The sequence below is a fragment of the Pseudophryne corroboree genome, chromosome 4, assembly GCF_028390025.1.
Source record: "Pseudophryne corroboree isolate aPseCor3 chromosome 4, aPseCor3.hap2, whole genome shotgun sequence".
NCBI classification, from domain to species: Eukaryota; Metazoa; Chordata; class Amphibia; order Anura; family Myobatrachidae; genus Pseudophryne; species Pseudophryne corroboree.
In genome coordinates this window covers 671304687-671448865 of record NC_086447.1, presented here as the reverse complement: position 1 = coordinate 671448865, position 144179 = coordinate 671304687, and the positions used below count along the sequence as shown (strand labels likewise).

At 45.1% G+C, this 144179-nt stretch overlaps 1 long non-coding RNA gene across 1 annotated transcript; it reads left to right on the top strand.

Moving 5' to 3' along the window:
• The first annotated feature begins 126028 nt into the window (after positions 1 to 126028).
• On the top strand, positions 126029 to 128749 carry LOC134911688 (uncharacterized). The gene is made up of 6 exons (XR_010176765.1): positions 126029 to 126092; positions 126761 to 126802; positions 127106 to 127186; positions 127769 to 127831; positions 128580 to 128603; positions 128720 to 128749. It is a non-coding gene; the product is annotated as an uncharacterized LOC134911688 (long non-coding RNA).
• Positions 128750 to 144179: the final 15430 nt, after the last annotated feature.

The window sequence follows — 144179 nt, the reverse complement described above, 5'->3', positions numbered from 1 at the left end:
CAGGTATTCCTAATTGCGGTGATAAGAACCTGGCTCCTGTGCACGGTTTGGAAGTGATGCAGCAACAGGCAGTGTTGATCCTTGAGAAACAAAGTCCTGTATCCTAGGGGGTCCGGAGGCACTGCGGTGGGGGAGAGGCAGGTGCGGCGGACGGGGAAGGGGGTCCGGAGGCACTGCAGGTGGTAGAGGGGCAGGTGCGGAGGTGCCGTGGGTGGGTGAGGGGGGGACCGCGAATGAAGGAGGGTGTCTGCAGATGCTGTGGGTGGAGGGGGGCAGGTGTGGGGGAGACATATATGGGGGGTGGCTAGTGTAGGGGGTCTGGAGGTGCTGTGGGTGGAGGGGGGCAGGAGTGGGGGAGACATATATGGGGGGTGGATAGTGGAGGGGGTCTGGAGGTGCTGTGGGTGGTGGGGGAGTGGGAGCCGCTGGTGGTGTAGGGGTCTGGAGGCACAGCATGTGGGGGAGGGGCGGAGTGTCGCATGTGGTGGAGGGGAAGGTGCGGAGGTGTGGTACATTGGGGAGGGGTCTGGAGACGCTGCGGGTACTGTACCTGCCAAAAAGGTAGTTGGAGGGTATGCAGTAACAGGGCCAGGACAGGGGTGACGGGGCCAGGACAGGGGCGACGGGGCCAGGGTAGGGGCGGCAGGACCAGGATTTGGTTGACAGGGCCAGGATGGGGGTGACAGGGCCAGGATGGGGGTGACAGGGCCAGGATAGGGGTGACAGGGCCAGGATAGGGGTGACAGGGCCAGGATAAGGGTGACAGGGCCAGGATAGGGGTGACAGGGCCAGGATAAGGGTGACAGGGCCAGGATATGGGTGACAGGGCCAGGATAAGGGTGACAGGGACATGACAGAACACAGGGCACGGGAGAGATTGGTATTAGGGACAAAACAGTGGTGACAGACAGATGTGTCTTACCGGAGTCACTGCTGCTGGCTGCTGCTGTTCCACTCCAACCTGTTGGGATCTGCTGCTGGTGGAGACTTGGCATGGCTGACGCTCTCAGGCTGGAGTCCTGCTTCCTTTGCCCGTCTGCATCCCTCCCCCCCACTCCTCAGTCACACACAGCGGACCTCGCGCAGCTGCCGGGCACTGTGGTAAGGTGAGACTGGGAGTGACTGGTTAGCCCCCAGGAGACGCTGAGGCTGGAGGGAGGAGGGGGTCATAGCATGCACTCGGCACGGACCTCGCGGCTGCCTGGCACTGTGGTAAGGGGAGACTGGGAGTGACTGGCTAGCCCCCAGGAGACGCTGCGGCTGGAGGGAGGAGGGGGTCGGAGCCTGCAAGCAGCGCAGACTTTTGCAGCGCTGCCCACCGGCTAAAGTGTGTGAGGGAGCAGGGCGCACCTCACTATGGGCGGCAGCGCTGCAGCTAGCGTTGGGGTTGCCAGGGCTAGAGATAACAGTACGGAACCTGCACAGCGGCAGGTGCCCCACAAAACTGCCGCTAAGAAGCGTGGAGTGTGCCAGAAAGTGACGCTCCTCCGCGTCAGAGAGACCCTCCTGAGTATGCTGATGTGGGGGGTCAAGTACACAGTGAGTCGGTGCCCGTCTGTCTGTACAGCGTACCCCCTCACACACCCCATACCTCCCAACTGTCCCGATTTTCGCGGGACAGTCCCATTTTTTGGGGTCTGTCCCACTGTCCCACCCGCGGGCCGCAGTGTTCCGCGGTGGGTGGGGGAGGGGGCAGTTGGGAAGCTCCTGTACTCGCTGTTCTGCTTAGCATGCAGAACAGCGTCTATTTAGTGGAGACAGAGGGAGAGGGGGCATCAGGGGGTACAGATTAAGGGTGGGCCCAGGGGGTACGTACCCCGGTCCTCACAGTTTTAGGGGGCCCCCCGGCTCTGTCCCAGCTCTAAACCTCCCCCGTCCTGCCAGTAACAGCGGCAGCATCTTGCTGCTGAGTGTAGGCAGGTCTGTGGTGTTGCAGGGAGGCAGCAGCAGCCTCCCTGCTGTCTTCTGCCTGTGCGGGTGTGTAGGGGGGAGCGACCACCCCCTCTGGATTTACCCCTAGCTGAGGGGCCAAAATCCCATAAAAAAAAAAAAACCACGAAATTTGCATACGGGGGCGTGGCCACGAGGTCCGCGATTAGGCCACGCCCCCAAACCCACAGCAGGCACAGCAATGAGATAGGGTTCCTGTCTCAAGTGCTCTGTGCCCCCCGGACTCATAATTCGCCGCTGGGGGCTTGCCAGCAGCTCACAGAGCGCTGGGCATGCCCCCTCACTGACGAAAACAGGGGCATGGCTCGCGATCGCGGGTCCACCCGCGAAGCCACGCCCCCTTTCCCGTTAGCCATGCCCCCTTTTTGCTGTACCTGTGTTCCTCCTGCCTGAAGAAAGTTGGGAGGTATGCACCCCTGCCTGTGCCATGCCCATACCATCTGCTCCTGCTCCAAGTCTCCTATAGATTTGCCCAGATCTGTGACTCATTTGACAAACTCCGCCCAGTGTTTTGACTCCGCCCAGCGTTAGCAAATGAAGCACAAAGTCACAGATCTGGGCTATTATATAGGAGATAATAATAATAACTTAGCATTTCATATGCAGATATAGCCACAGTTACACACAGAATATAGTCATGCCACATATCATTTTAATCAGCAGATGCTGCTTGTGCCCTTTTGCATTACAAATGCCCTAGCCATTTGCCTAGTTTGCCTATACCTAGGGCCAGCTCTGCATTCATTATATGTTAGGTCTGTACTTATGGATAATACTGCTCCGTTTACTTTCATGCTTCTCCTCTATGGGAAGAACAGGTACTGCATATTTACACACAGTCTTCTATGTATTCCAGCGCAGGATGGGATGGTCAAGCAGTGTCTTTGGTTTCCTAGACAATGGACTGCATGGCCCCCCATGACGAGCGAGGAAAGCGCCATTCCTGTAGACGGAAAACACAGGTCTCCTATGGTGTGACTTGTTGACGGGATTCTCACTGTCATTTAAGGTATGTTTTTTCACTTTGTTAACATTAACTCACCTAGACAAAGGGGCGTTGTGGCCCAAAACATTGGTGTCTTTTTTGATGCTTTTCTAATACATTTTCAGCTATTTAAGTCCTCTGAGTGCCACTGTTTTCTTGTTTTATGTGGCCATTCATTGCAGAAGGCATCGGAGCAGCCTATGTACTTTAAGGAAGTGCCGGTCCATCAACTATTTTATATATATATATATATATATATATATATATTAGAGATGAGCGGATTCGGTATATACATACTGTCCATCGCAGCCGGCACTCCTACTCTGAAATCACAACAGGTCCCCGTGCCAGTGTAATCCAACATACACCTCTCACAAATCATGGCACTGGAGACAGGTTCAATGAAGCAACACAGCTTGTATTACAGGTAGCATAAATACATACTATCCATCGCAGCCGGCACTCCTACTCTGAAATCACAACAGGTCCCCGTGCCAGTGTAATCCAACAGTGGACAGTATGTATTTATGCTGTACCTGTAATACAAGCTGTGTTGCTTCATTGAACTTGTCTCCAGTGCCGTGATTTGTGAGAGGTATATATATATACATATATATATATCCATATAATCTTAAATTAATTTTCATCTGACTGAATCATTTACACTGATCTGCTTTCTTGTGAGGATTATATTTTCCTCTCTAAGAGGATAAATGTTAATTTTAATTAGAGATAGCGGGTTCAGTTCCCTGAGAACCGAAACCCCCAACCTTCACGCTCTAAGCTCGGATCCAAGTCTGGCTTGGGACTTCCCGCCAGACTCGGAAACCAAAACAAGGCAAAAGTCATCATCCCACTGGGGTTAGTGTATGCTCTGTAGGGGTGCTGCTGCAGTCACTGTGGTGTATTTTTACTGTGTTATGGATGCTGTCCTAGCTGTCACTGGTGTTTCATGTGTTGTTACAGCCGGGAGCTGCAGCTGTACATGAGTGTTGCTGTCACTGTGTTGTACAGAGTGCATGGGCATTATCTTCCTCCTGATTGCTGTAAAATATAGGGGTGCTGCTGGCCCTGTATGTTGTAAAAAATCAGGGGTACAGTTAAAAAAAAATAAAAGTACACTGCTCCTGTATGCTGTATACAGGTGCTGCTATTCAAATAACATTACACTGGCCATGTCTGCTTCAAAAATTCAGAGGTGCAGTTGTTAAAAATTAAAAGCACTCTGCTCCTGTATGCTGTAAAATATAGGGGTGATGCTGTTTAAATAACATTACAATGGCCCTGTATGTTGTAAAAATTTAGGGGTGCAGTTGTTAAACATTTAAAGCACACTGCTCATGTATGCTATAAAAATATAGGGCTGCTGCTGTTAAAATAACATTACACTGGTCCTGTATACAGGGGTGCTGAGGAGGAAATTGACAATGAGGATTCTGATGGTGAAGTGGTTTGTTTGAATAAGGCACCAGTGGAGACAGTTGTTGTCCATAGGATGAGAAAGCCCATTGTCATGCCAGGGCAAAATACCAAAAAAGCCACCTCTTCGGTATGGAATTATTTCTCCACAAATCCGGACAAGCGTCAAGCCATGTGTTGCCTTTGTCAATACGTAATAAGTAGGGGTAAGGATTTTAACCACCTAGGAACATCCTCCCTTATACGTCAACTGCTACACATTCATCAGAAATTATTGTCAAGTTCAGAAACTTTGGGTAAGAGCGTAAGCAGTCCACTGACACCTAAATCCCTTTTTCCTGCTGTACCCAAGCTCCTGCAAACCACACCACCAACTCCCTCAACGTAAACTTTCTCCTCAGACAGGAACATAAGTAGTCCTGCAGGTCATGTCACTAGCATGACTGACGACTCCTCTCCTAAACGGGATTCCTCCGGAGAATCCTTGAGTGGTAAACCTACTGCTGCTGCTGCTGCTGTTGCTGCTGGGAGTTGATCGTCATCCAAGAACGGAAGTCGGAAGACCACTTGTACTACTTCAACTAAGCAATTGGCTGCCAAACAGTCCTTTGCAAGGAAGATGAATTATGACAGGACTGTTGCAAAGCGGATTACTGGGGCCATAATGACTACGCAGGTGTTAGACATGCGTCCAGTATCCACCATTAGTGCAGTGGGATTTAGACAGTTGATGAATGTACTGTGTCCCCGGTACCAAATCCCATCTAGATTCCACTTCACTAGGAAAGCAATTCCCGACTGCACAGGGACATTAAGAAATGTGTTCTTAGTGTCCTGAAAAATGCAGTTGTACCCATTGTCCACTTAAACATGGAAATGTGGACAAATGGAGCAGGGCAAACTAAGCACTACATGATTATGACAGCCCACTGGGTAGATGTATTGCCTCCCACAGCAACAACAGCAGCAGTGGCACCAGTAGCAGCATCTCACAAACGCCAACTCAATCTAAGGCAGGCTACGCTATGTATCACCATAAGAGGCACACGACTGACAACCTCTTACAGAAACTGAGGGACATCATTGCACAATGGCTTACCCCACTTAGACTCTCCTGGATATTTGTGATATCGGACAGCGAAACCAATATTGGGCATGCATTACATCTGGGCAAATTCCAGCATGTTCCATGTTTTGCACATACAATTAATTTGGTGGTGCAGAATTTTTTTTAAAATAACGGGCGTGCAGGAGGTGCTGTCGGTGGCCAAAAAATTGCAGGCCAGTTTGGACATTCAGTCACTGCATGCCAAAGACTGGAGCACCAGCAAGCACTCCTAAACCTGCCTTGAGATCACCTGAAGCAAGAGGTGGCAACGAGGTGGAATTCAACACTCTATATGATGATGGAGGAGCAGCAAAAGGCCATTCAAGATTATACATTCACCTACGATATAGGCAAAGAAGGGGGAATGACCCTGACTCAAGTGCAGTGGAGAATTATTTCAGTATTGTCAAGGTTCTCCAATCCTTTGAACTTGCCATGTGGTAAGTCAGTTCAGACACTTCCAGCTTGAGTCAGGTCATTCCCCTCATCAGGCTTTTTCAAAAGCAGCTGGAGAAATTGAAAGAGGAGCTAAGACGGAGTGATTCCGCTAAGTATGTGGGACTTGTGGATGGAGTCCTTCATTCATTTTGCCAGGATTCAAGGGTGGTCAACCTATTGAAATCAGAGCACTACATTTTGGCCAGCATGTTCAATCCTAGGTTTAAAGCCTACGTTGTATCTCTGTTTCTGGCAGACACAAGTCTGCAGAGGTGAGAAAATTGTCAATTGTCAACTCAAGCAGAACATGACCCATCAACAGCACTTCCTTTATTTTCTCCAGCAACTTGGGCCGCGAGGAAAAGGATAAAATTTCCTAGCACACCCGCTGGCGGTGATGCAGGGCAGTGAGGAGCAAGTGTTGACATCTGGTCTGGACTGAAGAAGCTGACAACATTTACTTACATGTCTACTGTCACTGCATATGATGCTGTTCCAATGAAAGAATGATGGAGGATTATTTGGGTGACAGCATCCAAGTCGACATGTCAGACAGACCGTATGTCAGCAATCGGCTTAGGAAGTTCCTTCCACAAAATGTGGAGAAGATGATGTTTATCAAAATTATTTATAAATTCCTCCAGGAAGATATTAACCAGCAATTTACTCTAGAAAGTACACAGGGACCTGTGATTGTGGATTCCAGAGAAGACGATTTAATACCCTGCTAGGAGGATGTACACACTGAAAGAGTGAGGAATCGGAGGATGAGGATGAGAACTACATCTTGACTCTGTAGAGCCAGTTTGTGCGAGGAGAGATTAATTGCTTATTTTTTGATGGGGGGATTAATTGCTTCTTTTTTTGTGGGGGCCCAAACAAACCAATAATTTGAGCCACAGTTGTGTGGCAGACCCTGACGCTGAAATTATTGGTTTGTTAAAGTGTGTATGTCCTGTTTATACAACATTAGGGTGGATGGGAGGTCCCAAGGGCAATTCCATCTTGCACCTCTTTTTTTCTTTGCATTATGTGCTCTTTGGGGCCTAGTTTTTAAAACTGCCATCCTGTCTGCCACTGCAGTGCCACTCCTAGATGGGCCAGGTGTTTGTGCCTCCCACTTGTGTCGCTTAGCTTAGTCATCCAGCTACCTTTGGTCAACCTTTTGGCCTAAAAACAATATTGTGAGGTGTTCAGAATAAACTGGAAATGATTGCAAATTAATGTTATTGATGTTAAGTGTTGTGCAAGGTTCTCCAATCCTTTGAACTTGCCATCAAAATTACCCCCAAATGTTATGATTTTAGCTGTTTTTATGTTTGTTTTTTTAAAAATCATCCAGATCCAAAACCATAACTCGAATGGATGGTTTTGTCAAAACCAATCCAGATCAAAAATCAAAACACAAAACCCGAAGTGTCATCTCAAATTTTAATCAAAAGAAAAGATGAGTAATAGTTTTACCCCAGGGACAGAGGACAGCAATGTAGCTTTATTAAAAAGGAAACATTGGATAGAACATTGTTCTATGCAATAGAAAAAATTGTACGAATCATAAAATGATTACAAGTGTCAAAACTGTATATAATATCCTTTCATAAAAAGAAACCATAAAATGCAAATAATCTACTTTAACATGACAGTAACTCTGACAGTGTTATATAAAATACAGTTTGTAGGCATTACAAAATCTTTATATTCAAAGGGTAGAGAGGAAATAAACCATGTCAAATGAAGACTGAATAGTACAGTAAGTGTTTATAAATTTACAGCTCTAAGTAATGTACGAAGGGCAAGGAGTGGACATTTTATTATTGGAGTGGGCTAAAACTGAGATATACTGTAATGCAGAATTTAGGAAACCATTAAAGTGTTCTCGGGAGGCGATAAAGAGAAACTGATTGAAAGTAAGGTAAGGTTATCCTCAAGGCAACCTTTGGAAAAGAGTGAAAAAAGTGATGTGGCAGTCAGCCAAACAGTAGAATGCACTGTGTCTGTATCACAAACTACTGAGAACAAGTTTTCATTAGCATCTAAACAGAAAATAACTTCACACTATATTTTACTTACAGTGCAAACAGTTTTGCAATATTTGGTTCCAGTAATGATTGCTAAACTGATTTTTGCATACGATGGCTTTTAGAAAGTAACCTTGTTTCTAAGCTTCTCCATTACTATATTTCACCACTAACTTACTTCATTGCATATACAGTATGTCCCAAGACAATATCTTATAATCAATGTTTCTTTTATATAGATGCTGTTCATGGTTGTTATTGAAACTAAACTCATACATTTTCAAGATTAGAACATTAAATTGTGTATACAAAAATAGCTGACTTAATTACAATGGAACAACAAAGGCAACTAAAACAGTAGATATTTGTAATTAATGATGGTGAATGTAGATTCAATTATATGATAAATGGGTTTGTTTTATACAAAAATGTATTTTCAGGAATGTATTGCAGTCATTGTATCACTGGAGAACTATCAATGGTTATTTACAGTTTCAAAACATAGGTGGTCATTCAGAGGCGATTTGGGATAGAAAAGCACAGGAAATTTATGGAAGCAGCCTTAATGGGGGTGCAGTCTAATGAAATGGTTGGGTTTGTTAATGGGGGCTGTATGGCAACTGCTGCACTTCATTTTATAGAGTAGTGTAGAGTAGAAATGTGTGCAGACTCCCGTGTATCTGGTTTTGTTTTCCGGTTTTAGCGAAGCCACCCTCACATGTTTTGGTTTTGGATCTGGATTTTTTTTAAATGTAAAATCAGCTAAAATCACATAATTTGGGCCTGTTTTTGTTCCTACGGTATTATTAACCTCAATAACATTAATTTCTAGTAAATTTTGACGCAACTCACAATATTCTTTACCAATATAGGCCAAAGTCTGTCTGGCTAAATAAAGTGACAGAGCAGCATCACAAACATACAGCAGTTTAAAAGAATATAGCACATCTATGAAACATTGCAGCACAGTAGTGGCAGAGGTGGAGTATGCAGTGACAGGCAAGTTAAGAATTAATTAATTAATTGATTGATTGATTGATTAAAATTGATTCATTAATTTCAATTGTTTAATTTCATATTAATCAATATTAATCGCAAAGGGTTACAAAAAGAAGCCAAGAAAATGAATAGTTGCTCTGCAGAATTGCAAACTCCAAATCGGCCTATGTTACACTAACAGATAATAGCAGGCTCAAGTCCATACTAACTCCTCCCCCCCTCCAATTCCTAGTTGTGTAACACCTCTGTAGTACATGTATAAGAGTGCAATAGGGAGTCCGAGTATGAGGGACAATACCATGGTTTTTTCTACATTATCTGGTCTTAAGTGGGGCAACATAGAGATGTCCTTGAGCCCTCCCACCAGGGCCGGATTATCAATGGGGCGGATGGAGCTGCAGCTCCAGGCCCACACTACAAATAGGCCCACAGCGTCTCCATTGCTCTATGCTGCAGTAGACAGGAAAACATTTTTCCTTCTACTGCAGCATTCTAGGCCCCCCGCTGCCTGCTCTTCCTACCCTCCACTGCCATAGAGTTGGTGCAAATACCAACCGGCACCACAGGTATAAAGGTTCTGACTACAACGGCGGCGCAGTGGTAATCTTCCCTGCGCCGCATACTTACAGAGAGACTTGCCTCGGCACCTTCTCCGCGCCGCAGCCGTCACAACGTGTGACGTCACAAAGGCGCTGTCCCGCCGCCACACTCAGATGCCACATCTACACAGCAGTGCCAGCACTGGAAGCCGCCCCTGTGTAGGAAGCTTTGGATGGATGCAGCATATTGTCTGACGCTCCTCAGTAGTGAGGTGAGAAGTCAGACGCTTCAAGGGCTGCCTGGCTGCTGCTGTAGCAGCTATACACTAGAAATATAATAATTATATAAATATATTGAATTATGGATATACAGTACCACTTTGCAGGTTTGGCACTCTTAATGACATCCATCTGCACAGTATTTATATAAATATGTATATACCCTATACAGTGCATGTGTATATACTGTGTATGTATATATATATATATATATATGTATATATAAAATCTATATTATATAATCTATATGGATATTCTATATGGATATAAGTTTTATATATATATATATATATATATAGGTAGATAGGTAAATATTATATATCAGCCTAACTCTAACCTTCCCACCCCGCAGCCTAAACCTAACCCTTCCTCCCCCGCAACATATCCCTAACCCTCCCCAGGGGTGCCTAACCCTAACCCCCCCTCCCTGCAGCCTAACCCTAACCTCCCCACCCCTGCAGCCTTACCCTAACACCCCCCCACAGACTAAACCTAACCTCCCTTGCGTCGTGGCTTACCAGTGAGGATTAGCAGCTGCTGGTTGATCAGTATCCTGGCATTGTGATCCATGTCAGGATGCATTCCGAACAGTGGCGGGATGCCGGCGTCAGCATTCTGACTGCCGGGATGTCGATTGCTGGTATCCTGATCGCATTCTTTTCAGATGGCGTCTCCTCCTTTAAGCATAGTTGCAGGAGAGAGATCTTTTTATCTCCCTCTCTTAGCCTCCATCTCGCCCCAGCCACGATTTTAGAAACTGATATTGTGCACACAGGGCCGGTGCTAGGGTGTTCGGCACCCCCTGCAAACTATAAATTTGCGCCCTTCCATATTCCTTTGGCGCGCACTAGGAAAAGGGGTGTGGTCTCACAAGTAGGGGGCATGGCCACACAATAGTATCCCCATTTAAAATTATGCCACAATGTAGCACAATCTTATTCATCTTATACGTAATGCTCCACCCATAGTAGTAGCGTCCTTATATGTAATGCACCCCAGTAGTAGTAGCATCCTTATACATAATGCCCCCCCAGTACTAGTAGCATCCTTATACATAATGCCCCCCCAGTAACAGTAGCATCCTTATACATAATGCCCCCCCAGTAGTAGTAGTAGCATCCTTATACTTAGTGCACCCCCAGTAGTAGTAGCATCCTTATACATAATCCCCCCCCAGTAGTAGTAGTAGCATCCTTATACTTAGTGCACCCCAGTAGTAGTAGTAGTAGTAGTAGCATCTTTATACATAATGCCCCCCAGTAACAGTAGCATCCTTATACATAATGCCCCCCCAGTAGTAGTAGTAGCATCCTTATACTTAGTGCACCCCCAGTAGTAGTAGCATCCTTATACATAATGCCCCCCCAGTAGTAGTAGTAGCATCCTTATACTTAGTGCACCCCAGTAGTAGTAGTAGCATCTTTATACATAATGCCCCCCAGTAGCAGTAGCATCCTTATACATAATGCCCCCCAGTAGTAGTAGTAGCATCCTTATACTTAGTGCACCCCCAGTAGTAGTAGCATCCTTATACATAATGCCCCCCAGTAGTAGTAGTAGCATCCTTAAACTTAGTGCACCCCAGTAGTAGTAGTAGCATCCTTATACATAATGCCCCCAGTAGTAGTAGCATCCTTATACATAATGCCCCCCCAGTAGTAGTAGCATCCTTATACATAATGCCCCCCCAGTAGTAGTAGTAGTAGCATCCTTATACTTAGTGCACCCCAGTAGTAGTAGTAGTAGCATCTTTATACATAATGCCCCCCCAGTAGTAGTAGCATCCTTATACTTAGTGCACCCCCAGTAGTAGTAGCATCCTTATACTTAGTGCACCCCCAGTAGTAGTAGCATCCTTATACTTGGTGCACCCCCAGTAGTAGACACGTCCTTATACGTAATGCACCCCCAGTAGTAGTAGCATCCTTATACTTAGTGCACCCCCAGTAGTAGACGCGTCCTTATACGTAATGCCCCCCCAGTAGTAGTAGCATCCTTATACGTAATTCCCACCCCAGTAGTAGTAGCATCCTTATACGTAATTCCCCCCCCCAGTAGTAGTAGCGTCCTTATATGTAGTGCACCCCCAGTAGTAGCTTCGTTATACGTAATGCCCCCCAGTAGTATTAGTGTCCTTATACGTAGTGCACCCCCAGTAGTAGTAGCGTCCTTATACATAATGCCCCCCCCCCCAGTAGTAGCGTCCTTACACGTAATGGACCCCCAGTAGTAGTAGCGTCCTTACATGTAATGCCCCCCCAGTAGTAGCGTCGTTATACGTAATGCCCCCCCAGTAGTAGCGTCTATAAAGCGCACGCACAAACACACTTCACACATATAGACACACACATACACACTCACCATATACACACACACTTATCTCTCACACTCCACTTACCTAAGCCACTATCTCCCTCAGTACAGCAGCCTGGTCCTTGTAGCTCCGCCTCCTTCTGTCCCATTTAGATCCGCCCATTCTGATCCATGTCCATAGAGTGGGCTTTTCATGCTGCCTGCGCCGCACAGCCGCTGGCAGCAACAGCTGCAGGAGGGGCAGGACGGCGCAACAGGGAAGGGATGCAGAGCAGGGGGATCGCCTCTCCCTCCTAGCGCCTCCCTGCACAGCATCCCTTCGCTGAGCGGGTTGCGCCAGGCCTGTGTGCACATACACAATGCCAGATTCACTGGTAGAGTTTTTCACAAACGTGAACAGCTTCTCCAAAATACCTGAGGAGTAGCCCTGCAGGAACAGCGACATCAGGGGCAAATGCTGGATCCCTAGAGGGGGGTTTCCAAATGCAGTCCACAGTCTCTCGCTCTGCGGAACACTGGAGCAAGAGCTGGAGTCTGGGGGAGCAGCAGAGGAACCCAGTAACAATCCTAGACATATATGTACACATTGGTCTTTTTATATACTGGATAATGTGTGGAATACAATATCAATATTTAACACTATAGATGGTCTATAGTATTTTCTGTATCAAACATATTTAACTACAGTAATAAAAATAAAATAAATGGTGAGAAAAAGTCAAGCATCCCATAATAAATAACTAAATAAAAAAATAAATACACAAATAGCAGATAGAGCTGCACTTTCTAAGCTCACATTCTTCCACCTGATGGTAAGGCTCCTGTCTCTACTTCCTGGCAGCTACTCTTTGGTACAATGCACCGACTGAGGGCACAGATCCACACATACGGCAAACTTGGTAGAAAAAGCTGCTCCCACTGGGCATGTGCAGCAGCTCCGCTTTGTCCCTTAAATTGCATGTTGTGGCGGCAGCTCTAGTAATCATATTTTATTCTGTTGCTATTGTGGTCATAATCTCAGCGGCTGGACTAGAGGAGGGGGGTTTCCAGGCAACCGGAGACCCCCCACCCCAGTGTTTTGCCTATGAGTGACAGGTACAAAGTGTGGATACTTAATAATAGTTTGTGCAGTTAATGTATTTTTTTTATTCAGTGATCAATTATATAATAGGTGGTGTATGCTAAACATAAAGAGGGGAGGAAAATTGAGGTAATTGAAGGTAGGTGGGTAGCTATGTCATCCATGGTGCTAGCCATAACCCACAGCACAGACCACACCCCCATATCAGTTGCCACCACCCCGCCATACTGGACACACACCCTGTGGCAACACACAATAGGCCCTTCCTGAATTTCAGCTCCAGGCCCATGAGGACCTTAATCTGGCACTGCCTCCCACCATCCCTTATGTTTTATAATAAAAAGGACATGCACAGATTAACAAACCACATACTTCAGTGACAGGGACACACACTTTTGTGACTGAATGAATGGTTTGTTTGGGCCCCCAAAAATCTATTTTTTGGAAAGACTACCTCCGATCATTATAAAGGAGGTTGATTTTAAGGGTGTTGGCAGTGGATATTGCATGTGCTGGTCCAAATTGCTGGTAGTTAATAATGGACTGCTTGTTATTATTTTACTGGATTTTTTCTGATTTTGCATGAACTCATTGCAAATGATGTAACAGGGAGGCTAGATGGTTATGAACCAACCTCTACTAACTTTAGCCTCACAAATGGTACAGGTGCCTTCACAAAAGGATTTGGGTAAAAATAATTCCACACCCAAGAAGTGTCTTTTTTGGTCTTATGCCCAGTCATGACAATGGCCTTCATTTTATCAGGGACAAGAACTCCTGCCACTGGTGGCTAATTTACTTTGGATGGCAGGCCAGGATCTTATTTGTGTCAATCAGCAGCCTAGCTGATGATTGGTAGACAGGCCACTCACAGCCAATCAGCATCCTGTTACCATGGTAGTGTGCAGTGATTGGCTGGCAGCCATACAAGTGAAGGAACTGACATGGGTTCCAGGCTTGCGGGAGCCACACTGTATGTACAGCATGTACATATAGCGTAACTATGTCCGGAAGGTTCGGGCCTGCAGTTTTATATTTTTTAAATCCCTGGTATGCCTACTGATGAAAGTGCCACATAACCCACATGGTCTGTGTGTGGGATTTTTTTTTTTTTTGGTGGCTAGGAGCCTACAGTCTCACGCACTCTTCTTTGGTCACCATCACTGGTATTTGTCCTTTCTGTGCTTTTTTTCTTGGTGTCTCAGAGACCACAATCCTACACACTCTGCCTCCAGTTTTGGTGTTAAATGGCCCCAAATCACTCTATGCAATCCAAAACACGTGAGATCTGATTATCTCATTTTTGGATCCAAATCTGGCGGGAAGACCTGAGAGAGGACTCGGATATACAGATACAGATAGTTTGGGTAGTTTTCATTTTCTAGGAAACTGATCCTGCTTATATTATATTGTTGAAATTAAAAATAATGGATGAGTGACATATTTTTTCCTGGGCATTCCTCAACAGCTGATGGAGAGTCAGCTTTTCCCATAACAGAACTGATGGAGATAATGGTGTTTATTTATGAAGTGTTTCTGACCATGTTTATGCCCGAAATTTACAAGGAAAATTATTTTACTAGCAAAACATGTCTTGTAAAATCGTTGCCCTTTTAAGTTTCAGGCATAAACATGTTCAGAAGCACCAGGTTTTACATTGCAAAGATTCATAACGAAACCCTCAGGTCTGTCTGACTAATCTGATATGTTCAAAATTGAATACAGTTAATTAATAACAAATTAAGAAAGTACAGATTGTTTGACCTTATTAGCTAGCTGTAGATACCCAATTAGTAACATGTATGTCCGCTAATTTACTTGCCTTCTCAGATGATGTAGATTCATGGGAAATTACACATTCTGCTCCTGCATCATCAAATCTTTTGAACCATTAAAAGTTCATATTTTTAACCCAGTAGTCCCTGTTGGACAGTACATTAGAGAGTAGGAGCCAGAGGCAATGTGCATCAAGTTTCTCAAGTTTGCTGATTTTAAAGCACCGCACCCTTTGATGTTATAATCCTGGTCCTTGACCGGTGGAAGTATCTGCAATTGATTCTTATGCCTTAACTTTCATTACTGGGCACCCACTGTCTTCAGGGCAGAATACATATGATATACCGGCTGTCAAGATGCCAGCTGTCAGCATGCAGACAGTGGCATCCCGGCAGCCGGCACACCGGCAGCGAGCACAGCGAGTCCCATTGCGGGTTCACTGCACTCGCCACACATCAGGCCAGTGGTGAGCTTTGCTCACCACAGGTAATATTACCACTCATGTAAAAAGAAATTGCAATGCTGCTTGAATTTAGATTATGACAGAAGCAATTAATTATGGTGAAAACCTGTCCCACTGCTAATCATGATTCACATAACAATAAGTACACATTTATTAATAGTTATTTATATAGCACACATATGGGTTTTATTTACCCAGAGAGAGAAAAAGTACTAAACAACCAGGTTCTAACTGTCATTTTTCAAACACAGACTGTAACATGGCAGTTAGGAGCTGATTGGCTGTTACTTTATCACATTTTATTTATCTTCACTGCTTAGTAAATAAACCCCTAAACTCTGTATTTATTATTTTTGTCAGAATTGCCTATTGCAATTACCACTGCCTCATGACAATGCAAAATATGTTGAAAGTTGCTTTGAGATTTTAGATATGGAACAGTGAGAAATAGACAAAAGCATATTTGTTGATTTTCCTTTTGAACTATGTTTTCCTTAATATTTGTATAGATTAAGCTTATTTTTTTTAACTTTTGCTCTGGTTGTAGTGCCTCCATCAAGTTATCTTCACATTTAGGGACAGATTCAATTAGATGGCTTCATTTTTGTCAGGAGCTATTCAATTAGTGCCACTCAGCCACGCTGTAAGAACCACATGGTGCACTTAACCTGGAGATTTGAGGAAAAGTCTGCATTAAGGCCCTCATTCCGAGTTGTTCGCTCGCAAGCGGATTTTAGCAGATTTGCTCATGCTAAGCCGCCGCCTACTGGGAGTGAATCTTAGCATCTTAAAATTGCGACCGATGTATTCGCAATATTGCGATTACACACCTCGTAGCAGTTTCTGAGTAGCTCCAGACTTACTCGGCATCTGCAATCAGTTCAGTGCTTGTCGTTCCTGGTTTGACGTCACAAACACACCCAGCGTTCGCCCAGACACTCCTCCGTTCCTCCGACCACTCCTGCGTTTTTTCCGGAAACGGTAGCGTTTTTTCCCACACGCCCATAAAACGGCCTGTTTCCGCCCAGTAACACCCATTTCCTGTCAATCACATTACGATCGCCAGAACGATGAAAATGCCGTGAGTAAAATTCCTAAGTGCATAGCAAATTTACTTGGCGCAGTCGCAGTGCGGACATTGCGCATGCGCATTAAGCGGAAAATCGCTGCGATGCGAAGATTTTTACCGAGCGAACAACTCGGAATGAGGGCCTAAGTACACCTTCTGGGGCTTATCCTGTATCTTTGGGTTAACATGCATTATCTATCAGCAGGTTTGCCATGCAGATAAATCGGCTAATAATTTAATAGCTTCAAGTGTTAAACCCTGATCTTTAAGTGCATGGTAATCCCCATGGTTAATTGAATGTACCCCTTATTCTCATATTTATCCTTCTAAGATTGTAATTGTTCAATTATTAGTTTATATAAATAAGTCCTACAGTAGTTTTTGTTTAATTTTGCAGAGTGTTTCTACTTTGGAAAATGTAATTTCAGATACATTTGTTGAATAGATTTGCAAATACATAGTAAGCTGCATTCATAGCTTCTCTGATTATTGGCAGTCCCTACACTGCATGATGACAATGCCCACTTAGAGCCATGTACGTGTCTATTGTAAGGCCTCATGATAAAGCCCCATACAGAAATATATCCAAAATGTAGGCGAGCTTACCTAGGAGCCACCCATGGGATCTCCAAGTAGCACTATAGGAACCAGCATGTCTTCCAAATGCTGAACCCATACAATGCCTCTCCCTTTTATGCACCTGATTACTGCTGCCAAACTAATTGAACAGATTCCACTGTGTGTGTGTGTGTGTGTGTGTGTGTGTGTGTGTGTGCGCGTGTGTGTGTGTGTGTGTGTGTGTGTGTGTGTGTGTGTGTGTGTGTGTGTGTATTTGTGAGAGGCATTGTATGGGATAAGCATTCGGAACGGCCTCAGCAGTTTACCATGTATTTGCAAATATATGCAACAAATATCTATGAAATTCTATTACCATATAGTTTTCATGTATTGTTGCGAATACCATTTAGTGTGCAGGGGATACCGGGGGAAGCACTCCCCTTTCAGTTTTTTGTTGGTTGAGACCCCTTACTTTTATGCACTGATTGGTGCTACCAAACTGATTAAGAAGCTTCCACTGTGTGTGCGTTTGCCCCGCTAATGTCAGATCCCTGGAGTAGTGGGGAAAAAAGTAGAGATGAGCGCCTGAAATTTTTCGGGTTTTGTGTTTTGGTTTTGGGTTCGGTTCCGCGGCCGTGTTTTGGGTTCGAACGCGTTTTGGCAAAACCTCACCGAATTTTTTTTGTCGGATTCGGGTGTGTTTTGGATTCGGGTGTTTTTTTCAAAAAACACTAAAAAACAGCTTAAATCATAGAATTTGGGGGTCATTTTGATCCCAAAGTATTATTAACCTCAAAAACCATAATTTACACTCATTTTCAGTCTATTCTGAATACCTCACACCTCACAATATTATTTTTAGTCCTAAAATTTGCACAGAGGTCGCTGTGTGAGTAAGATAAGCGACCCTAGTGGCCGACACAAACACCGGGCCCATCTAGGAGTGGCACTGCAGTGTCACGCAGGATGTCCCTTCCAAAAAACCCTCCCCAAACAGCACATGACGCAAAGAAAAAAAGAGGCGCAATGAGGTAGCTGTGTGAGTAAGATTAGCGACCCTAGTGGCCGACACAAACACCGGGCCCATCTAGGAGTGGCACTGCAGTGTCACGCAGGATGGCCCTTCCAAAAAACCCTCCCCAAACAGCACATGACGCAAAGAAAAAAAGAGGCGCAATGAGGTAGCTGTGTGAGTAAGATTAGCGACCCTAGTGGCCGACACAAACACCGGGCCCATCTAGGAGTGGCACTGCAGTGTCACGCAGGATGTCCCTTCCAAAAAACCCTCCCCAAACAGCACATGACGCAAAGAAAAAAAGAGGCACAATGAGGTAGCTGTGTGAGTAAGATTAGCGACCCTAGTGGCCGACACAAACACCGGGCCCATCTAGGAGTGGCACTGCAGTGTCACGCAGGATGTCCCTTCCAAAAAACCCTCCCCAAACAGCACATGACGCAAAGAAAAAAAGAGGCGCAATGAGGTAGCTGACTGTGTGAGTAAGATTAGCGACCCTAGTGGCCGACACAAACACCGGGCCCATCTAGGAGTGGCACTGCAGTGTCACGCAGGATGTCCCTTCCAAAAAACCCTCCCCAATCAGCACATGATGCAAAAAAAAAGAAAAGAAAAAAGAGGTGCAAGATGGAATTGTCCTTGGGCCCTCCCACCCACCCTTATGTTGTATAAACAAAACAGGACATGCACACTTTAACCAACCCATCATTTCAGTGACAGGGTCTGCCACACGACTGTGACTGATATGACGGGTTGGTTTGGACCCCCCCCAAAAAAGAAGCAATTAATCTCTCCTTGCACAAACTGGCTCTACAGAGGCAAGATGTCCACCTCATCTTCACCCTCCGATATATCACCGTGTACATCCCCCTCCTCACAGATTATCAATTCGTCCCCACTGGAATCCACCATCTCAGCTCCCTGTGTACTTTGTGGAGGCAATTGCTGCTGGTCAATGTCTCCGCGGAGGAATTGATTATAATTCATTTTAATGAACATCATCTTCTCCACATTTTCTGGATGTAACCTCGTACGCCGATTGCTGACAAGGTGAGCGGCGGCACTAAACACTCTTTCGGAGTACACACTTGTGGGAGGGCAACTTAGGTAGAATAAAGCCAGTTTGTGCAAGGGCCTCCAAATTGCCTCTTTTTCCTGCCAGTATAAGTACGGACTGTGTGACGTGCCTACTTGGATGCGGTCACTCATATAATCCTCCACCATTCTATCAATGTTGAGAGAATCATATGCAGTGACAGTAGACGACATGTCCGTAATCGTTGTCAGGTCCTTCAGTCCGGACCAGATGTCAGCATCAGCAGTCGCTCCAGACTGCCCTGCATCACCGCCAGCGGGTGGGCTCGGAATTCTGAGCCTTTTCCTCGCACCCCCAGTTGCGGGAGAATGTGAAGGAGGAGATGTTGACAGGTCGCGTTCCGCTTGACTTGACAATTTTGTCACCAGCAGGTCTTTCAACCCCAGCAGACCTGTGTCTGCCGGAAAGAGAGATCCAAGGTAGGCTTTAAATCTAGGATCGAGCACGGTGGCCAAAATGTAGTGCTCTGATTTCAACAGATTGACCACCCGTGAATCCTTGTTAAGCGAATTAAGGGCTGCATCCACAAGTCCCACATGCCTAGCGGAATCGCTCCCTTTTAGCTCCTTCTTCAATGCCTCCAGCTTCTTCTGCAAAAGCCTGATGAGGGGAATGACCTGACTCAGGCTGGCAGTGTCTGAACTGACTTCACGTGTGGCAAGTTCAAAGGGCATCAGAACCTTGCACAACGTTGAAATCATTCTCCACTGCACTTGAGACAGGTGCATTCCACCTACTATATCGTGCTCAATTGTATAGGCTTGAATGGCCTTTTGCTGCTCCTCCAACCTCTGAAGCATATAGAGGGTTGAATTCCACCTCGTTACCACTTCTTGCTTCAGATGATGGCAGGGCAGGTTCAGTAGTTTTTGGTGGTGCTCCAGTCTTCTGTACGTGGTGCCTGTACGCCGAAAGTGTCCCGCAATTTTTCTGGCCACCGACAGCATCTCTTGCACGCCCCTGTCGTTTTTTAAAAAATTCTGCACCACCAAATTCAAGGTATGTGCAAAACATGGGACGTGCTGGAATTTGCCCATATTTAATGCACACACAATATTGCTGGCGTTGTCCGATGCCACAAATCCACAGGAGAGTCCAATTGGGGTAAGCCATTCCGCGATGATCTTCCTCAGTTGCCGTAAGAGGTTTTCAGCTGTGTGCGTATTCTGGAAAGCGGTGATACAAAGCGTAGCCTGCCTAGGAAAGAGTTGGCGTTTGCGAGATGCTGCTACTGGTGCCGCCGCTGCTGTTCTTGCGGCGGGAGTCCATACATCTACCCAGTGGGCTGTCACAGTCATATAGTCCTGACCCTGCCCTGCTCCACTTGTCCACATGTCCGTGGTTAAGTGGACATTGGGTACAACTGCATTTTTTAGGACACTGGTGAGTCTTTTTCTGACGTCCGTGTACATTCTCGGTATCGCCTGCCTAGAGAAGTGGAACCTAGATGGTATTTGGTAACGGGGGCACACTGCCTCAATAAATTGTCTAGTTCCCTGTGAACTAACGGCGGATACCGGACGCACGTCTAACACCAACATAGTTGTCAAGGACTCAGTTATCCGCTTTGCAGTAGGATGACTGCTGTGATATTTCATCTTCCTCGCAAAGGACTGTTGAACAGTCAATTGCTTACTGGAAGTAGTACAAGTGGGCTTACGACTTCCCCTCTGGGATGACCATCGACTCCCAGCGGCAACAACAGCAGCGCCAGCAGCAGTAGGCGTTACACGCAAGGATGCATCGGAGGAATCCCAGGCAGGAGAGGACTCGTCAGAATTGCCAGTGACATGGCCTGCAGGACTATTGGCATTCCTGGGGAAGGAGGAAATTGACACTGAGGGAGTTGGTGGGGTGGTTTGCGTGAGCTTGGTTACAAGAGGAAGGGATTTACTGGTCAGTGGACTGCTTCCGCTGTCACCCAAAGTTTTTGAACTTGTCACTGACTTATTATGAATGCGCTGCAGGTGACGTATAAGGGAGGATGTTCCGAGGTGGTTAACGTCCTTACCCCTACTTATTACAGCTTGACAAAGGGAACACACGGCTTGACACCTGTTGTCCGCATTTCTGGTGAAATACCTCCACACCGAAGAGCTGATTTTTTTGGTATTTTCACCTGGCATGTCAACGGCCATATTCCTCCCACGGACAACAGGTGTCTCCCCGGGTGCCTGACTTAAACAAACCACCTCACCATCAGAATCCTCCTGGTCAATTTCCTCCCCAGCGCCAGCAACACCCATATCCTCCTCATCCTGGTGTACTTCAACACTGACATCTTCAATCTGACTATCAGGAACTGGACTGCGGGTGCTCCTTCCAGCACTTGCAGGGGGCGTGCAAATGGTGGAAGGCGCATGCTCTTCACGTCCAGTGTTGGGAAGGTCAGGCATCGCAACCGACACAATTGGACTCTCCTTGTGGATTTGGGATTTCAAAGAACGCACAGTTCTTTGCGGTGCTTTTGCCAGCTTGAGTCTTTTCAGTTTTCTAGCGAGAGGCTGAGTGCTTCCATCCTCATGTGAAGCTGAACCACTAGCCATGAACATAGGCCAGGGCCTCAGCCGTTCCTTGCCACTCCGTGTGGTAAATGGCATATTGGCAAGTTTACGCTTCTCCTCCGACAATTTTATTTTAGGTTTTGGAGTCCTTTTTTTACTGATATTTGGTGTTTTGGTTTTGACATGCTCTGTACTATGCCATTGGGCATCGGCCTTGGCAGACGACGTTGCTGGCATTTCATCGTCTCGGCCATGACTAGTGGCAGCAGCTTCAGCACGAGGTGGAAGTGGATCTTGATCTTTCCCTAATTTTGGAACCTCAACATTTTTGTTCTCCATATTTTAATAGGCACAACTAAAAGGCACCTCAGGTAAACAATGGAGATGGATGGATTGGATACTAGTATACAATTATGGACGGGCTGCCGAGTGCCGACACAGAGGTAGCCACAGCCGTGAACTACCGCACTGTACTGTGTCTGCTGCTAATATATAGACTGGTTGATAAAGAGATAGTATACTCGTAACTAGTATGTATGTATAAAGAAAGAAAAAAAAACCACGGTTAGGTGGTATATACAATTATGGACGGGCTGCCGAGTGCCGACACAGAGGTAGCCACAGCCGTGAACTACCGCACTGTACTGTGTCTGCTGCTAATATATAGACTGGTTGATAAAGAGATAGTATACTCGTAACTAGTATGTATGTATAAAGAAAGAAAAAAAAACCACGGTTAGGTGGTATATACAATTATGGACGGGCTGCCGAGTGCCGACACAGAGGTAGCCACAGCCGTGAACTACCGCACTGTACTGTGTCTGCTGCTAATATATAGACTGGTTGATAAAGAGATAGTATACTCGTAACTAGTATGTATGTATAAAGAAAGAAAAAAAAACCACGGTTAGGTGGTATATACAATTATGGACGGGCTGCCGAGTGCCGACACAGAGGTAGCCACAGCCGTGAACTACCGCACTGTACTGTGTCTGCTGCTAATATATAGACTGGTTGATAAAGAGATAGTATACTCGTAACTAGTATGTATGTATAAAGAAAGAAAAAAAAACCACGGTTAGGTGGTATATACAATTATGGACGGGCTGCCGAGTGCCGACACAGAGGTAGCCACAGCCGTGAACTACCGCACTGTACTGTGTCTGCTGCTAATATATAGACTGGTTGATAAAGAGATAGTATACTCGTAACTAGTATGTATGTATAAAGAAAGAAAAAAAAACCACGGTTAGGTGGTATATACAATTATGGACGGGCTGCCGAGTGCCGACACAGAGGTAGCCACAGCCGTGAACTACCGCACTGTACTGTGTCTGCTGCTAATATATAGACTGGTTGATAAAGAGATAGTATACTCGTAACTAGTATGTATGTATAAAGAAAGGAAAAAAAACCACGGTTAGGTGGTATATACAATTATGGACGGGCTGCCGAGTGCCGACACAGAGGTAGCCACAGCCGTGAACTACCGCACTGTACTGTGTCTGCTGCTAATATATAGACTGGTTGATAAAGAGATAGTATACTCGTAACTAGTATGTATGTATAAAGAAAGAAAAAAAAACCACGGTTAGGTGGTATATACAATTATGGACGGGCTGCCGAGTGCCGACACAGAGGTAGCCACAGCCGTGAACTACCGCACTGTACTGTGTCTGCTGCTAATATATAGACTGGTTGATAAAGAGATAGTATACTACTAATATTATATATACTGGTGGTCAGGTCACTGGTCACTAGTCACACTGGCAGTGGCACTCCTGCAGCAAAAGTGTGCACTGTTTTAATATAATATTATGTACTCCTGGCTCCTGCTATAACCTATAACTGGCACTGCAGTAGTGCTCCCCAGTCTCCCCCACAATTATAAGCTGTGTGAGCTGAGCAGTCATACAGATATATAATAATATATAGATGATGCAGCACACTGGCCTGAGCCTGAGCAGTGCACACAGATATGGTATGTGACTGACTGAGTCACTGTGTGTATCGCTTTTTTCAGGCAGAGAACGGATATATTAAATAAACTGCACTGTGTGTCTGGTGGTCACTCACTATATAATATATTATGTACTCCTGGCTCCTGCTATAACCTATAACTGGCACTGCAGTAGTGCTCCCCAGTCTCCCCCACAATTATAAGCTGTGTGAGCTGAGCAGTCAGACAGATAATCAGATATATATAATATTATATATAGATAATAGATGATGCAGCACACTGGCCTGAGCCTGAGCAGTGCACACAGATATGGTATGTGACTGAGTCACTGTGTGCTGTGTATCGCTTTTTTCAGGCAGAGAACGGATTATAAATAAAACTGGTGGTCACTATCAGCAAAACTCTGCACTGTACTGAGTACTCCTAATGCTCCCCAAAATTAGTAAATCAAGTGTCTCTCTAATCTATTCTAAACGGAGAGGACGCCAGCCACGTCCTCTCCCTATCAATCTCAATGCACGTGTGAAAATGGCGGTGACGCGCGGCTCCTTATATAGAATCCGAGTCTCGCGATAGAATCCGAGCCACGCGAGAATCCGACAGCGTCATGATGACGTTCGGGCGCGCTCGGGTTAACCGAGCAAGGCGGGAAGATCCGAGTCGCTCGGACCCGTGAAAAAAAACATGAAGTTCGTGCGGGTTCGGATTCAGAGAAACCGAACCCGCTCATCTCTAGAAAAAAGTACATCAGATATTACAATTAAATGCCTGTGACTAATCACAAGACAGAAATCATGAGTTTAAAATGTTTTGAGTACAATATGGATAACATGGCAATAGCCTAGTATATCAAGTATTAACAAAAGGTCATCTCAGGCAATCAGGGAGCACAGCTAGTAAAGTCCTGATACGACATATGGAAAAACAACATAATCTACTTTGAGTGAGAAACACCAGCTCTGACAACCCAGATGGCAGTTCAAACATTAAAAGTGTATTTCTCTCTCACTACAGAAGAGAGCATGTGGAAATGTGAAACTACTGTAGGCTGCAAAATACATGTATGAAGGAAATGAACAACGCAAAACAAAGCAGAGAATTATTACAAATAAGAAGTAATATCAAGGCAAGTAACTAATACTGATGCACAAAGACCGGAAGGTTATACAGTAGCCTGGAGGGAGCTGGGAAATAGGGTACAGCAAAAAGGACAAAGGATGCCAAACGTGAAAAGCGCCACAATGATCTTGAGAAGGCTGACACAGTCCATGATCCAATATCGAAAGGAGACCGCACTGATGGTGGGATCCATGGCAGTCACAGAAGAAAACTTTAAGTAGATATTAGTATGAGTCAGGATATACATTATGCTCTGGATGTGGCCATGACATCTAAGCAGGATCTTCCAGAAGAGAATAAATATATACACAGAGAAGAGATGCATATTATCAAAAATCTGTGTCCAAACACAGGGCATATGGTGAACTGCAGGGTGCCACTTTGAAGCATTCAGAAACACAAGGCATGCTCATGTTAGCTCTATAATTGTAGATTGTAAGATTGCGAGCAGGGCCTTCCTGCCTCTATGTCTGTCTGTTATTACCCACTTTGTCTTATCACTGTTGTTTCCAATTGTAAAGTGCGACTGAATATGCTGCGCTATATCAGAAACTCAAAATAAATAATAAAAATAAGGATACTCTATATAACTAGAGATGAGTGGGTTAGGTTCCCTGAAAACTGAACTCAACTGAACTTCATGTTCCGAGCCGGAATCCGAGTCTGGCTCTGGAATTCCTACCAGACTCGAAAACCGGAACGAGGCACAATGTCATCATCCCGCTGTCGGATTCTCAGGGGTTTTGGATTCCATATAAACAGCCACGTGTCACCGCCATTTCCACTCCGGACTTAGAAAGTGATGGAGACAGATCTTTGTCTCTCTCTGTGGGCGGTGGCATCGGGTGGGGTCAGTGTGTGCTCTGTAGGGGTGCTGTTCCTGTCACTGTGGTGTCCCTGTGATGTTAGGGGTACTGTCCTGGCTGTCACTGGTGTTTCATGTGCTGTTAGGGGTACTGCAGCAGTACATGGGTGTTGCTGTCTTGACTGTCACTGTGTTGTACAGGGGGCAGGAGCACTGTCCTCCTGTATGCAGTGAAAATACAAGGGTGCTGGCCCTGTCTTGTATGCTGTAAAAATTCAAGGGTGCAATGAAAATAAATGTACACTGGTTCTGTCTTGTATGTTGTAAAAATTCATGAGTGCAGTGAAAGTAAATGTACTGTACAGTGGCCCTGTCTTGTATGCTGTAAAATTAAGGGGCAAAGTGAATATAAATGTACACTGGCTCTGTCTTGTATGCTGTAAAAAATCAGGGTGCAGTGAAAATAAATGTACACTGGCCCTGTCTTGTACGCTGTAAAAATTCAGGGGTGCTGTTGTTAAAATAAAAGTACACCCTGGCCCTGTATGCTGTAAAAATACAGTGGTGCTGTTGTTCAAACAAAAGTACACTGGTCCTGTATGCTATAAAAATACAGGGGTGCTGTTGTTAAAATAAAAGTACACTGGTACTGTATGCTGTAAAAATACAGTGGTGCTGTTGTTAAAATAAAAAAGTCCACTGGTCCTGTATGCTATAAAAATACAGGGGTGCTGTTGCTAAAATAAAAGTACACTGGTCCTGTATGCTGTAAAAATACAGGGGTGCTGTTGTTAATAGAAAAGTACACTGGTCCTATATGCTGTAAAAATACAGGGGCGCTGTTGTTAAAATAGAAGTACACTGGTCTTGTATGCTGTAAAAATACAGGGGTGCTGGCACTGTCTGCAGTTGTGATGTCTAGGCCTGACCATCACAACACTGTATGGGAAGAGGAGGCTCCTACCACCATTTGCACGCCCTCTGCAAGTACTGGGAGGAGCACCACCAGTCCAGCTGCTGATATTGAAATTGAGTATGTCACTGTAGAAGTACACCAGGATGAGGAGGATATTGGTATAGCTGGTGCTGAGGAGGAAGTTGAAGAGGATTCTGATGGCGATGTGATTTGTTTGAATAAGGCACCAGTGGAGACAGTTGTTATCCATGGGATGAAAAAGCCCATTGTAATACCTGTGCAAAATACCAAGAAAGCCACCTCTCCGGTGTGGAATTATTTCTCCACAAATCCGGACAACAGGTGTCAAGCCATCTGTTGCCTTTGTCAACCCATAATAAGTAGGGGTAAGGACGTTAACCACCTAGGAACATCCTCCCTTATATGTCACCTGCAGCGCATTCATCATAAGTCATTGGCCCTCATTCCGAGTTGTTCGCAATTTGGTTCGCACGCAAGCAGTGGACGCTCAATAGCAAATGCATCGCATGAATGCAAATGCCCACCACGCACTACTGCAAACGATGCACCAATGCACAAAGTGGGTGTGTATTATGTATCATCGCATGGTAGCGATCTGTTCGCATGACTGCCATACGCATCACTAGTAACACATAACCCGTCGCAGATGTGCAATGAATTCGCAGGAGTGCACATGCTCACGTTATTTTGCAAATATTCGCACAGTACTTTTTTTTTTCCCCGTACATACTTTATCGTATCCCTTTCTGAATTAAGAATCCAATTAGGCTAATGATTTGTAATGTGACTGTCTAATTAAGTGTTATAAATCTACCAAAAGAAGAGTTTTAACTAGTGATATGCACCGGAAATTTTTCGGGTATTGGTTTTGGATTCGGTTCCGCAGCCGTGTTTTGGATTCGGACGCGTTTTGGCAAAACCTCCCTGAAAATGTTTTGGCGGATTCGGGTGTATTTTGGATTCGGGTGTTTTTTTCAAAAACCCCTCAAAAACAGCTTAAATCATAGAATTTGGGGGTCTTTTTGATCCCATAGTATTATTAACCTCAATAACCATAATTTCCACTAATTTCCAGTCTATTCTGAACACCTCACACCTCACAATATTATTTTTAGTCCTAAAATTTGCACCGAGGTCGCTGGATGACTAAGCTAAGCGACCCAAGTGGCCGACACAAACACCTGGCCCATCTAGGAATGGCACTGCAGTGTCAGACAGGAAGGCACTTCAAAAAATAGTCCTCAAACAGCACATGATGCAAAGAAAAAAAGAGGTGCACCAAGGTCGCTGGATGGCTAAGCTAAGCGACCCAAGTGGCCGACACAAACACCAGGCACATCTAGGAGTGGCACTGCAGTGTCAGACAGGATGGCACATAAAAATAGGGTGGTCTTCTGTTTGCCGGCGGTCGGGCTCCCGGCGCTCAGTATACCGGCGCCGGGAGCCCGACAGCTGGCATACCGACACTTATTTTCCCTCGTGGGGGTCCACGACCCCCATAGAGGGAGAATAAAATAGTGTGGCGCGCGCAGCGCGCCACCGTGCCCGTAGCGTGGCGAGCGCAGCGAGCCCGCAAGGGGCTAATTTGCGCTCGCCAAGCTGTCGGTAAGCCGGCGGTCTGGCTCCCGGCGCCGGGATGCTGGTCGCCGGGAGCCCGACCGCCGGCCAGCCGTAGTGAACCCATAAAAATAGTCCCCAAACATCACATGATGCACAGATAAATTAAAGAAAAAAGAGGTGCAAGATGGAATTGTGCTTGGTCCCTCCCACCCACCCTTATGTTGTATAAACAGGACATGCACACTTTAACAAACCCATCATTTCAGCAACAGGGTCTGCCACACGACTGTGACTGAAATGACTGGTTGGTTTGGGGCACCCCCCCAAAAAAGAAGCAATCAATCTCTCCTTGCACAATCTGGCTCTACAGAGGCAAGATGTCCACCTCCTCCTCATCCTCCGATTCCTCACCCCTTTCACTGTGTACATCCCCTTCCTCAAAGATTATTAATTCGGCCCCACTGGAATCCACCATCTCAGATCCCTGTGTACTTTCTGGAGGCAATTGCTGGTGAATGTCTCCACGGAGGAATTGATTATAATTCATTTTGATGAACATCATCTTCTCAACATTTTCTGGAAGTAACCTCGTACACCGATTGCTGACAAGGTGAGCGGCTGCACTAAACACTCTTTAGGAGTACACACTGGAGGGGGGGCACCTTATGTAAAATAAAGCCAGTTTGTGCAAGGGCCTCCAAATTGCCTCTTTTTCCTGCCAGTATACGTACAGACTGTCTGACGTGCCTACTTGGATGCGGTCACTCATATAATCCTCCACCATTCTTTCAATGGTGACAGAATCATATGCAGAGTCAGTAGACGACATGTCAGTAATCGTTGGCAGGTCCTTCAGTCCGGACCAGATGTCAGCACTCGCTCCAGACTGCCCTGCATCACTGCCAGCGGGTGGGCTCGGAATTCTTAGCCTTTTCCTCGCAGCCCCAGTTGCGGGAGAATGTGAAGGAGGAGCTGTTGATGGGTCACGTTCCGCTTGACTTGACAATTTTCTCACCAGCAGGTCTTTGCACCTCTGCAGACTTGTGCCTGCCGGAAAGAGAGATACAACGTAGGCTTTAAACCTAGGATCGAGCACGGTGGCCAAAATGTAGTGCTCTGATTTCAACAGATTGACCACCCGTGAATCCTGGTTAAGCGAAAGAAGGGCTCCATCCACAAGTCCCACATGCCTAGCGGAATCTATCCATTTTAGCTCCTCCTTCAATCTCTCCAGCTGCTTCTGCAGAAGCCTGATGAGGGGAATAACCTGACTCAGGCTGGCAGTGTCTGAACTGACTTCACGTGTGGCAAGTTCAAAGGGTTGCAGAACCTTGCACAACGTTGAAATCATTCTCCACTGCGCTTGAGTCAGGTGCATTCCCCCTCCTTTGCCTATATCATAGGCAGATGTATAGGCTTGAATGGCCTTTTGCTGCTCCTCCATCCTCTAAAGCATATAGAGGGTTGAATTCCACCTCGTTTCCACCTCTTGCTTCAGCTGATGGCGGGGCATGTTCAGGAGTGTTTTCTGGTGCTCCAGTCTTCGGCACGCGGTGGCTGAATGCCGAAAGTGGCCCGCAATTCTTCGGGCCACCGACAGCATCTCTTGCACGCCCCTGTCATTTTTTAAATAATTCTGCACCACCAAATTCAATGTATGTGCAAAACATGGAACGTGCTGGAATTTGCCCACATGTAATGCACGCACAATATTGGTGGCGTTGTCTGATGTCACAAATCCCCAGGAGAGTCCAATTGGGGTAAGCCATTCTGCGATGATGTTCCTCAGTTTCCGTAAGAAGTTGTCAGCTGTGTGCCTCTTATGGAAAGCGGTGATACAAAGCGTAGCCTGCCTAGGAATGAGTTGGCGTTTGCGATATGCTGCTACTGGTGCTGCCGCTGCTGTTCTTGCTGCGGGAGGCAATACATCTACCCAGTGGGCTGTCACAGTCATATAGTCCTGAGTCTGCCCTGCTCCACTTGTCCACATGTCCGTGGATAAGTGGACATTGGGTACAACTGCATTTTTTAGGATACTGGTGACTCTTTTTCTGAGGTTTGTGTACATTCTCGGTATCGCCTGCCTAGAGAAATGGAACCTAGATGGTATTTGTTACCGGGGGAACAGTACCTCAATCAATTCTCTAATTCCCTGTGAATTAACGGTGGATACCGGACACACGTTTAACACCACCGAAGCTGCCAAGGCCTGAGTTATCCGCTTTGCAAGAAAAAAAGGCAATTTTTTCCCCCAGCACCCTGAATGATAACCGTAACCAGATATAAATTCCACATAATAATAGAATTCAGAGATCTTCGTTACACATATTTGCGCAAATGTGTGAATAAGCCCCAAAGCCGCATCAAGGCGTCTCTGTATATTTGGGGTCCCTATCGCTATATATAGGTGCAGGGTGTGGCACACCAAAACACCAACATAAGCCAGAAAGCCCAGCGTAGCATACCAGTGAGAAAACTATAGTGCTAATAAATTAGTATTTGGGAAGCCGAAGCTATAGAGAAAGTGATACAAAAATGAAATGCAATTAAAATAGAGACATAGTGTTAAAAAATTAATAAGTGAAAAGTGTTAATAGAATGTAAAGGTATGCCACACTAAGACCATCCAGCTCAGCCAGTCCAGAGGCACCACACCTCACACCTCCATTACCCCAATCTGCGTCTAAGATTAACCAGCAAGGAGCCACATGATAATGGCTCCTTACTACAATATGTCTAAGCTAAGAGCTTCCTACCTTGGAGCAACCCCATAATGCTCCATGTGGCATGTCAGGGCCTGCACCTCCTCCTAATGCAGGAACCTCTCTGCCTCTCACAACAAACATATATATTGGTAGATGCTCAATTAGCTTAGTGATATCATTCAGGTGCTCGAAAGGGAGGGGTATTTCTAAGCAAGGAAAAAAGGCATTTGTTTCCCCCAGCACCCTGAATGATAACAGTAACCAGATATAAATTCCACATAATAATAGAATTCAGAGATCTTTGTTACACATATTTGTGCAAATGTGTGAATAAGCCCCAAAGCCGCATCAAGGCATCTCTGTATATTTGGGGTCCCTAGCGCTATATCTAGGTGCAGGGTGTGGCACCCCAAAACACCAGCATAAGCCAGAAAGCCCAGCGTAGCATACCAGTGAGAAAACTAAAGTGTTAATAAATTAGTATTTAGGAAGCCGAAGCTATAGAGAAAGTGATACAAAAATGAAATGCAATTAAAATAGAGAAATAGTGTTAAAAAATTAATAAGTGAAAAGTGTTAATAGAATGTAAAGGTATGCCACACTAAGGCCATCCAGCTCAGCCAGTCCAGAGGCACCACACCTCACACCTCCATTACCCCAATCTGGGTCTAAGATTAACCAGCAAGGAGCCACATGATAATGGCTCCTTACTACAATATGTCTAAGCTAAGAGCTACCTACCTTGGACCAACCCAATAATGCTCCATGTGACATGTCAGGGCCCGCACCTCCTCCTAATGCAGGAACCTCTCGGCCTCTCATAACAAACATATATATTGGTAGATGCTCAATTAGCTTAGTGATATCATTCAGGTGCTCGAAAGGGAGGGGTATTTCTAAGCAAGAAAAAAAGCCATTTGTTTCCCCCAGCACCCTGAATGATAACCGTAACCAGATATAAATTTCACATTTCTTTATAGCTTCGGCTTCCTAAATACTAATTTATTAACACTATAGTTTTCTCACTGGTATGCTACGCTGGGCTTTCTGGCTTATGCTGGTGTTTTGGGGTGCCACACCCTGCACCTAGATATAGCACTAGGGACCCCAAATATACAGAGACGCCTTGATGTGGCTTTGGGGCTTATTCACACATTTGCGTAAATATGTGTAACGAAGATCTCTGAATTCTATTATTATGTGGAATTTATATCTGGTTACGGTTATCATTCAGGGTGCTGGGGGAAACAAATGCCTTTTTTTCTTGCTTAGAAATATCCCTCCTGTCAGAGTCGGTTTAGTTTGTGTCCCCGGAGGGGGCGCTAGTGGGTCAGTGGAGGTAGGTGGAATGAAGTGAGGAGGCAGTATTGGGTTTCTGCGCATGTGCACAATGAAGATTTATTATTAACAGAAAGTCCAGATAATAATGCAGCAGAAAGTAAAACAAACGAATGCAATGGAAATGACAATGGTAACGGCAATGGTAATGGCAATGATATAATATGGTTTGAAACTTGAAAGTCTATGGCAGAGTTTGTAATGCAGAAATGGAACCAGAGTAATTAAAACGTGGAGCCAGCAGAGGTGGAATAATGGTAGCAAACCTGGTAGCAATGCAGGAGACTGGATGGTAATGTTCACTGTGCTGTTGGAAGTGCACAATCAGCATGCAGGCTGAATCACAGGTGAGATGACGGAATGCACCTGGAGAGGGAGTCTCTACTGCTGTAGGCTGGAGCACACTGCAGGTGTAGAAGGTGTGAAGCCAGAAAGGTATTGCTGGTGCTGGTACTTGTAGTTCCACGGAAGTAACAGGTACTGAAGAATATCCAGGAGCACGGAGGATCAGGAGAATATCCTGGAACACGGAGGAACAGGAGAACAGGTCCAGACACACGGGTCGCAGGAGTGACACAAAGTTCAGGACAACCTCTGACTCACCCTGCAGCTCCTGATATACCCCCTGACCGGCAGGTATTGGCTGGAGTGAGACGAGGAGGTGCGGCCAAGCTCCGGATTGGCTGCCGCACTTACACTGGGGAAAACTGTCATGGCGGCGCCCATGACGCAGCCCGGCTGGGACGCGGCGCGCCCACACGCCCGTTGACTCCAGGGGCGCTCCCAGGCCTGAGATGGTATCCACGAGCAGGGTGACAGGTGACAGCAACATGCAGTGACCCCGGACGGAGTCCGCTCCGGCGGACAGACATAACAGCGGTAAGTCGATTCCTGACACCTCCCTTTCGAGCACCTGAATGATATCACTAAGCTAATTGAGCATCTACCAATATATCTGTTATCCGCTTTGCAGCAGGATGACTGCTGTGATATTTCATCTTCCTCGCAAAGGACTGTTGGACAATCAATTGCTTACTGGAAGTAGTACAAGTTGTTTTCTGACTTCCCCTCTGGGATGACGATCGACTCCCAGCAGCAACAACAGCAGCGCCAGCAGCAGTGGGCGTTACACTCAAGGATGCATCGGAGGAATCCCAGGCAGGAGAGGACTCGTCAGACTTGCCAGTGACATGGCCTGCAGGACTATTGACTTTCCTGTCTAAGGAGGAATTTGACACTGAGGGAGTTGCTGATGTGGTTTGCAGGAGCTTGGTTACAAGAGGAAGTGATTTAGTTGTCAGTGGACTGCTTCCGCTGTCACCCAAAGTTTTTTAACTTGTCAATGACTTCTGATGAATGCGCTCCAGGTGACGTATAAGGGAGGATGTTCCTAGGTGGTTGACATCCTTACCCCTAATTATTACAGCTTGACAAAGGCAATACACGGCTTGACACCTGTTGTCCGCATTTCTGTTAAAATATTTCCACACCGAAGAGGTGATTTTTTTTTGTAATTTGACCTGGCATGTCAATGGCCATATATTCTTCCCACGGACAACAGGTGTCTCCCCGGGTGCCTGACTTAAACAAACCACCTCACCATCAGAATCCTCCTTGTCAATTTCCTTCTCAGCGCCAGCAACACCCATATCCTCATCCTGGTGTACTTCAACAGTGACAACTTCAATTTGACTATCAGTAACTGGATTGCTGGTGCTCCTTCCAGCACTTGCAGGGGGCGTGCAAATGGTGGAAGGCACCACCTCTTCCCATCCAGTGTTGGGAAGGTCAGGCATCGCAACCGACACAATTGGACTCTCCTTGGGGAATTGTGATTTAGAAGAACGCACAGTTCTTTGCTGTGATTTTGCCAGCTTAAGTCTTTTCATTTTTCTAGCGAGAGGATGAGTGCTTCCATCCTCATGTGAATCTGAACCACTAGCCATGAACATAGGCCAGGGCCTCAGCCGTTCCTTGCCACTCCGTGTCGTAAATGGCATATTGGCAAGTTTACGCTTCTCATCAGATGCTTTTAATTTTGATTTTTGAGTCATTTTACTGAACTTTAGTTTTTTGGATTTTACATGCTCTCTACTATGACATTGGGCATCGGCCTTGGCAGATGACGTTGATGGCATTTCATCGTCTCGGCCATGACTAGTGGCAGCAGCTTCAGCACGAGGTGGAAGTGGATCTTGATCTTTACCTATTTTACCCTCCACATTTTTGTTCTACATTTTTTAACGTGTGGAATTATATGCCAGTAATATATCAATAGCAATGGCCTACTGTACCGTACTGCTATATATATACTGGTGTTCAGCAAAATTCTGCACTGTCCTCCTAATATATACTGCGCACAACTAAAATGCAGCACAGGTATGGATGGATAGTATACTTGACAACACAGAGGTAGAGCAATGGACTACTGTACCGTACTGCTATATATATATTGGTGGTAAGCAAAATTCTGCACTGTCCTCCTACTATATACTGCGCACAACTACAATGCAGCACAGGTATGGATGGATAGTATACTTGACGACACAGAGGTAGAGCATTGGCCTACTGTACCGTACTGCTATATATATATACTGGTGGTCAGCAAAATTCTGCACTGTCCTCCTACTATATACTGCACACAACTAAAATGCAGCACAGGTATGAATGGATAGTATACTTGACGACACAGAGGTAGAGCAATGGACTACTGTACCGTACTGCTATATATATGCTGGTGGTCAGCAAAATTCTGCACTGTCCTCCTACTATATACTGCGCACAACTAAAATGCAGCACAGGTATGGATGGATAGTATACTTGACGACACAGAGGTAGAGCAATGGCCTACTGTACCGTACTGCTATATATATACTGGTAGTCAGCAAAATTCTGCACTGTCCTCCTACTATATACTGCGCACAACTAAAATGCAGCACAGGTATGGATGGATAGTATACTTGACAACACAGAGGTAGAGCAATTCACTACTGTACCGTACTGCTATATATATACTGGTGGTCAGCAAAATTCTGCACTGTCCTCCTACTATATACTACAATGCAGCATAGATATGGAGCGTTTTTCAGGCAGAGAACGTAGATATTTGCAGCACGCTGAGCACAGATATTTGCAGCACACTGAGCACAGAAAATGAGAGAACGCAGCCACATCCTCTCGCTATCATCTCCAATGCACGAGTGAAAATGGCGGCGACGCCCGGCTCCTTATATAGAATATGAATCTCGCGAGAATCCGACAGTGGGATGATGATGTTCGGGCACGCTCGGGTTAACCGAGCAAGGCGGGAGGATCCGAGCCTGCCTCGGAACCGTGTAAAATGGGTGAAGTTCAGGGAGGTTCGGATCCCGAGGAACCGAACCCGCTCATCTCTGGTTTTAACACCTAATTGCACAATAACTATAAACAATTAAGGATTACAATATATATATTTGTAATTTTTGTAAGCCTATTTGCTCAATAACACAGAATTTAATGTGTATAAATCCTTCACTTACATAATGTACATAACACAGTTTACCATATATGCTTGATGTTTTAATCTTTGTTAAAATGGGGAGTGCTAAAGTACCAAACAATTAACTCCCAACTGTCATGTCACAGTCTTTTTTGTTCAAAGTGTTTGTTTGTAGTTAATTAACTACTCATTCCTCACTCTTCATTTTTACCCTGTAAACGTGCTGAAACACCTTTACATATGTTACTTCCTTTTTCAACCCCAATTTTGGGGTTAACAAATTTATTTTTTAAACATGTTTTTTTTTGTTTTTTGTTTTTTAAATGCGCAAATTAGATTAAAAAAAATATATGTTTATATAGGCTTTTTAATGCCAATATCCCTTCCCGGAGGCCCCGGCTGTGATGCTCCATTGTCGTCAAGATATGGGGTATTCCCACTTTGGGATCTCCAACTGCAGCATCTGTAATGACAAAGTAAATACAAAATTACTTACACATTAGGCAATATGCAAGCAAGGCACAAAGCACACTTTAACCGGTCACTAGCTACGTCATGGCTGTCGATCATTTTGCTTTCCAGCTGTTGATGAACTATACATACCAGCATATAATAGCCATGCTAAAACTGGTGCAGGCCATGCTTGGATGTGTACTTCAGTCACATCTGGAGTAGCCAGGGCTCACCATTTCGGATGTAGGCCCAGCCTCAGCATACTGCGTCTCTACATCTGCTGGTGAACTACATATCCAAGCATGTCCTGACTCAGTGATAGCAGGCCTTAAGACATAGGCTGAGACAGGGAATGTTGGTATGTGTCTAAATTACAAACCTTACAAATACATTTTTGTGGTTGAAATTACTTACTCTCCCCGGACATATGAACCGCACCCGCCACCTCCTCAGGGGCCTCTGCTGCCCACTCTCCGTTGATAAAGCTAAATATTTATCTTACTTAAAACCCTTTAAGAAGTCTAAGAACACTGTACGCTATTGACGTATGGATGCAACACAGTGTAACCTTATTAACTCAAAAGCTGTTCGAGCGTCACCGACGCTCTGAGAATACTTAACACTATAAGAAATACACAAATACCGGGCTTAGGGTCTAACGCCTTATATGAATGTTATACTTGCAAAAGAATAATACAATACAAGTCATACACTACAATATAACATAGACTAACTAACCAGATAACTACACAGGAAATACAATACAATACAATTACGTTTAAGGAAAAATGAGAGAGAAAGAGGAGGAGAGAGAGAGAGAGAGAGAGAGAGAGATATATAGAGAGAGATATGGCTCACAATAACAATAAAGACAATATGATTGCGGAGAAAACTTACGCACAAAGGGAACGATCGCATGCGCCTTTCTGAATATCCAGCTCCCGATTATCAGTGATGAGAACCGTTGAAGAGAGTGAGCTGGATATGATCGGCTTGTCTATTTATGCCCCACACACAATACAATTCAATGGTCCCTACAATCTCATTGTTCATTGGACACAGGAATTCGTCTTCGCATTATAACAAAAGGTCATAGGTTGATTCATACAGGTGGGCTGAGACCATTTCCAACTGCTCAGGTGGGTGGGAAACTAGGTTTCCCGCCGCATGGATAAGAAAGTGCAAATAATAGTAAAAGTACATAAACTTCTTATATCCATAACTATTCGCACGAGCGATTAATCCGCTTCAAACCAACACCGGAATATTGCTAATTAAATACTCTTCCGATGGATACTAAACACCACTGTATGACCCATGTCTGACCTTTCGTATCAAACAAAGAGGGATCTCTTTGTCCATGAAAATGCTATATTAACTAAACTTTCAGAATCTATCAAGGGGACCATGATCTACAAAATACATTATATAGTTAAAATATGTAACGATTGAGTCGCACGCTGGGCACACAGAAACTCTATCGTAAATGCACACACCATGCGCCTGCGGGTGCACATAACAGCGGGTATACGCACGCACGGGAGAGCGCACGCATGCGCAGCACGGACCTGTATGAGGTGCAAATATGGCAGTGTGCATAGTGATATTTTTCTGACTTTGACAGTCCACCATTTGGCAGTCAACAATAACTGCCACTTCCTAAAACATTTCAAAACGAGAAAAATATATGTCAGGTGTAAATACATTTCCATGATTGGGTAAGGGAGGAGAGAAGAAGGTGTGAAAAGGGTATGACCTAGTGAGATAGCAGTAGCATGTGTGTATGAATCCATGTTTGGGGGGTCATGTATCATTGTGCCGTACGTGTTTTAGATCAAGCTTCGAGGTATTGCGAAGTATACATTTAAATTCCTTCTTATCCCGCGGTGCGGGTCTGTGGATGGGCTGTCAAACTTTACCGAGCTCTTTTCGGATTTTGGTTGCAACAAAATGGGGGAGCACATTTTAGTTGATGATACATGAATGGGGGGTAATATGTGATTGCTGATATCTGTGCCTGTATTCCCTATCGACTATGTGTGTCATTACCTGAAGGTTGTAGAGATGAAGATAAAGAACAATTATGGTAAATGCAGTGGTATTCTATGTCAGGTTAATGAACATTTGTCGGTTGAAGTCTTGTTCGGTGTCTGTTGAATGCAGTCTTCTTTGGGCTTTTGCCAAAAAGGTGTGGGCAAAAGCTTTGTCAATGTCCATAGACTTACAAAGGTGTTGGGCTAGCGTAATTTTAAAATTTCTAGGGAAACTGGGGGTCTATGGCATAGTTCATCAAATATCTGTGTATAAGGTTGTCAAAACTTCTTCTTTAATCCATCAGTTGTCTGTATACAGGATCATCAAATTCCTTGTCCAAGTGGGTCTTTTTACCTTGGAGAAAACGGAAAAACAGGTGAAAGAAACGGACCGTATAATCGCATTTTCATCACATCCTTGTCTCTACCGTTGGGTCATAGATCAAATCCATTGGAATTACAATTTCCTCACTCCTTAGACTCATTACCCTGGTACTACGTTTGCACTTCATTAAAGCCTGACCGCATTTAAATATCAAGCCAATCGATATGACAACACCTAAGATACATAGGAGAAACTTCCCTACATCCATTATGACTCCTTGAGCCCATTCTCCTAAACCAGAGAACCAATTTCGCGGGTTCAACCATGACACCCAACCAGTCAGCTCATTACCCACAGCAGCAAGGGTGAGATTGTGTCTCCTGCGAAATTACCACTTTAATTGGAGAATATCGTCCATCTTTTGGTCTATGACCTCGACCGGATCCTCGGTACTATTCGTAATATATGTGCAGCATTTCACGCCGTACTGCGTTGCCAGTGTGACACAATATCCACCTGTCCTTGCTGTGAGATAATTAAGAACCATTCTATGCTGTACCAGTTCTGTTTTATAAGCTTGAAGTTCCCTTCCAGTATACCTAAAAGTGTCATCATACATTTCTGTGATATTGTCTAACAAATTTGCAAGCGCAGATATGTATCTCTAGTTCAGCACTCCTCTAGCGGTGCGAGTGAAATCTAACGCAAGTAGAACCTGAATCCCGGTGGATTCATGGATCATGTCAGAGGCCGAATGCTCTGTCCTTTCTGTCAGTTGCCTTTTAACTACGTGCTCGTAATGGGTGTGAGTATAAGGAGCTTGGGCACCACGGTGTATATCTTTCATTTTGGCATGTGATACAGTCATTACTTCAGGCAGTACTTTTCCAATATAACACAATCCTTCAGAGTTTGGGGCAAGCCACTTATACGCCTTCCTCCCGCATATGAAATATGCATCATCGGGGAGAACATATGGGACAGAGTAGGACATAACCATATTACACATCCTCCATGTGAAATCTCCTACCCCTAATTCTCCCATCTGTCTAGTACACGTATCAGTTTGTACGATGTGTGCACAGTATCCTGGTGATACCTCTCCAACTCTCGTAATCCTACTTCCTAGGGTATACCTATATCGGAAAGATTTTTCTCTACTGGCTATGTGGCGTATAAGCTCTGTATCTGTAGGCATTCTATCTGCTCTATATGAAAAGGTCATGGTTTGGTTACTCCATGACACTTCCCAATTTCCCGGCTTTCGGGGATTGGTAATGTTAAAACATATTAGGGATCTATCCACATGATATTGGTGGAGCTTCAAACTAGGAGGACTGGAGATATTAAACCTCCTGTCCACCGGTCTCCCACCCTTTAGCTCAAGTACCTCTCCTACCGTTAAAGGGAATGGTACTAGTCCTGATTTGCTATGACCTTGAGGTACTTGAGAGCATACCCAACAATCTGTTTGATTTAACACACTACCCACTAAGGAGTGATAGTCACTCAATGGATGCCGGTCCATGTGGATATTAAAACTGGATTGGCATTTCTTGATGCACCCATCCTCAACTACATTGTCACAGAGCCTACAGATACAGTTTTCTTCAGCTAACAATCCTTCACAATTCCTTCTATTGTCAATGCTATCGGATCGTTTTCTGATACTCGCCTTTACTTGTTGGTTAAGTTGTTCTTGGAAAACTACGCCTCCATCTTTGTCATCAGAACCCATTCCAGAACCTCTCTCGACCTCCATGGTACTCTCGCCGGAACAGACTGCTCTGGTCAACATCATGGTCAACAGGAAAATCCGGATCACAGTCTCTTGGGGCAAGTCCATCTTATAGGAGGGAAAAAAGAAGAAATTTGTAATGGGGGTACAGAAAAACAGTTTGAGGGGGAGAGAAACTTGTTACGATAATTAGTTCTCTAGTCTTGTTGTTCTTCTTGTTCTGCTGTCATCTCAAAGGTGCTGTCTCTCAGTCTTCCAAACGAACATTCCGGTGATGCAATATTCCTTCCAAATCAGCGATCTTTCTGTAAGGAGCAAAAATTCTTGCATTACCATTTGTCTAACTGATGTGTGACATACCATCTTTAAAACATGAAAACATGAGTCAGAAGAGGGAGAGGAAAAAAAAACAACAAGAGAGAGAGAACCGTTCACATATGTATATATCACATAAGTCAACAATAAACAACCACAGGAAAAAAAACATTTTTTTTTTTTTTCAAACATTTCAATATATTGTCAGATCATCAGGCTGTCATATCTACATGTCCAATGGTTTCCTTGCGCAGCCCCTCCCACCAGCACCTCCATACTCCACCCTCTGTATCTGGCCAGGATACATTGATGCGGATAGGTTGTGCTGGGGTTTGGCAGACTTCTGCAAAGACCAAGCAGATATGCAATGTTTGAGTCCTACCAATAATCGTCAGAGATGGGGAGAGAAAAAAACATTTCACAGATACATTTACAACGTTTCACCCGGTCATTCCTGTGTCTTCAGGGAATGACCTCCCAATTTATTAACTGTTACCTCAGGCTTACCATCAGTCCTAATGATCACCTTTTATAATTTGGTGTGTCATATTCATGCTCATATTCATGTCTAGGGGGTCTGACTTTATGTGGGCTGTTGCAGTTGCTGGCATAATGCCCTTCTCTTTTACAAAGATAACAAACCCTGGGTTTCCTCCAAGTGTCAATGAAATGGGGTCTTGGTTGATTTGATGCCTCCTCAAACGCTTGGATGCTCATCACCATCAACCGTTTTCCCTGTACTTCCCTGTTTCCTTGGATATCATGGTTATGTTGTTGTCTAGGGGGCTGATGTGACTTTTGTCTACTTCCTGATCTACAATCTCTTGCAAAATGACCTTCCTTCTGACAATTGTAACAGACTTCCACATTTGAATTTCTCGCAGGGGTTTGGGGCTTATGCTGGAGTGGTCTTGTGGTTAGGGCCTGTATACTTGCTGCCATTAACTTATCACTTTGTGACTCCCTGTGTCTGGTGATATTTTGATCATGATCAATAGCGGCCTCTCTTAATGCGGCCACCGAGATATTTGTGGTCTGTACCCTTGTTCTCAATACCTCCTTTAAACCATTCATTAATACCTTAACCGCTATTTCTCTATGCTGTGCATTTGTCTTGATGTCTGTGATCCCAGTGTTTCTAGCCATTATTTGCAGTGCTCGATTGAAATAATTAGAAATACTTTCCCCTTCGTTTTGTCTTATGGAGAAAATTTCATTCCACTTGACAACGGCAGGGAAATATACTTCCAACTGTTGGTGAATCTGCTTAATACATTCCTGATTGTGTTCCTCCGTTTGAGGTACTTCTGTGTCTAATTGACAATCAGTAATAAATTTCGCAGAGTCAACACCGGAGGGCAAACATGCCCTCAGCACTGTCCGCCAATCTTTGTTGGTGGTTTCTGTTGAGTTTCCTAGTTCTTTAATGAACCTTTGACATGCGACTAGATTTTTCCTAGGATCAGGAAATTCAGACATAATTGATCTCAATTCGGTCCGGGACCAGGGACAGCGCATTGCACTGTCCCCGACGGGAATGATTCCCTGATCGTCAGTCTTCCCATTGGGGACTGTGATCACCCTGACAGGATCAAACTCAACTACATCATCTTGCGTTGGTCTTACAATATGGGGTACATTTGTTTGTGCGTGATATAAAACATTGTACGTACCTGTGGACACGACCTCACCTGACCCTCCGTTAGGGGGCTTGATTATTGCCTTTACCGATTTGGTCGTGTCCACCTGGATGTCTTGTGTGATGGCTGCAGGGAGAGGTGCCGACATCGTGTTGGGCTCACTTTCTTGCTGGTAATCCCGAGGGAAGTTTAACATGGGGTGCGACTTGCACAGGTTAACATTTGTGATTTTTACACTTTCACTTTCATAAACATTATTACATTTTACACTTTCATTCTTAATACAGTTACTAAGTGCATTTTTATCGTACAACATTGTGCCTTTCTCCGCAACCATAATCTTCTCCATTGCCATATCTCTCCTCCCAAGATGAGAGTCAGATATGTCAGTTAACTCTCTTTGCAATTCACTTTCCTGTTGCCACAATTTTAAACAATCATAATGTTTGATCCGTCTCTTTACTGATTTAATAAGACCTATCCTTCTCCTTAGATTTAGTAACACATCTTGGCTAAAGCTGCCTACTCTTGGGAACTTCTCCCCGTCATGTACAGTCATTCTTTCCCATTCATCACATAAAACCTCTGTGTGTGAACCGTATTTTTCACACATTACATACCTTGCCGACCCGATTGGTCGGTTTACTAAATCAACCCGAACCGAGGTTGATCGCCCCCTACCTGAACAACTGGCCCCCATAACTTGCAGGTGTTGCTTTTCTTCAGCGAACCCTTACAAAAACCAAGATGTCCGGGGCAGGCCAGCGGCGAAGTTTACCGAGTACTCCACTCACTCCTCGCCCACGTTGGCCAGTACTGCAATCACTGTATCCAGAGCTGTTGTACCCAACCTAGGGCCCCTGTGAACCTTTATTTACTGGGGCGTGTTTCCCAGCAAGTATCGGTTGTTGGATAGTTCCTGAGTGACCAGCGAACCTCCCTTAAAATAAAAAAATTACACAAATCACGTTAGAATGTACAAATAGCGTTTATGACCCGTTTCGTACACAAATGGCACTGGGTCAGATTACTAACTAATGCACACAATTACGTGCGGTACAATCGTTCTGCACATAAGCAACTAATCTTATGTGCGGAGCGACCAGTGGAATCGAAAATTACGGCTGCGAATTCCTTCAGCCAGAGCTTCATGGCCTATATGGGTTCCGCACCAACCCTTCCTGGTGTTGTGCTACTTGTCTCTATAGCGGACTTCTTAGTCTGCTGTAACTGGACCTCCTGGTCTTGTTATAAGACCTCCTGGTCTGCTGCTACAGTGTGACCTCCTGGTCTGCTACACTCTAATGCTCAAATTTTATGTTTAACAAGGGATGCCTCCCTAGCCACCATGTACGTCACTTACATGCATGTACCTCACGAGAACTCGACTTCTTGTGGTTCAACCTCAAAAATTGTAGAACTTATATAATTGCAAACACTCACTCACCACATGTACACTTTTGTTTCCATTTCTATTTCTGCGCAGAAATTTTCTTTCCTTTAGACCAGATGTGTTGTAAATTTGGAGAAGGATCTGTTAGTCTAAATTTCGGACACTAAAATCGATTTGCGCTATTTATCGCGTTGCCACCTTTTCGCCTGTTAAAATAACACTAGCGTGTGATTTGAGTTACGTGGGCGTACCCGGACGTTCCGTTGCGTAATATACGCTGCGTGCGTCGGCCTTTGAGTTGCGTACGCGAGTCTCAGCCCTTTGTTAGAGACACGTGTACACAAAGCAAATATCCACCGTAACACAATTTACACATTTATCAATGTAGATGATCCTCGATCATCTACCGAACACCACACCAATCTCTCCTTGTATCTTTAGGTAGAGCTGCGTGCGTGCTTTGCAATTTATCCCTTAATGTATTACTTTTACACTTTAACTATGAAATAGCGACAAATCTCTCTTAGCACGTTTATCAATTATAAAATGGCAAACAGGAGAGTGATATATGAAAATACACGAATGAAAAAGAAATGCAGATATGCGTGTGTGCGTACGCAAGACAGAAATAAACAGTTTTAAAAGGCACTAGCGTGTTGTTCTTACCTCCGGTTCCGGATTCCCTCAGCACCCTTTACTAAGCGAAGCAGACGCTTATCCAGGCAGCACTACGAGGAATATGATCTCCCGCCCTTTGCTGATGGATAATGTCTGCTGAAATTACCTAGCAGAGATATGTGAAGGACGGACGAGCCGCCAATTGATAAAGCTAAATATTTATCTTACTTAAAACCCTGTAAGAAGTCTAAGAACACTGTACGCTATTGACGTATGGAATACCGTAAGGGTACGCACGTTGTGTAACAATCGCTTAGCCGTAGTCGAGACGCTCAAGCGTCACGTTCGCTCACGGCCAAGAGATCACAGGCAGGCACGCTATTGGCTGCCGACTAACGTAATGGTTCGCTATAGCGTAGCGAACGCTCGGGACCACGAGGAGATCACCAGCGGCGCTGACGCTCACAATGTTAAACCATTATGTGTAAACCATGAACAATGTATTATACAGGAAAACCTTAGTGAAATGATAGAGTGTAGATGCAACACAGTGTAACCTTATTAACTCAAAAGCTGTTCGAGCGTCACCGACGCTCTGAGAATACTTAACACTATAAGAAATACACAAATACCGGGCTTAGGGTCTAACGCCTTATATGAATGTTATACTTGCAAAAGAATAATACAATACAAGTCATACACTACAATATAACATAGACTAACTAACCAGATAACTACACAGGAAATACAATACAATACAATTACGTTTAAGGAAAAATGAGAGAGAAAGAGGAGGAGAGAGAGAGAGAGAGATATAGAGAGAGAGAGAGAGAGAGAGAGAGAGAGAGAGAGATATGGCTCACAATAACAATAAAGACAATATGATTGCGGAGAAAACTTACACACAAAGGGAACGATCGCATGCGCCTTTCTGAATATCCAGCTCCCGATTATCAGTGATGAGAACCGTTGAAGAGAGTGAGCTGGATATGATCGGCTTGTCTATTTATGCCCCACACACAATACAATTCAATGGTCCCTACAATCTCATTGTTCATTGGACACAGGAATTCGTCTTCGCATTATAACAAAACGTCATAGGTTGATTCATACAGGTGGGCTGAGACCATTTCCAACTGCTCAGGTGGGTGGGAAACTAGGTTTCCCGCCGCATGGATAAGTAAGTGCAAATAATAGTAAAAGTACATAAACTTCTTATGTCCATAACTATTCGCACGAGCGATTAATCCGCTTCAAACCAACACCGGAATATTGCTAATTAAATACTCTTCCGATGGATACTAAACACCACTGTATGACCCATGTCTGACCCTTCGTATCAAACAAAGAGGGATCTCTTTGTCCATGAACATGCTATATTAACTAAACTTTCAGAATCTATCAAGGGGACCATGATCTACAAAATACATTATATAGTTAAAATATGTAACGATTGAGTCGCACGCTGGGCACACAGAAACTCTACCGTAAATGCGCACACCATGCGCCTGCGGGTGCACGTAACAGCGGGTATACGCACGCACGGGAGAGCGCACGCATGCGCAGCGCGGACCTGTATGAGGTGCAAATATGGCAGTGTGCATAGTGATATTTTTCTGACTTTGACACCGTCATCGGTTGTGATGGGGGAAGTGGGTTGAAAGATGGTGGGAGGTTGGTTGGGGAAGGAGGATGGATGGGGGAAGGGGCTTGAAAGGGGGATGAAGGTTGGATGGGTGAGGGGGTTAGAGAGGGGTGCCAGATTGAGAGGGAGAGGGGGGTTGAGAGGGGGGGTTTGATTGAGAGGGTGGGAGGTTGAGGGGGGAGATTGAGAGGGTGAGGGGGATAGAGAGGGGGGTAAGATTGAGGGGGGAGGGGGGTTTTGAGGGGGAGGAGGAAGAGAAGGCAGCTGATTGATGGGGTACAGGTTGTTGAGGGGGGAGAGGGTTGTTGAGGGGGAAGAGAAGGCAGAGGAAGAGGAGGATGGTGCTTGATGGGGGGTGGATTGATGAGAGGGTAAGGGGGGTTCAGACGAGGATGAGGAGGTGTGAAGGGGGTTGGGGTGGTGAGGGGGGAGGCTCCTTCCTCTTCCTCATGGTGTTGATGCCTTTGTGCTCGGCCTAAAAAGAGGGAAAGACACAATTTGTATATTTTCCCCCCGAAATTAAATACATTTGTAGTGGTGTAAATGTTTTGGCCATACTGTATGGTCCCATTGTGTTATTTGTCATGTTCCTTTTATTACAATAAAAAGAGCTTTGTATATTGGTGTGAATTGTTTTCTTTTCACTAAATTGTGCATTTCTGTTTTTCCTCTATTATAAATTGCACACACACACGAATGTACTGGGCCACAGGAGTACACGGGAGTTGTGTGGTGGACCACTGTGCATTGGCCTACAATGTGGCCCTATAGGTTTCCGGATCCAGCTTGCCCACTTTAATGATACCTAACACATATGTTAAGTTACATAACGGAGGAGTATTGGCATTTTAATGTGACTCAATGTGATGCTCCTGTTTGCTGGAATTCCTGTATATCTTTATGAAGGACCACACTCCATGCAGTGGCAAACGCAGGATTTGCATGGGGGGGTTTCCAGAACTGGGCGGTGGGGACTGAGGTGACCCAGTATATGCTGGGTCCGTAAAATTAGTGTGTCTGTGTGTGTGTGTGTGTGTGTGTGTGTGTGTGTGTGTGTGTGTGTGTGTGTGTGTGTATATATATATATATATATATATATACAAGAAAAAGGCAATAGATACAGCGCTGGTTATTTAAATGGAATACAGTATTATTATATATACAATTATATACAGGTGGAACCACAAAGTCACTCTATGAGTGCTCAAAGCACTAGATCCTCCTTCGATAATTTAGGATCGCTGCTCCCCTTAGTCAGTCCGAACTCCCACGAAGATAAATATCTGTCAATAAAACATATAGAGGGGGCGCTCCATAGTGCGTAAACTTTTTTTATTTTAAAATCAAACAAACACATAGGTAATTGTAACAAATGTAGCTGTTACATTCGTACCAGAAGGCAACCTGTGTGGGCTGGTTACCACATGATTCCACAAATAATCACCAGGCAGTACTGGAACCGGGGTCAGACCAAATCGCGCTGGAATCCTCCACCAGCCGGCGGCAGTTTCCCTGAGACTCTCGGGCAGGATTACACACGTCCGCGACTCCTCGATCAGTCAGCTGCAGGGATTGTCAGTGCGTCAACAGACTCCGCCTTAACGCGTTTCATCATCGACTTCGTCAGAAGGCTGGAGTCTGTGACGCTAGGATCAGTATTTAACAATCCTCAACAAATTAGCATCAATCATTAAATAAATACACCTGTACGGCTGTTTGAAAGTTAAAAACCTTAAAGTGCTATGACATATGTAGATACATATATATCAACATTAAAACTAGTTAAAATTAACCCTTAAAATATACAGGGAATTTGTATTTGAAAAACAAATTTTTTAATTCCCTGTATATTTTAAGGGTTAATTTTAACTAGTTTTAATGTTGATATATATGTATCTACATATGTCATAGCACTTTAAGGTTTTTAACTTTCAAACAGCCGTACAGGTGTATTTATTTAATGATTGATGCTAATTTGTTGAGGATTGTTAAATACTGATCCTAGCGTCACAGACTCCAGCCTTCTGACGAAGTCGATGACGAAACGCGTTAAGGCGGAGTCTGTTGACGCACTGACAATCCCTGCAGCTGACTGATCGAGGAGTCGCGGACGTGTGTAATCCTGCCCGAGAGTCTCAGGGAAACTGCCGCCGGCGGGTGGAGGATTCCAGCGCGATTTGGTCTGACCCCGGTTCCAGTACTGCCTGGTGATTATTTGTGGAATCATGTGGTAACCAGCCCACACAGGTTGCCTTCTGGTACGAATGTAACAGCTACATTTGTTACAATTACCTATGTGTTTGTTTGATTTTAAAATAAAAAAGTTTACGCACTATGGAGCGCCCCCTCTATATGTTTTATTGACAGATATATATATATATATATATATATCTACACATATATATATATATATATATATATATATATATATATATACATATATCTACACACACACATATATATATATATATATATATATATATATATACATACACACACACATACATATACACGGGTGGTCTTCAGTATGCCGGCGGTCGGGCTCCCGGCGACCAGCATACCGGCGCCGGGAGCCTGACCGCCGGCATACCGACACTTATTCTCCCTCGTGGGGGTCCACGACCCCCTTGGAGGGAGAATAGAATAGTGTGGCGCGTGTAGCGTGGCGAGCGCAGCGAGCCCGCAAGGGGCTCATTTGCGCTCGCCACACTGTTGGTAAGCCGGCGGCCGGCCTCCCGGCGCCGGTATGCTGGTCGCCGGGAGGCCGGCCGCCGGGAGATCGTAGTGAACCCATATACACATATACATAGCATATTAAACATGCATACATATATATATATATATATATATATATATACACACACACATACAGTACACATATATATATACATGTATATATATATATATCATATGTGTGTGTGTGATTATATGTATGTATGTATGTATGTATATACATGTGTATATATGTAGGCACATGGATATATATGTACTATAATTAAAATAAAGTAAACTTTTATTGCACTTGCAAGTGCCTCCAGGAAGACAGCAGGCTGCAGAGGACGCTAGACAGTCATTAATAATACTCATGCAGCTAAAAAAAAAAAAAAAAAAATTTTTTTTTTTTTTTTTTAGTGGAGGGGGGTTTCTGGGTACTCGGAAACCCCCCCTGGGTGCGCCACTGCCATGCACTGTAAACTTTTCTGTCAAACCAAAAAGCTGTCTGTCTACAGCCTCTGGGGAGACAGGCCACACACTTACACATGGGCCCCTCCCACTCTGTTCCCCAGTGTGTCCTGTAAGGCCTACCCCCACACAGTCTCTAAACATACCATATAAATGTTATGTGTAATGGTTTTTGAAAATATTTTTTATCATTTAAATGCTAAAATACACACTCACACAAACAAAGGTGTTATTGTGGATCACTCACGTTCGTGGATTTGCTGGCACAGCTGCACCAGCAATTCTGGCTGATGGCGGCGGAGGTCCGACCACCGCCGCTTAAGTTGGACAATGGTCCACTTGGTTCGGACCCTTGCTCACAGTACTCTGCGAACCGCCGTGTAGGCCACACGCTTCCTAGAATTAGGAATACATGGCCCCGTGCGGCCTACGCGGCAGTCCATAATAGGTGTGAGGAGCCACCGCTCCCTCATGCTGAAAGCTGCAGCTCGCATGGTGCCAATGGCGTTTAATCAAGAAGGGCTAATATTTATACTGTGTGCTAAATGTTAATTGGTCAAAATGTGATGGTGTCATCAGTCTTGATAAACTTTATTAATAATAACTACATCAACAGAGGTGTGTCCTTCCTTACATACGCAGAAGCGATTGTTAGCGACTGTCGCACTGCTAAAAAACTCACTGTTATAAATATATAGAGAAAACTCACCACATTTGGAGCCAGTATTCAGCTAATCAATCCTAGATTGTAGTATTAGTGTGTGCAGATGGGTAGTTTGTAATATAAGGGAAAAAAATAGCCTTGCATGGGAAATGTGATCAGCAACAACAAAAATGTTTGCATTTCTATGTTACATGAGAAAAAAATTCAAGATGACCAAACGTAAAAGAGCAGGATACAAAAAAACATTTGGTAAACCTGCAACAATACTGTTGTTCAATGGCCATTTACAGATGTAGGAAGTTGACAGTAAGTTAGGATACTACTCAAAACAGATACACATTACCAATTAATAACAACCATGTATTGCAAAATGTCTGCCATAACAAAATATTATTTTAACTCCTCTAAACTACAGTAACATATGTTTAAACTCACAACATTTCACCAAAACAATAGTAGCATAAAGAATTGGATAATGTGTGCAGGACATAAGCATACCTGAAATGCTGCCGCACTATTCTTGCGCTAATGGCATGGCTATGCTGGGCCTCTGTGCCTCACCTGAATGTCCATCAAACCCCTGGCTCCTCATGTTCTCTGGGCAATTTCTCTGTTCGAGGAAGCTCCACCGACTCCTCACAGCAATATTGTGCAGGATTGCACACAGGACCACAATTTTACTTACCATTTCCAGCGAATACATGAGGTTGCCACCAGTGAGGTGGAGCACACGGAAGCATCCTTTTAGGATGCCAGTGGTGCACTCCACCAGCTGCCTAGTGGCAGTAAGCGCGGAATTAAATTCGGACTGTGGCCCTGACCTGGGTGTGCTGTAAGGAGTCATGAGCCAGGGGGTGCAACGATATCCATGATCTCCTGTAAAAACATAATGCAATCATAAGTATCAAATGTAAAGAACATCAGCCAAACACATGATGCAAATACTACTCACCCAATAGCCACATGTCTTGGCCTTCCATCATTCTTAATCTTTGCCAGATCCCTGATTGCAGAATGACAGGGGCATCATGGGCACTACCGGGGAACTTTGCATTCAGGGACAGGATCTGGAGGGATGGGCCACAAACAACCATCACATTTAGAGAGTGGAACAGTTTCCTGTTCCTATAGATTTCCTCATTATGTTTTGGAGCCACAAGTGGAACATGTATCCCATCCAAAACCCCAATAACGTGTTGGAAGTGACTACCCCCTTCCAGGAATTGCCACTTCAACACAGCTAGGGCCCCAGCATCCAATGGCATTGATGTGTACTGCTTGATTTGCTTGAAAAAAGCAGCTATGATGCAACGCAAAACTTTAGAAAACGCCCCCTGTGAGATTCCTACCAGCACCCCAGCAATGTGCTGGTAGGAACCCGTGGCACAGAAATGTAACACAGCAAGGAACTGTGTCAATGCTGGTATTGCTGTAGGATACCGAATTGATGTATCTAGATCACTCTCTATTATGGAGAGAGTTTCTAGGATGACATGAGGGGGCAAATTACTATGTGGATACTAGTCGCACAGGTGTGTCTATATCACTTAAATGACCCCGGTTTTTAATATCCAAACATAATCATATTTATCAAAAATGCACCAATGAAAGCCATACCCAGTATGTGTCTAAGGGATTACATTTAAATTTAAAGAGCAGTGGAAGAGAGTACTGACAGCCTATCCCAGTACCTATGATGGAGGAACACTGTGTGCTGGGAATTCAGTGAACTAAAACTAGTGCCTAAAGTGCCTTATAACGATTTATAACTATGTTTATTAGTGTATGCGGAATCTCAAATTTATTAAAACGACCGTTCATAGTGTATAACATACGCAAAGAAACGTGGACAGAACGTTTATGAATAACGTTCTTATTTTGTCATCAGATTTGAAAATAGCACACGTGTAATTGCCTAATACAACCGCAGAGACTGTGAAACTGTGGGCCTAATTCTGAGTTGATCGCAGCATCAAACGTGTTAGCAGTTGGGCAATACCATGTGCACTGCAGGAGGGGCAGATATAACATGTGCAGAGAAAGTTAGATTTGGGTGTGGCGTGTTCAAACTGAAATCTAAATTGCAGTGTAAAAATAAAGCAGCCAGTATTTACCCTGCACAGAAACAAAATAACCCACTCAAATCTAACTCTCTCTGCAAATGTTATATCTGCCCCCCCCCCCTGCAGTGCACATGGTTTTGCCCAATTGCTAAAAAATGTCCTGCTGCGATCAACTTGGAATTAGGCCCTATATTAAAAGCGATTATTCACAGTGTGCAATATACACAAAGGAACAACAAAGGTGTTATAAATAAACTTTTCTGTTTGGCCATTATATGCCGATATTGCTCTGAGACACGTGAATACTTAACTTGTGCAAAGTGTAATTACAGCTATATACACATTATTTTGGTATACCTGAACACAGGAACACACTGCATAGTCCATATATAATTGAAATCTTTATACAGATATTTATGGAGTATGTCATCATTATATTGACCAGATATAGTGTATGCGAATATTAATATCCCTATATGGATAAAATATACAGATTGACACATATGGGATCTGAGTGAGATATTTTGACATATACTAATATCCTGATAACAGGTGATCCATTACAACAAACCTCTGCAGCCCCGGAAGGGCTATAATACGGAAGTAGTGAGGCTGATGTAATCCTGACTGGCATCTGTTACCTAAGAGAGGAACTAATACAAATGGAAACATAATATCTGAATTGATACATGTTGCTCTTCTTCTGTGGATGCAACAGTATCTATGTGTTCTGAAGCATATTAACATGTATTTATGGCTAAGCAGTATGGCAACAGTAACATCTCCAGCATTTAGATATAACTGGATGTGAAAACACAATTTATAGCCCTAAAAGAGCAATACTTATACACAAACCTATACGACCAGTATGTTTTTTGAGAGTGATATGATTAATATGGTGGTGTTATTCTAATGTGAATAACACATATAAATTGACATATACTAGGCAAGGTGAATATATCCAGTATAGATTGGTGATTGGTAATGCTGCCATTAAACGACCTGTTATTGCAGATATTCAAAGTCCCGGGAAGGGCAATAATATTAAAATATCTGAGATCGTTAGGATTTTCATGGGCCCTCTCAGCAGACAAAATGATGAGATATAGATAACTAGTGATCATATACGAATATTAATGTACCCACTCTATATGAGGAAAAAGGAAACTATTTACTCTGAATTTAAATATACAACAATATACTCTTAAGAGTAAATCCAGTAACTCCTAGTGCCCAGAATACTTTTAATCACGATTTCTTTCCTACTTACACTTATTCTATCTTCCTTTTAATAGTCGCTGGTTTTATTGTATATCGAAAAATAAAAGTTAGATTTTAATAAATGCTCACAACTAGTGCAGGGCAATTCGAATCTTTCTCTCTATTCTCTTATGACATGAGGCGGCAGCCTGTAGCGGGGCACAACCTCATCATCTGGCATACCAAAAAGGGTGACATGGGTACGGAAAATACAAGGCCTTGCACGCCTCCGTTGCCTTCGAGGATGAGAGGAAAGTTGGGGTTGGACGGCTTTGGAGGCTGGATATGTGGCAAAGAGCATCTTGAAAATGACCAAAAAATATATCAATACAACATCCAAAATGTTCACAACATTTCAACATTTACATATATGGTTACTCCACAAATACAACTTACTTCAATCTGGTAATCCATATCTAAATGTCAGACACCAGGAGGTAAGAAAAAGCATAAATTACGAAGAAAGTGAAACCACAAAATATGCCACAAATACAACACACACCCCAAACACTGAAAAAACACACTTTGCAGGCATATACCTACAGTACCTTAAACAAAAAATTTACACACAAAATACATACATGGGTAACTTAAATAAGACATAAAACCCAAAAGGCACCAAACCAAAACACAGCAAGCAACATGCACATACTTACCAGCAAATAGAAGAAATGACTCAAATATACTGAAATAAATCCTCACTTGGCTGGGGTAAGAGAACCAAAATATGCACCCTACAGAAAAACAATCATAATCAGAGAATAGTTTAAAATAACATAGACTACACTACACTCCTCCACCCAAAATACAGCAAGCAACATGCACATATTTACCAGCAAATAGATATATACTGGTGATAACATTAGAATAAAGGGAAAGACATTTAAATTACAATGAAGGTCAACCTCACCACAACAATTTTTAAGAACATTAATTTCCTTGCTATATTATAAATAAATGAGCACAATATAAATGAATCAAATAAATATTTTTATTTTTTTTAAACACAGGGCGTACACACTACAATAATTCACAGCATCCAAAGCAGATAAGCCTGTTAGCAGAAATAACTTATAAAAACAACTCTTACCTCTCACGCCTTCTCTGCTTCTCAACTGTATCACTCTCTCTCTTGTCTCCTCTCTCCACTACACTCAATGCCACGCCATGACACGACACTCCTCAACAACTCCTGCATACACACACAAACACAGGCCGCATGGAGGCCGTTTAAATAGTCAGTTATAAAAGTACGCCCAAAAATTGTGTATGCATCACCTGTGCAATTTCCCACAAACAAATACATACGCAGGTATAAAAACCCAACACACATTCAGACGCACATGCCATCACCAATATGGCTTCTATCAGAGAAATTGATGCGGAGGTGGCTGAGCTGCAACAGCAGATAAGGGAGATGGTAGCGAGGAGATGGAGGCTGCAACAGCAACATATCTTTCCAACACCTGCCAATGCAGAGGATGAAGGAGCAGTAGCCAGTACTCAACCCCCCCCTCCATCTATTGTTCCCCAAACAGAAGAGGCTGGTGTGAGTGCCCTGCCAGAGGAATATGAAACACAAACTGAGGGAGATTCTGGGGTCAATACTCAAACACAGCAAAGCCATGGCCAAAGTGAAGAGGAAGGTTATGACAAATACAGGCAGATGCATCACAGGCAGCAAACAAAAAGAGAAAGCACCAGCCTTCATTTTCAAAGAGGGAGTTGGTGATTTTGGTTCCACAAGCCATAGAGAAAATATATTTTTGTGAGCAAAAAACATGGGTGATGTGGCAAAAGACCACATCTGGAGAGAGATAGCTGACCACATAAATGAGGTTGGCCCAGTTATCCATACCCCACAGGAAGAACGAAAACAGTAAGTACATACTGACCCACAATTACAAAAACTTTTTTTTTGTTTAAAATGTGAGGTTGCCTATAGCAACCTAACCCATGACATGTGCACAAAAATTAAGCATGATATTTATTGTTATTTCTTTTCTTCACCTTTCCCCCAAACCAAACAACATATGTAGTTGGGCTGACTTCAAGTCCCACCTGAAGCAGAAAACATCTGTGGAGTGGAATGCTTCGAGGGCAACAGGGGGAGGACCAGCCCCTGACACTGTGGAGTATACAGATCTAGAGGAACAAGCAAGGTCTGTGTAACCTATGAGGAGGTGGCTGGTGTGTCCCAAATTGACACAGACATGCCTGAGATGTTAGGCCCACATGACTTGCATAGTAAGTTGCATAACACATATAGTCAAGTGTTTTCTGTCTCATTTTTGAAATTGATAGTAATTGTTTTTTGTATTTTTTTCCCCTTTTGTTTCACATTAATATATCTGTTTGATCCATTACACAGCACAGGAGGGGCAGCTTGGTAAGTCACAGGAGGGACATCTTGCGGAGGCTGAAGCGGGGGGAAGTAGCGACACCTCCAGTGTGGGGCAGGATATTCCACCAGACCAGCCACACACTAGGCCACCCCCCCCCCCCCCCCCCCCAACCAACCCTCTTTCCCGGCAATTCTTACAGAAATCTCCAGTCATGGAGATCAGATCACCCAATTCCTTGACGTGATGACCCGGGACATGTCCTTTTGGCTCACCGATCTGACCACCTGTGTTCGGCAAGGTGTGGGCGAAATCAGGCAAGGACTATCCGAAATCACCTCCTCTGTCCAACAATTCAACAAAACATTTGGACAAGGTCTACAGGCCATCGCTGCCCTTCTTTCCCACAGTGTCAGGGAGGCACCAACACCTGGCCCATCCCCTACCCCTGCCCAGATAGAAGATCCCACTGGGCACAGCCCTCGAAGGTCACTTTGCAGACCAACCAGTGACCATCCACTTCAGGCGGGGTGTAAAAAGAAGAAAAAGTAATTTCTCTTCAGATGCGGACACATTTCCCTGCACCCATGTTTATTCTGTTCTCAAAATGTATTTTCTATGGCTTGTGGGACAAGAATCCCAAACTCCCTTATGCTGAATGGGGTTTGCTGGGTTCTCTTTTTGTTATTAGCCTGTGATGCATTATCCTGTGAACTTGATCCACCTTCCTCTTCAAAACGTGGTGTGGCTAGTTGTATTTGGGTATTGTGCCCCGAATCTTTCTCAATTTGACCCATATGATCCTCAGGCAGGGTCATGACAGGAGTGTATTTTAGTATTTTCTGCCCAGCAGATGGGGGATCCTGACTACTGGATTCCTAATTTCTGCACTGGCAGGTGTTTATTGCTATGCCATGTTTGTTTATTTAATTGTTTAAAGTGTAAGTTACGAGAAAAGTAAAAGTACTTTAACCAAATATTATTTGTGTGGAAATTGTGTGTTTCTTATTGTTGGTGGGGTTTTTTTTTTTGAGTGCGATACAAATTTGTATAACTGATATTAGGCTTGGGGACAAACCCCACAGTCATTGCATATCGCATACTCTAAATGCTGTGCATTCACAACACTTTTCTGTGGCTCAAAACACAAAATATTCCCACAAAGCTGTTTGGTTACTAGGGGCAACATGCCATATTTTAAAAAACTGACAAGTGTCCCAAATCAGCCCCACAGTAGCAATGTATTAGGTACATCAGCAGGTAAAAACATTACAGGTTAGCCTGCATTATGTGGGTAATGTTGTTATATGAGTGACAAAACAAAGGTTAGATTATTGAAAACATGGCATTTAAGTGAAAAAAAATGTGCTTAAACACTTAGGCAATGGCCATACGTTCTACACAAAGCAGACATATGGAACATAGCAAATACACATGCATTTTAGAATAAGACACGTGTGATGCTTGTCAGTGTCTCCTATTTTGAAATGGGTTCTTCATTTTACATTTCCTAGGAGTGTAAATGCACATACCGTCTGTGAGAGTGAGTCAGCTACAATTGCAGTGTTGACCCATTTGCTGCTCACCAGCTGCATTTTATTAGCAATTATTAGCTAGCTACACCCTGTCAGCCACTTGTAGCACAAGTTAGCTTGCTCTACGTAGCTCAAAACCTACTCCTGTGCTGCGATCGTGCTGTGATCGTGCTGTGAACGCTTGTTGTGTAACAGCTACTATCAGCTTCATAGGCGTGCGCAGCTAATTTTATTAGGGGGTGCACCCCCAGAGGGGCATGTCTAGCACCGCCTTTTGGGCGTATCTAGCACCACCTTTTGGGCTTGTCTACTGTCTAGCATCACCCAGGGACATGTCTAAAACAATTTTACATTCTCTCAGTAAAATCACATGGTTTAATCTAATTTCTCCCTAATAATAAAGTAGATATAATACACCCCCAGGTAGTACTGACGGTCCACTACGACATAACCCTGAATGCTAGCTGCCGCTGTACCCTATCACTGCTTACACTTCTCCAATATATCCCTGACCGAGTGCCGGAACTAGAGAGTGGTGTGCCTAGGTGCATATGCATTCCCCTCTCCACCCCCCACCCCACACACACCCCTTGCACCCCCCAGCACTACACCCTAATTTTGAGTGGGCCACTCTGAAAAGTACAGGAGATTTATTGAGCCAAACAGGAGGCAATCATGAGACCGCCTGTTGGAATAACGGCGCCACAGGCTTTTCTCCCTCTGGGGGTGTCCACGACACTCACAGAGAGAGAATAGATCCTGCGGCGAGTGCAGCGAGCCTCCGTGCCCACAGCGTGGTCGGTGCAGTGAGCCCGCAAGGGGCCTTCTAGCGTGGCGATCCCGGTGAGCCTGCAAGGGTCTTTCTAGCGCTCGCTCCGCTGCCGGCATACTGGTGGCCGGTATCCCGCTGTCGGGATCATGACAGCCAGGATCCCGGCCGCCTGTAAGAGGTATGTATTCCAGGATGAACATTTCCATTTTAATATAACACAAACAAGTTTATAATGCACACTTGTGCCATCAGAGCCACGTTTGCCTCTTTTTTTGCCATCAGACCCCACTGCAGGACACCAGCATTTGTCACAAATGTCCCTATGCTCACCAGCCACTGACAGTAGTGCCCCATATTCACATTACGCCACACAGCATGAGTAAAGATTCACATTTCGCCACATAGTATGAGCCAAAATTCATATTACGCCACACAGTGTGAGACAAAATTCACATTACTCCACATGGTATGAGCCGAAATTCACATAACGCCACACGGTATGAGCCAAAATTCACATAAAGCCACACAGTATGAGACGAAACTCACATTATGCCACACAGTATGAGACAAAATTCACATTACGCCACACGGTATGAGTCGAAATTCACATTACGCCACACAGTATGAGCCGAAATTAACTTTATGACATACAGTATGAGCTGAAATTAACGTTACACCACACAGTATGATCCAAAACTCATGTTATGTCACACAGTATGACCCAGAATTCACATTATGGCACACAGTATGCCCCCAGCAGTGCCAGATACACATAATATCCCAGTAGTGCTCACTGTTATCATAAAAGTATAACACATTATTAATAATAAATATTTTGAGGGATATAAATAATTCATAGTAATAAAAAAAAACAAATTTAACATATATTAAACAGAGGTGTCGCAGTGACACAGACAGATAGCGTGTCTTACCCTCTCTGCTGAGTGCTGAACTGTCTCAGGGTTGCTCAGCTGTGTCCTCCGCTCTGGTGGCGGCTCCGATTCCTCCTGAGAGGAACGCTGCCTGGGCTGGGCCTGTAATGTTGGCGTGGCTGGCGGCGGCAGTTGCAGGACAGCGAGGAGATGGCGCAGGGGCAGTTGCAGGATTTTTATGGGGAGGGGGGTTCAGTACACACACACACACACACACATATATATACTGTATATATACACACACATAATATATATATATATTTACATACACACACACACACATATATATACCTACATACATACATACACACACATACAGCATACATACACATAGGAGACTCATATAATAGTATACATACACATACACGATATACTAACATACACAGTACACAACATGCATATACAGTAGACACAGAGTAGCATACAGATACACAGCAGACACTATACATACTGTACACACACACATAGCTTTCACAAAAAAATTACACAGCCACCATAATTGCTGCCAGCCCCTGCCGGGTCAGCTAGAGTCTGTCTGGCCAGCATATTTAATTAAAGCTGCCCGCTTACCGATTCTCTCTTCCCCCCCCCCCGGACATGCCACTAGCGCCGGCACCCCTGACATGTGTCTCATACTCGCAGACAGGAGAGGAGACGCTGCATCCGACTCGTCCAGTCCAGCCTCATGAGAACCCCCCAGCACTCGCGTAGCCGCGGGAGGAGACTGGTGGGCGCGTGCGGGAGGCGGAACTTTACCTCAATCACCCCCACTGCAGCCGCTGGGCAGCCACTTGCCACTAGTGACAGCAGCATGTACGCGGCGGCGGCGGCCAGCAGGCGCAGCAGCACAGTTGGTCAGTGCAGCAGGCTGAGATCGCAGGCATGGAGTGCGGGGGGTGCCGGACATTAGGGGGTGCCTGTGCGCACCAGGCACCCGCCGTGCGCACGCCTATGATCAGCTTTGCAATGGGGCAAAAACCACACATGCTACCCTTAGCACACTCCCACAGTAGACACCCACCTTTACGCCCCTTTTTCGCGAGTTAGCGAAGCCATACCCCCGCACCGCCTTCAGCATTCCTCTTTGTCGTTGGACCACTGCAAACACAAAAAGCGTTTGTATTTCTGCACATTCGTCGCACAGCTCACTGTACACATGTGCATTGTAGCTTTTGCGCGTACGCATTTGGCTAAATCCCGCTGCTTGCAATGCGACGAGCTGCTGCGATCAACTCGGAATGAGGGCCATTGTCAAGTTCAGAAACTTTGGGTAATAACATAAGCAGTCCACTGACACCTAAATAATGTGGTTTGTGACTTTGAATATTATTTCTCTGTGATGATGAGGATGTAAACACTGAAGGGGGGATCTGAGGATGAGGAAGACATCTTGCCTCTGTAGAGCCAGTTTGTGCAAGGAGAGATTAATTGCTTCTTTTTTGGTGGGGGCTCAAACAAACAATAATTTCAGCCACAGATGTGTGGCAGACACTATCGCTGAAATGATTGGTTTGTTAAAGAGTGCATGTCCTATTTATACAACATAAGGGTGGGTGGGAGGGCCCAAGGACAATTCCATCATTCACATTCTTTCTTTGTCTGCCACATCATTCCATGGGTGCTGCCCTAAATGGGTGTTTGCCCCTCTGCCCTATCCATCCAGGGGTGCTGCCCCACTTCTGTTTAAGTCCAGGGGTGCTGTTGCCTGTCTGCTGTACTGTGTAATTCTCCAGGGGTGCTGCCTATGCTATATAAGTCCAGGGGTGCTGCCGTATAATTCCAGGGGTGCTGCTGTACTTGATCCTAGGTTTAAATTAAAGCCTAGAGCAGACATGAAACAAGCTTCAACATCACAAACAGATTTGTGAAAATATAGCTGCAAAGGTGGAAATGGAAATTGTAATTTTAACAAAGTGTTTTCTAATGAGACCACATTTGTGGCCAAAGGCAGCCAATCTCAGAGGAGACAGAATCATAATCCAGTGCAACTGCCGGAGAGAGATTTTCTGCTGGAGCATTAGAGAGAGGTTCATCTCTCTCTTCATGTTAGGTACTCACTCAAATGAATGGCTCCAATTAGTCAACCTTAATTTTGATTTCTTATTAATGTTCCACATTTTGGGATTATTTATTTACAAGATGCGCATTTGTTGTACAGGGTTCTTTTCCTAAGGGCTGCGTAGGGTTATCGCAAGACCTCACGGTGTTAGAAGAACAGAGTTTCAGTGATCTTGCATTGCATCAGCTTTCCATTGCACTGCAGCACTAGATGGGCCAGGAGCACCCGTGAGGCACAAACAGTTACTGAATAGGGCCCAGTACAAAAGTCTTATGGTGGTTTACAGCCAGGAAGACGTCTGGCTTGCCAGATTGAGGAATGCTGTGGGCACAGACGTTAGCATTGCTTCCTCCCACAGTCCTACTTATAGTATGAAATGATTTTCAACTGTAGAGTGGTAAACTCCACTAAGACAGATGCTCAATAATAAAAAAATCACTGCAAAGTCCTGCTTAGTACTGTACTGAACCCACCCGAACTCAATGTGCCCCATTTCAGGCTGCCGTGGGTTCTCAGAAGGGACACACAGGTATGCTCACATGCGTGTAACTGGGACCTGTATAAAATGAAAATAAGGAATCTGCCACAAAACATGTAAATAAAAATGCAATAAAAAATGAAAAAAAGGAAACCCATGAGATTTTCACAAAATAAGTCTCTAGACTCCGTGGAGGGGAAAATATTCAATCTTGATCCTGTGATATACACCAGTTTATTTGCATCTGAGCATTAAATCCGAGATTATCTTAATACCTGAAAATGGAGAAAGGGGAACAAATTTGGAGTCTTTGGCCACTAGTTTTTCAGTTTGTGCATTAATGTGGTAATTATATATTTGCTTGGTTGAAGATCTTTCCATTCCACACCAATATAGGAGTGGAGGTTAAAGCCTGTGTGTTGTTCCTGATTGCGTGTGCCTGTCTAATTTTTAATCACCTTTTGACACTGTCTGCTTCCTCTTGCCTCTTCTCATAAATGTGAAAAGTCATCAACGAAAGAGGTGGTATGTTTGTAGCTAGCTATGATTCAGAGAACTTGGTGAGCTTTTTCCAGGGGACCACCTGTCGCTGAAATGATGGGTTTATTAAACTGTGCATGTCCTGTTTAAACAACATAAGGGTGGGTAGGAGGTGCGAAGGACAATTCCATCCTATGCCTCTTTTTTTAATTTGCATGAGGTGCTCTTTGGGGCCTATTTTTTAAAACTGCCATCCTGTCTGCCACTGCAGTTCCACTTCTAGATGGGCCACGTGTTTGTGCTGCCCACTTGGGTCACTTAGCTTAGTCATCCAGCGACTTTGGTGCAACTTTTTGGCCTAAAAACAATATTGTGAGGTGTTCAGAATAGATGGGAAATGAGTGGAAATGAATGTTATTGAGGTTAATAATACCGCAGGATCAAAATTAACCCTAAATTCTGTGGTTTTAGCTGTTTTTATGGGGGGGGGGGGGGGGGTTTCCAAAAAACATCCAGATCCAAGCCAAAACCCAAAAGGTGGTTTTGGCAAAACCAATTCAGATCCAAAACACGAACGGAGATCCATATCCAAAACACAAAACCAGAAAAAATGTCCGCCGCAGCGTGAGTAATCCTCAGTGCTGTAACTCTCAGCCTACAGACACAGGACAAGTTGGCTCTCCAGTCCTGACTGTATCAAATAAACTATTATGTTTGTGTTTTATCACCCATTAGGAAGGTCTGCATAGGACTTGAGTCTATGACTGTGCAGCAATGTTTTGAGCCACTATACAGCATTGGGATCTATTCTTGAATGATATCAAGCTGCTTATGTTGGCAGAGTGTTGCAGTGTCGGATAGGGATGTTATTCCACACAACGGCACTTAACCAGGATGACTAGTTTATTCAAATAACAGAGTTAACAGCTTGTAGTATATAGAAGATGTTCTGCAGTAGCTGGAACTCACAGAATTCATGTGAAGCAGTACAGCAGCAACACAGCATCTCCATACTCGCAGGATGCGGTTGTATACACACAGTGGGGGCAATTCAGACCTGATCGCTCGCTATCGTTTTTTTTAGTGATGCGATCAGGTCAGAACTGTGCATGCATATGCACTGCAATGCACAGGCGCATCTCACAGGTACAAAGTGGTTCGCAGCTCAGTGATGGGTTTGTGCGAAGAATCAATGGGTGATCGCAAAGAGATTGACAGGAAGAAGCTGTTTGTGGGTGATAACTGACCGTTTTCTGAGAGTGGTTGGAAAAACGCCGGCGTGTCCATGCGTTTGCAGGGAGGGTTCCTGACCCCAATTCTGGTCCCGGAAGGGCTGAAGTGTTCACAGCGGCTGTGTAAGTCCTGCGCTATTAAGAGATTGCATACAGCACTGCTACACATGCGATTGCACACTTGCAAAGCGAAAATACACTCCCCTATGGGCGGCGACTACCTGTTCTCAGCAGTGCAAAAAAAAACTTAGTGAGTGAGCAGGTCTGAATAAGGCCCATGGTGCAGCTGCGAGGTAGACAAGGTCACACACTGAGGAGAGCAAAAGCTGCACGTCATTGTGGTTTGTCTCTCCCAGGAAGAACTCTCTCAGACTGTGCACTAAGCACCTACTCCTGCACTGAGCTGACACTAGGATGGAAAACACTAGAGCAGGGAAGCTGCCTCGAGTGCTGGGAATGGAGACAGACCACAGAGTGATACACTGGCTAACAGCTTACACTAACTGTTTTACAGCTCTGCTTATTTATACACAAGACTTACAGTAGCTGCTTAATTCTTCCTGTGGCAATGTGTGAGCACTGCGTTATACTGTAAGTTAAATTAATTTAAACAACTAACAATGGATCTCTTTGATATTGGGCATAAATAACCAGACTAGGCTGAAAAGTGAACATATTCATAAGGTTATTTTTATTTGATACAGAACCTTACTTAAAATAGAAAAATAAAATGTGAAATTAGATAAAATCCATTTGACCCATCTAGTCTCACCATGTACACACAGGAGCTAATTAGCCTACCAGTATATTTTTGGAGTATGGGAGGAAACCAGAGTACCCAGAGGAAACCCACACAAGTACGGGGAGAATATACAAACTCACACAGTTAGCACCATGGTGGGAATGAAACCCATGACCTCAATGATGTGAGGCAGCAATACTAACCATTACACCATCTGTACTGTATTTTTATTCTGTGCTATTTTATGAATTCTGTGTGTATATTTAATTAAAGACATTAGGAAGAGGGGTTGCTGGCAATGGGGAGGGTGGTTCAGGTGTTGTGGAAAGGGGGTCCTCGCATTGCTGTCAATGGATAAGTGCAAGTAAGCATTTTTGCAGATATCCAGTGCTAGCCACTAGGCTAGCAACCCTGATAACAAATTGGTGGAGGCGCCAAATTGCTGCCTTGCCCCAGGTGACAAAAATCCTATTTTCGGTCCTGATACTGAATACACATTTTTGCAGTGTTTCTGGTAATAAACCATATTAATATTTTGTGAGAAAATGCATATAGATCATGTGAGGATTTTATAAAGTGTGTTTAATAAATCAAATTTTCATGCTAATGGCACATGTCATAATAAAATAAATAGAAAAATAATGTTACTGGGACAATACAAAAACAAGCCAAACCATTAATTGGATTTTTCTTAGAACTCCGGCCCTAATGTTAGATTAATCTCTTCACTGGTGCAGATGCAGGAGGGGCCATTATGACAGCTGTAGGACACTGAGTTTTTTCAAACTCAAATCTTAAAAAAATATATATATTTCATGTGTATATATATATATATGTATATATATATATATATATATATACACTGCTCAAAAAAATAAAGGGAACACTAAAATAACACATCCTAGATCTGAATGAATGAAATATTCTTATTAAATACTTTGTTCTTTACATAGTTGAATGTGCTGACAACAAAATCACACAAAAATTATCAATGGAAATCAAATTTATTAACCCATGGAGGTCTGGATTTGGAGTCACACTCAAAATTAAAGTGGAAAAACACACTACAGGCTGATCCAACTTTGATGTAATGTCCTTAACACAAGTCAAAATGAGGCTCAGTAGTGTGTGTGGCCTCCACGTGCCTGTATGACCTCCCTACAATGCCTGGGCATGCTCCTGATGAAGTGGCGGATGGTCTCCTGAGGGATCTCCTCCCAGACCTGGACTAAAGCATCCACCAACTCCTGGACAGTCTGTGGTGCAACGTGGTGTTGGTGGATGGAGCGAGACATGATGTCCCAGATGTGCTCAATTGGATTCAGGTCTGGGGAACGGGTGTGCCAGTCCATAGCATCAATGCCTTCGTCTTGCAGGAACTGCTGACACACTCCAGCCACATGAGGTCTAGCATTGTCTTGCATTAGGAGGAACCCAGGGCCAACCGCACCAGCATGTGGTCTCACAAGGGGTCTGAGGATCTCATCTCGGTACCTAATGGCAGTCAGGCTACCTCTGGCGAGCACATGGAGGGCTGTGCGGCCCCCCAAAGAAATGCCACCCCACACCATTACTGACCCACTGCCAAACCGGTCATGCTGGAGGATGTTGCAGGCAGCAAAACATTCTCCTTGGCGTCTCCAGACTCTGTCACGTCTGTCACCTGTGCTTAGTGAGAACCTGCTTTCATCTGTGAAGAGCACAGGGTGCCAGTGGCGAATTTGCCAATCTTGGTGTTCTCTGGCAAATGCCAAACGTCCTGCACAGTGTTGGGCTGTAAGCACAACCCCCACCTGTGGACGTCGGGCCCTCACACCACCCTCATGGAGTCTGTTTCTGATCGTTTGAGTAGACACATGCACATTTGTGGCTTGCTGGAGGTCATTTTGCAGGGCTCTGGCAGTGTTCCTCCTGTTCCTCCTTGCACAAAGGTGGAGGTAGTGGTCCTGCTGGGTTTTTGCCCTCCTACAGCCTCCTCCACTTCTCCTGATGTACTGGCCTGTCTCCTGGTAGCGCCTCCATGCTCTGGACACTATGCTGACAGACACAGCAAACCTTCTTGCCACAGCTAGCATTGATGTGCCATCCTGGATGAGCTGCACTACCTGAGCCACTTGTGTGGGTTGTAGACTCCATCTCATGCTACCACTAGAGTGAAAGCACCGCCAGCTTTCAAAAGTGACCAAAACATCAGCCAGAAAGCTGAGAAGGGGTCTGTGGTCACCACCTGCAGAACAACTCCTTTATTGGGGGTATCTTGCTAATTGCCTATAATTTCCACCTGTTGTCTATTCCATTTGCACAACAGCATGTGAAATTTATTGTCAATCAGTGTTGCTTCCTAAGTGGACAGTTTGATTTCACAGAAGTGTGATTGACTTTGAGTTACATTGTGTTGTTTAAGTGTTCCCTTTATTTTTTTGAGCAGTGTACACACAGGTTTGAAAAGTCCATAGACTAAACATAGGGCACTCGCCATCCAATAAAGATTTTCTAAGTTTTATTCAGACATCAACATCAGCAGATATAAGTCAACGTTTCGACCCTATAGGCTCATTTTCAAGACAGCCACATGAGACATCCTCACAGCATGCAAGTTGTAAGCATCATGGGATCACCTCTTGGACCAGATCTACTGCTGTAATCCTAGGCAGTGTGCGGAGAGTCATGCAGTTTCCTCACTTATCAGTAAAAGAACATGCAAGTGGTAGTAATAGGAGAAACTGACAGTGGCAGTCAATAGCCGGTAAGCCTTGCAGAAAAGCATTTTCAATACTAAGCAAGACACGAAGCAGGTCCTTTAGATTCATTTAACAGCAAGTCAGAGCAAGTCTCTGTGAGCTAGGCTGGCTATGACACACCAATGTTAGGCAGGTTCCTGTTATCTAGAAATACCCCTGTGGTTAACTGTGGTCAACCGTCCTTCAGAATTAGAGGCTCTTAATGGGTCCCTGCCTTAGCAAGTCTCTCGCGTCCTCCTCTGAGGGCTGTACTGTATTATCACACAGCTTTACTGTGTGGGCTTGGTTGCTGGAAAACTGCCTTTTATGATTAATCCTGACGAGGCTCCCAATGTCTGGTTACCTGTGAGGCAGCTTCTTTTTTTTAGCTAACAGCCTCCTGAGAAGAATGTCTCTCCCTCAAACCCCAGGTGAGACACTAAAGATAACCTCCATAGGCAGTATGAGCCCTGTTAGTACTGCAGCTGTGAGCACCTGATGAGTGGGTTGTCTATGGCTTGCTATGGCTAACTAACAGCAGTTACTGATGTACTGGTAAATGGTGGGTGACTGACTGGCTTCCCTCTAGCTGCGGGTTAGAATACAGTTCAGTGAGAGCTTACCCTGGCACCCGACTTCCACTTCTATGGTGCTGCGGCTCTTGCAGTGTACTCCTGTGCTCAGCCTCCAGAGATCAGTCCTCCACATGGCCTCCATACAGCCTCGCTCCTCACTGCTTTCCTCAGCACGCTTCATAGCTCTCACCAGCTCCCCAATGTGGCAGCGGGAGGTGATTCAGGGCTCCCTCACCACCGATCTCTTCCACAGCAGGCAGGCAGGCTGTTGGCGGCGGTTGTGTCCTGGCTCTGATTGCAGTGGGCGGCAGGCATCTCTCAGCTGACGTGCTCCGCTCGGCTCCCGGCAGCGGGTCTCTCCTCAGCGTGGCTCTCCACAGCAGGTCTTCTCACTGGGGGGGTAATTCCAAGTTGATCGCAGCAGGAAATTTTTTAGCAGTTGGGCAAAACCATGTGCACTGCAGGGGAGGCAGATACAACATGTGCAGAAAGAGTTAGATTTGGGTGGGTTATTTTATTTCTGTGAAGGTTAATTACTGGCTGCTTTATTTTTACACTTTATTTTTACACTGCAAATTAGATTGCAGATTGAACACACCACACCCAAATCTAACTGTCTCTGCAAATGTTATATCTGCCTCCCCTGCAGTGCACATGGTATTGCCCAACTGCTAAAAAATTTCCTGCTGCGATCAACTTGGAATTACCCCCTGGGTGCGAACTCCACCTTTTCGATTCCCACATGGAAAACGTCCAATCAGTTGCCTGTCGGCTTTCCCGCTCCAGGGGCTGCAGCTGGAAATCTCCTGGGTCCCTGTGTCCTCTGTGTTTGGGGTTGCCGGATACATCACCCATTTAGCAGGTCTGGCTATTGAGAATGGGCTCATTTAGGGAGAATTTAGGGGTCTTGCCCAGGTGGTCTCCAGATAATGCGTGATGGTGCCTATATATAACCCCCATAAGTTCAGATAACATGGGATCCATTTCAGAATGTCACATATTCCTCTTCTAAAAAACATGCACGTCCTCACACAGGGTAGCCAAAGGCAAGAGTTCTGAGAAACAGTTCTGCAAATTCACACACAAGTCCTCGAGATGGCGGCACAATATTGAGCCCAAGCAACATACCCAAGGCAACTACATACACTTTATGTTATATACATTTCCATTGGTACATATATACAGAAACAGCAATTAAGGAGACATGTTATATTAAAACATTTCAATCGCAGTACCTGAGAGGTAGCGCACCTCTTGAACTGCATTCTGATCTTTTAGTAACTGTGGTAAGCACCCCTTCAGCCTGATCAGGTACCATATAAGAGGTGTCATCCCATTAATATATATTTCTTCCCTGAGTCCTGAGGCTACTGGTTTAATTGAGCTCGGAGTTATGCTACCCATAAATAATAACAGCTCTATGGGGTCATGGAATGGAATGCCCCCTGTGGTTCCCCGCTCCTCCACCACAGGTGAGTCTTTCTCTACTGCCAGGACTTTAATGGTGCAGAGCTTCACTTGGTCACAAGGAACGGTACTCAAATGTCCATCAGGTCTTTGGATTTGGTAGGTATATAGTCCATCAGCTGGAATTTGGACAATTACATAGTGCACATCTTCCCACATGGCATCAAGTTTACTTAACCGGTGATTTTTCTTTTCCAAACTCTCCCTGATCTTGAGAGGCATTGGCTGGGCATCAGAGTTATAGTTTTTCTACTGATGGTGGTGCACCATTTCCATCCTTTGTTCAACCAGTTGCCGAGCAGTTTCTATCCGATGCTGATGTTCTTGCTTCCAGTCAGTCTACATGGTGTCAGGCACATCCACCATTGGTGCCAGCTCTAAGTCTTTTGCAGTTTGCCCTGTCTCCCGAACATTAGGTAGAATGGGGTGAATCCGGTGGAGCAGTGATCCATATTGTTTAACAGGTAGGTCAGTTCCAGAAGGAGATTAGACCACTGGGTATGTTTCTATGCTGAAAGACTCCAGAGCATTCCAATTACAGTCAGGTTGGCTCTCTCACATAAGCCATTCCCCTGCGGGTGATAGGCCGTAGTTCGCAGTTATTTACAGCCATAAAGAGAACAGAGTTCTTGGAACAACTGAGACTCGAATGCTGGGCCTTGGTCGATGAGAACTTTGTCAGGGTAGCCATAAGGGCGGACGAAGTGCTTGAGTAACAGCACAGCCATTGTTTTTGCTGTCAAGTCACATGCTGGTACCACAACCAAGAATTTTCTGCAGAGATCTGTGATGGTCAGGGCATACTGGAACCCAGCGGAGCTATGTTCACATTTCACGTGATCTAACACAACCAATTCGAGAGGGTAGGAGCTTTGTATCAGATGTAGAGGATCCTTTTTGGATAAGTCAGTTGGTCTATTCAGATTACATATCCTGCAAACACGACTTGTGGATTTCAGATCTCATCCCGATCCAATAAAGAATCTCTGCTGAAGTACTGACTCCATCTTCTGGGTCCCAAAGTGTCCCGACTGGCTGTGATAAGTGGTAAGCAACATATCAGCTTGCTGTCTAGATACTACAATTTGGGAAATGGGCTGGTGGGTACTGGAATCAAGGCTGGTGTGGACAACAAGGCCCTGTCAGAGGCTGATTCAGTCTCGGTGGCGTAACAGTTTTATCAGTTCAGGATCAGCAGCGGTTCTCTGGGACTTGGTTAGATGACTATTGCTGTGAATGAGGCCCATTAAATCTTGTAACATGGGACTTGATTCCTGCACTTTTTTCCAGTCAAACTCAAGATTGTCCGATGGAGGATCATCAGGTGTGAGATCTGTAGTGGCAGTAACGTGATCAGAAGTAACTATCGGCTTTCTTTTCCTTGGAAGCTTGAATACAGGGGTCTCGATAGCTTCAGACAAATCCCTTTCTTCTTCTGCGACATGAGTGGTTTGGAGGCGAGACAAAGCTTTGGCATTTCCATTAGACTTGCCACTCTGGTAAGACACTGTATATCTGAAATTGGCAAGACATGCCATCGATCGCTGCTCTAGTACTCCAAGATGGGTGGAGGACAAGTGTGCCAGTGCAATATTGTCTGTAATGCTCATAAAGGGTGTGGCTGTTAGATCATTTTTGAACTTTTCGGTGATGGCCCAGATGAATGCAAAGAGTACAAGCTTAAAGGTACTGTAATTTTTGTTGTTTCTTTCAGTCTTCCTTAGACCTCGGATGGCATATGCTGTGACCCTCTCACGTCCATCCTGTATTTTGGAGAGTACAGCTCCCAGTCCACGATGGCTGCGTCCATATAATAATACTTCTCATAATCCAGATATTCATGAAGTGGGGCTTCCGTTACTGATGACTTCAATCGTTCAAAAGCATTCTGTTGCTCCTCTGTGACCAGGGCAGTACTCCTCCTCTCTTGACCTGACTTGCCTTGTAGTAACTCATGGAATGGTGCCGCCACATTGGCGAAATGCTGGATAAAGCGTTAAAAATATCCTATATAACCGAGAAAGCTGCAGTTGTTTTTCACTGTATGGGGTACAGGCCAGTCCCGCACCATCAGTATCTTCTCGAGGTCAGGCTTCACCCCTTCAGCTCAAACTATGTGGCCCAGATATTGCACACTTGGTTTTAGAAGATGGCTCTTGGACGGCTTTAACTTTAAACCACATTTGGTCAATTGGACAAAAACTTCCTCCAGATATTTCAAGTGCCCGTCTTAGGACTTTGAGAATATGAAGACATCGTCAAAATACAACAGGACCATCTCGAAGTTCCTGTGCCCCAAACAGGGCTCTATGACTTGTTGGAAAGTGGCAGGAGCATTGCAAAGCCCAAATGTTATGCGGTCAGACTCAAATATACCCATGGGAGTCATAAACGCTGTTTACTCCTGGTCTTCTGGAGCCAATGGGATCTGCCAGTAACTGCTCATCAGGTCAAGAGTTGAGAATTACTGAGCTAACTTAAGCACTGTCAATGATTCCTCTATCTGGGGCAGTGGATAAGCATCTTTGTGCATCACCGCTTTCACTTTCTGTTAGTCGACACAGAATCTGAGGCTGCCATCTTTTTTCCACAAAATCACTAACGGTGCTGCCCATGGACTATGTCTTTCACATATCACACCGGCTTCTTCCATCTCATGTATCATGTTTCTCACTGGTTGGTACATGGCAGGTGGTAGAGGCCTGTGTCTCTCCTTAACTGGCAGATTAGTTCCAGTGGGGATATAGTGTTGGACTCCCTCAGCCTTCCCGAAGTCTGACGGGTGCTGACTAAAGGCTTCAGCATTACAGAGCACAACCTGAAGTATGCACTCATGCTGTCTCTCTGAAGTATCTGAGCCACCGATCTGTATTTCACTCCACCACCATGGAGTCCCATCAGTGGTCATACTGGTCTGGCCAGCCACCCTCAGGAAACTTGGGTAGAGTCTCACCAAGGACATCTTGAAAGTCTACCAGAATTACTCTAGCCACTGGACAGTGTCAAAAAATTGGACTGGATAGCTATGTAGGTTTAATATCAGGACAGGTACACTTCCACGTTTCATTTTAGCCAGCGTCCGTGCTATTGCAATGGTTGCTGTCCATCGAAGTTGCAGGGTTCTAGGATTGCCTCATAATCGCACACCCAAGGTCTGATCCGGGCCTTGCGCCACACTACATGCTCAGAATTTGGTCGCAGGATGATGTGTTGACGATTGGTGAATCTCGACTTTCCAACTTCTCCCCTTGTAGTGTTGAATCTATTTCGACCCTCAATCAACCTGACTGTCTGCTGTAGAGCCTTCCGCTCCATCATTGAAAAGATGAGGGTATTTTTCAGGGATATTGAATGGGAAGGTTTGTTTTTAGGAAAAAATACTACGGAGAAATGGGAGGTACTAAAATTCCTGCTAGCTAAAAATACACTCAAATTTATTCCTACGAGCAGCAAAAAAAGGAATAAAAATCATAAACCGATGTGGCTTAACAAAAAGATAAAGGAACTTATGGGCAAGAAAAGGTGAGCATTTAAAAAATACAAATCTGACGGGGAAGCAGAGTCATTTCAGCACTATAAGGAATGTAACAAAATATGCAAAAAGGAAATAAGAGCGGCTAAAGTAGAAACTGAAAAACTAGTAGCAAAGGAAAGCAAAGCGAATCCCCAAAAATGCTTTAAATACATTAGTAGCAAGAGATTAAAGAAGGAGAGAATAGGCCCTTTAAAAGACAAGTTTGGAGTCTTAAGCAAAAATTATAATGACATAGCGGACACACTAAATTAGTTTTTTTCAACAGTATTTACTAGAGAGGACCCAATTCAGGGACTAACACATAATCTCAATAATGAGAATATCCCACTGATAGGTACTTACTTAATCGAGGAAGTAGTCTGTGACCGATAAAAACATTTAAAGATTAATAAGTTACCAGGTCCCGATGGTATTCACCCAAGGGTTCTTATGGAGCTTCACTCTGAACTTGCAAAACCGCTATTTTTGATCTTTAAGGATTCAGTAATATTAGGTATGGTTCCCAAAGACTGGCGTAAAGCGGAAGTAGTGCCTATATTCAAAAAGGGAAGTAAAGCTGAACCAGGTAATTATAGACCAGTTAGTCTTACAGAGATAGTATTCAGAAGTTCCTTGAAGTCAATAAGGTAATTAAAAGGAATCAACATGGGTTTATGAAGGACAGATCCTGTCAAACCAACTTACTTGGCTTTTATGAAACAGTAAGCGCAAACCTAGATCAGGGTAAGGAGGTGGATGTAATCTTTTTAGATTTTGCCAAAGCATTCGACACTGTACCACACATGGGCCCTCATTCCGAGTTGATCGGTCGCAAGGCGAATTTAGCAGAGTTACACACGCTAAGCCGCCGCCTACTGGGAGTGAATCTTAGCTTCTTAAAATTGCGACCGATGTATTCGCAATATTGCGATTACTAACTACTTAGCAGTTTCAGAGTAGCTCCAGACTTACTCTGCCTGTGCGATCAGTTCAGTGCTTGTCGTTCCTGGTTGACGTCACAAACACACCCAGCGTTCGCCCAGGCACTCCCACCGTTTCCCCGGCCACTCCTGCGTTTTTTCCGGAAACGGTAGCGTTTTCAGCCACACGCCCCTGAAACGCCGTGTTTCCGCCCAGTAACACCCATTTCCTGTCAATCACATTACGATCGCCGGAGCGAAGAAAAAGCCATGAGTAAAAATACTTTCTTCATAGTAAAGTTACTTGGCGCAGTCGCAGTGCGAACATTGCGCATGCGTACTAAGCGGATTTTCACTGCGATGCGATGAAAAATACCGAGCGAACAACTCGGAATGAGGGCCATGAGACTTATCTACAAGCTACAAGAATCAGGGCTAGGAAGCACAATATGCACTTAGGTCAAAAACTGGTTAGATAATAGGGAGCAGCACGTTGTGGTTAATGGATCTTTTTCAACTTGGACTGAGGTGCTAAGTGGTGTGCCGCAAGGCTCAGTATTAGGACCGCTATTGTTCAATATTTTCATTAACGTCCTAACAGAAGGTCTAGAGAACATGGTGTCAATTTTTGAAGATGATACCAAATTGTGTAAAGTTATAAATGCGGAGGGGGATGCTGAGTCACTTCAGAACGACTTAGTTAAATAAATTAGAAGCTTGGGCAGCGAAATGGAGAATGCACTTCAATACAGACAAGTGTAAGGTAATGCACTGTGGTAACAAGAACAAAAATAACACCTACCTACTAAATGGGGTAAAATTAGGGGATTCTGTACTGGAAAAAGACTTAGGTGTCCTCATAGATAGCAAACTAAGCAGTAGTACCCAAAGTAGGACTGCAACAAAGAAGGCTAATAAGATATTAGCATGCATAAAACGGGGAATTGATGCTAGGTACGAGAGTAATATACTCCCGTTATATAAATCACTTGTGAGGCCACACCTTGAATACTGTGTACAATTCTAGGCACCTTACTACAAAAAGGATATCCTGGAGCTAGAAGAGGTTCAAAGGCGGGCGACCAAACTAATTAAGTGTATGGAGATGCTGGAATACGAGGAAAGGCTTGCAAGACTAGGTATGTTTACACTGGAAAAGAGGATATTAAGAGGGGACATGATCAACATTTACAAATATATAAGGGGACAATATACAGATCTTGCGCAGGACCTGTTTTTGGTTAGATCAACACAGAGAACTTGTGGACACTTGCTCAGGTTAGAGGAGATTCCGCACAATACGGCGTAAAGGCTTTTTTACTGTAAGGACGATACATGTTTGGAATTCCCTGCCTGAGGGAGTTGTAATGGCCGACTCAGTCAACACCTTTAACAATGGGTTAAATAAATTCCTAATGGATAAGGATATCCAGGGTTACGGGGCATAGTCACGCACTATGGTTATTATAAAAAAGAGGGGTAAAACGTAACGGCAGTCATCAACTTCAGTTAAAATTTTATACAAAATAATCGTGCATAGGAGACCACAAATAGGTTGAACTCGATGGACAATTGTCTTTTTTCAACCTTAGATACTATGTTACTAAGGGGTCCACAGACCGCATTTCCAGTTTAAGAGGCTCCACGAATGCATCCAGACAGTTCTTTAACACGTTCATCCCTAAGATGACCAGAGGTAAATACTTATTGTACGTAGTGGTGACAAGACACCCTTGTCGCTCCATATTTGCTTTGCCAATAGTTAGGTAAGCTTCCCAATAGCCGAGGAACTTGATTTGCTGTCCATTACTGGCCAATAGGTGTAACCAGGTATTTGGTGGGCTTACTATTTCAGATTCGTCCCAGTTTCTCTGAAACTCTGCAAGTTGGATCATCGTCACCCATGAACCTGTGTCCAGAAGAGCAGACACTTCCACCCCATTAACTTGGATCTTTAGGTGGGGTCACTCTCCAACATATCGAGGTTACCACCCCGGCTTTGATGGACCAACTGATGCATCTCCTCCTAGAGTCGCTCCCTCACCTCTGGGTCGGGTCATTTAAGGACTCATTGGGAAACTGCCTCTCGATGTGCCCACTTTGTTTGCACTACCTGCATATAGTTCTTCCTTGGGCATCAAATTGGTCTGTAGGGCGTCGCCCCATTCACGTGGCACATCCAACCACTGTCATGGTCCTTCTCTGCCTTGATCCTGGCGCCATCCCTTGAATTTAGCTTCAGCCTGTTCCAGCCATATTTCTTTTAATTCTTTCATTATCTCATGGACGACACTGGTAAGCTCCCCCATTTGGTCTTAACCAACTTGTTACTGTTGCATGGCGATTCCTCTTGAGACAAAGGCTTCATCCATCGGACTTAGTAGTGAGTCATTGTGCACTCCACTCTTGAGTGGCCCCGACACAGTCCCATAATCGACATCTGTATTTTAATTAAGGATCAAAATGTCCATCATAGCCTCCTTAAACACCGAAAAAGTACAGACAGTTTGAGCATTCACATGGGACTTTTAACATTCTGCCCATTAGTTTAGTTGAATTTAGCTGCTTTACTCAACTAAAACCGACACTAATGAGTGCGATCAGCATGATAAAAAGAACAATTGAATATCATTGTTCCCCCCCACAATCTCCCATCACTGTAGACGGCAGATAGGGAGTGATAAACAATTGAATATCACCCAAAGAGTTTACAATTTAGATGTAGGGGATTGAGGACTAGTGACATATTGGAAATGAAATATAAAGGTCTTTAGGGGCAGATATTTTAGTGTTACATATATTTCTGTAAATGCATGTGATGGAATAGGTTTTCCATTACCAAGATACTTTTAAAACTGAATTGAATTACCAACTTAATTATAGTGTTAACCTTAGAGAGTATCAAAGGTGTTCAGTACAGCATCCCTGTGATCTGAATGCTGGCAACGGGATTCTGATGATGAAAATACCAGCAATTTTTGGTACAAATTTTGAGGCTACCCCTATACCCAACGCTAACCCTAACTAACCCCTGCCAAAGCCATTCCCGCAGGTCCCCCACCCCCCCCCACACACACAGCCTAACTGTTACCGTCCACTTCGGCAGCGTATGAAAAAGCAAGTAATTTTGTACCTGGAACTAACCATGTTGCAATACAAGAGGAGAAAATACATTTACTGTGTAATTATTATTTTTTTTGTACAAGGTAAATACTGTCAGATTTTACATGTAGCCCACAGATGTTAGACACTTTTATTTTTACACTGCAATTAAGATTTCAGTGTGGACACAACCCACCCAAATCTAAATCTCTCTGTCCTGCCTACGTTGCAACAAGGTGTTGCCCATATTCACAGTTACTGTACTTGCTTTTTTAGCTTTACTTCCAGATCAGAATCATGCCCTTTGCTTCTATCTGGTTAATAAACCCACCCACTGGGTAAGTCAAACTGTTCTGTGTGAACTCACCTCAAAATGCATAACTGCTGCACACTTATTGCACTCAGCACGTTAGAGAAACTCATTGTAGCTTCTCTTTTTATAGCTCAGCCGCTGAAGCAGCACCCAAATCCACCAAACCTCTCACTGCTGATTCTGGATAAGGCAGTGAGTGTTACATTTGTATTCATGTGGTCCAATATATGGGTTTACTTTTATTTTCATGTAACATAAGATACTGTATGCTATGTACAATCTAAAATAAGCCAGTAAGTGCGGTGTTTTGTGCAGCACACAAGTGTCTGCTCATTTTGCGTAAATATAGGCAAGTCTAAATAAGCCTCTATGGGGGCATCCAATTACCCGCTGTAAATTACTGTGCGTAATTGTCTCGCTATCCAATTAGCCCCGATAAGCCAGCAGGGGAGGTATGGGGGGAGTGCTGCTTCTAATGGATTTTCGCTTCAGGCAAAACCAAATCCCCAAAAGCAGCCAACGAAAACACACAGGTTTCAAAAACATTTTTACCGGTTATCTTAATAGCATAGCCCCCATAATATATTGGCGAAACATCAGAAAAAAATCACGAAAAACATTAGTCAGTTAGTTTTTTTGTTTTTTTCCCAATGTTTATTTGCAGCTAATTGAATACCCCCCATCATTTCCCTCCAGGAGGGAGGCTAAAACTGGTCACCAGGGTGTCTGGGCCAAAGGCTAAAACTATGATTCTCATTCGTCCACAATACTCATTGGCCAAAGCTAAGAAGCATTTTTAATTTATTCACTTTTCTATTGGCCTGACATTTTAATTTTAATCATTCTCCAGCACCATACCAACAGTCATCACAAAATGAATAGGTATTTGAATGGGATGCGTTCAGCATCCTGACTATTGGGATGCCGATGGTCGAGTGACCAATGCCGGAATCCCAACACCACTCAGGACACCAGCACCGGATCACTGACAGCCAACATCCCGACGGTGAGTATAAGTTTAAGGTTAGGGCCTGGAGGGGTTAGGCACTATGGGAGGTTAGGGTTAGGCACTAGGCGGGGTGGTTAGCATTAGCCACCACCCCCTGAGGGGTAAGGTTAGGTAGGTGACAGGGGGAGATCTTCAGTGTCAGGATGCCACTGTCAGTCATGTGACCACCTGCATCCTGACTGCCAGGATTTTGTTTTTATTCCATTTGAGTAAGGTTCCAATTAATTTCTGGGAAGGAAAGATGAGGGGGAAAAATGGTTTTAACACAGCCAATAACACAATTTCTATAGCTCAGTGTAATTCTATATGCATATTGCAAAGATACATGAAACATAAGAAGTTATATTGCATATGTAAAAAACAGAAATTATACGGAAACTTTCCTTTTTCCTGAATAACACCAATCATTTAATCAAATCTGGGTCTCACTACAGATACTGTAGCGTTTTAACATAATAATCTTCAAAGACACTCAGGTCTATGGAAATAAAAAGAAATGGAAAACACTCACAGTAAAACCTCTAAAACCAATTTCCACATGATTTTTTGCAAGTACAGAATATAACCTGTAAACTCCTGGGTAATGAAGAAAAGTTATTGAGATCAGTTTCCTATTCGCAAATCTCACAGAAGACTTTCACGTGTGAGAGTACCTGCTATTGAATAAGAATAGAAAATAAAATTTAAATGACATTAATTTTGGAATGTGTTATATTAAAACATGAATACTGACAAACCTCTGAATGTATGGAGATACTTCATGTAGCTTTCTCTGTAGGTGCATAAAGCACCAGTGCCATCTATTGGTAGTTTAATGATAGTATTGAAGTGGTGTGTTGTGTTAGTAATTAACGGAAGAAGTGCAGCTGACATGATACTCTTTATGGGCTGAAAGAGTTGCAAGCTTTTGAGATTAAGTTCCCTTCATCAAATATTATACAATATAGAATCTGGTATATCAAACATTTAGGCTGCCATTTAAAATGGAAATAATCCAACTACAAGGTGCAATTTTAAAGGGGACTTTACACTAACACAGTAAACAAATAGCTGAACAAATATTTAATGTGTTAATGTGTACTGTCTGGAACAACCATATAATTGGTACACATATTATTATTTTCAATTTTGCAAGATCAGTATAAGAGACATCATCTGAGCAAAACAAATATTTATGAGTATAAACAAAAGAGAAGCTTTTTGTGATATTTGACAGCTGCTCAAATACACATTTAAGGATGTTTTCCTGTAAGGGGTTAAATATGTAAAATAAATTAAAATATAACCCTCATGCCATGCATTCTATTCATTATGCCCTGATCTGCATGTCCCAATGACAATGCAAATGTTTATTTTACTGAATTATTATTATATACAGCATGTAACAATTTATTTAAGCACACATTTTATGTTACTTTTATAATGCCCTATTTATTCATTGCAGGTTGTTTATATTGCTCTGTATTTCATCTGTCATTTCCTATAGGTAAAAATAACAACAGATAGAAATTATTTTTAATAACCGGTATTTACCATAATTGCTTCCCACTTGCCCTTCTCTACACCTACTGTTTAGCACATATGAACAATCTTCACTGTGGTTTCCAGGGAAAACTGTAGTCTCCAGTGATGAATAACATGAAGACAACAAGTATAATTATATAGAATTATGTCTCATTGAAAACATAGGTCATGCATAAACACATTAAATTGCGTGAAAATAAATTGTGTAAAATATTCTACATTACAAGTGACACTTTACAAGTATTATTATTGTTGTACAAGTGTTTCAATGTATAAATACACCAGTAACAAAGTGCAGCAAAAAATCAAAATACAGTTACAGAACATTTTAGCGTAATAATCTGTTGAGATGCATGTATTTGTATTATTCGTAATCATGAATACTTGACAAATGCAATACACAGCAGTGTTCTCTTTAGGTTACGTGTTCCATTGCATCATTTGTACACTCTGGGGCAGATGTATTAACCTGGAGAAGGTATAAGGAAGTGATAAACCAGTGATAAGTGCAAGGTGATAAACACAGCAGCCAATCAGCTCCAATATGTAAATTAACAGTTAGGATCTGATTGGCTGGTGCGTTTATCACCTTGCACTTATCACTGCTTTATCACTTCCTTATGCCATCTCCAGGCTTCATACATCTGCCCATCTATTAGGTGGTGGTCCAGAAGAGAAAGATAGGAAACAGAAGCTTCCAACTGCTTTGTTGCGTATATGATATTTTAAGAATGATTTATAATGAACATGGATAAAAGAGAACAGATCGCTGGCTTCCCACTGGTTCCATTGTTGTTCATCATATGTTTTCTAACAAGCATTACAGTATGTGCATGCGTGTGTTTAATGGTCATTTAATTAGCTTTGTGAGCATCCATCTTCACTCTGTCTGCCTTAAATTTCCTCTTACAAAAACAGAAAATAACATAAGCAGATGAAGATTGCCCATGTGCCCAAGCTTTAATGTGGTTTCACACTATCAAGTAATTCAATCCAGTTCTTCCCAATCCTAGCAGCGCCTGCCAAATTCAAGAATTAAGTGCAAGTGCTAAAGAGTTCAAATATTACGAGACAGATATGCATGGGTGTTTGCCTTACACGTGTGCCACACTTTGTATAACAGCGGCATGAGGACTTGGGAAAGATAGATTGTGTAAAAATGGACATACGTACACTAGTGTCAATTACATGCTATTTTCTGATCTTTAGGTGGATTTTAAAAGGATGCTTGCTGATTACAGTAAAATAGGGAATCCCTACAGAATTGTTTTAACTTAGCTTTGCTCGCAGAGTGGCACATGTTTATTCAATAGAGTTGCGTTTGATGGTGTGCTTTGTTACGGACTTCATTTTGCATTAATGCTTTGCCTGTAGCATATTTTTGCAAAGCAGTCGCACATTCAGATGGCAGATGGCACTTTTGTTAGACTTTACTGCATCTTATGAATTGTCTCAGTGCATATACTTATAATTATCTGAGTGCTGGCCCTTCTGGGTACAGTCAGTCACGTTGAATGGTGAACTGCCTTCACCTCCAACTGCCTCACATACAGCGAGTCACCCTACCCTTGCTTTTGTGTGCATCATATCTAATGTTAGTATACTTGGTTTATATTTGCATTATCCTCACCTATTGCCCATCACCTCCTGTTAGAAAAGCAGCTGTTGTGGCTGTCAAGTGGTACCCCAGTTCCCTTATGAGTGCCGTGGATTGCACAGGAAGCACACAATAGCAAAAGTAAAATGAAACCTTTATTTCGCGCAGCACATACTACAGTCATGTTAAGGCCATTATTATAAACTATCTACAATATATACAGAAATGCTAGTAATATTAGCCACACTCTGAGAATCATGCACCCCCTAAAACAGTGAGCCCTTCAGATGCAGTGATCAGTTATGCAGTCACATTTACATGCCTGGACTTGGTGGAAGTTACACTATTAGAGAGGCTGCTCAGTAGGGTTCCACTGAGAGAGATGCCACTGGGCCACTTCTCGCTTCCCAGGAAGCAGGTTTTTTGATTCCCAGCCACTGGGGCCTGTGTCTTGTTGATACCAATGTCTCAGCCTGATGTGACTGGTTAGCAGCTAGCCCACTCCAAAACTGGGTTCTCCAATCCATGGGCTTCTCCCAATGAAGATTGTGTCCACTGCTGCTGGGGTTACCTGGTAAGACCCGAAATGCCACCTCTCAGGATATCCAATGTCAAGAACACAATTAGAACTCATCAACAACCATGAATCTCTGGTTTTTCCATCTGCTTGTCCCTACTGTCAGATGCAGGGATTATCTGGCTTCTGAATTCCAGCATGTAAAATGAGTCCTGTCCTGAGCACCAATGGGCTGTATGTTGTGACCATGTTGTACAAGCCTGTGTGCTGCCAGGCACAACTTTCTAAGGGGGGAGGGGGGATTTAAGTAGAGATGAGCGGGTTCGGTTTCTCTGAATCCGAACCCGCCAGAACTTCATGTTTTTTTTCACGAGTCCGAGCGACTCGGATCTTCCCGCCTTGCTCGGTTAACCCGAGCGCGCCCGAACGTCATCATGACGCTGTCGGATTCTCGCGAGGCTCGGATTCTATCGCGAGACTCGGATTCTATATAAGGAGCCGCGCGTCGCCGCCATTTTCACACGTGCATTGAGATTGATAGGGAGAGGACGTGGCTGGCGTCCTCTCCGTTTAGACACTTGATTTACTAATTTTGGGGAGCATTAGGAGTACTCAGTAGTGTACAGTGCAGAGTTTTGCTGATAGTGACCAGTGACCACCACTTTTATTTATAATCCGTTCTCTGCCTGAAAAAAGCGATACACAGCACACAGTGACTCAGTCACATACATACCATATCTGTGTGCACTGCTCAGGCTCAGGCCAGTGTGCTGCATCATCTATATATATTATATATCTGTCTGACTGCTCAGCTCACACAGCTTATAATTGTGGGGGAGACTGGGGAGCACTACTGCAGTGCCAGTTATAGGTTATAGCAGGAGCCAGGAGTACATAATATTATATTAAAATTAAACAGTGCACACTTTTGCTGCAGGAGTGCCACTGCCAGTGTGACTAGTGACCAGTGACCTGACCACCAGTATATAATATTAGTAGTATACTATCTCTTTATCAACCAGTCTATATTAGCAGCAGACACAGTACAGTGCGGTAGTTCACGGCTGTGGCTACCTCTGTGTCGGCACTCGGCAGCCCGTCCATAATTGTATATACCAGTGACCTAACCGTGGTTTTTTTTTCTTTCTTTATACATACATACTAGTTACGAGTATACTATCTCTTTATCAACCAGTCTATATATTAGCAGCAGACACAGTACAGTGCGGTAGTTCACGGCTGTGGCTACCTCTGTGTCGGCACTCGGCAGCCCGTCCATAATTGTATATACCAGTGACCTAACCGTGGGTTTTTTTTCTTTCTTTATACATACATACTAGTTACGAGTATACTATCTCTTTATCAACCAGTCTATATATTAGCAGCAGACACAGTACAGTGCGGTAGTTCACGGCTGTGGCTACCTCTGTGTCGGCACTCGGCAGCCCGTCCATAATTGTATATACCAGTGACCTAACCGTGGTTTTTTTTTCTTTCTTTATACATACATACTAGTTACGAGTATACTATCTCTTTATCAACCAGTCTATATATTAGCAGCAGACACAGTACAGTGCGGTAGTTCACGGCTGTGGCTACCTCTGTGTCGGCACTCGGCAGCCCGTCCATAATTGTATATACCACCTAACCGTGGTTTTTTTTTCTTTCTTTATACATACATACTAGTTACGAGTATACTATCTCTTTATCAACCAGTCTATATATTAGCAGCAGACACAGTACAGTGCGGTAGTTCACGGCTGTGGCTACCTCTGTGTCGGCACTCCGCAGCCCGTCCATAATTGTATATACCAGTGACCTAACCGTGGTTTTTTTTTTCTTTCTTTATACATACATACTAGTTACGAGTATACTATCTCTTTATCAACCAGTCTATATATTAGCAGCAGACACAGTACAGTGCGGTAGTTCACGGCTGTGGCTACCTCTGTGTCGGCACTCGGCAGCCCGTCCATAATTGTATATACCAGTGACCTAACCGTGGTTTTTTTTTCTTTCTTTATACATACATACTAGTTACGAGTATACTATCTCTTTATCAACCAGTCTATATATTAGCAGCAGACACAGTACAGTGCGGTAGTTCACGGCTGTGGCTACCTCTGTGTCGGCACTCGGCAGCCCGTCCATAATTGTATATACCAGTGACCTAACCGTGGGTTTTTTTTCTTTCTTTATACATACATACTAGTTACGAGTATACTATCTCTTTATCAACCAGTCTATATATTAGCAGCAGACACAGTACAGTGCGGTAGTTCACGGCTGTGGCTACCTCTGTGTCGGCACTCGGCAGCCCGTCCATAATTGTATATACCAGTGACCTAACCGTGGTTTTTTTTTCTTTCTTTATACATACATACTAGTTACGAGTATACTATCTCTTTATCAACCAGTCTATATATTAGCAGCAGACACAGTACAGTGCGGTAGTTCACGGCTGTGGCTACCTCTGTGTCGGCACTCGGCAGCCCGTCCATAATTGTATATACCAGTGACCTAACCGTGGTTTTTTTTTCTTTCTTTATACATACATACTAGTTACGAGTATACTATCTCTTTATCAACCAGTCTATATATTAGCAGCAGACACAGTACAGTGCGGTAGTTCACGGCTGTGGCTACCTCTGTGTCGGCACTCGGCAGCCCGTCCATAATTGTATATACCACCTAACCGTGGTTTTTTTTTCTTTCTTTATACATACATACTAGTTACGAGTATACTATCTCTTTATCAACCAGTCTATATATTAGCAGCAGACACAGTACAGTGCGGTAGTTCACGGCTGTGGCTACCTCTGTGTCGGCACTCGGCAGCCCGTCCATAATTGTATATACCACCTAACCGTGGTTTTTTTTTCTTTCTTTATACATACATACTAGTTACGAGTATACTATCTCTTTATCAACCAGTCTATATATTAGCAGCAGACACAGTACAGTGCGGTAGTTCACGGCTGTGGCTACCTCTGTGTCGGCACTCGGCAGCCCGTCCATAATTGTATATACCACCTAACCGTGGTTTTTTTTTCTTTCTTTATACATACATACTAGTTACGAGTATACTATCTCTTTATCAACCAGTCTATATATTAGCAGCAGACACAGTACAGTGCGGTAGATCACGGCTGTGGCTACCTCTGTGTCGGCACTCGGCAGCCCGTCCATAATTGTATATGCCACCTAACCGTGGTTTTTTTTTCTTTCTTTATACATACATACTAGTTACGAGTATACTATCTCTTTATCAACCAGTCTATATATTAGCAGCAGACACAGTACAGTGCGGTAGTTCACGGCTGTGGCTACCTCTGTGTCGGCACTCGGCAGCCCGTCCATAATTGTATATACCAGTGACCTAACCGTGGTTTTTTTTTCTTTCTTTATACATACATACTAGTTACGAGTATACTATCTCTTTATCAACCAGTCTATATATTAGCAGCAGACACAGTACAGTGCGGTAGTTCACGGCTGTGGCTACCTCTGTGTCGGCACTCGGCAGCCCGTCCATAATTGTATACTAGTATCCAATCCATCCATCTCCATTGTTTACCTGAGGTGCCTTTTAGTTGTGCCTATTAAAATATGGAGAACAAAAATGTTGAGGTTCCAAAATTAGGGAAAGATCAAGATCCACTTCCACCTCGTGCTGAAGCTGCTGCCACTAGTCATGGCCGAGACGATGAAATGCCAGCAACGTCGTCTGCCAAGGCCGATGCCCAATGGCATAGTACAGAGCATGTCAAAACCAAAACACCAAATATCAGTAAAAAAAGGACTCCAAAACCTAAAATAAAATTGTCGGAGGAGAAGCGTAAACTTGCCAATATGCCATTTACCACACGGAGTGGCAAGGAACGGCTGAGGCCCTGGCCTATGTTCATGGCTAGTGGTTCAGCTTCACATGAGGATGGAAGCACTCAGCCTCTCGCTAGAAAACTGAAAAGACTCAAGCTGGCAAAAGGCAAAGCACCGCAAAGAACTGTGCGTTCTTTGAAATCCCAAATCCACAAGGAGAGTCCAATTGTGTCGGTTGCGATGCCTGACCTTCCCAACACTGGACGTGAAGAGCATGCGCCTTCCACCATTTGCACGCCCCCTGCAAGTGCTGGAAGGAGCACCCGCAGTCCAGTTCCTGATAGTCAGATTGAAGATGTCAGTGTTGAAGTACACCAGGATGAGGAGGATATGGGTGTTGCTGGCGCTGGGGAGGAAATTGACCAGGAGGATTCTGATGGTGAGGTGGTTTGTTTAAGTCAGGCACCCGGGGAGACACCTGTTGTCCGTGGGAGGAATATGGCCGTTGACATGCCAGGTGAAAATACCAAAAAAATCAGCTCTTCGGTGTGGAGGTATTTCACCAGAAATGCGGACAACAGGTGTCAAGCCGTGTGTTCCCTTTGTCAAGCTGTAATAAGTAGGGGTAAGGACGTTAACCACCTCGGAACATCCTCCCTTATACGTCACCTGCAGCGCATTCATAATAAGTCAGTGACAAGTTCAAAAACTTTGGGTGACAGCGGAAGCAGTCCACTGACCAGTAAATCCCTTCCTCTTGTAACCAAGCTCACGCAAACCACCCCACCAACTCCCTCAGTGTCAATTTCCTCCTTCCCCAGGAATGCCAATAGTCCTGCAGGCCATGTCACTGGCAAGTCTGACGAGTCCTGCCTGGGATTCCTCCGATGCATCCTTGCGTGTAACGCCTACTGCTGCTGGCGCTGCTGTTGTTGCCGCTGGGAGTCGATGGTCATCCCAGAGGGGAAGTCGTAAGCCCACTTGTACTACTTCCAGTAAGCAATTGACTGTTCAACAGTCCTTTGCGAGGAAGATGAAATATCACAGCAGTCATCCTACTGCAAAGCGGATAACTGAGTCCTTGACAACTATGTTGGTGTTAGACGTGCGTCCGGTATCCGCCGTTAGTTCACAGGGAACTAGACAACTAGACACTTCTCTAGGCAGGCGATACCGAGAATGTACACGGACGTCAGAAAAAGACTCACCAGTCTCCCAAAAAATGCAGTTGTACCCAATGTCCACTTAACCACGGACATGTGGACAAGTGGAGCAGGGCAGGGTCAGGACTATATGACTGTGACAGCCCACTGGGTAGATGTATGGACTCCCGCCGCAAGAACAGCAGCGGCGGCACCAGTAGCAGCATCTCGCAAACGCCAACTCTTTCCTAGGCTGGCTACGCTTTGTATCACCGCTTTCCAGAATACGCACACAGCTGAAAACCTCTTACGGCAACTGAGGAAGATCATCGCGGAATGGCTTACCCCAATTGGACTCTCCTGTGGATTTGTGGCATCGGACAACGCCAGCAATATTGTGTGTGCATTAAATATGGGCAAATTCCAGCACGTCCCATGTTTTGCACATACCTTGAATTTGGTGGTGCAGAATTTTTTAAAAAACGACAGGGGCGTGCAAGAGATGCTGTCGGTGGCCAGAAAAATTGCGGGACACTTTCGGCGTACAGGCACCACGTACAGAAGACTGGAGCACCACCAAAAACTACTGAACCTGCCCTGCCATCATCTGAAGCAAGAAGTGGTAACGAGGTGGAATTCAACCCTCTATATGCTTCAGAGGTTGGAGGAGCAGCAAAAGGCCATTCAAGCCTATACAATTGAGCACGATATAGGAGATGGAATGCACCTGTCTCAAGCGCAGTGGAGAATGATTTCAACGTTGTGCAAGGTTCTGATGCCCTTTGAACTTGCCACACGTGAAGTCAGTTCAGACACTGCCAGCCTGAGTCAGGTCATTCCCCTCATCAGGCTTTTGCAGAAGAAGCTGGAGGCATTGAAGAAGGAGCTAAAAGGGAGCGATTCCGCTAGGCATGTGGGACTTGTGGATGCAGCCCTTAATTCGCTTAACAAGGATTCACGGGTGGTCAATCTGTTGAAATCAGAGCACTACATTTTGGCCACCGTGCTCGATCCTAGATTTAAAGCCTACCTTGGATCTCTCTTTCCGGCAGACACAGGTCTGCTGGGGTTGAAAGACCTGCTGGTGACAAAATTGTCAAGTCAAGCGGAACGCGACCTGTCAACATCTCCTCCTTCACATTCTCCCGCAACTGGGGGTGCGAGGAAAAGGCTCAGAATTCCGAGCCCACCCGCTGGCGGTGATGCAGGGCAGTCTGGAGCGACTGCTGATGCTGACATCTGGTCCGGACTGAAGGACCTGACAACGATTACGGACATGTCGTCTACTGTCACTGCATATGATTCTCTCAACATTGATAGAATGGTGGAGGATTATATGAGTGACCGCATCCAAGTAGGCACGTCACACAGTCCGTACTTATACTGGCAAGGAAAAAGAGGCAATTTGGAGGCCCTTGCACAAACTGGCTTTATTCTACCTAAGTTGCCCTCCCACAAGTGTGTACTCCGAAAGAGTGTTTAGTGCCGCCGCTCACCTTGTCAGCAATCGGCGTACGAGGTTACATCCAGAAAATGTGGAGAAGATGATGTTCATTAAAATGAATTATAATCAATTCCTCCGCGGAGACATTGACCAGCAGCAATTGCCTCCACAAAGTACACAGGGAGCTGAGATGGTGGATTCCAGTGGGGACGAATTGATAATCTGTGAGGAGGGGGATGTACACGGTGATATATCGGAGGGTGAAGATGAGGTGGACATCTTGCCTCTGTAGAGCCAGTTTGTGCAAGGAGAGATTAATTGCTTCTTTTTTGGGGGGGGTCCAAACCAACCCGTCATATCAGTCACAGTTGTGTGGCAGACCCTGTCACTGAAATGATGGGTTGGTTAAAGTGTGCATGTCCTGTTTTGTTTATACAACATAAGGGTGGGTGGGAGGGCCCAAGGATAATTCCATCTTGCACCTCTTTTTTCTTTTCTTTTTCTTTGCATCATGTGCTGATTGGGGAGGGTTTTTTGGAAGGGACATCCTGCGTGACACTGCAGTGCCACTCCTAGATGGGCCCGGTGTTTGTGTCGGCCACTAGGGTCGCTAATCTTACTCACACAGCTACCTCATTGCGCCTCTTTTTTTCTTTGCGTCATGTGCTGTTTGGGGAGGGTTTTTTGGAAGGGACATCCTGCGTGACACTGCAGTGCCACTCCTAGATGTGCCCGGTGTTTGTGTCGGCCACTAGGGTCGCTAATCTTACTCACACAGCTACCTCATTGCGCCTCTTTTTTTCTTTGCGTCATGTGCTGTTTGGGGAGGGTTTTTTGGAAGGGACATCCTGCGTGACACTGCAGTGCCACTCCTAGATGGGCCCGGTGTTTGTGTCGGCCACTAGGGTCGCTAATCTTACTCACACAGTCAGCTACCTCATTGCGCCTCTTTTTTTCTTTGCGTCATGTGCTGTTTGGGGAGGGTTTTTTGGAAGGGCCATCCTGCGTGACACTGCAGTGCCACTCCTAGATGGGCCCGGTGTTTGTGTCGGCCACTAGGGTCGCTAATCTTACTCACACAGCTACCTCATTGCGCCTCTTTTTTTCTTTGCGTCATGTGCTGTTTGGGGAGGGTTTTTTGGAAGGGCCATCCTGCGTGACACTGCAGTGCCACTCCTAGATGGGCCCGGTGTTTGTGTCGGCCACTAGGGTCGCTTATCTTACTCACACAGCTACCTCATTGCGCCTCTTTTTTTCTTTGCGTCATGTGCTGTTTGGGGAGGGTTTTTTGGAAGGGACATCCTGCGTGACACTGCAGTGCCACTCCTAGATGGGCCCGGTGTTTGTGTCGGCCACTAGGGTCGCTTATCTTACTCACACAGCGACCTCAGTGCAAATTTTAGGACTAAAAATAATATTGTGAGGTGTGAGGTATTCAGAATAGACTGAAAATGAGTGTAAATTATGGTTTTTGAGGTTAATAATACTTTGGGATCAAAATGACCCCCAAATTCTATGATTTAAGCTGTTTTTTAGTGTTTTTGGAAAAAAACACCCGAATCCAAAACACACCCGAATCCGACAAAAATAATTCGGTGAGGTTTTGCCAAAACGCGTTCGAACCCAAAACACGGCCGCGGAACCGAACCCAAAACCAAAACACAAAACCCGAAAAATTTCAGGCGCTCATCTCTAGATTTAAGAGTGGTGAAAACTAGCTATGGGGGTTGTTCTCTCCCCCAGCAGTTTTCTCTGAATGAAAGGGTTGACCTGTGTAAGACTTATCTGATTCCAATTTTTTTATATGTCCGTTATGTATGTTTTTTGCTGCAATCAAGATGGTCTGAAATATGTTCCTTGTTCTTCATGTTGTTATTGTGGAACAAGATGAACATAGTACAGAGAGGCATAACCTACAAACCGAGGGAGAAAGGGGGACTCGGGCTGATAAATTCTGTGGTCTTCTTCATAACAACCTTTTTTTAAATTAATTTTGGAGATCTCTTTTTAGGGACCCCACCTCGGTGGGTAGCTGTTTTCAGGAAATGGGGGTCCCCTTTCTTTGGAGAATGACTAGAAGGTGGTCATCTGAAAAGTCTTCGGGCTAGAAAGGGCTACCTCCCGATCTATGTGATTCAGTGCCTGAAGGTAATAGGGCATTGGGGCTTGGGAGTGGGGGAGCTAAGAGACTTTGGGAGGAGGGAGTTGGAAAATAGGATCTTGCAAAACCATTTTCATGTTCCGCTTGCCTTGAGGGATTGTCCAGGTGATGTTTGTTCGGAGGGAATCTCTCTGATCAAATAGAATTCCGCAAAAATTCAGGGACATTGTCTGGCTCTCCTTTCAGGGGAAGCTCTATGTTGGGGGAAACATAAGATATAGAAGTCCCAGTGAAAGCAGATGTCCACGTGAGAAATGTCTGGGTGAAGAAGAGATCATGTAGCACTTCTTGCTGCGGTGTCCCTTTAACATAGAAATTTACAAGGAGGTTTCAAAAGCTTTAGGCATTCCTTGCTTATTGGGGCTTAGTTACTCGGAATTGGTCTGTAAATCATTCAAACGGTATGAGGTTTTTGAGTTGAGCAATATTTTTTTTAGTTAGTTTAGCGATCAGGAATCACATGTGGAGTGCACGGTGTCAGGTATCTCTAAGTGGCAAAATCCTTCCCTGTAGAGAGGTGGTGGCTTTAATTCAGCACAAGGTCAGACGGATAATGGAGTTGGAGAGGGGGAGGTTAGACATTGTCGACTGGTCCTGTTTGTGGTGCCAGTTGAAGCCCCCTTAGTGGGTGGCGGATGACTTCCCTGTCTTCATCCTTAGGCTAAGCTTTGCTTCCACTAGAATCTGTATCTTTATATTTTGGTATGGTTAGTTTTTTTTTATGGTTTGCATGCATCTGAATGGCTACAAAAATCCCTTATTCGTTCTTGTTAAATGCTGGTAGTCCTGGTTTGAGTGAAGTGTTTTTGGGACTGTGTGAGAGAGTGGATGGAGTATAAAATAAGAATTTACTCACCGGTAATTCTATTTCTCGTAGTCCGTAGTGGATGCTGGGGACTCCGTAAGGACCATGGGGAATAGACGGCTCCGCAGGAGACTGGGCCCACTAAAAGAAAGATTTGGTACTACCTGGTGTGCACTGGCTCCTCCCTCTATGCCCCTCCTCCAGACCTCAGTTAGGATACTGTGCCCGGAAGAGCTGACACAATAAGGAAGGATTTTGAATCCCGGGTAAGACTCATACCAGCCACACCAATCACACCGTATAACTCGTGATATTTAACCCAGTTAACAGTATGAAATACAACTGAGCCTCTCAACAGATGGCTCAACAATAACCCTTTAGTTAGGCAATAACTATATACAAGTATTGCAGACAATCCGCACTTGGGATGGGCGCCCAGCATCCACTACGGACTACAAGAAATAGAATTACCGGCGAGTAAATTCTTATTTTCTCTGACGTCCTAGTGGATGCTGGGGACTCCGTAAGGACCATGGGGATTATAGCAAAGCTCCCAAACGGGCGGGAGAGTGCGGATGACTCTGCAGCACCGAATGAGAGAACTCAAGGTCCTCCTCAGCCAGGGTATCAAATTTGTAGAATTTAGCAAACGTGTTTGCCCCTGACCAAGTAGCAGCTCGGCAAAGTTGTAAAGCCGAGACCCCTCGGGCAGCCGCCCAAGATGAGCCCACCTTCCTCGTGGAATGGGCTTTTACTGATTTAGGATGCGGCAATCCAGCCGCAGAATGCGCCAGCTGAATTGTGCTACAAATCCAGCGAGCAATAGTCTGCTTAGAAGCAGGAGCACCTATTTTGTTGGGTGCATACAGGATAAAAAGCGAGTCAGTTTTCCTGACTCCAGCCGTCCTGGAAACATAAATTTTCAAGGCCCTGACTACGTCCAGTAACTTGGAATCCTCCAAGTCCTTAGTAGCCGCAGGCACCACAATAGGTTGGTTCAAGTGAAAAGCTGATACCACCTTAGGGAGAAATTGGGTACGAGTCCTCAATTCTGCCCTATCCATATGGAAAATCAGATAAGGGCTTTTACATGACAAAGCCGCCAATTCTGACACACGCCTGGCCGAAGCCAAGGCCAATAACATGACCACTTTCCACGTGAGATATTTGAGATCCACGGTTTTAAGTGGTTCAAACCAATGTGATTTTAGGAAACTCAACACCACATTGAGATCCCAAGGTGCCACAGGAGGCACAAAAGGGGGCTGAATATGAAGCACTCCCTTTACAAAAGTCTGAGCTTCAGGTAGTGAAGCCAGTTCTTTCTGGAAGAAAATCGACAGAGCCGAAATCTGGACCTTAATGGAACCCAATTTTAGGCCCATAGTCACTCCTGACTGTAGGAAGTGCAGAAAACTACCCAGCTGAAATTCCTCTGTAGGGGCCTTCCTGGCCTCACACCACGCAACATATTTTCGCCAAATGCGGTGATAATGGTTTGCGGATACTTCTTTCCTGGCTTTTATCAGCGTAGGAATGACTTCCTCCGGAATGCCCTTTTCCTTTAGGATCCGGAATTCAACCGCCATGCCGTCAAACGCAGCCGCGGTAAGTCTTGGAACAGACAGGGCCCCTGCTGTAGCAGATCCTGTCTGAGCGGTAGAGGCCATGGGTCCTCTGATAACATTTCTTGAAGTTCCGGGTACCAAGCTCTTCTTGGCCAATCCGGAACCACAAGTATCGTTCTTACTCCTCGCCTTCTTATTATTCTCAGTACCTTTGGTATGAGGGGCAGAGGAGGGAACACATAGACCGACTGGTACACCCACGGTGTCACTAGAGCGTCCACAGCTATCGCCTGAGGGTCCCTTGACCTGGCTCAATATCTAGTTTTTTGTTTAGGCAGGACGCCATCATGTCCACCTGTGGCCTTTCCCAACGGTTTACCAACAGTTGGAAGACTTCTGGATGAAGTCCCCACTCTCCCGGGTGTCGGTCGTGTCTGCTGAGGAAGTCTGCTTCCCAGTTGTCCACTCCCGGAATGAACACTGCTGACAGTGCTAAGACGTGATTTTCCGCCCATCGGAGAATCCTTGTGGCTTCTGCCATCGCCATCCTGCTTCTTGTGCCGCCCTGTCGGTTTACATGGGCGACTGCCGTGATGTTGTCTGATTGGATCAGTACCGGCTGGTTTTGAAGCAGAGGCCTTGCCAGACTTAGGGCATTGTAAATGGCCCTCAGTTCCAGAATATTTATGTGTAGGGACGACTCCTGACTTGACCAAAGTCCTTGGAAATGTCTTCCCTGTGTGACTGCCCCCCAGCCTCGAAGGCTGGCATCCGTGGTTACCAGGACCCAGTCCTGTATGCCGAATCTGCGGCCCTCTTGAAGATGAGCACTCTGCAGCCACCACAGTAGAGATACCCTGGTCCTTGGAGACAGGGTTATCAGACGATGCATCTGAAGATGCGATTCCGACCACTTGTCCAAGAGGTCCCACTGAAAGGTTCTTGCATGGAACCTGCCGAATGGAATTTTGCTTCGTAAGAAGCTACCATTTTTCCCAGGACTCGTGTGCAGTGATGCACCGATACCTGTTTTGGTTTCAGGAGGTCTCTGACTAGAGATGACAGCTCCTTGGCTTTCTCCTGCGGGAGAAACACTTTTTTTCTGTTCTGTGTCCAGAACCATCCCCAGGAACAGCAGGCGTGTGGTAGGAACCAGCTGTGACTTTGGAATGTATAGAATCCATCCGTGCTGTTGTAGCACTTCCCGAGATAGTGCTACTCCGACCAACAACTGCTCCATGGACCTCGCCTTTATAAGGAGATCGTCCAAGTACGGGATAATTAAAAACTCCCTTTTTTCGAAGGAGTATCATCATTTCTGCCATTACCTTGGTAAAGACCCTCGGTGCCGTGGACAGTCCAAACGGCACTGTTTGGAATTGGTAATGGCAATCCTGTACCACAATCTGAGGTACACCTGGTGAGGATGGTAAATGGGGACATGTAGGTAAGCATCCTTGATGTCCAGGGATACCATGTAATCCCCCTCCTCCAGGCTTGCAATAACCGCCCTGAGCGATTCCATCTTGAACTTGAATTTTTTTATGTTCAAGGACTTCAAATTTAAAATGGGTCTCACCGAACCGTCCGGTTTCGGTACCACAAACAGTGTGGAATAGTAACCCCGTCCTTGTTGAAGTAGGGTCACCTTGACTATCACCTGCTGGGAATACAGCTTGTGAATTGCCTCTAGCACAGCCTCCCTGCCTGAGGGAGTTGTCGGCAAGGCAGATTTGAGGAAACGGCGGGGGGGAGACGCCTCGAATTCCAGCTTGTACCCCTGAGATACTACTTGAAGGATCCAGGGATCCACCTGTGAGCGAGCCCACTGATCGCTGAAATTTTGAGGCGGCCCCCACCGTACCTGGCTACGCCTGTGGAGCCCCCGCGTCATGCGGTGGACTCAGAGGAAGCGGGGGAAGAATTTTGATTCTGGGAACTGGCTGACTGGTGCAGCTTTTTCCCTCTTCCCTCGTCTCTGTGCAGAAAGGAAGCGCCTTTCTGAAGCCGAAAGGACTGTACCTGATAATACAGTGCTTTCTTAGGCTGTGAGGAAACCTGAGGTAAAAAATTTTCTTCCCAGCTGTTGCTGTGGATACGAGGTCCCAGAGACCATCCCCAAACAATTCCTCACCTTCATAAGGCTCTATGTGCCTTTTAAAGTCAGCATCACCTGTCCAGTGTTGGGTCTCTAATACCCTCCTGACAAAATGGACATTGCATTAATTCTGGATGCCAGCCGGCAAAATATCCCTCTGTGCATCCCTCACATATAAGACGACGTCTTATGTTCGCAAAATAGTATCCCTGTTTGACAGGGTTACAGACCACGCTGCAGCAGCACTATCTGCAGGTCTCAGTCTAGTACCTGAGTGTGTAAATACAGACTTCAGGATAGCCTCCTGCTTTTTATCAGCAGGTACCTTCAAAGTGGCCGTATCCTAAGACGGCAGTGCCACCTTTTTTGACAAACGTGTGAGCGCCTTATCCACCCTAGGGGATATCTCCTAGCGTAACTTATCCTCTGGCGGGAAAAGGTACGCCATCAGTAACCTTTTAGAAATTATCAATTTCTTATCGGGGGAACCCACGCTTTTTCACACTTCATTCACTCATTGGATGGGGGAACAAAACACTGCCTGCTTTTTCTCCCCAAACATAAAACCCTTTTTTAGTGGTACTTGGGTTAATGTTGTAACACATTTTTTATTGCCGGGATCATGTAACGGATGTTCCTAGTGGATTGTGTATATGTCTCAACCTCGTCGACACTTGAGTCAGACTCCGTGTCGACATCTGTGTCTGCCATCTGAGGGAGCGGGCGTTTTTAAGCCCCTGATGGCCTTTGAGACGCCTGGGCAGGCGCTGGCTGAGAAGCCAGCTGTCCCATAGCTGTTACGTCATCCAGCCTTTTATGTAAGGAGTTGACACTGTCGGTTAATACCTTCCACCTATCCATCCACTCTGGTGTCGGCCCACAGGGGGCGACATCCTATTTATCGGCAACCAGTGGCGGTTCTTGCCACGGGCAAGCAGGACTTTTGCCCGGGGCGCCGCCTTCCGGAGGGCGCTGGCGCCATCCGGAGGGCGCCGCACCGTGGCAAGATCCGCCACTGCTGCCCGCTGTGTCCCCCGTCCGCCTCCGCTGCCCGCTGCCGTCCCCGTCCTCGGCGCCTCCTGTGAAGGGAACTAGACGCTATGCGTCTGGTTTCCCTTCGTGGAGAGTAACTGCTGAGCGGTGCGCGATGACGTCATCGCGCACCGCACAGCAAAGGTCCTCTCCACGAAGGGAACTAGACGCATAGCGTCTAGTTTCTCTTCGTGGAGAGGACCTTTTGCTGTGCGGTGCGCGATGACGTCATCGCGCACCGCTCAGCATTCAAGCGGCGCTTTCAATGTACAGGGGGCGTGACTCACCTCGCCCCCTGTATTAGGCCACGCCCCTTTCCTGCCCGGGGCGCTCTGCGCCCTTGAACCGGCCCTGTCGGCAACTGCTCCGCCACCACATAAGCCTCCTCATCAAACATGTCGACACAGCCGTATCGACACACCGCACACACACAGGGAATGCTCTGACTGAGGACAGGACCCCACACAGCCCTTTGGGGAGACAGAGAGAGAGTATACCAGCACACACCAGAGCGCTATATAATGTAGAGATGTGCACCGGAAATTTTTCGGGTTTTGTGTTTTGGTTTTGGGTTCGGTTCCGTGGCCGTGTTTTGGGTTCGAACGCGTTTTGGCAAAACCTCACCGAATTTTTTTTGTCGGATTCGGGTGTGTTTTGGATTCGGGTGTTTTTTTCAAAAAACCCTAAAAAACAGCTTAAATCATAGAATTTGGGGGTCATTTTGATCCCAAAGTATTATTAAAGTCAATAACCATAATTTCCACTCATTTTCAGTCTATTCTGAACACCTCACACCTCACAATATTATTTTTAGTCCTAAAATTTGCACCGAGGTCGCTGGATGACTAAGCTCAGCGACCCAAGTGGCCGACACAAACACCTGGCCCATCTAGGAGTGGCACTGCAGTGTCACGCAGGATGGCCCTTCCAAAAAACACTCCCCAAACAGCACATGACGCAAAGAAAAAAAGAGGCGCAATGAGGTAGCTGTGTGACTAAGCTCAGCGACCCAAGTGTCCGACACAAACACCTGGCCCATCTAGGAGTGGCACTGCAGTGTCACGCAGGATGGCCCTTCCAAAAAACACTCCCCAAACAGCACATGACGCAAAGAAAAAAAGAGGCGCAATGAGGTAGCTGTGTGAGTAAGCTAAGCGACCCTAGTGGCCGACACAAACACCTGGCCCATCTAGGAGTGGCACTGCAGTGTCAGGCCGGATGGCCCTTCCAAAAAATACTCCCCAAACAGCACATGACGCAAAGAAGAAAAAAAAGAGGCGCAATGAGGTAGCTGTGTGACTAAGATAAGTGACCCTAGTGGCCGACACAAACACCTGGCCCATCTAGGAGTGGCACTGCAGTATCACGCAGGATGGCCCTTCCAAAAAACACTCCCCAAACAGCACATGACGCAAAAAGAAAAAAAAGAGGCGCAATGAGGTAGCTGTGTGACTAAGCTCAGCGACCCAAGTGTCCGACACAAACACCTGGCCCATCTAGGAGTGGCACTGCAGTGTCACGCAGGATGGCCCTTCCAAAAAACACTCCCCAAACAGCACATGATGCAAAGAAAAATGAAAGAAAAAAGAGGTGCAAGATGGAATTGTCCTTGGGCCCTCCCACCCACCCTTATGTTGTATAAACAGGACATGCACACTTTAACCAACCCATCATTTCAGTGACAGGGTCTGCCACACGACTGTGACTGAAATGACGGGTTGGTTTGGACCCCCACCAAAAAAGAAGCAATTAATCTCTCCTTGCACAAACTGGCTCTACAGAGGCAAGATGTCCACCTCATCATCATCCTCCAATTCATCACCGTGTACATCCCCCTCCTCACAGATTATCAATTCGTCCCCACTGGAATCCACCATCACAGCTCCCTGTATACTTTGTGGAGGCAATTGCTGCTGGTGAATGTCTCCATGGAGGAATTGATTATAATTCATTTTAATGAACATCATCTTCTCCACATTTTCTGGAAGTAACCTCGTACGCCGATTGCTGACAAGGTGAGCGGCGGCACTAAACACTCTTTCGGAGTACACACTTGTGGGAGGGCAACTTAGGTAGAATAAAGCCAGTTTGTGCAAGGGCCTCCAAATTGCCTCTTTTTCCTGCCAGTATACGTACGGACTGTCTGACGTGCCTACTTGGATGCGGTCACTCATATAATCCTCCACCATTCTTTCAATGGTGAGAGAATCATATGCAGTGACAGTAGACGACATGTCCGTAATCGTTGTCAGGTCCTTCAGTCCGGACCAGATGTCAGCATCAGCAGTCGCTCCAGACTGCCCTGCATCACCGCCAGCGGGTGGGCTCGGAATTCTGAGCCTTTTCCTCGCACCCCCAGTTGCGGGAGAATGTGAAGGAGGAGATGTTGACAGGTCGCGTTCCGCTTGACTTGACAATTTTCTCACCAGCAGTTCTTTGAACCCCTGCAGACTTGTGTCTGCCGGAAAGAGAGATACAATGTAGGTTTTAAATCTAGGATCGAGCACGGTGGCCAAAATGTAGTGCTCTGATTTCAACAGATTGACCACCCGTGAATCCTTGTTAAGCGAATTAAGGGCTCCATCCACAAGTCCCACATGCCTAGCGGAATCGCTCAGTGTTAGCTCCTCCTTCAATGTCTCCAGCTTCTTCTGCAAAAGCCTGATGAGGGGAATGACCTGACTCAGGCTGGCAGTGTCTGAACTGACTTCACGTGTGGCAAGTTCAAAAGGTTGCAGAACCTTGCACAACGTTGAAATTATTCTCCACTGCGCTTGAGACAGGTGCATTCCACCTCCTATATCGTGGTCAGTTGTATAGGCTTGAATGGCCTTTTGCTGCTCCTCCAACCTCTGAAGCATATAGAGGGTTGAATTCCACCTCGTTACCACTTCTTGCTTCAGATGATGGCAGGGCAGGTTCAGGCGTTTTTGGTGTTGCTCCAGTCTTCTGTACGTGGTGCCTGTACACCGAAAGTGTCCCGCAATTCTTCTGGATCACGGACAGCATCTCTTGCAGGCCCATCTCGTTTTTTAAATAATTCTGCACCACCAAATTCAAGGTATGTGCAAAACATGGGACGTGCTGGAATTTGCCCATATTTAATGCACACACAATATTGCTGGCGTTGTCCGATGCCACAAATCCACAGGAGAGTCCAATTGGGGTAAGCCATTCTGCAATGATCTTCCTCAGTTGCCGTAAGAGGTTTTCAGCTGTGTGCGTATTCTGGAAAGCGGTGATACAAAGCGTAGCCTGCCTAGGAAAGAGTTGGCGTTTGCGAGATGCTGCTACTGGTGCCGCCGCTGCTGTTCTTGCGGCGGGAGTCAATACATCTACCCAGTGGGCTGTCACAGTCATATAGTCCTGAGTCTGCCCTGCTCCACTTGTCCACATGTCCGTGGTTAAGTGGACATTGGGTACAACTGAATTTTTTAGGACACTGGTGAGTCTTTTTCTGAGGTCTGTGTACATTTTCGGTATCGCCTGCCTAGAGAAATGGAGCCTAGATGGTATTTGGTACCGGGGACACAGTACCTCAAACAAGTCTATAGTTGGCTCTGCAGTAATGATGGATACCGGAACCACGTTTCTCACCGCCCCGGGATGCCAAGGCCTCAGTTATCCGCTTTGCAGCAGGATGACTGCTGTGATATTTCATCTTCCTCGCAAAGGACTGTTGGACAGTCAATTGCTTGGTGGAAGTAGTAAAAGTGGTCTTACGACTTCCCCTCTGGGGTGACCATCGACTCCCAGCAGCAACAACAGCAGCGCCAGCAGCAGTAGGCGTTACACTCTAGGATGCATCGGAGGAATCCCAGGCAGGAGAGGACTCGTCAGAATTGCCAGTGACATGGCCTGCAGGACTATTGGCATTCCTGGGGAAGGAGGAAATTGACACTGAGGGAGTTGGTGGGGTGGTTTGCGTGACCTTGGTTACAAGAGGAAGGGATTTACTGGTCAGTGGACTGCTTCCGCTGTCGCCCAAAGTTTTTGAACTTGTCACTGACTTATGATGAATGCGCTGCAGGTGACGTATAAGGGAGGATGTTCCGAGGTGGTTAACGTCCTTACCCCTACTTTTTACAGCTTGACAAAGGCAACACACGGGTTGACACCTGTTGTCCGCATTTCTGTTGAAATACTTCCACACCGAAGAGCTGATTTTTTTGGTATTTTCACCAGGCATGTCAATGGCCATATTCCTCCCACGGACAACAGGTGTCTCCCCGGGTGCCTGACTTAAGCAAACCACCTCACCATCAGAATCCTCCTTGTCAATTTCCTCCCCAGCGCTAGCAACACCCATATCCTCCTCATCCTGGTGTACTTCAACACTGACATCTTCAATCTGACTATCAGGAACTGGACTGCGGGTGCTCCTTCCAGCACTTGCAGGGGGCGTGCAAATGGTGGAAGGCGCATGCTCTTCACGTCCAGTGTTGGGAAGGTCAGGCATCGCAACCGACACAATTGGACTCTCCTTGTGGATTTGTGATTTCGAAGAACGCACAGTTCTTTGCTGTGCTTTTGCCAGCTTAAGTCTTTTCATTTTTCTAGCGAGAGGCTGAGTGCTTCCATCCTCATGTGAAGCTGAACCAATAGCCATGAACATAGGCCAGGGCCTCAGCCGTTCCTTGCCACTCCGTATGGTAAATGGCATATTGGCAAGTTTACGCTTCTCCTCCGACGATTTTATTTTAGATTTTTGAGTCCTTTTTTTACTGATATTTTGTGTTTTGGATTTTACATGCTCTGTACTATGACATTGGGCATCGGCCTTGGCAGACAACGTTGATGGAATTTCATTGTCTCGGCCATGACTAGTGGCAGCAGCTTCAGCACGAGGTGGAAGTGGATCTTGATCTTTCCCTATTTTTGGAACCTCAACATTTTTGTTCTCCATATTTTAATAGGCACAACTAAAAGGCACCTCAGGTAAACAATGGAGATGGATGGATACTAGTATACTTATGGATGACGAGTGACTGACGACACAGAGGTAGCTACAGCCGTGGACTACCGTACTGCGTCTGCTAGTATAGAGATGATAATGATATAAAATATATATATATATCACTACTGCAGGTATATATAATATAATGACGGACCTGGTGGACACTGTCAGCAGACTCCTAAACTACTAGTATGAAGAAGATAGAAAAAAAAAAACCACCACAGGTAGGTATACAATTATGGACGAGCACTGACGACACAGAGGTAGCTACAGCCGTGGACTACCGTACTGCGTCTGCTAGTATAGAGATGATAATGATATAAAAAATATATATATATCACTACTGCAGGTATATATAATATAATGACGGACCTGCTGGACACTGTCAGCAGACTCCTAAACTACTAGTATGAAGAAGATAGAAAAAAAAACCCCACCACAGGTAGGTATACAATTATGGACGAGCACTGACGACACAGAGGTAGCTACAGCCGTGGACTACCGTACTGCGTCTGCTAGTATAGAGATGATAATGATATAAAAAATATATATATATCACTACTGCAGGTATATATAATATAATGACGGACCTGCTGGACACTGTCAGCAGACTCCTAAACTACTAGTATGAAGAAGATAGAAAAAAAAACCCACCACAGGTAGGTATACAATTATGGACGAGCACTGATGACACAGAGGTAGCTACAGCCGTGGACTACCGTACTGCATCTGCTAGTATAGAGATGATAATGATATAAAAAATATATATATATCACTACTGCAGGTATATATAATATAATGACGGACCTGCTGGACACTGTCAGCAGACTCCTAAACTACTAGTATGAAGAAGATAGAAAAAAAAACCCCACCACAGGTAGGTATACAATTATGTACGAGCACTGACGACACAGAGGTAGCTACAGCCGTGGACTACCGTACTGCGTCTGCTAGTATATAGATGATTATGATATAAAAAATATATATATATCACTACTGCAGGTATATATAATATAATGACGGACCTGCTGGACACTGTCAGCAGACTCCTAAACTACTAGTATGAAGAAGATAGAAAAAAAAACCCCACCACAGGTAGGTATACAATTATGGACGAGCACTGACGACACAGAGGTAGCCACAGCCGTGGACTACCGTACCGCGTCTGCTAATATAGAGATGATAAAGATGATAGAGATGAACAAAAAAAATATAACACTACTGCAGGTAAATATTTATATAATATAATGAATGACGGACCTGCTGGACACTGTCAGCAGAATGCGTTTATAGAATAAAAAAAAAAAACACCACAGGAGTGTTTAACTTTTTCAGGCAGACAATATACTGGTGGTCACTGGTCAGTCACACTGGCAGCAAAAGTGTGCACTGTACTCCTGCTATAACTGCACCCCAGTCTACCCCTCAATTCAGCTGTGTGAGCAGTGAGCACTCAGCACAGTCAGATATACATATAGATGATATTATCATGCAGCACACTGAGGCTGAGCACAGATATGGTATGTGACTGTGTATCGTTTTTTTTCAGGCAGAGAACGGATTATATTAAATAATAAATAAAACTGGTGGTGGTCAGAGTCACTAGTAACTATCAGCAAAACTCTGCACTCTGAGTACTCCTAATGCTCCCCAAAATTACTAAGTAATCAACTCAAGTGTCTCTATCTATTCTAACGGAGAGGACGCCAGCCACGTCCTCTCCCTATCAATCTCAATGCACGTGTGAAAATGGCGGCGACGCGCGGCTCCTTATATAGAATCCGAGTCTCGCGATAGAATACGAGCCTCGCGAGAATCCGACAGCGGGATGATGACGTTCGGGCGCGCTGGGTTAGCCGAGCAAGGCGGGAAGATACGAGTCTGCCTCGGACCCGTGTAAAAAGGCTGAAGTTCGGGGGGGTTCGGATTCCGAGGAACCGAACCCGCTCATCTCTAATATAATGTAGGGATAAACACTATCACTGAGTGAATTTTCCCCAATAGCTGCTTGCATAAACAATATTGCGCCTAAATTTAGTGCCCCCCCTCTCTTTTTAACCCTTTGAGCCTGAAAACTACAGGGGAGAGCCTGGGGAGCTGTCTTCCAGCTACACTGTGAAGAGAAAATGGCGCCAGTGTGCCGAGGGAGATAGCTCCGCCCCTTTTTCGCGGACTTTTCTCCCGCTTTTTTCTGTATTCTGGCAGGGGTAATTATCACATATATAGCCTCTGGGGCTATATATTGTGATTATTTTGCCAGCCAAGGTGTTTTTATTGCTGCTCAGGGCGCCCCCCCCCCAGCGCCCTGCACCCTCAGTGACCGGAGTGTGAAGTGTGTATGAGGAGCAATGGCGCACAGCTGCAGTGCTGTGCGCTACCTTGGTGAAGACTGAAGTCTTCTGCCGCCAATTTTCCGGACCATCTTCATGCTTCTGGCTCTGTAAGGGGGACGGCGGCGCGGCTCCGGGAACGAACACCAAGGACGGGTCCTGCGGTCGATCCCTCTGGAGCTAATGGTGTCCAGTAGCCTAAGAAGCCCAAGCTAGCTGCAAGCAGGTAGGTTCGCTTCTTCTCCCCTTAGTCCCTCGTTGCAGTGAGCCTGTTGCCAGCAGGTCTCACTGTAAAATAAAAAACCTAACATATACTTTCTTTCTAGGAGCTCAGGAGAGCCCCTAGTGTGCATCCAGCTCGGCCGGGCACAGAAATCTAACTGAGGTCTGGAGGAGGGGCATAGAGGGAGGAGCCAGTGCACACCAGGTAGTACCAAATCTTTCTTTTAGTGGGCCCAGTCTTCTGCGGAGCCGTCTATTCCCCATGGTCCTTACGGAGTCCCCAGCATCCACTAGGACGTCAGAGAAACGGGAGTGAATGGGGAGGGATGTTTGAAGATGGAGGGAGTATGAATGGGTGTGAGTTTGAGTTTGTCTGGGCACCTATAAGATAAAGGACTGGAAGATTGGTGGTAAAAATGATATAAGAGGGGACTAGTTTAAGTAAAGAAACTTATTTTGTTTTTGTTTGACTTAGTTTGGAAATACCCCAGAAATAAATGGAGATGCTTCCATGGTCATTAGAGATAATTGTCTATGGGGCTAATTCCGAGTTGATCGCAGCATCAAATTTGTTAGCAGTTGGGCAAAACCATGTGCACTGCAAGGGGGGGGGGGCAGATATAACATTTGCAGAGAGAGTTAGATTTGGGTGGGGTGTGTTCAAACTGAAATCTAAATTGCAGTGTAAAAATAAAGCAGCCAGTATTTACCCTGCACAGAAACAAAATAACCCACCCAAATCTAACTCTCTCTGCAAATGTTATATCTGCCCCCCCTGCAGTGCACATGGTTTTACCCAACTGCTAACAAATTTGATGCTGTGATCAACTCGGAATTACCCCCTATGTCTTCAGTGCAAGATTTTCTTTGTTGATTATGTATTTTTGTTTTCTCTAACGTCCTAGTGGATGCTGGAGACACCGTAAGGACCATGGGGAATAGACGGGCTCCGCGGGAGATAGGGCACTTTAAGAAAGAATTAGGAATACTGGTGTGCACTGGCTCCTCCCTCTATGTCCCTCCTCCAGACCTCAGTTTGAATCTTTGCCCGGACGAGCTGGGTGCACCTTAGTGAGCTCTCCTGAGCTTGCTAAATAGAAAGTATTTTGTTAGGATTTTTTTATTTTCAGAGAGATCTGCTGGCAACAGACTCTCTGCTACGTGGGACTAAGGGGAGAGAAGCAGCCCTACTCACTGTGGATAGGTCATGCTTCTTAGGCTACTGGACACCATTAGCTCCAGAGGGATCGTACACAGGAACGCACCCTTGGTCGTCCGATCCCAGAGCCGCGCCGCCGTCCCCCTCGCAGAGCCAGAAGCCGGAGTGAGAAGCAAGAAGACTTCAAAAGCGGCGGCAGAAGACTCCAGTCTTCATATGAGGTAGCGCACAGCACTGCAGCTGTGAACCATTGCTCCCACATTAAACCCACACACTCCGGTCACTGTAGGGTGCAGGGCGCAGGGGGGGCGCCCTGGGCAGCAATTAGAGACCTCTTGGCAAAGTGGGCATATATACAGTTGGGCACTGTATATATGCATGAGCCCCCGCCATTATTTTACACAAAATCGCAGGACAGAAGCCCGCTGCTGAGGGGGCGGGGCTTCTTCCTCAGCACTCACCAGCGCCATTTTCTCTCCACAGCTCCGCTGAGAGGAAGCTCCCCAGGCTCTCCCCTGCAGATTCACGGTAGAAAGAGGGTAAAAAGAGAGGGGGGGCACATAAATTTAGCGCAAAATCAATATATACAGCAGCTACTGGGTAAACACTAAGTTACTGTGTAATTCCTGGGTCATATAGCGCTGGGGAGTGTGCAGGCATACTCTCTCTCTGTCTCTCCAAAAGGCCTTGTGGGGGTTCTGTCCTCAAATAGAGCATCCTCTGTGTGTGTGGTGTGTCGGTACGCTTGTGTCGGCATGTTTGACAAGGAAGGCTATGTGGAAGCAGAGCAGGTACAAATGAATGTGGGATCGCCGCCGACGCTCGATTGGATGGATATGTGGAAGGTTTTAAATGATAATGTTAATTCCTTGCATAAAAGGTTGGATAAAGCTGAAGCCTTGGGACAGTCAGGGTCTCAACCCATGCCTGATCCTACAGCGCAGAGGCCGTTAGGGTCTCAGAAGCGCCCACTATCCCAAATTGTTGACATAGATATCGACACGGATTCTGACTCCAGTGTCGATGGCGATGATGCAAAGTTGCAGCCTAAAATGGCTAAAGCCATCCGCTACATGATTATAGCAATGAAGGATGTATTGCACATCTCAGAGGAAAACCCAGTGCCTGACAAGAGGGTTTATATGTTTGGGGAAAAAAGGCATGAGGTGACCTTTCCCCCTTCACATGAGTTAAATGAGTTATGTGAAAAAGCTTTGGAATCTCCAGATAGAAAAATGCAGATTTTCAAACGGTTGCTTATGGAGTATCCTTTCCCGCCAACGGACAGGTTACGCTGGAAATCCTCCCCTAGGGTGGACAAAGCTCTAACACGCTTATCCAAGAAGGTAGCCCTGCCATCACAGGATACGGCCACCCTAAAAGATCCTGCGGATAGAAAGCAGGAAGGTATCCTGAAGTCCATTTATACACATTCAGGTACCCTACTAAGGCCGGCAATTGCCTCGGCCTGGATGTGTAGTGCTGTAGCAGCATGGACAGATACTTTAACTGGGGAACTTGATATCTTGGACAAGGATACTATATTACTGACCCTGGGGCATATAAAAGACGCTGTCCTATGTATGAGAGATACCCAGAGAGACATTAGCCTACTGGGCTCTAGAATAAATCCAATGTCGATTTCTGCCAGAAGGGTCCTGTGGACTCGGCAATGGACAGGTGATGCCGACTCAAAAAGGCACATGGAGGTTTTACCTTATAAGGGTGAGGAATTGTTTGGGGACGGTCTCTCGGACCTAGTTTCCACAGCTACGGCTGGGAAGTCAAATTTTTTTGCCATATATTCCCTCACAACCTAAGAAAGCACCATATTACCAAATGCAGTCCTTTCGATCACAAAGAGGCAAGAAAGTCCGAGGTGCGTCCTTTCTTGCCAGAGGCAGGGGTAGAGGAAAGAAGCTGCACAATACAGCTAGTTCCCAGGAACAGAAGTCCTCCCCGGCTTCCACTAAATCCACCGCATGACGCTGGGGCTCCACAGGTGGAGCCAGGATCGGTGGGGGCGCGTCTCCGAAATTTCAGCCACCAGTGGGTTCGCTCACGGGTGGATCCCTGGGCTATACAGATTGTATCTCAGGGATACAAGCTGGAATTCGAAGTGATGCCCCCTCACCGTTACCTCAAATCGGCCCTGCCAGCTTCCCCCATAGAGAGGGAAATAGTGTTAGCGGCAATTCACAAATTATATCTCCAGCAGGTGGTGGTAAAGGTTCCCCTCCTTCAACAGGGAAGGGGTTACTATTCGACAATGTTTGTGTTACCGAAACCGGACGGTTCGGTCAGACCCATATTGAATTTAAAATCCCTGAACATTTACCTGAAAAGGTTCAAGTTCAAGATGGAATCGCTCAGAGCGGTCATTGCAAGCCTGGAAGAGGGGGATTTTATGGTGTCTCTGGACATAAAGGATGCTTACCTGCATGTCCCCTTTTATCCACCTCATCAGGAGTACCTCAGATTTGTGGTACAGGACTGTCATTACCAATTCCAGACGTTGCCGTTTGGTCTGTCCACGGCACCGAGAATATTTACCAAGGTAATGGCAGAAATGATGGTGCTTCTGCGAAAGCAAGGAGTCACAATTGTCCCATACTTGGACGATCTCCTCATAAAGGCGAGGTCCAGAGAGCAGTTGCTGATCAGCGTAGCACACTCTCGGGAAGTGTTGCAACAGCACGGCTGGATTCTGAATATTCCAAAGTCGCAGCTGATTCCTAGGACGCGTCTGCCCTTCCTGGGCATGATTCTGGACACAGACCAGAAGAAGGTTTTTCTCCCAACGGAGAAGGCTCAGGAGCTCGTGAATCTGGTCAGAGACCTCTTAAAACCAAAACAGGTGTCGGTGCATCACTGCACGCGAGTCCTGGGAAAGATGGTGGCGTCATACGAGGCCATTCCTTTCGGCAGGTTCCATGCGAGGACCTTTCAGTGGGATCTGTTGGACAAGTGGTCCGGATCGCATCTTCAGATGCAGCGGCTGATCACCCTATCCCCCAGGGCCAGGGTGTCTCTTCTGTGGTGGCTGCAGAGTGCTCACCTTCTCGAGGGTCGCAGGTTCGGCATTCAGGACTGGGTCCTGGTGACCACGGATGCAAGCCTCCGAGGGTGGGGGGCAGTCACACAGGGAAGAAATTTCCAGGGTCTGTGGTCAAGTCAGGAGACTTGTCTGCACATCAATATCCTGGAACTTAGGGCCATATACAGCGCCCTAAGTCAAGCGGAGCCTCTGCTTCGCAACCAACCGGTGCTGATTCAGTCAGACAACATCACCGCAGTGGCTCATGTAAACCGCCAAGGCGGCACAAGGAGCAGGGTGGCGATGGCGGAAGCCACCAGAATTCTTCGCTGGGCGGAGAATCACGTAAAAGCACTGTCAGCAGTGTTCATTCCGGGAGTGGACAACTGGGAAGCAGACTTCCTCAGCAGGCACGACCTCCACCCGGGAGAGTGGGGACTTCATCAAGAAGTCTTCACACAGATTACAAGTCGATGGGAACTGCCACAGGTGGACATGATGGCATCCCGCCTCAACAAAAAGCTACAAATGTATTGCGCCAGGTCAAGAGACCCTCAGGCGATAGCTGTGGACGCACTAGTGACACCGTGGGTGTTCCAGTCGGTTTATGTGTTTCCTCCTCTTCCTCTCATACCCAAGGTGCTGAGAATCGTAAGAAAAAGAGGAGTGAGAACAATACTAATTGTTCTGGATTGGCCAAGAAGGACTTGGTATCCGGAACTGCAAGAAATGCTCACAGAGGACCCATGGCCTCTGCCTCTCAGACAGGATCTGTTGCAACAGGCGCCCTGTCTGTTCCAAGACTTACCGCGGCTGCGTTTGACGGCATGGTGGTTGAACGCCGGATCCTAGCAGAAAAAGGCATTCTGGATGAGGTTATTCCTACGCTAATAAATGCTAGGAAGGACGTGACGGCTAAACATTATCACCGTATATGGCGAAAATATGTTGCTTGGTGTGAGGCCAGGAATGCCCCTACAGAGGAATTCCAGCTGGGCCGTCTCCTTCACTTCCTACAGTCGGGAGTGACTATGGGCTTAAAATTGGGTTCCATTAAGGTCCAGATTTCAGCCCTATCCATTTTCTTTCAAAAGGAACTGGCTTCTCTTCCTGAAGTTCAGACGTTTGTAAAGGGAGTGCTGCATATTCAGCCCCCTTTTGTGCCACCAGTGGCACCTTGGGATCTTAACGTGGTGTTGAGTTTCCTGAAATCACACTGGTTTGAGCCACTTAAAACAGTGGAATATCTCACGTGGAAGGTGGTCATGCTATTGGCCTTAGCTTCGGCTAGGCGTGTGTCAGAATTGGCGGCTTTGTCACATAAAAGCCCCTATCTGGTTTTCCATATGGACAGGGCAGAATTACGGACTCGTCCGCAATTTCTGCCAAAAGTGGTGTTATCTTTTAGTGATGAGCGCCGGAAATTTTTCGGGTTTTGTGTTTTGGTTTTGGGTTCGGTTCCGCGGCCGTGTTTTGGGTTCGAACGCGTTTTGGCAAAACCTCACCGAATTTTTTTTTGTCGGATTCGGGTGTGTTTTGGATTCGGGTGTTTTTTTCAAAATACCCTCAAAAACAGCTTAAATCATAGAATTTGGGGGTCATTTTGATCCCAAAGTATTATTAACCTCAATAACCATAATTTCCACTCATTTTCAGTCTATTCTGAACACCTCACACCTCACAATATTATTTTTAGTCGTAAAATTTGCACCGAGGTCGCTGGATGGCTAAGCTAAGCGACCCAAGTGGCCGACACAAACACCTGGCCCATCTAGGAGTGGCACTGCAATGTCACGCAGGCTGGCCCTTCAAAAAACTACTCCCCAAACAGCACATGACGCAAAGAAAAATTAAAGAAAAAAGAGGTGCAAGATGGAATTGTCCTTGGGCCCTCCCACCCACCCTTATGTTGTATAAACAGGACATGCACACTTTAACCAACCCATCATTTCAGTGACAGGGTCTGCCACACGACTGTGACTGAAATGACGGGTTGGTTTGGACCCCCACCAAAAAAGAAGCAATTAATCTCTCCTTGCACAAACTGGCTCTATAGAGGCAAGATGTCCACCTCATCATCATCCTCCGATATATCACCGTGTACATCCCCCTCCTCACAGATTATCAATTCGTCCCCACTGGAATCCACCATCTGAGCTCCCTGTGTACTTTGTGGAGGCAATTGCTGCTGGTCAATGTCTCCACGGAGGAATTGATTATAATTCATTTTAATGAACATCATCTTCTCCACATTTTCTGGATGTAACCTCGTACGCCGATTGCTGACAAGGTGAGCGGCGGCACTAAACACTCTTTCGGAGTACACACTTGTGGGAGGGCAACTTAGGTAGAATAAAGCCAGTTTGTGCAATGGCCTCCAAATTGCCTCTTTTTCCTGCCAGTATAAGTACGGACTGTCTGACGTGCCTACTTGGATGCGGTCACTCATATAATCCTCCACCATTCTTTCAATGGGGAGAGAATCATATGCAGTGACAGTAGACGACATGTCCGTAATCGTTGTCAGGTCCTTCAGTCCGGACCAGATGTCAGCATCAGCAGTCGCTCCAGACTGCCCTGCATCAGCAGTCGCTCCAGACTGCCCTGCATCACCGCCAGCGGGTGGGCTCGGAATTCTGAGCCTTTTCCTCGCACCCACAGTTGCGGGAGAATGTGAAGGAGGAGATGTTGACAGGTCGCGTTCCGCTTGACTTGACAATTTTCTCACCAGCAGTTCTTTGAACCCCAGCAGACTTGTGTCTGCCGGAAAGAGAGATCCAAGGTAGGTTTTAAATCTAGGATCGAGCCCGGTGGCCAAAATGTAGTGCTCTGATTTCAACAGATTGACCACCCGTGAATCCTTGTTAAGCGAATTAAGGGCTCCATCCACAAGTCCCACATGCCTAGCGGAATCGCTCTGTCTTAGCTCCTCCTTCAATGTCTCCAGCTTCTTCTGCAAAAGCCTGATGAGGGGAATGACCTGACTCAGGCTGGCAGTGTCTGAACTGACTTCACGTGTGGCAAGTTCAAAGGGCAGCAGAACCTTGCACAACGTTGAAATCATTCTCCACTGCGCTTGAGACAGGTGCATTCCACCTCCTATATCGTGCTCAATTGTATAGGCTTGAATGGCCTTTTGCTGCTCCTCCAACCCCTGAAGCATATAGAGGGTTGAATTCCACCTCGTTACCACTTCTTGCTTCAGATGATGGCAGGGCAGGTTCAGGCGTTTTTGGTGGTGCTCCAGTCTTCTGTACGTGGTGCCTGTACGCCGAAAGTGTCCCGCAATTCTTCTGGCCACCGACAGCATCTCTTGCACGCCCCTGTCGTTTTTTAAATAATTCTGCACCACCAAATTCAAGGTATGTGCAAAACATGGGACGTGCTGGAATTTGCCCAGATTTAATGCACACACAATATTGCTGGCGTTGTCCGATGCCACAAATCCACAGGAGAGTCCAATTGGGGTAAGCCATTCCGCGATGATCTTCCTCAGTTGCCGTAAGAGGTTTTCAGCTGTGTGCGTATTCTGGAAAGCGGTGATACAAAGCGTAGCCTGCCTAGGAAAGAGTTGGCGTTTGCGAGATGCTGCTACTGGTGCCGCCGCTGCTGTTCTTGCGGCGGGAGTCCATACATCTACCCAGTGGGCTTTCACAGTCATATAGTCCTGAGTCTGCCCTGCTCCACTTGTCCACATGTCCGTGGTTAAGTGGACATTGGGTACAACTGCATTTTTTAGGACACTGGTGAGTCTTTTTCTGAGGTCTGTGTACATTTTCGGTATCGCCTGCCTAGAGAAATGGAACCTAGATGGTATTTGGTACCGGGGACACAGTACCTCCAACAAGTCTCTAGTTGGCTCTGCAGTAATGATGGATACCGGAACCACGTTTCTCACCGCCCAGGATGCCAAGGCCTCAGTTATCCGCTTTGCAGCAGGATGACTGCTGTGATATTTCATCTTCCTCGCAAAGGACTGTAGGACAGTCAATTGCTTGGTGGAAGTAGTAAAAGTGGTCTTACGGCTTCCCCTCTGGGATGACCACCGACTCCTAGCAGCAACAACAGCAGCGCCAGCAGCAGTAGGCGTTACACGCAAGGATGCATCGGAGGAATCCCAGGCGGGAGAGGACTCGTCAGAATTGCCAGTGACATGGCCTGCAGGACTATTGGCATTCCTGGGGAAGGAGGAAATTGACACTGAGGGAGTTGGTGGGGTGGTTTGCGTGAGCTTGGTTACAAGAGGAAGGGATTTACTGGTCAGTGGACTGCTTCCGCTGTCGCCCAAAGTTTTTGAACTTGTCACTGACTTATGATGAATGTGCTGCAGGTGACGTATAAGGGAGGATGTTCCGAGGTGGTTAACGTCCTTACCCCTACTTATTACAGCTTGACAAAGGCAACACACGGCTTGACAAATGTTGTCCGTATTTCTGGTGAAATACTTCCACACCGAAGAGCTGATTTTTTTGGTATTTTCACCAGGCATGTCAATGGCCATATTCCTCCCACGGACAACAGGTGTCTCCCCGGGTGCCTGACTTAAACAAACCACCTCACCATCAGAATCCTCCTTGTCAATTTCCTCCCCAGCGCCAGCAACACCCATATCCTCCTCATCCTGGTGTACTTCAACACTGACATCTTCAATCTGACTATCAGGAACTGGACTGCGGGTGCTCCTTCCAGCACTTGCAGGGGGCGTGCAAATGGTGGAAGGCGCATGCTCTTCACGTCCAGTGTTGGGAAGGTCAGGCATCGCAACCGACACAATTGGACTCTCCTTGTGGATTTGGGATTTCGAAGAACGCACAGTTCTTTGCTGTGCTTTTGCCAGCTTAAGTCTTTTCATTTTTCTAGCGAGAGGCTGAGTGCTTCCATCCTCATGTGAAGCTGAACCAATAGCCATGAACATAGGCCAGGGCCTCAGCCGTTCCTTGCCACTCCGTGTGGTAAATGGCATATTGGCAAGTTTACGCTTCTCCTCCGACAATTTTATTTTAGATTTTTGAGTCCTTTTTTTTACTGATATTTGGTGTTTTGGATTTTACATGCTCTGTACTATGACATTGGGCATCGGCCTTGGCAGACGACGTTGATGGCATTTCATCGTCTCGGCCATGACTAGTGGCAGCAGCTTCAGCACGATGTGGAAGTGGATCTTGATCTTTCCCTATTTTTGGAACCTCAACATTTTTGTTCTCCATATTTTAATAGGCACAACTAAAAGGCACCTCAGGTAAACAATGGAGATGGATGGATACTAGTATACTTATGGATGACGAGCGACTGCCGACACAGAGGTAGCTACAGCCGTGGACTACCGTACTGCGTCTGCTGCTAATATAGACTGGATGATAATGAGATAAAAAATATATATATATCACTACTGCAGCCGGACAGGTATATATTATATAATGACGGACCTGCTGGACACTGTCAGCTCAGCACTGCAGACTCCTAAAGTAAGCTACTAGTATCAAGAAGATAGAAAAAAAAAAACACCACGGGTAGGTGGTATACAATTATGGATGGACGAGCGACTGCCGACACAGAGGTAGCTACAGCCGTGGACTACCGTACTGCGTCTGCTGCTAATATAGACTGGATGATAATGAGATATAAAATATATATATATCACTACTGCAGCCGGACAGGTATATATTATATAATGACGGACCTGCAGGACACTGTCAGCTCAGCACTGCAGACTCCTAAAGTAAGCTACTAGTATCAAGAAGATAGAAAAAAAAAAACACCACGGGTAGGTGGTATACAATTATGGATGGACGAGCGACTGCCGACACAGAGGTAGCTACAGCCGTGGACTACCGTACTGCGTCTGCTGCTAATATAGACTGGATGATAATGAGATATAAAATATATATATATCACTACTGCAGCCGGACAGGTATATATTATATAATGACGGACCTGCTGGACACTGTCAGCTCAGCACTGCAGACTCCTAAAGTAAGCTACTAGTATCAAGAAGATAGAAAAAAAAAACACCACGGGTAGGTGGTATACAATTATGGATGGACGAGCGACTGCCGACACAGAGGTAGCTACAGCCGTGGTCTACCGTACTGCGTCTGCTGCTAATATAGACTGGATGATAATGAGATAAAAAATATATATATATCACTACTGCAGCTGGACAGGTATATATTATATAATGACGGACCTGCTGGACACTGTCAGCTCAGCACTGCAGACTCCTAAAGTAAGCTACTAGTATCAAGAAGATAGAAAAAAAAAACACCACGGGTAGGTGGTATACAATTATGGATGGACGAGCGACTGCCGACACAGAGGTAGCTACAGCCGTGGACTACCGTACTGCATCTGCTGCTAATATAGACTGGATGATAATGAGATATAAAATATATATATATATCTATCACTACTGCAGCCGGACAGGTATATATTATATAATGACGGACCTGCTGGACACTGTCAGCAGAATGCGTTTATAAAAACACCACACGACGAGTGTTTAACTTTTTCAGGCATACAATCACAATATACTGGTGGTCAGCAGACAATCACAATATACTGGTGGTCAGTGGTCACTGGTCAGTCACACTGGCAGTGGCACTCTGGCAGCAAAAGTGTGCACTGTACTTAAAATATGTACTCCTGCTATAACTGCTCCCCAGTCTCCCCCACAATTAAGCTGTGTGAGCAGTGAGCACTCAGCACAGTCAGATATACAGTATTACATATGATGCAGCACACTGAGGCTGAGCACAGATATGGTATGTGACTGTGTCACACTGTGTATCGTTTTTTTTCAGGCAGAGAACGGATTAATTAAACTGGTGGTCACTGGTCACACTATCAGCAAGTAGTACTCCTAATATGCTCCCTAAAATTAGTAAATCAAGTGTCTCTAGTACTCTAGTCTAAACGGAGAGGACGCCAGCCACGTCCTCTCCCTATCAATCTCAATGCACGTGTGAAAATGGCGGCGACGCGCGGCTCCTTATATAGAATCCGAATCTCGCGATAGAATCCGAGCCTCGCGAGAATCCGACAGCGGGATGATGACGTTCGGGCGCGCTCGGGTTAACTGAGCAAGGCGGGAAGATCCGAGTCTGCCTCGGACCCGTGTAAAAAGGCTGAAGTTCGGGGGGGTTCGGTTTCCGAGAAACCGAACCCGCTCATCACTATTATCTTTTCATTTGAACCAACCTATTGTGGTGCCTGCGGCTACTCGTGACTTGGAGGATTCCAAGTTACTAGATGTAGTCAGGGCTTTGAAGGTTTATGTAGCAAGAACGGCTGGAGTCAGGAAAACTGAGTCGCTGTTTATCCTGTATGCATCCAACAAGCTGGGTGCTCCTGCTTCAAAGCAAACTATTGCTCGCTGGATCTGTAACACGATTCAGCAGGCTCATTCTGCGGCTGGATTGCCGCCTCCAAAATCAGTAAAAGCCCATTCCACAAGGAAGGTGGGCTCTTCTTGGGCGGCTGCCCGAGGGGTCTCGGCATTACAGCTTTGCCGAGCAGCTACTTGGTCGGGTTCAAACACTTTTGCAAAGTTCTACAAGTTTGATACCCTGGCTGAGGAGGACCTTGTGTTTGCTCATTCGGTGCTGCAGAGTCATCCGCACTCTCCCGCCCGTTTGGGAGCTTTGGTATAATCCCCATGGTCCTTACGGAGTCCCCAGCATCCACTAGGACGTTAGAGAAAAGAAGATTTTACTTACCGGTAAATCTATTTCTCGTAGTCCGTAGTGGATGCTGGGCGCCCGTCCCAAGTGCGGACTTCTTCTGCAATACTTGTATATAGTTATTGCTTAAATAAGGGTTATGTTATGGTTGCATCAGGTTTATCTGATGCTCTGTTGTTGTTGTTCATACTGTTAACTGGGTAAGTTTATCACGAGTTATACGGTGTGATTGGTGTGGCTGGTATGAGTCTTACCCTGGATTCCAAAATCCTTTCCTTGTACTGTCAGCTCTTCCGGGCACAGTTTCCTTAACTGAGGTCTGGAGGAGGGGCATAGAGGGAGGAGCCAGTGCACACCAGTAGGCCTAATTCTTTCTTAAAGTGCCCTGTCTCCTGCGGAGCCTGTCTATTCCCCATGGTCCTTACGGAGTCCCCAGCATCCACTACGGACTACGAGAAATAGATTTACCGGTAAGTAAAATCTTATTTTTTATTTATTGTAAATATGTATGTATGTATAATTTGATGCAATTTTATAATAGAAACATACTCTCCCCGTGCATCCTTAAAATCACATGATCACAGTACAAGAAAGTAAGACATCATAAAACACAATACATAATCAATTATATCTCTGGTCATGCAGTAGTTTTACTTGTCATATGCATCCTGCAAGCAGTTGTGCAAGTAGAACAAAAGGGGCGTGATCAGATGCCACAAAGAGCATGGCCAATGAAAGCGGGGACGTGTCAACACGAAATGCCCCCCATTTCTCATCACTCTGAGAACATTCCTTTCCATTCCAAATTCACCTTACCTATATGGTGGTTTCTCACAATGGGGACCTCTGAAGAAATGTATCCTCCCAGGTCAGACAGCGTCATTAGTCGATATTCACTATTCATTTAAGAAATTGCATGGTCTGATAGATGTTTGCTTGAAAAATGATAATAAGGAGCTGATTGGATGGTAGTTTATCACTGTGCAATTTATAACTCTCCAAGGTTTGATAAATCTGGGACTCTGAACTTTAAAGGTGCTGGATTGCAAGATGCAGAAGTGTCACTTACTGTATGAGGGTGACACCCGTTGCGGGAGCAAACCTTGTTTACTCAGACATTCGTCAGCAAAAAGGGTGTGGACCTGCATGTGATGGGCATGGCCTCACTGGTTGGGTGTGTGGCTTTGCTGGTCAAAGCCCCATTTTGTCACTCTGGGGGTCCCAGGGGATGTTTTTATGGCGCCAGAGATCAGTGTGAGTGCAGTGTTGGCTCCTACTGTGTGACAAGAGTCAGATGTTGAATGCAGTGTCCCAGCTCCTGCTACTGAGAGGAGTCAGCACTTTGGTGTCACCCCTTCATGGATGACACCTGGGTACGGGCTGCACCCCCATTGTGACGCCGTTTGCAATATGCTAACTGAAATGATGTTATTTGGTGATAAGGACACTACAAGATGCTTTGCTGTACAGACTGAGAATAGCATGAATTTTGCACTGCTAAATGAATGAATGGGACTGCTCTGACTGGTCAGAGTGAGGAAGCTGCTGTGGTTTGACCAATCATTACATCTCCTAGAACTGAGAGCAAGAATGAATTGTCACATGTGCTTTCTATTCGAGATGTATTGCAGTAAGACATTAGTTAATAAGGGATCTCAGGTTGTTTTTGTCTAATAATGTACTTTTTAATATAGTGTGCTTTTATTGTGGATATTTAAATATTTTTTTACAGCTGCACTACAATAGGAGACTTATAGGGGAATTCAATACGTAGTTTTTCAATCACTGGTCTTTTTTTCCTTATAAACTTACTACTGTATATTCTTGTTTTAAATAATTTCACTAAAATGTCTCAATCTAGGGAGGAAATAGGCAGTTATTTAGACTACAGTACTTTACCAAGTATATCTTCTGAGTAGACATTCCTTTTAAGACACATTAGCATTTTTCTCCTTCACGTCTAACTATATTATAACACTATAGCTTAGTAAATAAGTCAGGTCTTAACAGAAAAAAAATTAACAAGACAAATGTTTTAAATGAAGCTGATAAAAAAAATAGTTCCTATATTTCTGTTCACTATTTGTCACGGGCTGGTCTGATTGTGTTCCCGGTATTGACCTTGGTGAGCCAGTGGAGGGCGCAGGGAGGCAGAAGTTAGGTGGCCTGAGATATGGACAAGTCATGTGCTGGAGCACTCCGGAAGTTTACACAGTGAGCACAGAGAATTGGCGAGACCTGAAGCAGAGGCGCAGAGTCTAGCTCGCCAGGGGTTTTCGCCAGTGACCCCCACCAGGGGATATGGTCTTCGCTGCGCCTGATGGGCAGGTCGCGGCCCTCTGCTCAGGTTCCTCTGTGGAGGCTGTGAGAGACTCGGCTATACAGGGATGCTTAATACCGGATTATACTGAAGTGCTTAACTATCGATGGTGAGTCCGATGGTGACATGAAAAGGTAAGTATATCGGAGATGGTGAACTCTGGAGTGCTTGGGAAGCTGAGGATATCTGGAGCCTGTGTGGGGAATCCTGGGCTGAGCACCGCAGACTGGTAACACACTGAGATGGAGATACAGATGTAGCCAACTTTATCTTGACTGTTTCTCCGCCGAGACGGGCGTTTAGCCACGCTAAGGCGATAGCTGAGTTTAATCACAGGCAGGCGCGTTGAGACGATCTAGATACTCATCATGCATTACACATCTCCACCACTGTGTGGCTAATGCTCCACTAATCCAGTACTTTCGATCGTACAGTATAGCGGCGGATTGATCTACAGCTCTGGCAATACTGTAGGCGTAACGGGAAGCGGTGGAAAAAGTATGGAGTACAGTACTGTATGTGTATGGAGACGCAACTACAGTAATTGTAATTGTGTAAAAGGAATAATGTACAGTACAATGTATAAACACCGTGCTTTTTAAAATATGAAATATACTGTATGAGCGTCTGAGTTCGCTAATGCATAATGGGAATGGAGGACTAGCAGGAGGCGGAGGAAAACACCGTGCTTTACAAATGCGAGCGTCCGAGTCCTCTAAGGCATAAACCAACAGCAATGGGGCGAGGGCCGGGCGCTGTTTGCAGTACTTTCACACATGAAATTAGAAATCTCTCATGAGGCGTCGTGGGCTAGGGGTGAAGGCTCCCACCTCCCTCGCTGGGGGTCCAGGGTTCGAGACATGATGTGCTTTCTTTCTTTTTTTTTTTTTTTTTTTCTGTAATAATGCACTGTATTATTTTATTTCCATTGTAAGACAGTCAATGGAAGGATGCACACAGGTTTCACATAAATCAAAGTACATCTGCAGGAGCGATTCTTTACGCTAAATGCACCCAAACAGCGTGAATGAAATGAGTGTATTCTGGCGCTACCAACTAAGCAAAACAGTACTGTAGATCTTCAGCGTTTGTGCATTGCACAGGACCTGAATTTCCTCCCTGTGCAGGCCCCCAGGGGGGAAGGGCGATGGGGGTAGGGGGGAGACGATGGAAAATACTGTGCCTTTGAAATGCAATTACATGAGCGTCCGAGTACACTACGGCATACTGTAAACCAACACCAATAGGAAGGAAGTGCCAACCTTATTTTTAATGTGTTCCCGTGACATTCACTTTAACATTTTTTTTTTTCTCTCCAATACAGTACATCCAATGGAAGGATGCACACAGGTTTCACATAAATCAAAGTACATCTGCAGGAGCGATTCTTTACGCTAAATGCAACCTACAGTACAGTACGGTACTGTAAGTGAGCAAAATAGTACTACAGTGGGCGTTTGTGTATTGCACATGACCTGCATTCCCTCCCTGTCTACTGCATGATCTGTGCAGGCTCCCATGGGGGAAGGGCAACAGGCTAGCAGGAGGCGGAGGAAAACACCGTGCTTTACAAATGCGAGCGTCCGAGTCCTCTAAGGCATAAACCAACAGCAATGGGGCGAGGGCCGGGCGCTGTTTGCAGTACTTTCACACATGAAATTAGAAATCTCTCATGAGGCGTCGTGGGCTAGGGGTGAAGGCTCCCACCTCCCTCGCTGGGGGTCCAGGGTTCGAGACATGATGTGCTTTCTTTCTTTTTTTTTTTTTTTTTTTCTGTAATAATGCACTGTATTATTTTATTTCCATTGTAAGACAGTCAATGGAAGGATGCACACAGGTTTCACATAAATCAAAGTACATCTGCAGGAGCGATTCTTTACGCTAAATGCACCCAAACAGCGTGAATGAAATGAGTGTATTCTGGCGCTACCAACTAAGCAAAACAGTACTGTAGATCTTCAGCGTTTGTGCATTGCACAGGACCTGAATTTCCTCCCTGTGCAGGCCCCCAGGGGGGAAGGGCGATGGGGGTAGGGGGGAGACGATGGAAAATACTGTGCCTTTGAAATGCAATTACATGAGCGTCCGAGTACACTACGGCATACTGTAAACCAACACCAATGGGAAGGAAGTGCCAACCTTATTTTTAATGTGTTCCCGTGACATTCACTTTAACATTTTTTTTTTCTCTCCAATACAGTACATCCAATGGAAGGATGCACACAGGTTTCACATAAATCAAAGTACATCTGCAGGAGCGATTCTTTACGCTAAATGCAACCTACAGTACAGTACGGTACTGTAAGTGAGCAAAATAGTACTACAGTGGGCGTTTGTGTATTGCACATGACCTGCATTCCCTCCCTGTCTACTGCATGATCTGTGCAGGCTCCCATGGGGGAAGGGCAACAGGCTAGCAGGAGGCGGAGGAAAACACCGTGCTTTACAAATGCGAGCGTCCGAGTCCTCTAAGGCATAAACCAACAGCAATGGGGCGAGGGCCGGGCGCTGTTTGCAGTACTTTCACACATGAAATTAGAAATCTCTCATGAGGCGTCGTGGGCTAGGGGTGAAGGCTCCCACCTCCCTCGCTGGGGGTCCAGGGTTCGAGACATGATGTGCTTTCTTTCTTTTTTTTTTTTTTTTTTCTGTAATAATGCACTGTATTATTTTATTTCCATTGTAAGACAGTCAATGGAAGGATGCACACAGGTTTCACATAAATCAAAGTACATCTGCAGGAGCGATTCTTTACGCTAAATGCACCCAAACAGCGTGAATGAAATGAGTGTATTCTGGCGCTACCAACTAAGCAAAACAGTACTGTAGATCTTCAGCGTTTGTGCATTGCACAGGACCTGAATTTCCTCCCTGTGCAGGCCCCCAGGGGGGAAGGGCGATGGGGGTAGGGGGGAGACGATGGAAAATACTGTGCCTTTGAAATGCAATTACATGAGCGTCCGAGTACACTACGGCATACTGTAAACCAACACCAATGGGAAGGAAGTGCCAACCTTATTTTTAATGTGTTCCCGTGACATTCACTTTAACATTTTTTTTTTTCTCTCCAATACAGTACATCCAATGGAAGGATGCACACAGGTTTCACATAAATCAAAGTACATCTGCAGGAGCGATTCTTTACGCTAAATGCAACCTACAGTACAGTACGGTACTGTAAGTGAGCAAAATAGTACTACAGTGGGCGTTTGTGTATTGCACATGACCTGCATTCCCTCCCTGTCTACTGCATGATCTGTGCAGGCTCCCATGGGGGAAGGGCAACAGGCTAGCAGGAGGCGGAGGAAAACACCGTGCTTTACAAATGCGAGCGTCCGAGTCCTCTAAGGCATAAACCAACAGCAATGGGGCGAGGGCCGGGCGCTGTTTGCAGTACTTTCACACATGAAATTAGAAATCTCTCATGAGGCGTCGTGGGCTAGGGGTGAAGGCTCCCACCTCCCTCGCTGGGGGTCCAGGGTTCGAGACATGATGTGCTTTCTTTCTTTTTTTTTTTTTTTTTTTCTGTAATAATGCACTGTATTATTTTATTTCCATTGTAAGACAGTCAATGGAAGGATGCACACAGGTTTCACATAAATCAAAGTACATCTGCAGGAGCGATTCTTTACGCTAAATGCACCCAAACAGCGTGAATGAAATGAGTGTATTCTGGCGCTACCAACTAAGCAAAACAGTACTGTAGATCTTCAGCGTTTGTGCATTGCACAGGACCTGAATTTCCTCCCTGTGCAGGCCCCCAGGGGGGAAGGGCGATGGGGGTAGGGGGGAGACGATGGAAAATACTGTGCCTTTGAAATGCAATTACATGAGCGTCCGAGTACACTACGGCATACTGTAAACCAACACCAATGGGAAGGAAGTGCCAACCTTATTTTTAATGTGTTCCCGTGACATTCACTTTAACATTTTTTTTTTTCTCTCCAATACAGTACATCCAATGGAAGGATGCACACAGGTTTCACATAAATCAAAGTACATCTGCAGGAGCGATTCTTTACGCTAAATGCAACCTACAGTACAGTACGGTACTGTAAGTGAGCAAAATAGTACTACAGTGGGCGTTTGTGTATTGCACATGACCTGCATTCCCTCCCTGTCTACTGCATGATCTGTGCAGGCTCCCATGGGGGAAGGGCAACAGGCTAGCAGGAGGCGGAGGAAAACACCGTGCTTTACAAATGCGAGCGTCCGAGTCCTCTAAGGCATAAACCAACAGCAATGGGGCGAGGGCCGGGCGCTGTTTGCAGTACTTTCACACATGAAATTAGAAATCTCTCATGAGGCGTCGTGGGCTAGGGGTGAAGGCTCCCACCTCCCTCGCTGGGGGTCCAGGGTTCGAGACATGATGTGCTTTCTTTCTTTTTTTTTTTTTTTTTTTCTGTAATAATGCACTGTATTATTTTATTTCCATTGTAAGACAGTCAATGGAAGGATGCACACAGGTTTCACATAAATCAAAGTACATCTGCAGGAGCGATTCTTTACGCTAAATGCACCCAAACAGCGTGAATGAAATGAGTGTATTCTGGCGCTACCAACTAAGCAAAACAGTACTGTAGATCTTCAGCGTTTGTGCATTGCACAGGACCTGAATTTCCTCCCTGTGCAGGCCCCCAGGGGGGAAGGGCGATGGGGGTAGGGGGGAGACGATGGAAAATACTGTGCCTTTGAAATGCAATTACATGAGCGTCCGAGTACACTACGGCATACTGTAAACCAACACCAATGGGAAGGAAGTGCCAACCTTATTTTTAATGTGTTCCCGTGACATTCACTTTAACATTTTTTTTTTTCTCTCCAATACAGTACATCCAATGGAAGGATGCACACAGGTTTCACATAAATCAAAGTACATCTGCAGGAGCGATTCTTTACGCTAAATGCAACCTACAGTACAGTACGGTACTGTAAGTGAGCAAAATAGTACTACAGTGGGCGTTTGTGTATTGCACATGACCTGCATTCCCTCCCTGTCTACTGCATGATCTGTGCAGGCTCCCATGGGGGAAGGGCAACAGGCTAGCAGGAGGCGGAGGAAAACACCGTGCTTTACAAATGCGAGCGTCCGAGTCCTCTAAGGCATAAACCAACAGCAATGGGGCGAGGGCCGGGCGCTGTTTGCAGTACTTTCACACATGAAATTAGAAATCTCTCATGAGGCGTCGTGGGCTAGGGGTGAAGGCTCCCACCTCCCTCGCTGGGGGTCCAGGGTTCGAGACATGATGTGCTTTCTTTCTTTTTTTTTTTTTTTTTTTCTGTAATAATGCACTGTATTATTTTATTTCCATTGTAAGACAGTCAATGGAAGGATGCACACAGGTTTCACATAAATCAAAGTACATCTGCAGGAGCGATTCTTTACGCTAAATGCACCCAAACAGCGTGAATGAAATGAGTGTATTCTGACGGACTGTGCATCTTCGGTATTTGTGTATAGCATAAGACCTGTGAAGGCTCCCAGGAGGGAAGGGCGTAGGGCAAGACAGTGGAAAATACTGTGGTCAAAGAAAGGGCATACTGTATGTAAAACTAAGGGAAACTGTCACAAAGTACAGTAACTACAGTACTGTACGTTGAATGCCTGGAACGCACGACGCCTGAGACGCACGACGCCTGAGACGCACGACGTCTGAGACGCACGACGTCTGGATCGCTCATTGAGCATAAGCATGGCTGCTGTACCTGTAGTACCTGTACGTGACCGTCCCTATGCTATGGGTGAGCTGCGTCTCCTCGTTCGCTGGCGGGACAGAACTCTCGCCAGCAACGAGGAGAAAGTAAGGGCATATAGGAGGGCCAGCAGGGATATCCTCCGGACCTACAACCGGAGGAGAACGGTGAGGTCTCTCCAGAGGAGGTGGAGTGACCTCGTGAGGCGGACCCCACGACGCCTGCAGGCCATAAGGGATTGTAAGTACAGTACATTACTGTAGATTACTGTACTTTAAGTTACTGTAGTTACAGGTACAGTACATTATAGCAGGGGCTGCTGTAGCAGCAGGTATCCGGTCTATACAGCACTGTACAGTATTTGTGGTAAACAAATGGTTAAACAAGGACCAAACGTTAACCCGGGTCAAAAGGTCAATTTGTTTTTTTGCGTCGACCTAGATGGTGCGGCTTTTGAAATTGGTTGACACCAGTTACTGTAGGTTGACATGGTCGTTAAGTTGACATGGAAAAAGATCGACATGCGTTTTACAAAAACAATTGTTATTTTTTTAAACTTGTGTATATACAGTAGTTCTTTACAATCCAGGTGGTCTACGATTGTGCAGTGTACAGTATCATGCAGTGTACAGTATATGCAATGTATCACAGTGTATCGTGCTGCGTAATTGCAGCGTGTCATGCAGTGTACATTCAGAATATGGTATTGTGCAGTGAGTGTAATACATAGTGAATCACATCGTGCAGCAGAGCCGGCCTTAGGCATAGGCAAACTACAGTAGGCAAATGCCTAGGGCATTTGCTATGCTTAGGGGCACCAGCAGCTTCTGCTGATTAAAATGATATGCGGCATGCCTATATTTTGCGTGACTGCGGCTGTATCTGTACCTGGCTAGGGCCAGCACTGTCGTGCAGTGTACTGTATACACATGTGGTAATTGCAGTTTTTTGTGTAGTGTACATTGTATCATATTTTGCAGGGAAATGTGCAGTTTGTCATATCACGCAGTCGTGCAGTGCATTGTGTGGTTTAATTGCAGTGTGCCGAAATTTGTGTTTCAGATAGTACAGTGTTCTAAGGGATGTTACTTTGGCAGAAATTATTCTAAGGGATGTTACAGTGGCCTAATGTGTTCTGACGTGCATTACTCTTGCATAAGGTTCATGACTGGCAGATCTCTACTTTGTGACGTAATGTGGATATACTACTGCACTACTGTGACGTACAGTAACGTGAATAAGGTGCTCTACTGTGTGACACAACGTGAATCAAGGACAGTACTGTGACGTGAATACGGTGCTCTACTGTGTGACACAACGTGAATCAAGGACAGTACTGTGACGTGAATAAGGTGCTCTACTGTGTGACACAACGTGAATCAAGGACAGTACTGTGACGTGAATACGGTGCTCTACTGTGTGACACAACGTGAATCAAGGACAGTACTGTGACGTGAATACGGTGCTCTACTGTGTGACACAACGTGAATCAAGGACAGTACTGTGACGTGAATAAACTGCACTACTGTGACATGACGTGAATAAGATGAATTCAGGTGAGTACTGCGTCATCTGTCATGAAATCAATTTGTAATGTAATGAACAGTACTGAGATGGTTAAGGGTGGGAGGGCTGCATGCTGATGTGTGTCATAATGTTTATAAGGGCAATGCTTATGTGTGTTACAATGTCTATAAAGGTAGTGTTCTGTCTAATACCCTGGACCTACTGTACTGTAGCGATACTGTAAGTGTACTGTATGTCACATTTAGAAATGTGCCCCTTAAGTTTTGAAGACAGTACAGTACACTATGCCCTCCTGAGTGATTAGGTGCAGGGTACTAGAATGAACAATTCCATTTATTGTGATGTCATAAAGATGCTGTCAATGTTGAATTTCATTGGCTGTACAGTATGCTGCCATTATACTGTATATATATTTTTACAGGGCTGGTAGCACGACGTCACAGGAGGCGGGACAGGCGCCGCCAAGCTGGTAAGTATTGTCAAATACAGTAGTGTACAGTACATAGTGATTTCTATAGTCCCAACCCCCTGTCCTGACCATCACAGATAACTCGCTGCAATCCGTTAATGTTAAGAATGTCTGTTTACAAAACTAAATGTAAATATTAAACACAAAGTATAAATAACATTGTAGATAGCTGAATACCCGTGCTTCGCTACGGGATGAGGATGGTAAATTCCAGTGATAGTTGTTTGTTAATTTACGTTTGTTGGCGATCTACTGTAGTATATAGTACTGTATACTTTAAGCATACTGTATCTTGCTTCTCTGATGCAGATTGTTTATTGGCCGGACCCCTTTTTGGTCCTGGATACTGTGCAGTACATGTTTCAAATTGACAGCTTCACTTACAGTACTGTTATTTTTTTTCCCACAGTACCACCACCACCACCACCTGCTGCGCTGCCAGGTATTGTGTAACGAGAATTCTGGTGCTACTGTCATCGTTGTTACACTACTGTACATGTGTCCTGGATACTGTGCAGTACATGTTTCCAATTGACAGCTTCACTTACAGTACTGTTATTTTTTTTCCCACAGTACCACCACCACCACCACCACCACCTGCTGCGCTGCCAGGTATTGTGTAACGAGAATTCTGGTGCTACTGTCATCGTTGTTACACTACTGTACATGTGTCCTGGATACTGTACAGTACATGTTTCCAATTGACAGCTTCACTTACAGTACTGTTATTTTTTTTCCCACAGTACCACCACCACCACCACCTGCTGCGCTGCCAGGTATTGTGTAACGAGAATTCTGGTGCTACTGTCATCGTTGTTACACTACTGTACATGTGTCCTGGATACTGTACAGTACATGTTTCCAATTGACAGCTTCACTTACAGTACTGTTATTTTTTTTCCCACAGTGCCACCACCACCACCACCTGCTGCGCTGCCAGGTATTGTGTAACGAGAATTCTGGTGCTACTGTCATCGTTGTTACACTACTGTACATGTGTCCTGGATACTGTACAGTACATGTTTCCAATTGACAGCTTCACTTACAGTACTGTTATTTTTTTTCCCACAGTACCACCACCACCACCACCTGCTGCGCTGCCAGGTATTGTGTAACGAGAATTCTGGTGCTACTGTCATCGTTGTTACACTACTGTACATGTGTCCTGGATACTGTACAGTACATGTTTCCAATTGACAGCTTCACTTACAGTACTGTTATTTTTTTTCCCACAGTACCACCACCACCACCACCTGCTGCGCTGCCAGGTATTGTGTAACGAGAATTCTGGTGCTACTGTCATCGTTGTTACACTACTGTACATGTGTCCTGGATACTGTACAGTACATGTTTCCAATTGACAGCTTCACTTACAGTACTGTTATTTTTTTTCCCACAGTACCACCACCACCACCACCTGCTGCGCTGCCAGGTATTGTGTAACGAGAATTCTGGTGCTACTGTCATCGTTGTTACACTACTGTACATGTGTCCTGGATACTGTGCAGTACATGTTTCCAATTGACAGCTTCACTTACAGTACTGTTATTTTTTTTCCCACAGTACCACCACCACCACCACCACCACCACCACCTGCTGCGCTGCCAGGTATTGTGTAACGAGAATTCTGGTGCTACTGTCATCGTTGTTACACTACTGTACATGTGTCCTGGATACTGTACAGTACATGTTTCCAATTGACAGCTTCACTTACAGTACTGTTATTTTTTTTCCCACAGTACCAACACCACCACCACCACCACCTGCTGCTGCATCCGAGAGCTCCGGAAGTGGTAATAATTACTTTTTGTTACAGACACACTAGTTTCCTACAGTATTACTGTAATTTTTGTATTTTACAATACTTGTCATCTTTTACACACAGACCGCCTCGTAATTGATACAGAGGAGGAGCTCATTCCCATTGATTCGGGGGAAGAGGAGCCAGATTATAGTAAGTACAGTAGGATTTTCTCAAGCCCATTCTTAAAAGTATTGACCAAGTCCACTTTTATTACTTTTCAGGCAGGGAATTCCAAACATGTACTGTACAGTATTTCCCTCACTGTGAAGACCCCTTTTCGCCTCTGTGCGAAATCGCCTCTACTTCAACAAGAGTTACTGTGCACGTGTCCTCTGTGTCCATCTTATCAAAAACCGTTCCTGTGTATTGTCCCCTTACTGTATACAGTATATTTGTAAAGGTTAATCATGTCCCCTCTTAATCTCCTCTTTTCCAATGTAAACATGCCTAGCCTGCCTTTCCTTGTATTCCATCTTCTCAATCCACTTCATCACTTTGGTCGCCCGCCTCTAAACCTTTTGTAGTTCCACGATATCCATTTTGTATTATGGTGCCCAAAATTGTGCATCCGACCCACCCTCCACTAGCCTAACCCTCCAATCATACTCTGAATCCACACTCTGCATTCTGAATGTCGGGATCCAGACAGCAGGTCTTTTAAATACAGTACTGTATGTCCCCTACCGCTGGACAGTCATTCTGCTCCTACTGTATTATGAATATATCTCTGCCTCCTGTAGCACTGTACTACTGTGCAATTTTGTAGTAACTGTACTCTACTGTATTTTGTTTATAATATTTTTTTATTTTCAACTCAGTAATTATTGACAGTGAGGATGAAAAACCCTCTCCCCAACTTGGTAAGTAAACTGCAGTATTGTACTGTACTGTACATTGTGTTAAACCAATGGGTTGGGTTTGCGTGACCAGCAGTCAGGATTCTAGCGGTCAGGTGACCGACAGTGGCATCCTGATTGCAGCAATCCCAACAGGGTGAGGTACGGTATCCTAACCCTCCTCCACTACCCCCTGATTCTGGCCTCGACATTCTCGTCTCTGTGTGCGAAATTTACTCTCCTCCTCCAATTCCTGACTGAATTTTTGCTTTACTGTATTCAACACAGAATACAAAAGTATATTTCATGGATTTTTTGCTTTCACAGGCCCTACACTGTCACAGGCGGTGGCGGAGGAGGAGGAGGAGGACCAGGACTCTCTGTCCCTCACCACACTGCACCCATTAAGTAAGTCCAGTCCGGTACATCGTGCCTCTGTAGAGCCAGTTTGAGCAAGGAGAGATTGATTGCTTCTTTTTTTGGTGGGGGCCCAAACCAACCAGTCATTTCAGCCACAGTCGTGTGGCAGACCCTGTTTATATAACATAAGGGTGGTTGGGAGGGCCCAATCACAATTCCATCTTGCACCTCTTTTTTTATTTATTTTTTTATTTATTTATCTTTGCATCATGTGATGTTTGGGGAAAATTGTTATAAGGTTTGATGTAAAAAAAAGGTTAAAAAAAAGAGGCAGATTAGATGGGCAAAGTGGTTCTTACAGTATTTGTCATCAAATTCTATGTTTCTGTATGCAGACCCTCCAACATGACCCGCCGCACTGCTCTGTTTCTAGACTTCCCTCTTAATTTATGATTTCCATCACCTGTGTTGAACTAGTTATATGATAAGAAAGCTGTTTCTTCACAGGTGATGGCAATAATAAATTAAGAGGGAAGTCCAGAACCAGAGCATTTTGTACCATGTTGGAGGGTATGTGTATTTCCTGGAATTAACCTTTTTTTTTTTTCACATTAATGTTTTTTTTCACAGGCCCTACACTGGAACAGGCCACGGAGGAGGAGGAGGATGATGATGATGCTGCTGCATTTAGTGGTAAGAATTATTACTGACATTGATCTGATGCCATCAGAGTAGCACTTTTCATCAGATTTTTCTGGCAAATGCGTAGAAATCGGATGAAAATTGTTTTTGTTTGAACTGGTGATATTGCCCATACAGTAGCAACCGATCACATCCCACATTAACATTTACAGTATCTAGTTACACTTACAGACGATAATACAGTACAGTAGGTAATATTTGATTGGTTGCTACTGTATGGACAACATCCTGTTCTAAAAAAAACACCCATCTTACTCAATTTCTCTCTCTCTCTCTCTCTCACCCCTTGTCACTGTCTCTCCATTCATCTCTCTAGATACTGTCAGTGATGAATTTCCCATTAGGCACGAGAGGCACGTACTGTACCTAGTGGCGGCATCTGTTTGGGGGCCTCAGTTGGATGCTTACAGTATGCTAATACTGTCATCCCAAAAATTACCACTACAGTAACTGCTAAATATTTTAAGTGTACTGTACAATATGCACATACAGTACTGTACAGTATACATAATTCAAAAGAAAAAAGAGTTGCTACTGTACCTTATTCTAGTCATAATCACCGGCATACGGGTCACTCACAAATTTTCTGATGGTCTCGGTGGGGTCCCTTGGAATCACCATGCCTGTCACAAGCATACCTTTTTTTACCCACCTGACACTGGGCCTGGACACTAGTGTACTATTACTATACTTTTTACTGTATACTGTATCTTATAATATTCTTCTCTTTTACCCACAGACGACGAGCCAGAATACATTTTTGGTAAATATACTGTACAGTAGCAATAGTTGGTACTGTAATTACAGTATTTTTTTTTTCTCCAACATTATTTTAAGTCAAACTGATATGACTAACTGTACTGTATTATCTTTTTACAGTCCGTCGCCAACCAGTGGAGGAGACACCTGGTAATAAAATAGAAATACATAATGCACTGTACTGTATTCTAACTTACTGTAACATGTATAACACTGAGCTGATCATCTTCACACCCTCTGACATAACCTTACAGTACAAACTGTACTTTCTCTCCTTTTTCACCCTCTTCACTCCACAAATGCATGCTGCGTTTCCTGACTACTGATATAATAGTGTGTAGAGCGTAGCGAGGCACCGTGCCCACCGCGTGGCGAGCGAAGCAAGCATGCAAGGGGCTGCTTTCCGCTCGCCGCCCCTGTCGGGATTGTGTGGTCGGGATTCCGGCGTCTGTATTTTGACTGCCGGGATCCCGTCCAGCGGGATTACGTACTGATCTCCAGTCTGAGCCTGCCCTAGGCATAGGCATACTTGCCAAATGCCCAGGGGCACAAGCAGCTTCTGCTGATTAATATGATATGCAGCATGCCTACAGTATATTCTGTGCATACAAAATGCATTACTAATGTGCAGCATTATGTGTATACAGTACTTTGTTGTGTAACATATACTGTAGCAAGGGCACTACTGTGTGGTCTAATGTGAACAAAGAGCAATATGATGTGATGCAATGTGAATAAGTGGGAATACTTTGAGGAGTAATGTGGTACTATCATATGATGTAACGAGAAAAAGAGACACTATTGCATGATATGTTGTGAATAAAGTTGCAGTACTGTGTGGCGTCATTTCAGATTGGGGAATTACTGTGTGGCCTTGCCCCTTCCCAGCAAGAACATGCACCGTTTTGGGATGCACACCGAATGTGCACACTGTTGCTATTTTAAACATACAGTACAGTAAGTTGGAGGAGCACCAAAATGACGACTGCTATGGTTGAGGGGTGATGGTGCTGGGAAAGGGGTACAGGCTCAGAGGCGGAAATAGCATCTGTGCAAGGGGGCAGCATCCAAAAACTTGACTAGGGAATCATATTATTTATGGCTGGCTCTGAGTACAGTCCACTATTATGGATAGTACTCCCTACAACACCACCTACAGTACTGTAACCCTCTTTTTTCTGAAGCGGTCATGAAATGTCATGACTGCTAATACATACAGTAAATGTCTACAGTATTTGTACTGTGGTGTTTAATTCCTTTGACAATTTGTTTATGACCTATTGAAGCTAAACTCTTGTACAGTACTTTATATTTTGAATACCAGCAATACAGTATAATACTGTACCTACAGTATACAGTAATAATTGTTTACTATTTGAATGTGACTAAATGTTTTTTTTTCTCCAATATAGTGCCAATTATTTATGGGGGCCCCAGACAGGGGCAAGATAGGTGGGCTGGCCCAGAAGCGGGCAGGCAGCAGCCCACTTATACAAGAGGTAAACTAAAGCAATGTTTAAATTACCTCGACAGCATACAGTAGTGTTTGATTTACTGTACTGACAATACAGTACTGTACATTGTAAATAACAATATTGTCTAATATAGAGTAAAGTACTGTATTGCCATTACTACACTGTAAAGTATTCAGTATTTGTTTTGTAATACTGTCCTTTTTTTCCCACAGAACAGTTGCAGCGTGCCATCCAGCTCCAGCGGGTGGTGGTCCACCTCCTAGTGGACCACTATTTTAATATTTTATTAAGTTTAATTTAATTTTATTTAATAAAAATTTTTGTTCTTGTACTCCATTGTATAGTATCTTTTTCTACTGTATAAGATAGGCATACTGTACACCATACAATTATCTGGCAGATAATCTGCAAGATCTGGCTGTTTGTAATGAAATTCTCTCCTAATTTAGCTGTGGTGTACAGTACCTCCTGAGTGTGCTGGGGTGCTTTCTGGCCAGTTTGGGGTGATTTGGAGCAAGTTTGGTCGGCCATCTGGCCGACATGTGCTGTCGACTGTTTGGCAAACATGTGTTTTCACTCCAGCATGTGTGTGTCAGGCATTTTGTGTGTGTCAGGCATTTTGTGTGTGTCAGGCATTTTGTGTGTGTCAGCCATTTTATGTGTGTCAGCCATTGCTGTGTGGTTCCACAAATGTTAGCGTGTCAAAGTGCTGACCACTGACACCACTATTTCACTTTGTACCGCATGCCTTTTGTGGAACCACACAGCCCAGCATGACTTATTGCTGGGCTGTGTGGTTCCACAAATTTTCTTGGAAAACAAATGAACATGAGTGTCTTTACTTTAATACTTTTTTTTTTTTTTCCCCCACAGATATCTATATACACAAGAAAAGAATGTAACGAAGAACAAACTACTTTTTTGTTTTAATTAACTTTCAAACTTTATTTAAAAAAAAACACCTTTTTTTTCTTCAATAAACTTTTAAAAATAGAAGTTTCCTGTGGTTTTTATTAAAATATGAAATGCAAGATGCCTAACCAAGTTGTTTTACATACAGTATACCACTCTTAATTGAATTCCCATCATACAGTAGTACTAATTTATACAGTACAGGAAGTTGGGAATACAAACATTGGAAACCACGTCATGTTTATTTTAAGAAACACTTTATTTACGGACAAAATCATTTGGAACATGTAACATCACACATACTGTACTGTATTGTAATAAAGCCAACATCACACATACTGTACGGTACTTTAATCAAAAGGTAACAGCACAAATACAGTAACAATATCAACTTTAACATTTTTATAATTTATTTTTTTGTGGTGGTGGTGCGGGGTAATGGTTTTTGTACTTTATTTTTAGGTTTTGCTTTTTTGAATTATTTTTCGTTTTTGTCTTTTGCTTTTTAACACTGTCGCATACGGACACCAGAATAGAGGACTGACAACAGCAGCCCCTGGATGGAAACGCAGCCCAAGGCCCCAGATGGACACAGCACAATGGACTCGGCTGCTACTGGATAGATACAGCAGCGCCCAAAAAATCAACAGGAATAAAAGGGGCAACTTGTAACAGGCCCTTACATTACCAGGAATGTGGTGAGCCAAGTTCATGCACTCCCCTTTGAGTAACCGAGCTGCTCCAAGTGGATTCAGCACAGTGCATGCAGCCCCAGAAAATGTACAGGTCATACAGGTACATTGACACAATTTTTTAGCTTCAGCTGTGTGAAGCTGATGTGCTGAAGCTAGGAGGTAGGTAATGATCTGGTTTCATCATAGTCGAGCTTCCAAGTCATTTTCCTCTTCGTTCTCAGCACAGAGTTTATGGTATCCCTTATCTTCCTCTTTTCTGGATCACCAATCCTCACGCGGCGTTCACACCTAGCCATGATGTCATGTACCAGATTTTTGGGCAGCGGAAGTTTGCCCTTGGAACCATCAAAGTTCACACGATTGGCCCACGTCAAGTATTTGTCGTACCGTACATGGTGCTGGAACAGAGAATATGCATATTTCTGAATATGTCCATTTGAAGCTCTGTACAGATGGTCGTCCAGGGAAGTTGAGATGACAGCCAGGGCAATATTGTTCAGAGAGCCTCCGAATGTATTGCGAAGTGGCCTGTGAGCAGGTGTGCTGGTCATCATTGGTGTTCCTGGCAACAGCACACTTGAATCCAGGCCTCTGCGGTCGTCCAGCCCTCTGCGGTCCTCCAGGCCTCCTCTGCGGTCCTCCAGGTCTCTTCTGCGGTCCTCCTGGTCTCTTCTGCGGTCCTCCTGGTCTCTTCTGCGGTCCTCCAGGCCTCCTCTGCGGTCGTCCAAGTCGCTGACTTCGTCCAGTCCGCTGCTGTGGTCCAGGCCTCTGCGGTCCTCCAGGCCTCCTCTGCGGTCCTCCAGGCCTCCTCTGCGGTCCTCCAGGCCTCCTCTGCGGTCCTCCAGGCCTCCTCTGCGGTCCTCCAGGCCTCCTCTGCGGTCCTCCAGGCCTCCTCTGTGGTCCTCCAGGCCTCCTCTGCGGTCCTCCAGGTCTCTTCTGCGGTCCTCCAGGCCTCCTCTGCGGTCCTCCAGGCCTCCTCTGCGGTCCTCCAGGTCTCTTCTGCGGTCCTCCAGGCCTCCTCTGCGGTCCTCCAGGCCTCCTCTGCGGTCCTCCAGGCCTCCTCTGCGGTCCTCCAGGCCTCCTCTGCGGTCCTCCATGTTTCCTCTGCGGTCCTCCAGGCCTCTGTGGTCGTCCAGGCCTCCTCTGCGTTCGCCCAAGTCGCTGACTTCGTCCAGTCCGCTGCTGTGGTCCAGGCCTCTGCGGTCCTCCAGGTCTCTTCTGCGGTCCTCCAGGTCTCCTCTGCGTTCGCCCAAGTCGCTGACTTCGTCCAGTCCGCTGCTGTGGTCCAGGCCTCTGCGGTCCTCCAGGTCTCTTCTGCGGTCCTCCAGGTCTCCTCTGCGGTCCTCCAGGCATCCTCTGCGGTCCTCCATGCCGCTGACTTCGTCCAGTCCGCTGCGGTCCTCCAGGTCTCCTCTGCGGTCGTCCAGGCCTCCTCTGCGGTCCTCCAGGCCTCCTCTGCGGTCCTCCAGGCCTCCTCTGCGGTCCTCCAGGCCTCCTCTGCGGTCCTCCAGGCCTCCTCTGCGGTCGTCCATGCCGCTGACTTCGTCCAGTCCGCTGCGGTCCTCCAGGTCTCCTCTGCGGTCGTCCAGGCCTCCTCTGCGGTCGTCCAGGCCTCCTCTGCGGTCGTCCAGGCCTCCTCTGCGGTCCTCCAGGCCTCCTCTGCGGTCCTCCAGGCCTCCTCTGCGGTCCTCCAGGCCTCCTCTGCGGTCCTCCAGGCCTCCTCTGCGGTCGTCCAGTTCGCTGCGGTCCTCCAGGTCTCCTCTGCGGTCGTCCAGGCCTCCTCTGCGGTCCTCCAGGCCTCCTCTGCGGTCCTCCAGGCCTCCTCTGCGGTCCTCCAGGCCTCCTCTGCGGTCCTCCAGGCCTCCTCTGCGGTCGTCCAGTTCGCTGCGGTCCTCCAGGTCTCCTCTGCGGTCGTCCAGGCCTCCTCTGCGGTCCTCCAGGCCTCCTCTGCGGTCCTCCAGGCCTCCTCTGCGGTCCTCCAGGCCTCCTCTGCGGTCCTCCAGGCCTCCTCTGCGGTCCTCCAGGCCTCGGTCGTCCAGGCCGCTGACTTGAACCGCTTGGTGGTGTGTTGCAATGATGGTGCGGCAAACTCCAACTTGCCATTCTTCCCTCGTTTGTTCAATGACTTTCTTCATGGCTTCTACCATCTGTTCCTTTATGCCTTCTTTAAGGCCAGCCACATCGGTCTGCAGCTGATTGACCTGTCCACCAACTTCTGACTCCATATTGGTCACCTTACTGAGTAGCTCCTTTAGTAAAACAGGACAGGTACACTGGCAGTCCTGCACTTTGGTGTTCACATCTGTGAAATGCAACCTTCTTCGTGGTGAATGTGTCATGTCTTCTTGTCCAGGGGTGGCTACATGGTCCAAAAAAGAAGCTTCCTGATGCAGCGTGTTTGTCACGTCCTCTAGCACCGGTATTTCCAGATTCATTGGCTGAACACTGTGATCTGCAGGAGATGGAACAATTACATCATTTGCCACACCACATATCATCTCCAACGTATTATTCTTTGCCTTGGCATTTTTTCGTGGTTTCACCACATTTTCTTTCTGAGCCGCCTTGGCAGTTTTCTTCTTCTTTTGTGGGACTAATGCAGCAAGTTTCTGTGCCACTGATGGGTGGGTTTTGGCACTCCCGTAAAATCTGGTAGTCTGCATTCTTTGTCTTTTGTCTAAAAATATAAAAACCACAATAAGAAAACATGTAAAGCACAGCATGCTAAAAATAGCAAACAACTGTACATTTTCAAATAAAGTGCACAACAGTAAAGTGCAAATACTGTACAGTATTTGCCTTTTTTCCCTGTGCCTCCCAACAAGAACCTCTGCAGGAGGGACAGAATGCTCTGTTACGGACTTCAGTTTAAATATACAGTATGATTACCATCACCTGTGCGAACAACTATACTGTACAGTAGTTACTGTATTTGATAAGATAGGTGTTTCACCACAAGTGATAGCAATCATTCAGTACTACTGCACATACCTGTAGTACACCGGGATAAGCAAGGTCTATGTACATTACGTTATACCGAGCTGGATCGCTTAGCAACCTGACAAAATGGCCACCGACCGTGAACTCCCAGCACGTGGCAGCGCTTGGATATGGAGTGAGATACAGTATGGTACAGTCCAGGGGCAATGCTGAAGGAGCGTCACAATCCCCTAGCTCAATTACTAGAGCCATTTTAACAGCAGTGTGGGCCCCTGGACACAGCAATGCACTGGGGCCCCTACCCACTCACCAGCGGAAGGGGTGGGGGGAGCTATCAGCGGCAGCTTTGATGCTCCGCGGGGGATAGGGGGGTTCTATCTTTCGCTCAGTATGTACAGTAGGACCTGGAGAAATAATTTCTGCTAATTATTCCTTTACTGCACAGATGGGGCAGGAAGGAGAACACTAAACTGTAGAAGGGGGCATTGTGCTGAATGAAGGGGCCCTGGTACAGTACATGACTTCCAGGGTGGTAGGGGGTGTTTAATACACAGGGGAGGAGTGGATAATGGAGTGGGCTTAATATTAGTGTTATGGACTGCAATTAGTTTCCTGTATGAAACAGATACAGTACAGTAAATAACCCTCCTTGGAAGTGCATGGGCCCTGTGAGACTTACAGTAGTGTACAGCATAAGGGTCGACTGACATGATGTACAAGCATTACATACAGTACATGTCAGTACTGTATGTAAATTCTTCAATTATTGCCTAACAACAATGCTGCTTACTGTATATTAAATACTGTAGGCCTAGAAATGTGCATCTCAATATAGTAGTTAAAAACACAGGGGCCTATGTGGATAAGCGAGTTCTATGCACACAAAAAATGGCCACCGACCGTGAACCCCCAGCACGTGGCAGCGCTCGGATATGTAGTGAGATACAATATGGCATACATTTCACAGTTCAGGGGGCAATGCTGAAGGAGCGTCACAATCCCCTAGCTCAATTACATTGGGATAAGCGAGGTCTATGCACATTACGGTATACCGAGCTGGATCGCTTAGCAACCTGACAACATGGCCGCCGACCGTGAACTCCCAGCACGTGGCAGCGCTCGGATATGTAGTGAGAGATGGTATACATTTTAAAATACACCGGGATAAGTTGTACAGGCCATGGAGCAATGCACAGGGACATTCATCATTTACGTACAGTATATAAATAATTGTAAACCGTAAATGAAAGAATTACCGGTCAAATACTGTATGACGAAACTGTGTCAATGAGCTGGAACAGTATGGCCTGTGAAGAAGTTTTCGAAGGCAGAAACGGAGAGCAAATTATCAGGAGATTTCTGAAAGGTCGGAGAAGATCCACACAGCAAGTCTGCCTACGAGGAAACAGATTTGCAAAGTGGGTAGCGTAAAGCCTAACAACAATGCTGCTTACTGTATATTAAATACTGTAGGCCTAGAAATGTGCATCTCAATATAGTAGTTAAAAACACAGGGGCCTATGTGGATAAGCGAGTTCTATGCACACTAAAAATGGCCACCGACCGTGAACCCCCAGCACGTGGCAGCGCTCGGATATGTAGTGAGATACAGTATGGCATACATTTCACAGTTCAGGGGGCAATGCTGAAGGAGCGTCACAATCCCCTAGCTCAATTACATTGGGATAAGCGAGGTCTACTGTATGCACATTACGGTATACCGAGCTGGATCGCTTAGCAACCTGACAAAATGGCCGCCGACCGTGAACTCCCAGCACGTGGCAGCGCTCGGATATGTAGTGAGATACAATATGGCATACATTTCACAGTTCAGGGGGCAATGCTGAAGGAGCGTCACAATCCCCTAGCTCAATTACATTGGGATAAGCGAGGTCTATGCACATTACGGTATACCGAGCTGGATCGCTTAGCAACCTGACAACATGGCCGCCGACCGTGAACTCCCAGCACGTGGCAGCGCTCGGATATGTAGTGAGATACAATATGGCATACATTTCACAGTTCAGGGGGCAATGCTGAAGGAGCGTCACAATCCCCTAGCTCAATTACATTGGGATAAGCGAGGTCTATGCACATTACGGTATACCGAGCTGGATCGCTTAGCAACCTGACAACATGGCCGCCGACCGTGAACTCCCAGCACGTGGCAGCGCTCGGATATGTAGTGAGAGATGGTATACATTTTAAAATACACCGGGATAAGTTGTACAGGCCATGGAGCAATGCACAGGGACATTCATCATTTACGTACAGTATATAAATAATTGTAAACCGTAAATGAAAGAATTACCGGTCAAATACTGTATGACGAAACTGTGTCAATGAGCTGGAACAGTATGGCCTGTGAAGAAGTTTTCGAAGGCAGAAACGGAGAGCAAATTATCAGGAGATTTCTGAAAGGTCGGAGAAGATCCACACAGCAAGTCTGCCTACGAGGAAACAGATTTGCAAAGTGGGTAGCGGGCGGTGACTGAGACGCTCTTTTATTCACATTCAAAAGTACCTGTACAGTATGCTCTGTGATTGGTGTAAGGATGAATGCGCCTATATTGGCACCAATCACAGCGGTAAGAATTCCTTTTGTGTGAATGTGAATAAAAGAGCGTCTCAGTCACCGCCCCGCTACCCACTTTGCAAAGCTGTTTCCTCGTAGGCAGACTTGCTGTGTGGATCTTCTCCGACCTTTCAGAAATCTCCTGATAATTTGCTCTCCGTTTCTGCCTTCGATAACTTCTTCACAGGCCATACTGTTCCAGCTCATTGACACAGTTTCGTCATACAGTATTTGACCGGTAATTCTTTCATTTACGGTTTACAATTATTTATATACTGTACGTAAATGATGAATGTCCCTGTGCATTGCTCCATGGCCTGTACAACTTATCCCGGTGTATTTTAAAATGTATACCATCTCTCACTACATATCCGAGCGCTGCCACGTGCTGGGAGTTCACGGTCGGCGGCCATGTTGTCAGGTTGCTAAGCGATCCAGCTCGGTATACCGTAATGTGCATAGACCTCGCTTATCCCAATGTAATTGAGCTAGGGGATTGTGACGCTCCTTCAGCATTGCCCCCTGAACTGTGAAATGTCTGCCATATTGTATCTCACTACATATCCGAGCGCTGCCACGTGCTGGGAGTTCACGGTCGGCGGCCATTTTGTCAGGTTGCTAAGCGATCCAGCTCGGTATACCGTAATGTGCATACAGTAGACCTTGCTTATCCCAATGTAATTGAGCTAGGGGATTGTGACGCTCCTTCAGCATTGCCCCCTGAACTGTGAAATGTATGCCATACTGTATCTCACTACATATCCGAGCGCTGCCACGTGCTGGGAGTTCACGGTCGGCGGCCATTTTGTCAGGTTGCTAAGCGATCCAGCTCGGTATACCGTAATGTGCATACAGTAGACCTCGCTTATCCCAATGTAATTGAGCTAGGGGATTGTGACGCTCCTTCAGCATTGCCCCCTGAACTGTGAAATGTATGCCATACTGTATCTCACTACATATCCGAGCGCTGCCACGTGCTGGGGGTTCACGGTCGGTGGCCATTTTTTGTTTGCATAGAACTCGCTTATCCACATAGGCCCCTGTGTTTTTAACTACTATATTGAGATGCACATTTCTAGGCCTACAGTATTTAATATACAGTAAGCAGCATTGTTGTTAGGCAATAATTGAAGAATTTACATACAGTACTGACATGTACTGTATGTAATGCTTGTACATCATGTCAGTCGACCCTTATGCTGTACACTACTGTAAGTCTCACAGGGCCCATGCACTTCCAAGGAGGGTTAGTTACTGTACTGTATCTGTTTCATACAGGAAACTAATTGCAGTCCATAACACTGAAGTTGTATTTTCAGTACTGTACAGTATACAATACTTAAATTTGAACATCAGGTACTGGATAGTAAACATGTACAGTATTAACTTCTATCATAAAACTCTTATGCATTTTCAGATGTGTAAATTTTAGACTACAGTATTCACAAATGTTTTCTCTCCATACAGGAATTATAGTTGGACAACATGCCAGTAACTATCAACAAAACGATGAGCAAGATAATCGCCAACATGAAAAAAGAAAATAAAACCATCAAAGAGATCCATGCATGGCTCAAGGAAAGTGGCATTATAGTCACTTTAGAAACGGTGCGCTATCATGCATTCGAGAGAACAACGCCCAGATTTGTATTTCCTACAAAATGCACATGGTACGTACTGTACACTACTGTAATGTTTAAATGACTTGCTTTATACCATAAACAATTTTTTTGAAATAAAATAAAAACTTCATCAATTGTAACTGTGATTGTGCTGTTCATGAATTCATATTTTTCATACTGTATTGTACTGTAGGAGAGTGCAACAAATTGTGGAGGAACTAACTCGTGAGGATGATGAGCGTACTGCTCTGCAAATAAAACGAATTCTCCATTCCAAGTATGACCTGGACATATCGGCCACCAGCATCAGAAGGATGCGACGGAAAATGGGATGGACCTTTGGCGCAACAAGGTAAAATACTGAAAGCAGTATAAACCATACAGTAAATGCACTGTTAATAATCCCTTGATACGTGATATAATAATGCCATAAATCATTATACAGAGTGTGTACTTTATACTATATACAGTATGTGTGTGTGTATATACTGTATATACAGTATTCTATCCCAAAAGAGATACCTACTGTATAGGCACTCAGAGACAGCAATGAAGCATTGCCGGCTTATTGTGATGATTACATACTGTATACTGTGTGTGTGTGTTTGTGTGTATGTACAGTATGTATATATATATTACTCTGTATGTAACTTAATGTACTGTATGTACAGTTTAATGTATACAGTAGGTATATAATACAGTATACTGCACATACAGTCTACTGTATATACAGTAATCTGTAAATCTGTAATTTCATAACTGTATCTGATTTCATTATTTTTGGCTCTTCACAGGATATCTCCAATGATAAGAGATGTGAATAAAGAAAAGAGAGTGGAACAGGCACGGCGATGGATTGAGAGTGGTGAAACATTTGATGATGTCATTTTCACAGATGAATCGTCTGTTGCCCTTGAGCGGTTCTCCAGAATGTCATTCAGGAAACGTAACCATATCTCTTTAAAACCACGCCCAAAGCATCCATTGAAAATCCATGTATGGGGAGGCATATCACGATTAGGAGCTGGTCCCCTATTATTTTTCGAAGGTACAGTACAGTACTATACTTTATTCTGTGCCTGTGTTCTGTAAAAATACATGTTGTACTGTAGAGTACGTGTAACTGCACAATAAAAGGAGTTGCTTATTAATGAACAACATTTTTTGATTTCTGTAGGAATCATGGATAAGAAATATTTCCAAGAAACAATAGTAGAGAAATGTATGGTGCCATTTGTGAATAAATATTACCCAACTCACCATAGGATATTCCAAGACAATGATCCTAAACACTCCGCCTCAGCCAAATTTATGGAAGAGAAAGGTATGAATTGGGAACGCACACCACCAGAGTGAGTATTCTTTCAACAGTGTACAAGTAAAATTTTGGATAGCACTCTAGTACTGTAAAAAAAAATTTTGTTTAATAAACAGTACAATATTGTATGTTTAATTTTCTCTATTTACTGTAATGTACTGTAATTAATTTTTTCTATACGCTTTTTTTTTTTTTTAATTAGATCACCAGACATGAACCCAATCGAATTAGTGTGGGCTCAATTGAAGAGGTACGTTAGGAGTGTTGCAAAGCCAACAACAAAACAGCAACTGGTGGATGGGATAAAGAAATTTTGGCTAGAAGTACTCACACCTGAACATTGTAATAATTATATAAATCACCTGTATAAAGTATTACCTGTTGTAGTTGAAAGAAATGGTCAAGCCACAAATATGTAGTTCTGTATTTTCTGTTTAAAATTTTAAATTGGTGCATTATTAAAAAAAATGATAAAATTGCCTTTGTCTGATTATTGCATAAACTAATGTAGAATATTATACAGTAGTAATGTTATTGATGTGTACTGTATGAACAGTTATTTTCAGTTTTATAAGTCCTGAATAAGAGTACTGTACATTTTGATCAGTGCAGTACATGGAATCGGATGTTGTAATACTTTATTTTTACATTAATATTGATGTTTTTCCAATAAATATTCAATTTTACAGTATGGTACGGTACAGTACATGAGGGTACCTGTACAGTATGATACGTCATTATGGGGGAGAAATACTGTATCCACTAAATGTACAGTAAAATGTTTTTTTCTTATTACAAACACACAAATGCATCTCAGATGGAAATATGCTATACACAGCAGACAGCTTATGGTGACAGAACTTCCCTACTGTATCCCCACCCATAGTCGTGGTATATTTTAGATTGCCTAATGAGACACTCCTGCAGCATTGCCAATGATTCATGTAAAACCTGTGTGCAAACAGTATCTGTATTGAATGCAAAGTACAGTAAGAGTACAGTATACAGTATTATCAGAGCCAAACCTGACCAACATGATGCCCTAGGCTAGATTTTGGCTGATGCCCTCTTGCACAGATGCTACGTAGTTCCGCCTCTAACCCTGCACCCCTTTCCCAGCACCATCACCCATTTTGGCGCTCCTACCCCCTATAATCTAAATAAGAACAATGTGCACATTTAGTGCCAGCCCAAAACAGTGTACAGTATGTTCTTGCTGGGAAGGGGCATGGTAACACAATAATACCCGAAGATGAAATGACACAACACAGTACTGCAACTTTATTCACATTATATCATGCAGTGGTGTCTCTTATTCTCATGACATCATATCATAGTACCACATTACTCCTAACAGTAATGCCCCTTATTCACATTACACCCCACCACATTCATCTTTATTTACATTAGACCACAGGTTCTCAAACTCAGTCCTCAGGACCCCACACAGTGCTGGTTTTGCAGGTCTCACAGAATCACAAGTGAAAAAATTAGCTCCACCTACTGTATGGACCTTCTAAAATGTGTCAGTTAGTAATGAATACATCTGTGCACTTGCTGGTTTACCTGCAAAACATGCACTGTGTGGGGTCCTGAGGACCAAGTTTGAGAACCACTGCATTAGACCATGCAGTAGTGCCCTTTCCTTATGTTACACCAGAAAATATTGTAGTACACCTTATACACATACAGTACAGTAATGCCACACATTAGTAATGCATTTCATATTTAAATTTTCTGATTTAATTTCATAGAGCCGCAGTCACTCACAGAATATAGGCATGTACTGTAGCATCTCATTTTATTCTGCAGAAGCTGATTATTCCCGTTTGGCTAGTTTGCCGCCTCTGTACAGTATATCACAATAGAAAAAAGTTATAGTGTCAGTGAAAAAAGCACCTCATGACAGATACTGTACACAAGCTCATGTCTAAATACTGTATACTGTAAGCAGTGACATTAAGGGGTACAGTACTGTATATGCAATTGCAGTCGAATTCCGGAAGGAATACGGAAAAAATGGACACGGGATCCCCCATCTTTTTAGAACCAGCACCGGGCTCTGCGCCTGGTCCTGGTGCAAAAAATAAGGGGGACAAAAAAAGCGTAGGGGTTCCCCATATTTTTTGAATCAGCACTGGGCTCCACTAGCTGGACAGATAATGCACAGCCGGGGGAGACTTTTATACAGGTCCCTGCGGCCATGGAATTAAATACCCAACTAGTCACACCTGGCCGGAGTACCCTGGAGGAGTGGGGGCCCCTTAAATCAAGGGGACCCCCCTCCAGCCACTCGATTATCTCTATCACCCCTGTGTATTGTAGCTAGGGGATTGTGACGCTCCTTCAGCATTGCCCCGTAGCCTGCAAAATCTGTGCTGTTATTTGCTCCATAGCTGAGTGCCTCCTAGGAGCTACTGTAGGAGTCACAGGCGGTAGCCATTTCAATTGAGTCTGCCCTGCTATAGAATTGTACAGGTATGTGTACATTACCGTACGGTGCATAGAACCTTTACAGTAGAAACTCTCCTGCAGCTTTGGCCTGCTTTACTGTATGTACTGTAAAACTTGTGTTTTGTCAGTTTGCTATGCGACCGAGCCCGGTGTAACGTACTGTACAGTACTGTAATGTGCATAGACCTCGCTTACAGTATCTCTGTGTATTTTGGCTAGGGGATTGTGACGCTCCTTCAGCATCGCCCCGTAGCCTGCACAGCTTATGCCATTTCTCATTCCATACCCAACTGCTGCCTGCCACGAGGTGGGGGTTCAGGAGGTGGGGGTTCATGGGTAGTGGTCGTTTTGACAGTGTGCTATGCGATTGAGTCCGGTGTACCGTAATACTGTATGCAATCCTACAGTAGCTTATCCCTCCCCTGTGTATTTTGGCTAGGGGATTGTGACGCTCCTTCAGCATTGCCCCATAACCTGCACAAGGGTTCAGGGGCGGCGGCCATTTTGCCAGTGTGCTACAGTATGTCATCGAGTCCGGTGTACCATAATATGCATACTGTGTATTTTAGCTAGGGGATTGTGACGCTCATTCAGCATTGCCCCATAGTCTGTACAATCTGGACTATTACTTGCTCCGTAGCCTAGGGCCTCTGTGGGGCAAGGAGTCATAGGTGGTAGCCATTTCTATTCAGTCTGCCCAGCTACAGAATTGTATGTGTACTGTGTACGGAGCATAGTACCTTAACCTGCATAGAACCTGCAGATTATGGTACACCGGACTCGATCGCATAGAACCGCTCATGCAGCTACTGTATGCCCTGGTTTGCAGTATGTGAATAAAAAAAATAATAAAGTGTCTGAAAAAAACTACAGTAACATGCATTCGTACAGTACTTAAGGAATCGAACCCTGGACTCTGAGTATAGGAAGCGAAACACTTCACCACTTCGCCGCAGACAAATGTATAAATCCGTTGGTTTTGATTATGCTGTAATGGCTACGGGATTAGGACGATAACACTGTAGAAAATTCCTAATCTTGAGAGGCAATAGTGAACTTGTAACACACATCCATTTGCGACAGTGTACACTACTGGTTTTACAGTACTGTGTTTTGTCTGCGGGACTTGCACGCTCACATACAGTATTCATAAAGTATTGTAGATGGATCATATACTGTATGCTGTACTACTGTATTTGCGTCGGTGTCGTACTGTATATACTGTACAGTACTGTATTAAATAATGCAGCGTAATGAGTACAGTATTTGCTGTATGCAGCGTAATGAGACGCCTTAGTAAAGTAGTCCTTATTATGTATGTCAGTATTGTATTTTACGGGAGACCACACGCATGCGCAGTGGTGATTGTAATAAGCGACATCTGGTGGCTGATCGCAGGTATTACACGTAAAGGTAACGCCAAACGTCAAATGTCTGTCTCCGTGCGATTAGATAGCCTCTCTGTGGCTAGGCGCGCCTCGCTACGCCACAGTACGCTGCGTATGGTCGAACGGGACAACCGCCGCGGCCACTCAAGATAAAGGTGGCTACATCTGTAGTCGAAGTCTCTGGCAGCAAGTAAGTATCCA